Source organism: Stenella coeruleoalba (genome assembly GCF_951394435.1).
Source record: "Stenella coeruleoalba genome assembly, chromosome: 14".
Classification (NCBI taxonomy): domain Eukaryota; kingdom Metazoa; phylum Chordata; class Mammalia; order Artiodactyla; family Delphinidae; genus Stenella; species Stenella coeruleoalba.
This window is the reverse complement of record NC_137160.1, coordinates 74,288,835-74,433,013: the sequence shown is the minus strand read 5'-3', so window position 1 is coordinate 74,433,013 and position 144,179 is coordinate 74,288,835. Positions and strand designations below refer to the sequence as shown.

Here is a 144,179-nt window from a genome sequence, read left to right as displayed (position 1 = left end):
TGAAAAACACAAACACATGGAGGCTAAACAATACGTTACTAAATAACCAAGAGATCACTGAAGAAATCAAAGAAGAAATCAAAACATACCTAGAGACAAAAGACAATGAAAACACGATGATCCAAAACCTATGGGATACAGCAAAAGCAGTTTTAAGAGGGAAGCTTATAGCTATACAAGCCTACCTCAAGAAACAAGAAAAATCTCAAGTAAACAATCTAACATTACACCTAAAGGTATTAGAGAAAGAAGAACAAACAAAACCCAAAGTTAGCAAAAGGAAACAAATCATAAAGACCAGAGCAGAAATAAATGAAATAGAAACAAAGAAAAGAAAAGCAAAGATCACTAAAACTAAAAGCTGGTTCTTTGAGAAGATAAACAAAATTGATAAACCATTAGCCAGACTCATCAAGAAAAAGAGGGAGAGGACTCAAATCAATAAAATTAGAAATGAAAAAGGAGAAGTTACAACAGACACTGCAGAAATAAAAGCATCCTAAGAGACTACTACAAGCAACTTTATGCCAATGAAATGGAAAACCTGGAAGAAATGGACAAATTCTTAGAAAGGTATAACCTTCTAACACTGAACCAGGAAGAAACAGAAAATATGAACATACCATCACAAATAATTAAATTGAAACTGTGATTAAAAATCTTCCAACAAACAAAAGTCCAGGACCAGATGGCTTCACAAGTGAATTCTATCAGACATTTAGAGAAGAGCTAACACCCATCCTTCTCAAGCTCTTCCAAAAATCGTAGGGAAGGAACATTCCCAAACACATTCTATGAGGCCACCATCACGCTGATAACAAAACCAGACAAAGATACTACAAAAAAAGAAAATTACAGACCAATATCACTGATGAATATAGATGCAAAAATCCTCAACAAAATACTAGCAAACAGAATCCAACAACACATTAAAAGGATCATACAGGGCTTCCCTGATGGCGCAGTGATTGAGAGTCTGCCTGCCGATGCAGGGGACACGGGTTCGTGCCCCGGTCCAGGAATATCCCACATGCCGCGGAGCGGATAGGCCTGTGAGCCATGGCCGATGAGCCTGCGTGTCCGGAGCCTGTGCTCCGCAACGGGAGAGGCCACAACAGTGAGAGGCCCACGTACCGCCAAAAAAAAAAAAAAGGATCATACACCATGATCAAGTGGGATTTATCCCAGGGATGCAAGGATTCTTCAATATACACAAATCAATCAATGTGATACACCATATTAACAAATTTAAGAATAAAAACCATATGTTCATCTCAATAGATGCAGAGAAAGCTTCTGACAAAGTTCAAAACCCATTTATGATAAAAAAAAAAAACTCTCCAGAAAGTGGACATAGAGGGAACCTACCTCAACAAAATAAAGGCCATATGTGACAAACCCACAGCAAACATCATTCTCAATGGTGAAAAACTGAAAGCATTTTCTCTAAGATCAGGAACGAGACAAGGATGTCCACTTTCACCACTATCATTCAACATAGTTTTGGAAGTCCTAGCCACAGCAATCAGAGAATAAAAACAAATAAAAGGAATACAATTTGGAAAAGAAGAAGTAAAACTGTCACTGTTTGCAGATGACATGATACTATACATAGAAAATCCTAAAGATGCCACCAGAAAACTACTAGAGCTAATCAATGAATTTGGTAAAGTTGCAGGATACAAAATTAATGCACAGAAATCTCGTGCATTCCTATACACTAATGATGAAAAATCTGAAAGAGAAATTATGGAAACAATCCAATTTACCACTGCAACAAAAAGAATAAAATACCTAGAATAAACCTACCTAGGGAGACAAAAGACCTGCATGCAGAAAACTATAAGACACTGATGAAAGAAATTAAAGATGATACCAACAGATGGAGAGATTTACCATGTTCTTGGATTGGAAGAATCAACATTGTGAAAATGACTATACTATCCAAAGCAATCTACAGATTCAATGCAATCCCTATCAAATTACCAATGGCATTTTTTACAGAACTAGAACAAATCATCTTAAAATATGTATGGAGACACAAAAGACCCCAAATAGCCAAAGCAGTCTTGAGGGAAAAAAACGGAGCTGGAGGAATCAGACTCCCTGACTTCAGACTATACTACAAAGCTACAGTAATCAAGACAATATGGTACTGGCACAAAAGCAGAAACATAGATCAATGGAACAGGATAGAAAGCCCAGAGGTAAACCCATGCACATATGGTCACCTTCCCTTTGATAAAGAAGGCAGGAATATACAATGGAGAAAAGACAGCCTCTTCAATAAGTGGTGCTGGGAAAACTGGACAGCTACATGTAAAAGAATGAAATTAGAACACTCTTTAACACCATACACAAAAATAAACTCAAAATGGATTCGAAACCTAAATGTTAAGAATGGACACTATAAACCTCTTGAGGAAAACATAGGAAGAACACTCTTTGACATAAATCGCAGCAAGGTCTTTTTTGATCCACCTCCTAGAGTAATGGAAATAAAAACGAAAATAAACAAATGAGACCTAATGAAACTTCAAAGCTTTTGCACAGCAAAGGAAACCATAAACAAGACGAAAAGACAACCCTCAGAATGGGAGAAAATACTTGAAAACGAATCACCGGACAAAGAATTAAACTCCAAAATATATAAACAGCTCATGCAGCTCAATATTAAAGAAACAAACAACCCAATCCAAAAATAGGCAGAAGACCTAAATAGACATTTCTCCAAAGAAGACATACAAATGGACAAGAAGCACATGAAAAGCTGCTCAACATCACTAATTATTAGAGAAATGCAAATCAAAACTACAATGAGGTATCACCTCACACCAGTTAGAATGGGCATCATCAGAAAATCTACAAACAACAAATGCTGGAGAGGGTGTGGAGAAAAGGGAACCCTCTTGCACTGTTGGTGGGAATGTAAATTGATACAGCCACTATGGAGAAGAGTATGGAGGTTCCTTAGAAAACTAAAAATAGAATTACCATATGATCCAGCAATCCCACTACTGGGCATATACCCAGAGAAAACCATAATTCAGAAAGACACATGCACCCCAATGTTCACTGCGGCACTATTTACAATAGCCAGGTCGCGGAGGCAACCTAAATGCCCATCGACAGACGAATGGATAAAGAAGTGGTACATATATACAATGGAATATTAGCCATAAAAAGGAATGAAATTGGGTCATATGTAGAGACGTGGATGGATCTAGAGACTGTCATACAGAGTGAAGTAAGTCAGAAGAGAAAAACAAATATCATATATTAACGCATGTATGTGGAACCCAGAAAAATGGTACAGATGAACTGGTTTGCAGGGCACAAATTGAGACACAGATGTAGAAAACAAACGTATGGACACCAAGGGGGGAATACCGCGGTGGGGTGGGGATGGTGGTGTGCTGAATTAGGCAATTGGGATTGACATGTATACACTGATGTGTATAAAATTGATGACTAATAAGAACCTGCAGTATAAAAAAACAAGCAAATGAAAAAACAACTAACACTAAACTTTTTTTGGGTTATTTGTATGGAAATATGTTAATATAAATGTTTCAGACATTACATGAAATTTCTAAAAATCTTATATGTTCTGGTATAATGTTATAAGTCATAATTCTAGTTATTACTTTAAAATGTATATCTCAGGAATAACTAAATTTCCTTGTCAATTGCATTATTATGAACTTTCATCAAATCTTTAACTGTGGTCATTTTTAAGTCTTTTGTCATTTACAGACAGTTCTGGGTGTATTCTGATGCTTCTGCAAAAATGTTCCTATAAAAGGGTTTCATTCTCAAGGAATTCATGGAAAAGACTCTGACAAGTACAGGTTTCTGGTAACTGACTATACTACTGAAGTGAATGAATAAGTATTTTCAGAACTAATGGAAAACTGATGAATTCATAAAAGTGCTAACAAAAGATCAAGATGAAAAAAATTAATTACATGGGACTGAGTGAACTGATGAGGATGATTATAATTTCTGTGAGTTTCTGTTTGAATAAAAAAAAAATCCCACAAGGACTCAGAAGCAAAAAATATACAAATCAATTTTCACTGCAAAGTAAAGGAGCTGTTACAGGGGAGGATTACTGGACTGAATGTCAATATTATGACATAGTATGAGTGTGTTTCGTAATTGCAATCATTGTTGCTTTTGTTGTGGCCATCCATTTACAATGCTTGGTGTCAGTTTATTTATCTCTTGTAAAAATAAAATACAGTGTGTGTTAAAAAAAAAAATCAGAACTCCACATGCAGATCAAGAAACCCTGTCATACACGGCACTTTTTAATCAAAATCTCCAAAAGCAAGGTAAAAAAAAAAAGAAAAAAAAATATTAACATGAATAAAATCTGTTTGTCTTTTCTTCTGTTAATTTGTCTTTTGTGGTTAATTACAGTTCTGCATGACGGAACTTAAGAGGGTAGAAGAAAAGTTTTCTTCCCCTACAATTCCAAGACCACAAGCTCCTATTGCTCTGCCTACTGTAGGACCCAGCAGAAAGAGGAGTGGCCTGTAGGGGAAAAGGATGCAGTGCCAAGCAGGTATCAAGAGAATGAAGATACCTAGATAAGTGGTGGCTCAACACTAAGCTTATCCAGAAGATCATATCACTTGCCCCCATTTTATTAATGGATCTTTTATGACAATCAAGTGATATGCTGCATATAAATGACCTTTGAAAGCTCTGAAGAGTTATACAAAGGATAAATTAAACAGACCCTTATAATTACCATTATTTCATCCAAAAGCTACCCACAACCTCAATGATCTGAGAGATGAAGAATCAGGAATAGAGGAAGAAAGCTCTGAGAACACTCAAAATGTTATAAAAGCCACCTAATAAAGGAGAAACCCCAAATATTCACTCAGAGCCTACAGACTCTTTTTTTTTTTTTTTGCGGTACGCGGGCCTCTCACTGTTGCAGCCTATCCCGCTGCGGAGCACAGGCTCCGGACGCACAGGCTCAGCGGCCATGGCTCACGGGCCCAGCCACTCTGCGGCATGTGGGATCTTCCCGGACCGGGGCACGAACCCATGTCCCCTGCAGCGGCAGGCGGACTCTCAACCACTGCGCCACCAGGGAAGCCCTACAGACTCTTGATTTACACACAATTCACACTAAAAGTTACCAGGTTTCCCATTTTCACAGGAGATTCAAAATTCCAATGTAGAATAAGAAGGATGCTGCTTAGGTGTGACGGACGATAGACAGAGACAGAAAGAGGGGAGCTCTAAAGGCAAATAACAACCCTTACAGTCTGGGGCTAATTACCGTTAAGGGCAAACAGCTCTCCATTCCTCAGTCAGGGAGAAATCACGGAACAGTGAAAAGAAAAGAGTGGGGAACCATCTAGAACTATGGTTGCGTCTAACCTCTACCACTGACAAACTCTATGAACTTTGGCAGGTGATGGCACCTCCCTGAGTGTGGCGGTTTTAAAACATGTCTACAAATTCTTTAATACTTCCCCCTTCAAGAGGTAGAGCCTAATTATTCCCTTCTAACAAATAGAATAAAGCAGAATTGACAGTGTCCAACTACAAAGACTAAGTCAAAAAAGGCATTATGGCTTCCATCTTGGTGTCTGTCTCTCCTGGACCATTCTATGTTGTGAGGTCATTCATACAGGCAGCTCTATGGAAAGATCCATGAGGCTAGGAACTGAGGCCTTCCGCCAACAATCATGTGAATGGAAGTAAATTTTCCAGCATCAGTCAGGCCTCAGATGACTGCAGCCCCTGCCACATTCTGAGTGCACCCTCATGAAATCCTCAGCCAGAACCACCCAGCTAATCTGCTCCTGAAACACTGACCCTCAAACTATGAAAGACCATAAATGTTTGTTGTTTAAAGCTGTTAATTTGATATACAGTGACAGACAATGAATACACTAAGCCACAGTTTCTCCATCTGTAAAATGAGAATAACAGAGAACAGGGAACACAAATAAGTATATGTAAGATGTCTAGCAGATGCTTGGCATGTGGTAGTAGGTGAATATACGTTAGCTTCTTCTCCCATCAGCCCCTCAGCTACACCTGAGAGTATAACTTCAGAAAGAATGGATAACTGAATTTTATAACATGGAGAAAGTTAAATTGTTTCTGTACCCTCTTTTTTATATTTTTGGATTTTATTTTTTTATACAGCAAGTTCTTATTAGTTATCTATTTTATACATATTAGTGTATACATGTCAATCCCAATCTCCCAATGCATCCCACCATCACCACCCCCTGCTGCCCCTTGGACACCCCCTTGGTGTCCATACGTTTGTTCTCTACATCTGTGTCTCTATTTCTGCCCTGCAAACTGGTTCATCTGTACCATTTTTCTAGGTTCCACATACATGCGTTAATATATGATATTTGTTTTTCTCTTTCTGACTTACTTCACTCTGTATGACAGTCTCTAGATCCATCCACGTCTCTACATATGACCCAATTTCGTTCCTTTTTGTGGCTGAATAATATTCCATTGTATATATGTACCACTTCTTTATCCATTCGTCTGTCGATGGGCATTTAGGTTGCTTCCACGACCTGGCTATTGTAAATAGTGCCGCAGTGAACACTGGGGTGCATGTGTCTTTCTGAATTATGGTTTTCTCTGGGTATATGCCCAGTAGTGGGATTGCTGGATCATATGGTAATTCTATTTTTAGTTTTCTAAGGAACCTCCATACTCTTCTCCATAGTGGCTGTATCAATTTACATTCCCACCAACAGTGCAAGAGGGTTCCCTTTTCTCCACACCCTCTCCAGCATTTGTTGTTTGTAGATTTTCTGATGATGCCCATTCTAACTGGTGTGAGGTGATACCTCATTGTAGTTTTGATTTGCATTTCTCTAATAATTAGTGATGTTGAGCAGCTTTTCATGTGCTTCTTGTCCATTTGTATGTCTTCTTTGGAGAAATGTCTATTTAGGTCTTCTGCCCATTTTTGGATTGCGTTGTTTTTTTAATATTGAGCTACATGAGCTGTTTATATATTTTGGAAAGTGATCCTTTGTCCATTGATTCGTTTGCAAATATTTTCTCCCGTTCTAAGGGTTGTCTTTTCGTCTTGTTTGCAGCTTCCTTTGCTTTGCAAAAGCTTTTAGGTTTCATTAGGTCTCATTTGTTTATTTTCGTTTTTATTTCCATTACTCTAGGAGGTGGATCAAAAAAGATCTTCCTGTGATTTATATCATAGAGTGTTCTTCCTATGTTTTCCTCAAGAGGTTTATAGTGTCCAGTCTTAACATTTAGGTTTCGAATCCATTTTGAGTTTATTTTTGTGTATGGTGTTAAAGAGTGTTCTAATTTCATTCTTTTACATGTAGCTGTCCAGTTTTCCCAGCACCACTTATTGAAGAGACTGTCTTTTCTCCATTGTGTATCTTTGCCTCCTTTATCTTAGATTAGTTGACCATAGGTGAGTGGGTTTATCTCTGGGCTTTCTATCTTGTTCCATTAATCTATGTTTCTGCTTTTGTGCCAGTACCATATTGTCTTGATTACTGTAGCTTTGTAGTATAGTCTGAAGTCAGGGAGTCTGATTCCTCCAGCTCCGTTTTTTTCCCTCAAGACTGCTTTGGCTATTTGGGGTCTTTTGTGTCTCCATACATATTTTAAGATGATTTGTTCTAGTTCTGTAAAAAATGCCATTGGTAATTTGATAGGGATTGCATTGAATCTGTAGATTGCTTTGGATAGTATAGTCATTTTCACAATGTTGATTCTTCCAATCCAAGAACATGGTAAATCTCTCCATCTGTTGGTATCATCTTTAATTTCTTTCATCAGTGTCTTATAGTTTTCTGCATACAGATCTTTTGTCTCCCTAGGTAGGTTTATTCCTAGGTATTTTACTCTTTTTGTTGCAAAGGTGAATGGGATTCCTTCCTTAATTCCTCTTTCAGATTTTTCAGTTTTGGTGTATAGGAATACCAAAGATTTCTGTGCATTAATTTTGTATTCTGCAACTTTGCCAAATTCATTGATTAGCTCTAGTAGTTTTCTGGTGGCATCTTTAGGATTCTCTATGTACAGTATCATGTCATCTGCAAACAGTGACAGTTTTACTTCTTCTTTTCCAATTTATATTCGTTTTACTTCTTTTACTTCTCTTATTGCTGTGGCTAGGACTTCCAAAACTATACTGAATAATAGTGGCAAGAGTGGACATCCTTGTCTTGTTCCTGATCTTAGAGGAATGCTTATCAGTTTTTCACCATTGAGAATGATGTTTGCTGTGGGTTTGTCAAATGTGGCCTCTATTATGTTGAGGTAGGTTCCCTCTATGCCCACTTTCTGGAGAGTTTTTATCATAAATGGGTGTTGAACTTTGTCAAAAGACAACCCTTCATTTTTTGTATTATCTTTGTCTGGTTTTGGTATCAGGGTGATGGTGGCCTCATAGAATGAGTTTGGGAGTGTTCCTTCCTCTGCAATTTTTTGGAAGAGTTTGAGAAGGATGGGAGTTATCTCTTCTCTAAATGTTTGATAGAATTCACCTGTGAAGCCGTCTGGTCCTGGACTTCTGTTTGTTGGAAGATTTTTAATCACAGTTTCAATTTCATTACTTGTGATTGGTCTGTTCATATTTTCTATTTTTTCCTGGTTCAGTCTTGGAAGGTTATACCTTTCTAAGAATTTGTCCATGTCTTCCAGGTTGTCCATTTTATTGCCATAGAGTTGCTTGTAGTAGGCTTTGTATTTCTCCGGTGTCTGTTGTAACTTCTCCTTTTTCATTTCTAATTTTATTGATTTCAGTCCTCTCCCTCTTTTTACTTGATGAGTCTGGCTAATGGTTTATCAATTTTGTTTATGTTCTCAAAGAACCAGCTTTTAGTTTTATTGATCTTTGCTATTGTTTTCTTTGTTTCTATTTCATTTATTTCTGCTCTGATCTTTATGATTTCTTTCCTTCTGCTAACTTTGGGTTTTGTTTGTTCTTCTTTCTCTAGTTCCTTTGTAAGGTTAGATTGTTTATTTGAGATTTTTCTTGTTTCCTGAGGTAGGCTTGTATAGCTATAAACTTCCCTCTTAGGGCTGCTTTTGCTGCATCCCATAGGTTTTGGATCGTCATGTTTTCGCTGTAATTTGTCTCTAGGTATTTTTTGATTTCCTCTTTGATTTCTTCAGTGATCTCTTGATTATTTAGTAACGTACTGTTTAGCCTTCATGTGTTTGTCTTTTTTACATTTTTTCCCCTGTAATTCATTTCTAATCTCATAGCGTTGTGGTCAGAAAAGATGCTTGATATAATTCCAATTTTCTTAAATTTACTGAGGCTTGATTTGTGACCCAAGAAGTGATCTATCCTGGAGAATGTTCCGTGTGCACTTGAGAAGAAAGTGTAATCTGCTGTTTTTGGATGGAATGTCCTATAAATATTAAATCTATCTGGCCTATTGTGTCATTTAGAGCTTGTGTTTCCTTATTACTTTTCTGTCTGGATGATCTGTCCACTGGTGTAAGTGAGATGTTAAAGTTCCCCACTATTATTGTGCTACTGTTGATTTCCTCTTTTATAGCTGTTAGCAGTTGCCTTATGTATTGAGGTGCTCCTATGCTGGGTGCATATATATTTATAATTGTTATATCTTCTTCTTGGATTGATCCCTTGATCATTATGTAGTGTCCTTCCTTGTCTCTTGTAACGTTCTTTATTTTAAAGTCTATTTTATCTGATATGAGTATTGCTACTCCAGCTTTCTTTTCATTTCCATTTGCATGGAATATCTTTTTCCATCCCATCACTTTCAGTCTGTATGTGTCCCTAGGTCTGAAGTGGGTCTCTTGCAGACAGCAATATATACGGGTCTTGATTTTGTATCCATTCAACAAGCTTCTGTCTTTTGGTTGGAGCATTTAATCCATTCAAGTTTAAGGTAATTATTGATATGTATGTTCCTATTACCATTTTCTTAATTGTTATGGGTTTCCTTTTGTAGGCCCTTTTCTTCTCTTGTGGGAGTACTTCCGACTTAGAGAAGTTCCTTTCGCATTTGTTTTAGGGCTGGTTTGGTGGTGCTGAATTTTCTTAGCTTCTGCTTGTCTGTAAAGCTTTCGATTTCTCCGTTGAATCCGAATGAGATCCTTGCCAGGTAGCATAATCTTGGTTGTAGGTTCTTCCTTTCATCATTTTAAATATATCGTGCCACTCCCTTCTGGCTTGTAGAGTTTCTGCTGAGAAATCAGCTGTTAACCATACAGGAGTTCCCTTGTATGTTATCTATTGTTTTTCCCTTGTTGCTTTCAATAATTTTTCTTTGTCTTTAATTTTTGTCAATTTGATTACTATGTGTCTCAGCGTGTTTCTCCTTGGGTTTATCCTGCTTGGGACTCTCTGCATTTCCTGGACTTGGGTGGCTATTTCCTTTCCCATGTTAGGGAAGTTTTCGACTATGATCTCTTCAAATATTTTCTCGGGTCCTTTCTCTCTCTCTTCTCCTTCTGGGACCCCTATAATGCGAATGTTGTTGCGTTTAATGTTGTCCCAGAGGTCTCTTAGGCTGTCTTCATTTCTTTTCATTCTTTTTTCTTTAGTCTGTTCCGCAGCAGTGAATTCCACCATTCTGTCTTCCAAGTCACTTATCCGTACTTCTGCCTCAGTTATTCTGCTATTGATTCCTTCTAGTGTAGTTTTCACTTCAGTTACTGCATTGGTCATCTCTGTTTGTTTGTTCTTTAATTCTTCTAGGTCTTTGTTAAATATTTCTTGCATCTTCTCGATCTTTGCCTCCATTCTTTTTCCGAGGTCCTGGATCATCTTCAGTATCATTATTCTGAATTCTTTTTCTGGAAGGTTGCCTATCTCCATTTCATTTAGTTGTTTTTCTAGGGTTTTATCTTGTTCCTTCATGTGGTACAAAGTTCTCTGCCTTTTCATTTTGTCTGTCTTTCTGTGAATGTGGTTTTCTTTCCACAGGCTGCAGAATTGTAGTTCTTCTTGCTTCTGCTGTCTGCCCTCTGGTGGATGAGGCCATCTAAGAGGCTTATGCAAGCTTCCTGACGGGAGGGACTGGTGGTGGGTATAGCTGGGTGTCGCTCTGGTGGGCAGAGCTCAGTAAAACTTTAATCCACTTGTTTGCTCATGGGTGGGCCTAAGTTCCCTCCCTGTTGTTTGTTTGCCCTGAGAGTCCTAGCACTGGAGCCTACCCAGCTCTTTGATGAGGCTAATGGCAGACTCTGGGAGGGCTCACACCAAGGAGTACTTCCCAGGACTTCTGCTTCCAGTGTCCTTGTCCCCACGGTGAGCCACAGCCACCCCCCGCCCCCGCCTCTGCAGGAGACCCTCTAACACTAGCACGTAGGTCTGGTTCAGTCTCTTATGGGGTCACTGCTCCTTCCCCTGTGTCCCGATGCACACACTACTTTGTATGTGCCCTCCAAGAGTGGAGTCTCTGTTTCCACCAGTCCTGTCGAAGTCCTGCAATCAAATCCCGCTAGCCTTCAAAGTCTGATTCTCTAGGAATTCCTCCTCCTGCTGCCGGACTTCCAGGTTGGGAAGCCTGCCATGGGGCTCAGAACCTTCACTCCAGTGGGTGGACTTCTGTGGTATAAGTGTTCTCCAGTTTGTGAGTCATCCACCCAGCAGTTATGGGATTTGATTTTATTGTGATTGCACCCCTCCTACCATCTCATTGAGGCTTCTCCTTTGTCTTTGGATGTGGGGTATCTCTTTTGGTGAGTTCCACTGCCTTCCTGTCGACGATTGTTCAGCAGTTAGTTGTGATTCTAGTGCTCTCGCAAGAGGGAGTGAGCGCACGTCCTTCTACTCCGCCATCTGAACCAATCTCCTGTACCCTCTTTTAGAGAACAAAACAATTTTAAAAGGGGGTGGTGAGTCTTGGAATGACTGCCATTAAAATCATCCTCAGTAAAGTAGAAAAGTTTTAATAACACACTAGCAAACAGAAGCACAGCGCATGACCTCAGACAGATCTAGGTACCAGGTATCAGCTCTGCCACTTTACCAGCTGTGTACCCTTGGGAAAATCACTTAACCTCTCTGAACCTCACGTTCTGCATGTAAATATAGATGACCTCAGAGTGTATGTTTCAGTCACCTGGAAAATGTACTAATTTAGAACTCCTACCTTGGGGTTCCAGATCAAAGGGTCAGTTGTTGCGAAGGCCAGAGCTGATTACCTGGCAAATGTTGTTCCTCCAGTCACCTGCAACCAACACATGCACACACACACACAAACACATGCACATACACACACAACTAGGCAGTATGCTGGAGGGTGAAGACAGATATATTGCATTCTCTTTTCACTTCAAGACTGCTTTTGGTATTCATTTTAATAAAACTTTACTCTTATAAAGATGCTGGGATTGGAGTCGGGGAGCCCCATGTATAACATGACTTGTCTGAGCCCTTCCCCTGTTAAGGTTGGTCCCATTTCTGCAGTAATAAGTACATCTCCTGCCTTCTCTCTCCCACCCCCGAAAAAAGAGCCAATGCGTGTCTGGGAGTGTTTGGAGGTGAGCAGAATGAAGCCAGGGAGGTGAACTGTAATTAAAACACAGGTGGGGAAAGCAAGAAAGAGCTCCTTTAACATTCAAATGGAGAACCTGGCTGCAAGGAACCTATGTTTTGAGCCAGGTGGGCTGGGGGCTTTGTTAGTGAGGCACTGGGAAGCAATGGAGGTGGGTAGAGAGAAGCTTTGGTTTCAGGAAGGTTAAAGAACCTGGTTTGTGGGGTGGGGGGAATCTCAAGAACACAGAGGGACCCCCCAAATTCCTCTCCCCATGTCTGGGGTGAAATTTTTAAAAATTACTGTGGTGCTCCAAGGACAATGGTGCTTCAAGAACAAAGGACGACCCTGCCTGAAAAAGTTTCAGCGTTACACCCCCTACCAGACTCTTAATTGCCCTCCCCACTATGTTACAATGGTTATGAAATTCCTGAGCCCACCTGGGCGACCCCCACCTGAGCGACGGGGACCTGTCCCAAATAAGGAAAGGCATATGCCCTGTCCCACTCCCACACTATAGAAGGAAGGTATATGCGTCTCAACCAATCAGTAAACGAAATTTTCACTTCAGACCATTCCTTTGTTTTCTGGCTATAAAAACTGATCAGTAGCACATGTTTGGGCTCGACTCTCGCAGATTACTAGGAAGTCGGCCTGCTGTTCTGGCAGCGACCCTTCCCTCTAATAAATTCTAGCTTCTTTACATTCTGCCTTGTGTCTGGAAATTTCTTTTCCAACCCGCGTTAGGACCACAACAATTACTATTACCTACTTGAGATGTATGTTCAAGGACACAGAGAATAATAAATGCCCCCAACAGCAGATTAAGAAATAAGCATCCCCAATATATCTGAAGGCTCTTGTATGCCCCTCCTCAACCATACCCCCCATCGACTCCACAGAGGGAACATCTGCTCTGAATTTGGCGTTTTCAGTCTCATGTGTGTCTCTATACTTTTACTACCCATGTATGTAATGTGTATCCCTAACCTTACTCAACTGTTTTGCATAGTTTTAAACTTTATAGCAATAACACTCCATATGCATTTTGGGGCAACTTGTTTTTACTGCTCTCGACATTATGTTTTTTGGAGGATTCACCCATGTTGATTCACAGAGCCTGAGCTCATTCATTTTCAGCAGCATGAGTCTAATGTATATATCCAATTTCCTCTTGATAAGGGGCTAATTTACATCCCCACTCCCAAATACACTGTGAAAAAAGATTATAAAGGGAAATGGAATTAAATATTGAAAGCGCCTGTTTTTCAGAGCGTTGCCATATGAAAAGAGCCAAACGTTTTTCATATCTACCTCAGAGGGTTTCTATAAAGATTAAGGAACATGATGATAATAATAAAAGTGAACATTTATCAAGTGGTTACAGCCTGCCTGGCTGCAGGCTAAAAAGCTTTGCATTAATTGTGCATTTAACCTTTAGCACAACTTTGTTGATGGAGCAGCTCATGTTTTCCCATTTTACAGATGAAGACACTGAGGCTCAGAGAAAGGGGAAGCGACTTACCTGAAGACAAATTGCTCCGAGGAGGCAAGAGTGGCACTTGAACTAAGATTTCTCTGAAATGCTTAACTCTAGACCCCATGCTAGAAATGGGCTCAGGGCAGAGTCTGGCACAGAACAAGCACTTAATCAATGGTAGTTGTTATTATCGGTAATAATGAACCATTTTTGAGCCAGGCAGTATTAGCAGAACTGGCATTAATTATTCAGCTCACCTGGGGAGAGTGACTTGCAGTATAGCCTGTATTTAAATTAAGAGGAGGGAAATAGATGACCTCCTCTTAGGAGGGGGTCAACCTTTCCCATAATCTGATTCTAATTATACCCCCAGGGAGTGCCCTAAATCCATAAACATTGGGAAGCTGCACCACTGTGATTCAAAATCTGTGTTATGCAATCTCTTTTCTCTAGGCTCACAGTTCAGGGTGAAGAAACTGTACACTTATTGCAGGCATGAGGTATAATACTGAATCCTCCACGTGTATTAACTCAGTCAGTCCTCACAGCAACCAAGGACACACCAGAAACTGAGGATCAGGGATATCAAGCCACTTACCTAAAGTCACTGGGATAGTTAGTGGCTCTGGTATAATACAAAATATATACTTGGTCTCTGGCCCTGGTTCCTTACACAGAGCTCCTAAAACTCTTGTAATTTCCTGAGTGATAGGGGTGCTAGAAGCATCTTTTGTGGTAATATTGGGTTGGCCAAAATGTTCATTCGGGTTTTTCCGTAAGGGAAAATGAACATTTTGGCCAACCCAATATTTGGTCTTAGTCCCGTTTCTGACACAGAGCTTCTAAGACCCTTAGGATCTCTGGAGTGTTAAGTGTGTCTTTTTATGCTGATGAGATGACAGCTGGCTGGGAGCCCCTAGAGAGCTTCAGGATGGGCACTGGTCATGGAAAGATCAAGGCATAATTAGAGGGTTGGAACTTTCAGTCCTAAACCTCCTCCCAACCTCCAGGAAGGGGAGAAGGGCTGGAGATATGAGTTAATCATCAAAGGCCAATGATTTAATCCATCATGCCTGTGTGATGGAATCTCCACAAAAACCCCAAACAGCAGGGTTCAGAGAGCTTCCAATCCCTGTGCTGGAAGGGTGGCACACCCCAACTCCACTGGTGCAGAAGCCTCTTCATCTGGCTGTTTCATTGACTAATTGACATATGTTACAATGTGTACAGTGTTTCATGCAATGAAACCTATCAATATCAGTTTATAAAGTAGAACTCACAGAACCAGAGAGAAGGGTGGTTGCCAGGGGCTGGGGGCTGAGGAAAATGAGGAGATATTAGTCAAAGGATATGAAGTTTCAGTTATAAAATGAAAAAGTTCTGGGAATCTAATGTACAGCACTGTGCTTATAATTAATAATACTGTATTGTCTGCTTGAAATTTGCTAAAAGAGTAGATCTTAGGTGTTCTCATCCACAAAAAAAAATAAAAAAAATAACTATATGAGCTTATGGATGTGTTAATTACCTTGACTGCGGTAATCATTTCACAGTGTATACACATATTAAATCATCACATTGTACACCTTAAAGTCACATTGTACAACCTAAGTATATACAATTTTTACTTGTCAGTTATACCTCAGTAAAGTGGGGGAAAAATAAAATTTAATTTTTTTCAATTTTATGGTTTTCATATTTCAGAGGCGGCCACACTTCTTTTTAGGGTGCAAATATTCCCACAGGCCTTTGTAAGGCTCATAAACTCCTAGCACTGACCTCACAGTGCCTGATGGATAAACCAGATCTCATCTCGGCCACATGAATAGAAAGTCAACTCTCTCTGGCTACCCAGATACTATGACTCGCTTTTGTATTCCTCCATGTTGGCGCTTCTCATGTGTCAAAGCCAATGCAGCAGACAACGTGGAAAGACGCTGACGACAGAACGCCAAGAAGACAAATGATTAATGGCTGTCCCACTCCCCAGCCCCCTGGAACAGAGAGGTTAATTACCAGCATCTAAAACATCTGATGGGAAGACGTTACACACCCATATTATCAATTAACCTCACATCTAAGAAATCACCATCACTGCAAATTAATAGAAAATGACTGTCATCCTAATTACAAGGTATATACAAGAGGCCAGGGTTAGGCAAGGAGACTTCTTTCTTAACTTCTTCCTGGTTAGTTTCCTACTCTGTTTGGCATCCTTTCAGTAAGTTACACTTGGGTTCCACTTCCTCCTTAAAGCTGTCCCCAGATACAGTTGCTGCTGCTGTTGTAAATCATTTTTATTGACCACTTACTATATGCCACGTACCACACTAAGTACTTCCTGTGCATTCTCCTCCTCCCACCCACTTCACTTATTCGTGGTTCCTGCCTGGTGCGATTTTTCACTTTTCAGTTTCCAAACTTGATCTAGGTTTCTTTAATCTAAGGAATTCAATTTTGCCATGTACTCCCATAAAGGGGCTGTCACTCTTGACTCACACCAGCCAAACTCACAAAAGAGCAATGCATAAATCAGTGCCAACAGGAATTCCCTGTCGGTCCAGTGGTTAAGACTTGGTGCTTTCACTGCCAGGGCCTGGGTTTGATCCCTGGTCAGGGAAGTAAGATCCCACAAGCTGCACGGTGTGGGGAAAAAAAAAAAAATCAGTGCCAACGTATTGATTGCTGTTGAGAATCAGAAGTGCTTAGGGAAGAAAAGCTCATCTTCTTCACCAAGCACATTTTCTTCCTGTTACAGATCTTTACCAGAAAACATAGCATATACTATTCCTGTCCCTCTCACCATCCCTTGCACACTGATGTGATTACTTCTGTAAATACCTGTGATTCTTTGCCAGGGCTTTCTCTGGCTAAGCCAGAGAAAAGCATGCTAAGCCAATGCATGGAGCAAGTCAGAAGTGTCGATGAGGTAATGCCCCCAGGAGTAGTCCTTCAGTGATGACTGCTGTGAGTGAAGGATACATACTTCCTCATCCACACAACTTTGCACACCACGAGTAACTCTGAAGCATGTGCTACCCAGCCTCCCAGCTGCCCTCAGCAAAATGCTACTGCTTACTACCCTTCTCTGTCAGTTCCCTCCCCTACTAGTGCTTCGTGGAATCACCTGCCAAATAAACTCCTTGCACTGAAAACCCTTGTCTCAGAGTCTGCTTCTGGGGGGACCCAGCTTATGACAAACATTATGAGTGGTCCTGCAACCAAAGAGTCAGATGGGCAATCATAACATTGAGCCCCTGCATTCTAGGGATTTCCCTGATGCACAAGCAGGTTCTCTTGCTTGTACGTCTAAGAACTCTCTTTTCTGGACAATTCTGGACACATACAATGACCAGTCTGGCCTCCTTGGACTCACTTCCACAGATCCTCAGTTAACACAGTTTCTCTTGAGAGGACAACCCAACTGATCAGCTTTTTGTGCTTTTAATTACAATCCCCATCCAGGCACCTTCCTGACATAGGCAGGAGGGGTCCCTAGGCTCTCCCAACTCATCAATCACACACATACTCCCATCCAGGCTTTAGGATGGGTCATTTACTTTTTTCTTGTAATAGATTTTTAAAAACAGTCCCCTTTTGACAGCCCCTTTCTCCTGCTACCAGGGTCCGAGCTCAGCTCTGTGTTTCCTTCACGGTCTGTGATTCCACTGGCCAGGGAGATCTTGGGCTGTGGTTCACCATGCACCCACTATGTTCCTGGTGCACCAGTGGGGCACCTTAAACCATCTGTTCACGGCCAGTGCACGGACTAAGAACCAGAGTCGATAGCTTCTTGCCAGGTTCTCGGACTGCCTGGGGAGGAGTGGCTGTTGAGGGGCGAGAGGTGCTCATTTCAGCTTCATCCAGGTCTCCTTCTTCCTACTCCCTCCCCTCCAACACCACCGCTTTTGGAGAGGTTGGAAGCCAACTCTAAGCCATGTGGCTGACAGGGTCTTGGTGCTCCGGCCTCATGTCAGGCCAGAGCCTCTGAGGTGGGAGAGCCGACTTCAGGACATTGGACCACCAGAGACCTCCTGGTCCCTCATAATATCAATCAGCGAGAGCTCTCCCAGAGATCTCTGTCTCAATGCTAACACCCAGCTCCACTCAACGACCAGCAAGCTCCAGTGCTGGACGCCCCATGCCAAACAACTAGCAAGACAGGAACACAGCCCCACCCATGAGCAGAGAGGCTGCCTAAAATGATACTAAGTTCACAGACACCGCAAAACACACCAGCAGACGCAGCCCTGCCCACCAGAAAGACAAGATCCAGCCCCACCCACCAGAACACAGGCACCAGTCCCCTCCACCAGGAAGCCTACATGAGCCACTGAACCAACCTCACCCACGGGGGGCAGACACCAAAAACAAACGGAACTACGAACTTGCAGCCTGCGAAAAGGAGAACCCCAAACACAGAAAGTTAAACAAAATGAGAAGACAGAGAAATATGCAGCAGATGAAGAAGCAAGGTAAAAACCCACCAGACCAAACAAGTGAAGAGGAAATAGGCAGTCTACCTGAAAAAGGATTCAAGTAATGATAGTAAAGATGATCCAGAATCTTGGAAATAGAATGGAGAAAATACAAGAAATGTTTAACAAGGACCTAGAAGAACTAAAGAGCAAACAAACAATGATGAACAACACAATAAATGAAATTAAAAATTCTCTAAAAGGAATCAATAGCAGAATACCTGAGGCATTAGAACAGATAAGTGACCTGGAAGATAAAACAGTGGAAATAACTACCCAGAGCAGAATAAAGGAAAAAGAATGAAAAGAATTGAGGACAGTCTCAGAGACCTCAGGGACAACATTAAACGAACCAACATTCAAAATATAGGGGTCTCAGTAGAAGAAGAGAAAAAGAAGGGTCTGAGAAAATATTTGAAGAGATTATAGTTGAAAACTTCCCTAACATAGGAAAGGAAATAGTCAATCAAGTCCAAGAAGCATAGAGAGTCCAATACAGGATAAATCCAAGGAGAAACACACCAAGACACATATTAATCAAACTATCAAAAATTAAATACAAAGAAAAAATATTGAAAGTAGCAAGGGAAAAGCAACAAATAACATACAAGGGAATCCCCATAAGAGTTAACAGCTGATCTTTCAGCAGAAACTCTGCAAGCCAGAAGGTAGTGGCAGGATATATTTAGTGATGAAAGGGAAAAACCTACAACCAAGATTACCCTACCTAGCAAGGATCTCAATCAGATTCTATGGAGAAATTAAAACCTTTACAGACAAGCAAAATCTAAGAGAATTCAGCAACACCAAACCAGCTTTATAAAAAATGTTAAAGGAACTTCTCTAGGCAGGAAAAACAAAAGAAGGAAAAGACCTACAATAACAAACCCAAAACAATTAAGAAAATGTTAATAGAAACATGCATATCGATAATTACCTTAAACGTAAATGGATTAAATGCTCCAACCAAAAGACACACGCTGGCTGAATGGATATAAAAACAAGACCCGTATGTATGCTGTCTACAAGAGACCCACTTCAGACCTAGGGACACATACAGACTGAAAGTGACCAGATGGAAAAAGATATTCCATTCAAATGGAAATCAAAAGAAAGCTGGAGTAACAATTCTCATATCAGACAAAACAGACTTTAAAATAAAGACTATTACAAGAGACAAAGAAGGACATTACATAATGATCAAGGGATCAATCCAACAAGAAGATATAAAAGTTGTAAATATTTATGCACCCAACATAGGAGCACCTCCATACATAAGGCAAATGCTAACAGCCATTATAGGGGAAATCAACAGTAACACAGTAATAGTAGGGGACTTTTAACACCCCACTTTCACCAATGGACAGATCATCCAAAATGAAAATAAATAAGGAAACACAAGCTTTAAATGACACATTAAACAGGATGGACTTAATTGATATTTATAGGACATTCCATCCAAAAACAACAGAATACACTTTCTTCCCAAGTGCTCATGGAACATCCTCCAGGATACATCATATCTTGGGTCACAAATCAAGCCTTGGTAAATTTAAGAAAATTGAAATCGTATCAAGTATCTTTTCCAACCACAATGCTATGAGACTAGGTATCAATTGATGGGAAAAAACTGTAAAAATACAAACACATGGAGGCTAAACAATACACTACTAAATAACCAAGAGATCACTGAAGAAAACAAAGAGGAAATCAAAAAATACCTAGAAACAAATGACAATGAAAACACAACAACCCAAAACCTATGGGATGCAGCTAAAGCAGTTCTAAGAGGGAAGTTTACAGCAGTACAATCTTACCTCAAGAACAAGAAAAATCTCAATAATAAATGCTGGAGAGGGTGTGGAGAAAAGGGAACCCTCTTGCACTGTTGGTGGGAATGTAAAATGATACAGCCACTATGGAGAATAATATGGAGGTTCCTTAAAAAACTACAAATAGAACTACCATATGACCCAGCAATCCCACTACTGGGCGTATACCCCGAGAAAACCATAATTAAAAAAGAGTCATGTACCACAATGTTCATTGCAGCTCTATTTACAACAGCCAGGACATGGAAGCAACCTCAGTGTCCATTGACAGATGAATGGATAAAGAAGATGTGGCACATATATACAATGGAATATTACTCAGCCATAAAAAGAAACGAAACTGAGTTATTTGTAGTGAGGTGGTTGGAGTCTAGAGTCTATCATACACTGTGAAGTAAGTCAGAAAGAGAAAAACAAATACCGTATGCTAACACATATATATGGAATCTAAAAAAAAAAAATGGTTCTTAAGAACCTAGGGGCAGCACAGGAATAAAGACGCTGACGTAGAGAATGGACTTGAGGACATGGGGAGGGGGAAGGGTAAGCTGGGACGAAGTGAGAGAGTGGCATGGACATATATACACTACCAAATGTAAAATAGATAGCTAGTGGGAAGCAGCCGCATAGCACAGGGAGATCAGCTCGGTGCTTTGTGACCTCCTAGAAGGGTGGGATAAGGTGGATGGGAGGGAGACACAAGAGGGAGGAGATATGGGGATATATGTATATGTAAAGCTGATTCACTTTGTTGTAAAGCAGAAACTAACACACCATTGTAAAGCAATGATACTCTAATAAAGATGTATAAATAAATAAATAAATGTATGTATGTATGTGTATATATATATATATATATATATGTATGTATGTATGTTCCCCCCAAAGCCGGCATGTAATGCAGTGGATGCAGAATTAAGAAAAGTTAATTGTGAATCTCAGTGTAATTCTTGTGGGAGAACACGCTTCTATAACTTACCTTCCCAATCTAATAGTGCTTTGACGGTTTTAGGAATTTAATATTTTAGTCATACCCCACATCTTGCAAACCAATCTGCACAAATCTGCTAATAAAAAGGGCTATCTTGACTCAACTATATCAAAGCGCAAGCCAGCTAACTCCCCCCCACGCTCATATACGAAATACAAAAATGATGTTAGCTAAGCCCTTGATTAAAAATGGCCTCATCTGGAGGGGACTATTTTCAGAAAGTTATAGCTTGTTAAATAAGGGCTAATTGGAAAGATGAGCTGACAGGGATGAGGGTGGGGAAGCCAGGGGCAATAAAAAGACAGAGAGACACCGTGGCAGCCCAGTGGTTAGGACACGGTGCTTTCACTGTAGGGGTCCTGGGTTCAATCCCTGGTTGGAGAACTAAGATCCTGCAGGCCGTGTGGCACAGCCAAAAAAAAAAAAAGAGAGAGAATTTAGTGTAAAGTCCAGAGAGAAATGGAGAGAAAAGCAGAGAGAGACAGACAAACGAGTGAGACACAGGCAGACAAAGATATATGAAGACAAAGAGAGAAAAATGGAGATTGAGAGGCAGACAGACAGAGGCAGATACAGAAAGACAAAGAAACTGACAGAAATAGAGTAAGAGGAGAAGAGAGAGGTGGGTGCTAGCTTCCCTTCAACTTCAAATCATCATCATCAGAGTAACAAACCATAAACACCCCGTCACCTGGGTACAGGGTGTCCACCAAGGTCAGAAGCAAGGTCAAAATGAAGTGGGTTGTTAGGATCCCAGGCAAGACAGGGAGAGAATGACCAACACAGCTCTCTGGCAGAAGGTTAGACTCCCAGGATTCTGAGCCTTGGAGGTGGAGGCAGAGTCTTCTGGTGCTTTCTAGGCAAGCTGGTCCCCAAAGCATCCATCTTCTGCCTCCTGCCCAGACAGTGCTAACAGGGAATAAGAGTGAAGTTTCACACAGCTCTGAAGCCTTCATTTTATAAGGGCTAATGGCTGCAAACCAGGGAAATGCCAGGCTCAGGGTGACTTTCAAAACCCATGTGTGTTCTCTCTTCAGCGTGATCTGAAGGCATCATATTTGGTCATCAGTGCAAACCAAAGCTTTTTTGTCCCCCAGACTTCATTGGTCTTCAAAACCATGGGATTTGGCCTAAATTTGCTCTATCAGATGATATTTATACAGCAAAGAAAAAAAAAGAAAATGATAATATCAGCAAGCATTTTTTAATATTTATTTATTTATTTTGGCTGCACCAGGTTTTAGTTGCAGCACACGGGATCTTAGTTGCGGCATGCGGGCTTCTTAGTTGCAGCATGCGGGCTTCTTAGTTGCAGCACGCAGACTCAGTTGTGGCATGCACGTGGGATCTAGTTCCCCGACCAGGGATTGAACCCAGGCCCCCTGCATTGGGAGTGCAGAGTTTTACCTACTGGACCACCGGGGAAGTCCCAGCAAGCATTTTTTGACCACTGATTGTGTGGCAGGCCTTGGGCAAAACTTTACAAGAATTATGTCATTTCATGCTCACCACAAAACTCTTTGCATTTTAGTAACAGTATTTTTTAGGTAAGATAATTGTAGCTCAGAGAAGTTGTGTTTTGTCTAAGAGCACACTACTAATGGTTTGGAGAGACAAGATCTGGACCCATTTCCCAGCTCTTCACCACAGTGCCTCTCTTCCAAGTCTCTGCTGTGAAGGTTCATTTAGTTAAAGAATGTAGTTCCAAGTGGCCAAAGAAATGGTTTCTGAAATCCCCCATGCTCCCTTCCTCAGCAGGGCTTTGCATAGGCTGTTCCCTCTACCCAAATGCTTTTCCTTTTCCTCTGTCCCCTCTTCTAAGTCTGCTCACTTTTTAGATATCAGTTCAATTGTCTTTTTTTTCAGGGGAACCTTCTCTCATTTCCTTGACCAGGTCAAATTCCTCTATTATGCTCTCTCGGAGTATGATGTACCCTTCCTGGGTTCACTAACTGCAGTTGCAATTTCACATATTTTTGTGTGATTGTTTGATTAATCACAAAACCTCTGCTAGTGAAAAATTCCATAAAGGAGGGATTGCATCTGTTTTTTGCTCATCCCTCCATCCCCAGCACCCAACAGAGCCCTTGGCCCATAGTAGGTATTCTTTTGTATATATATTTAATTAATAAATTACTAAATTACTGAGTGAGAGAGTGAACGAAATAACTAGAAACATACGTTAAAATCAAGATTAGAGGGTGGGCTTCCCTGATGGCGCAGTGGTTGAGAGTCCGCCTGCCGATGCAAGGGACACGGGTTCGTGCCCTGGTCTGGGAAGATCCCACATGCCGCGGAACGGCTGGGCCCGTGAGCCATGGCTGCTGAGCCTGTGCATCCGGAGCCTGTGCTCCGCAATGGGAGAGGCCACAACAGTGAGAGGCCCGCGTACCGCAAAAAAAAAAAAAAAAAAAAGATAAAGATTAGAGGGTTTTCCTCGTGGTGCAGTGGTTAAGAATCCGCCTGTCAATGCAGGGGACACGGGTTTGAGCCCTGGTCTGGGAAGATCCCACATGCTGCGGAGCAACTAAGCCCATGCTCCACAACTACTGAGCCTACACTCTAGAGCCTGTGAGCCACAACTACTGAGCCCGCGTGCCAGGCTCCGCAACAAGAGAAGCCACAGCAATAAGCCCGCTCACCGCAACTAGAGAAAAGCCCGCATGCAGCAACGAAGACCCAATGCAGCCAAAAATAAATTAAGTATAATTAATTAATTTTTTAAAAAATCAAGATTAGAAATATGAAGATGGGAAAATGCTACAAGAAACGGCTGGGGGTTGGACACCTAGTAGCAAAAGATTATTTTCAATTGTTTACAAAAGGAAAACAAGAACACAAAGTCTTAAAGCAAAACTGAGGAATAAATTGTATTGGTTCCCATTTATGGTGAATTTTTAGTTTTAGCTTTTAAAAAGAAAAATAACATCTTAAAAATATAAAAAAGAAACAGCTAGGGGAGTTGAAAATAGTTGCCTCAAGGGAAAGACTAGGAGAGAAGTAGGAAACTAATATTTTGTTATAAATATGTTATAATCTGACTTTTAAACTATGTGTATGTATTATGTCAATACAATTAAATCATAAAAATTAAAAGTAATGACTTTACTGGAATTTTTTTAAATATAAGAAGAAAGATGAAAGCGAAGGAGAGGAGTTTTTCAAACGGAAAGAGAATGGAGTTGGGAGGGGGAGGGGAGGATGTCAGTGAGGTGGCATCCCAGAGAGCAATCCATGCAGTTCAAAGGATCTGGGTACCCACAATCTAATACTGAGAATTAGGAGTCAGTGCTGACCTTGAACTACACAGTGTAATAGAAAGAGGCCCTCTATGAAATTGTATACAAGATAAAGTATGTGTGAATTTCCCAGGTTCTATGGCTTTGGTCAGATTATCAAAGGAAGCTATGATGAAAGGTTAGGAACTAGTAAATAAACAAGGTAAATATTTTTATATTTTTAAAAATTGAAAGATTTCATGTAAAAATCTAGATTTCCAACTTCTGTCCCCCAAAATACAGTAACACTAACACTGTAATGGCTCGTGGTAATGATTGCCCAGAGCTGAGTTGCAGGTGCTCCCTGTGTAATACGGAAGACCAAATCTGACTCAATACTGGATCTATTTCTTTTACTTTAACCTTTGTATTCTATTGCTTTTGCTACTAATTAAGAATGCTGCCTAGAGCCTGAAATACAGGATAGGCCATTCTCAAGGCTCTGACCTTTAAAGGTATAACAATTTTCCTTCATATGGAGATAAAAAGTTGCAGAACAGAGAATAACATTGGTCTTGTTGGAGGTTTACAGGAATATGGTGACCTGACCTAATGCCATAGCTGCAAGAACAAAGGATTCCCACACCAAGAAGTTTGCAGCAACCAGCCACACCCGCTTTTAGCATAAAAGAAGCCTGAATTCTAACTCAGGAAAGATGGTTTTTGGTTTTTGTTTTTTTCCCTAGGAAGAATTTTATTGTCAAGTAATTCCCTTAGGGAACAAAGTCTTCTGAGAACTCTGAAGCACACTCTCTCCCCCCTTTCCTTCTGTGATTTAAGATGGTTCTTTGGGACGCTAGACCACCATCTTCTCAGTCTGATGGCTTTCCAAGTAAAGTCTCTATTCCTTGCCCCAACAACTCACCTCTCGATTTATTAGTCTATCATGCAGGGAGCAGTATGAGCTTGAACTTGGTAACACCTACAGATGGAGCATATGTTCTCCAACTCACCACATCCTACCACTCTTGTATTTTCCTGGCCCAGCCTGCTTCACTTGTTGACATTTCATGCCTGAACCCTGTAAGCAGTCGAGTGTGCAACTCCTAACTGTCAGAAAGTGGCTAGTTCAGACTAAAATGTGAGTGGCTGATATGTTTGCATGCTTTTGTGTTTTTTTGTTTTTTTTAAATAGGAGATTATTGAGCCCATCAAAATCCCTAATGATGGAATTCACAGGAGACATATTTCTGAGTCCCACTCAGACAATGTTTATACTCCTCACTCTCTCTCCCATTCAGGTTGGACCAAAAGAACAGAAATCCAGTTCCAAGCATTCTCCCTCTAAAAGACTTCTGTAGACCTTCCCAGATTTCTCTGCATTCTATTTTTGTTGTTAATTTAGTTTGCATTGGCTGGTTTTTGTTTGTTTGATTTTGGAGTCTTTTGTTTTATTTTTGGATTGGTGGGTTGTTTTTTGTTTTTTGTGGGGGTTTTTTGGTTTGGTTTTTGCTTTTCTAAGACAAATTGTTAGCTGCTGGCAATCATAATTTTGCCTGTCAAAAGAATCTTGGCCTCCAAGAAAATGGGGAGTCAGTAGTTCCCTTTGATTGACACATACATTTGAAAGCTTTTGTTTTCCTCCCTAGTTCTGAGGTAACAATCACAGACAGCCACTATTGCTGGGTCACGCAGAGATAAACCCTGTTACCTTTCCATAATAAAATGCTGTGCAGTTTGAAATCATCTCATGCTGGGCCCATTTTCCTAACTGCTTGGCACCTGCAAAGGGACAAAATGACTTTGAATTGACGGGTGGCAGTGAGAAAAACAAAGGCAACCAAGCCAGAGTCTGTGATGTTCTTTATACTACAAGCTTGAGAACAGTGACTTCCACTGCAACTGAAAGGGAGCGAGAGATTCCTTGCCTGAGGCTGGTGCCTAAGAGACTGAATCTCTACTTTACTTGAGTCAATTACATTTGATTCAGTACTTTCGGAGCATCATTATGTGAAATGCAGTATGCCTGACTTGTGGGGATGCAAAGATGAGGAAGACACAGCCCCAGTTCTCAAGGAACTTGAAGTCTAGCAGGAAAGATCAGACAAAAACCCAAAGACTGATAACAAATATGGTTTCCAGCTACATAATCTTTCTGATCTTTCCTGACAAATGTTTATTCCCACTTTTTTTGGTAAATACCACTATGTTCCCAATCTCAAGCTATTTGGCCCAGGTTAGACCCTCACCCCCCCCCCACTTCCCTATTGCTTCCTGAGAGAGAGAGATCAAGTTCCAATTACACTGCTTGAGCCCCTAGATCAAGTCATACCTAAAATCTTCCCCCTTAGTCTTTTCTGAGCCTTCAAGCTGTCAAGTCCGTTTGTTTGTTTTGCCTAAGCAGGTTTAAGTTATCTTTTTTAACTGAAAAAGTCCTGACTAATAAAAATATATGCAAATACTCTTACTTATATTACCTCATTTCATCTTCAAAACAATTCTGTAAGATTTACAACAAGGACCCTCAGGGCCCTGAAGAGGGTAAGACCGGTGTGAACACTGCCAGTTCTATTACGTAATGTAACCAAACCTTCCCAAAGAAAATGCTTCCTCCACTGAATTATCTGGGGCCAGACCTGAGCTTTAGGGTATTAAAGGCAAGAAATGCAACTATAACATCAATAGAAGATTGTGAACCTGAAGGCAAGAAGACCTATCAGGAAGGAGGCTAATATAACTTGTCCAGGCAAAAAGGCCTAGACAGAGCAGTGCACTTCTCAAACTTTAATATGTATATGGATCAGCTAGGGATCTCATTAAAATCCAGAGTCTAATTCAGTAAGTCTGGGGTGGGGCCTGGGATTCAGCATTTATAACCAGCTCCCAAGAGATGCTGATGCTAATGCTGCTAGACCAGGACCACACTTTGAATAGACAGGGCTCAAATCAGAGCAGTGAACAGCTGGAAGTGTTTAGGACAGAAGTGGCCATTGAACATGTTTTATTTGGCTCATACAGTATTTTTAAAAATTACAAAATGTTACTATACCAGTTTATTTTTGTGTATGTTTGAAATTTTTCACTATAAAAAGTGTTTTTAAGTTTAAATTAATTGTCAAAATATAAAGGTGATTTTACATAAATGTCCCAAGTTCTAGCTTCTCAAGAAATCAGATGATCTGGCCACTCTGGGCCCATAATCCTGCCTGGCAACGTAAGGCTCTCTGGTGGGGCTCCAGTTGGCCCCACAGTCCATTGGCTTAGCACAGCACAGTGGTTAAGAGCCTGGAATCTGGACCCATCCTGCCCATCTGGTCCTGACTTGGTACTTCCTACCCATGTGATTGTGGTCAAGTGACTTTCATCAGTTTTCCTATCTGTGAAATGGGAGTGACATACAGTGAGAATTAAGTAAATGAATATGTGTAAAGCTCTCCAGACAGTGCCTGGTTCCCAGCTGGGACCAAGTAAGGGTTGGGATCATTATTTACCTCTTGGTCCTTGTATGCACCCAAGTTTGCAATCCCTGGTTTATAAGGTGAAATTAAAAGAACACTTTCAATGGGCAAGGCCAGGAAGACCCCCTCTTACTATGAAAACCACCATCCCTGGGGTAAGAAGTGAAGATGGGGGTAAAAATCTGATACACACGGGCAGATGCTCACTGTCTCTTAAGCGTCCAGATATCAGCACTTTCTGCATCTCCCCTCTACCTATCCCTTAGAAAGACCCTTGACCAAGGCCTAAGGAGGGAGAGGTATCCCAGCTGATGCCAGGCAACCCCTAGGACCGCTGAAGAAGGCTCACATCCAACACGCGTGGCTACCCGGACCAGGTGTTAACCCCCTACCCATCTGGGAATGAGTGACACCGCTGGAGGCACCGCCGCTGCGCCCCAGGCACCACTCGCGCTGGCGACCACCTGTTTTCCGCGCCCGGGCGCTGCCACTAACACACCCTTTCAGGGACCCGCCCCCCCAAATTCCGGTCGGGTCCCGCCAGTGCTGAGCCTTCTCCCCGCCGTCCAATTCCGTCGTCGCCCCAACCCTCAGTTTTAGCGCATCCTCCAGCTACAGCAGCCCCATTCTCCGGGACATCGTCCTGCGTCCCCCCCCACCACCGCTTCCCGCCCCCAGATAACGCCCCCACGACCTCCGACCCAGAGCTGGCTGCAGCTCCGGAAGGCAAGGCCTGCGGCGGCCTGCGGCGGCCCGCCCCCCTTCCCGCAATCCCCGCCCTGCCCACCTTACCCGCCCGCAGCGACCGTGGGCCCGCTGTCCCTCCGCCTCCAGCCTTGTCGCCTCTGCGACCGCCACCACCACCGCGGCAGAGCCACCTGCGCGTGACCCTCGATCACCAACTCCCACCCCCGCGCCCCCCCAACACCTACACACCCGCGTGCGTGCTCTGACCTTAGATGTGGGAGCAGTGGATGAGGGGAAGCTCATAAAGGGGAAGCTCAAAAATCGAGACCACCTCCCTCCCCCTCCACCACCGCCTGTGCAAGAAAAGTTGTCTCTGCAGTTGGGTTTCTCGGCTGGCAGAACCCATTCACCTACTCCTCCCTCTTCCGTTCAGTCATTCACTCATTTTCCTGATCCCCAAATACACAGTGGTCTTCGGCCCCTGGCAGAAGGGGGGGTCGTCACTTGCTGTCCCTCTACTAGGAGCACTTTCCTCCCCTCCTAAGGGTCCTCAAAGGGAAAATCAGGAAAGGTGGGGTTGGACAGAGGTGGCGCGGGGGTCAACTGTCATCTCTAGTCTAAAAAGGAACTGCTGCCTGGAATGAGCAAGATTTTTAATCAGTGACTTATACAGTGCCTGAAGTGGACTTTCAGCCAGTTTATTTAACCCCTTTGACCAAATGAAATAGAGTTAATGTTGGAAGTATTAAATGCATTTACGTAACAGGCTTAAAAAGGTGTCTGGCACACAGCAGGCACTCAATCATGGCAGCTATTATTATTGCCCGCTTGCATTCAGCAAGACACCCATCCCCAAAGGTGGAATGGAAAAGAACATCTTGCCAGTGTGGAAATCATCTCATTCTCTTCCTGTTTAAGGCAAGTGATGTAAACCAAAAGACCGTGGCCAAGGGTGGCCTGCAGAATATGTTCTGTTTGGTTTAGTCAGTGTTTTGTTTAAGTGAATTAATTGCCAACACTTAAAAACTGAGAGAGCACATAAATATGGGGATTTTCAGTACCTCTTTGATAAATAGAAAGTTTAGGTCATACTAAGCCCACTTTCCTGGAGGCAGGAAGCTCAGGAGCAGCGAGTCCTTTAAACAGGTGTTTCTTCTGACTGGTCAGTTTCCACTAGGCCCACTTCGCTCATCTACAAGGTCTTCTTGGAGCCTGTGGACCTTTTGAGTTCGGCCTAAGGTCTAATGCTGAGTTTTCTCCAGTTTCCCCAAGAAGTAATTTTCACTACCCCTGACGATCAGAAAGGTCTAGTGAATCGTCCAAGGTCACACAGCTAATAAACATAAAAACTGAAATTAGAACCCAGTTTTTATATCCCAGATGCCTGAGGGGTAAGGGGAAGCATAAAGGGGAAAAAGTGCTTTACGCCAAACCATCTTTTTGAAAGACGCATTTTTATTAACAGCCTGTTGGAATGCCAATTTTGGGGGATTGTTTAATAAGAATTTAAATTTTTAGCTTCATCTGAATTGGCAGTGCCCTCTCCCACACTCACTCCACCTCCTTTTTCTTTCTCATTTAAGCACTTTGGAAAATTTCTAAAGGTTTAACTAAGAACGAAAATATTTCTTATTTCATCCATCCCTAATTACTGGCATAAGTGTTCTTTCCTTTTTTTTTTTTGTTTCTTTATTTATATTTTACTCTTTGTAGTTTATAAATTTTCAAAATCAAAGTGTCTTTCCTGTTAAATTTTCAATTAGGGTTGTCTGGTCTTTTAGCTCAATAAACACACATACAAGAAAAAATGTGTGCTGTGCACATACCCGCCTATCTATACACACTCCCACTCCTCCTAGCAGGCTCTTGGTGTCTCTCCAGGTATCACTGCCCCCAAATGTATTTATAGATCTTAAAATTAAACACCAAAGTCACTAAGAGTTTTTTTAATAAGCATAATTTTATCTTTCACATGAAAGTTTTAGGGAGTTTGGTTGCAACCACTGGCCCTAAAAAAACGATCCTACATTTATTGTCAATTTGTGCATGCTGATAACTAATTCAGAAGAATCTTAAACACAGTGGAGGCAACCCCCTTCCCCCCAAAAAAGAGACACATATCCAGGCCAGATTCAGCCAGTTTATGCCTTCTGTTCTTGACTTTTAGGGCACTCCTTAAGGTGTGTCTACCCCTATGAGGTCAGTGGGAAAGCTCTTCTCCTTAGGCCTTGGACCACTTTGATCCTCTATAGGTTGACAATGTGGGCTGTCAATCATTCCATTCTGTCCAATTACTCTGCAGTGTGGGATGGGTGGTTGGACAGAGGAGGTGGGAAGGGCTCCAGAGACTACAAATTGGAAACAAGGGAGGAGTAAGAGGTCCTCACTGTGGTCTACCTTCAGCCTCAAGCATCTTTAAGGTAACTGAAAGTGTGATCTCCAGACCAGCAGCATCAGCATCACATGGGAGCTTGTTAGAAATGCAGATTCCTGGGCTCTTCCCTAGAGCTATTGAGTCAAACACTCGGCGTGAGCCTCCCAGAGAATCTATGGTTAACATGCCCTCCAGGTGATTCTCATGAATACTAAAGTTTGAGGTTAACCTCGTCCTGAGTGCTTTATGCTACAGAGATTTATGCTTTTAATCTCTTTCTCCACCTTAAGTTACATTACCAAAGGCTCCCTTCTCAGTTATCCTGGCCAGACTCCAGAGAGAAAGGGAGGCTAGGAACCCCTCCCACCACACTGAGAATCTTGAATAAATTTATCCCTTGCCTTTGGAATATATCACCTTATAATTCAATATTATGCAAATAACCCAATTAAAACGTGAACAAAATATTTGACAGTTCAAAAAAGAAGGTATATAAATGGCCAATAAGTGCATGAAAAGGTGTTCAACAGCATTAATCATTAGGGAAATGCAAATTAAAATCTCAATGAGATAACCATTATACACCTGCCAGATGGGCTAAAACTAATAAGACTGACAATACTAAGTGTTTGTGAGGATATGGAGCAACTGGAACATTCATGAACTGCTGATGGGAATGCAAAATGGTACAATAACTTTGGAAAAGAGTTTGGCAATTTCTTATAAAGCTCAGCATACACTTATCAAACGACCCAGTAGTTCCACTCCTGGGCATTTATCCAAAAGAAATGAAAGCATATGCTTATACAAAGATTTCCACATATCAGTGCAATTCATAGTAGCCCCAAACTAGAAGTGACCCAAATGCCCATTAATATATGCATAGATAAACAAATTCTGGCATTTCCATATAATGGAATACTCTTTAGTGATGAAAAGGGAATGAGCCACTGATATACTCAACAATGTGGATGAATATCAAAAACATCATGCTGAACAAAAGAAGCCAGATAGAAAATGTTACATATTGTATGATTTCATTTATATCAAATTCTAGGGATCTGTCATGACAGATAGCAGATCAGTCAATGGTTGTCAGGGATTGCTGGTGTGGTGATTAAGGGCAAAAGGATATAAGGAAAGTTTCTGGGGTGATGGAAAGGTTCTGTTATCTTTACTGTAGTGGTGGTTATACAGATGTAGATATCTGTCAAAACATATCAAACTGTCCACTTAAAATGGGTGCATTGTTACATGGAAATCACCTCCATAAAGCTGATTCTTTTTAGCATTATTGCACATCAATGACAGTTTGATAAGAGTGATTTTTTTTTTTTTTTTTTTTTTTTTTTGCAGTACATGGGCCCCTCACTGTCGTGGCCTCTACCGCTGCGGAGCACAGGCTCTGGACACGCAGGCTTCACGGCCATGGCTCACAGGCCTAGCCACTCCGTGGCATGTGGGATCTTCCCACACCGGGGCACGAACCCACGTCCCCTGCATCAGCAGGCGGACTCTCAACCACTGTGCCACCAGGGAAGCCCAAGAGTGATTTTTTTAATAAATTTATTTTAGTTATTTATATTTGGCTGCACTGGGTCTCCATTGCTGCACGTGGGCTTTCTCTAGCTGTGGCCAGCAGGGGCTACTCTTTGTTGCGGTGCGTGGGCTTCTCATTGTGGTGGCTTCTCTTGTTGCAGAGCATGGGCTCTAGGTGCGCAGGCTTCAGTAGTTGTGGCACGCGGGCTCGGCAGTTGTGGCTCACGGGCTTCAGAACAGGCTCAGTAGTTGTGACACACAGGCTTCTTCCCGGCCCAGGGCTCGAATCCGTGTCCCCTGCATTGGCAGGAGGATTCTTTACCACTGCACCACCAGTGAAGTCCCAAGGGTGATTAATTTTAAGTGCCCATCTGGCTCAGCTGTGCCCAGGAGGGAATGGCTAACACCAAAAGAAACAGAGAGGTGTCTCTGGTTGGCTTCCAGTCCATCTTAGTGCGGAGCCTGTGCTCTCTCTGTTCCCACTGCAGCTTAGAGGCAGTTCAACAGTGCAGACACTTTTCCCACATCAAATAAATTCAAATGCCCAGTAACTGCAAAGCAAGCTCCCGGCTCAATGCAATTACCAAGCACTCCTCACTCTGCCCTTTGAATCAGCCCGACAACCCTGGGATAGAGATTCTGTAAGGAGCGAAGAAGCCATCCTTCCAGGGTTGCCTGGGGACTCTCACCAGCCACATACAGGCACCTGTGCTCCAGTCTAACGCTGCTTTTCTAATTGGAGACAGGATCATCAGATCTGTGTTCCTGAGCCTTTTGGCGAGAGAAGAAAGCCACAGGCTTGGGGACTCCAGCACATCAGATCCATTTCTGACCACAAAAGCAGAGCTGCCACATCTCACAACTCTAAGGGGTGCCACTCATGTAGAATAAATACCATGTAAATGGCGTCCCTGGAACTGAGCAACATAGCGGCCCCTCATGAGACATGGAACCAGGCACCAGCAGCAAAGGTCTCTGGCATTGGCTGGAATAATCCCCATGAGGGATCATTCTTCTCTTCACAGGCCCTTTTTTTTTTAATAAAATTCATCTAGCATAAAATTAACCATTTTAAAGGATTCAAGTCAATGACGTTCACAATGTTGTGCAACCATCTCCACTATCTAGTTCCAAAACCCTTTCATCACCCCAAAAGGAAACCTCTACCCAGTAAGCAGTCACTCTCCATTCCTTTTTCTCCTCCTAGCCCCTGGCAACCACTCATCTACTTTCTGTCTTGATGGATTTGCCTATCCTGGACATCTCATATAAATGGGATCATATAATATGTGGTCTTTCATGACTGACTTCTTTCACTTAGCATCATGTTTTCAAGATGCATCCATGTTGTAGCACAAATCAATATTTCATTCCTTGTTATGGCTGAATAATATTCCATTGTATGGATAGATAACACTTTCTCTTGATCCAGTCGTAAGTTAGTGAACAACTGGGTGTTTGCAGGTCTTTTTACAGCCCTTATTTTAGTCCTTGGAGGTGAACAGGACTGTGAGTTCCTTGGAGGACAAATCCATGCCTTTTGAATTCCTGCTCTAACAGAATACCATAGACTAGGCTGCTTAAACAACAAACGCTTATTTCTCACAGTGCTGGAGGCTGGAAGTCTGAGTTCAGGGTGCCAGCATGGTGGAGTTTTTGATGAGGACCCTCTCCCTGCTTTTGTCCTCCCGTGGCCTTTCCTGGGTGTGTGCAGAGAGAGAGACCTCTTATCTCTCCCTCTCCTTATAAGGACACTAATCCTGTCACGAGGGCCCCACTAACCTAATCACCTCCCAAAGGCCCCACCTCCAAATACTGTCACATCTTGGATTAGGATTTCAACATACGAATTTTGGGAGGACACAGCATTCAGGCTGGTAGGTGGCAGTTTTGACAAGCAAGGGAACTTACTCCCGAGGCTTGTCTTGGGGGAGATCTCCACACCCGCCTGAAACGTTTATATAGAGGCCACAACTGGGCTCAGTTATATATACTGTCCAGACGGTCTCAACCACACCTACTCTCTCAAGGCTGGGCTGTCCTTGAGAATGGCTCTCACTGCAGGAACAGTGGGCAGAATGTACACTGCAAGGTCGGGGAAGGGGGTGAGGAGCCTGACTGCCTGGGGCCACCAACCAGTGGTCACGTCCTCTCAATGACTTCCTGCAACAGCTGACCCTGACACAAAAATGTGAGTGCAAATACATTATTTGGGGAGGTGGCCTCAGGAAGCACTGGTAGAGGAGAGGGGAAGGCAATGGAAGGAAGCAAATAAAAGTGCATCACTGAGGAGACTGCCATTGGGGCAACAGAGCTCAAATCCCCACTCAATGTATCCTCAACTAAGGAGCAAGGGATCTGGGATCTTATTGTTATCCCCCAGCTATCACCAGTCGTGGGTTGATAACATGCTCCAGGAGAAAGGAGGAGTGCTAACTCCTGGCACTTCTAGCCTGCCCTGTATATAGCCAGATAAAGCCCTCACCTACAAATCTTAGGTGCGGCTGCTGGAAGCTCTCAGGTCTGCATGCCCAAAAATGGAGTGTGCCAAGCAGATATGAGCAGGGCACCCACGACATCTGCTACAGGGACTCACTGAAGGATTTTTTTTTTTTTTTTTTTTTTGCAGTACGCGGGCCTCTCACTGTTGTGGCCTCTCTCGTTGCGGAGCACAGGCTCCGGACGCGCACGCTCAGCAGCCATGGGTCATGGGCCCAGCCGCTCCGCGGCATGTGGGATCTTCCCAGACCAGGGCACGAACCCATGTCCCCTGCATCGGCAGGCGGACTCCCAACCACTGCGCCACCAGGGAAGCCCTACTGAAGGATTTAAGCAGAGTGAGTTTCAAGGCTCACTCTGGTCTTTGGGATGAGAATAGGCTGTAGGCGACAGGAGTGGAAGCACAAGTGCAGCTCGGATCCTGCTGGCAGTGGTTCCAGCAGGAGATGGCCGTAGTTTGGACCAGGATGGTGGCAGTGGGGGTGGAGTGAGTGGGAAGGTTTGAGATATATTCAGAAGTAGGAACTACAGGGTTTGGTGATGGACTGGATATGGGGATGAGAGAGAGAGGGCCATCAAGGATAGCTCCTAAGTTTCTGGCTTTGTCAACTAGGTGAATGAAGATGCTATTCTCTGAGAGGGGACTGGAGAAGAGGATGTTGGTATTATTGTGGAATTGGATTAAATTAAGGAGACTGCACCTAACCTGGGGCCTCTCCTATGCTAGGCACTCGGTATGGTTCTGTGTTTTTCCTCCCACTCCCATGTTCTCTGAAGACAAGATCAAAGCCTGCTGGGGCCCACAATGAGTGAAACATTTAACCTCTGGGAAATAACAGATAATAGAAACAAACCTCACAGCTCACCTTGGCAGGTTACTGGAATTCCATGTGACATCCCAACCCAATTCTGGAAGCAGATTCCAGAAATTACCTTTGGTCCTACTATACCAGGGGCAGATCTTTTTCCTGATTGGCAGCAATTATGGCATAATCTGAGTGTTAGAGCGATGCGGTCATTTTCAGCTGGCAATGTGCTTTTAATTCAGTATTTTCAAATGGCTCAGAGTTTTCTTCTTAACACATGGTCCAAAAATAAACATGGGAGAGCAAACATTTGGGATTTGTTCCAGAAGATTTGAATCAGTCACTCACGTATTCAACAAACATTAGCATCGATTTCAAGGGAACTGGGAGAGAAAGAAGAGCTTTCTCAAGAGCTAAATCATATGGGCGGAGATGAAACTGTTCAAAACAAAGAAAGAAACTGCACTGAGGGGATCAGAAAAAGCGGTGATTATGTCCACAAGCAGCTTTACAGGGAATACAGGGCCATGCAATGATGCAATAGACTTAGAGATGGAGAGACATGCAGAGTTACCTGAACAGGAGTGCAAACTGGTACAACCAGTTTGGAAAACTGTCTGGCAATATCTATTAGGACTAAATGTACATATACACTGTAATCTAGCAATTCCATTTCTAGGCATATTCCAAAGAGAAATGCATTCATTTGTTCACTAAAAGACATGCGCTAGAGTGTTCAAGGTTGTGCTATTCATAATAACAAAAAATCAAAACAAAGAAACTGGAAACAACCCAAATGCCCACCAATAGTAGTATGACTGAACAAACTGTGGTATATTTACACAATGGAATATCGTACACTGTACAGCAATGTAAATGAATAGTTTACAACAACATGCAATAACATGGATGCTTCCCATACAAAGTCATGATTCTAATAATAACACTTTGCATTTGAACAGACTGTTAAATAATTTCAAGAACTACTGAGTAGTATTCCCAGAACAGACACTGTCCTAGGTACTGGAGATACAGACAGTAAACAGGACCTTGAAAAACCCTTGCCTTCATGGATCTTACATTCTAGTGGGGGGACCAGAGAGAAGTAAGTAGTATATCCAAAATCTCCGAACATGTTTTAGTTTGGGTTTTGGCTTTTTAATGGAATTAAATAACTTAATGGCCAGGATTGAACTAAATGAACATGATGCTCTAAACCGGGAGGTGATGGACCTTTGTGGGGCGGGGGGGTGACCCTTGATGGACATCAAGGGACCAACGAGTCTCCTAGAATTATATGTAAAATGTTGTGTGTCTGGGGACTTTTCTGGGGAGATGGCCCAAGGCATACTCAGTTTCTTAAAAAGGTCGCTGACACAAAGGGAGTTCAGAATCTCCAAATTCTCCCCAGTGTTGTTTAGGGAGCATACGAACATTCTCAGAGCACTTGCCTATAATCATGGGATCAACTGTATTTTGCTCCATTTGCTCAACATTACTTCTCTGAACCAGCAAATGTATATACAGCCACAGCCTATGTGTCATTCATAAATGGTACAAAAGATCACGCTGCTTCACACTCTGATTGCTTAGCGGAACCACTCCCCGAACATCAGGCATGGGGTTGTTTCTCCTTTCTTACCATTCCATAAAGGCTGCTGTGAGAGCTTTGGAAAGATTGTTTGCTCCTTCTAAAGGGTTGTCTTGGAGTATTTTTGAAAACTGCAAGAAATGGGTCAAATGGTATCAATGGTTTAATACTCCAGGATGGCTATTGACCACGTTTTCAATATAGCAAGAACAGCTATTAAAAATCACCTACAGGATATGACAAAGGGATCGTTTCAGCTTTAATTCATCACTGATCTTCCTCTCCCCTGCACAACAGTAGTCATTTATCCGTGATGAAACAGAATGAAACATACTTATTACAATAATGGAAAAATACCTACTTTCTGGCAAGATATTTCATGCTTCTATGACCTTGGAAGTGAAGTTCCTCTCAAATTTTTTTCCCATCATTCACCATAACCAATGTGTCAGTTTCAGGGTAAAAAGGCAAGATGGGGGTGAGGTGGGGGGTGGGGTTAAAGGGTGGAATGTTGCCATGGTAACAAAGGATTTCAGTGATGAGTATCCATGGTGATTGTTGCTAAATTCTGGGAGGTTTTAAATGCTTTTTTTAAAATACATAACAACTGTGCAGCTGCTGAGGATGTTATGAGGGGAAGAGAGGAATGGGCTGTTTGTGCATTTATGGATACATGCTTGGTGTGGTTCAGAAGGAAAAAGATAAGGCAGTTCAAGGACAGACATGCTCCCTGTGTGATGCCTTTTAGCAGTTATCAAGGACTGCTATCCCTCTACCACAGAATGCTCTCACACCCCCAGGTCCCAATTTTACCTCAATCGCCTACTCAACAGGGTGACATCTAAGATAGACTCAGGAAGGAACCAGTCTCCACCCTGCTCCTTCCCTGGGTACCCTGCCCACATCACTGCCTCAGAATAGAAATACCCAGCACTTCTGAGCAGAACTGAGAGTTCCCAAGGGGTGAAGCCCATTGGAAGCTTAAAATGAATGCTGAGGATTGTAAAGTAGAGCCTAGTTTTTCACTCCCAAATTTGCATGGAATACGAATTGAAGAAATGGGACTAGAATCCAGGTCGTCTAGTTAGTAATCCAGAGTTCGCTCATTCTCCTTTTGTATTAGAATGAACTTTGACTATGAACAGCAAAGACCCAACATAACAGGAACTTTAACAAGATGGGAGCTCATTTCTCTTTTACAAATCAATCAATTAATCAAGCACTAAATCCAGAGGCTCAAGAGGCCAGGCTCATCTTGTTGCTCCACTAGACTCCACTCTCATGGTCACTTCATTGTCCATTATGGCTGCCTAATTCCAGTGATCACAACCAAATTTCAACCAACGGGAAAAGGAAAAGATGAAGAAATAAAAGCAAAGGGTCCAAATGGTTGTCTTTTTAAGAAGGTTCCTGAAAGCTTCTACCTGACGCTTCCCCTTATACCTCATCTACTGTTACCGAACACAAGTTTGTGTGGCCAACAAACAGTGAGGCCAAACAATACCAAAACGTTGGAGTTTGGAGCAGAGAACGTTTATTTCAGAGCCATGCAAGGAGATGGGTGGCTCATGCCTTAAAAACCCCGAACGCTCTGAAAGCTTTCAGCAAAGCCCTTTTATAGGAAAGGTGAGGGAGGGGCGTGGTTAGTTGTTACAAACTTCTTTTTTTTTTTTTTTAGGTCTTTATTGGAGTATAATTGCTTTACAATGGTGTGTTAGTTTCTGCTTTATAACAAAGTGAATCAGTTATACATATACATATGTTCCCATATCTCTTCCCTCTTGCGTCTCCCTCCCTCCCACCCTCCCTATCCCACCCCTCTAGGTGGTCACAAAGCACCGAGCTGATCTCCCTGTGCCATGCGGCTACTTCCCACTAGCTATCTATTTTACGTTTGGTAGTGTATATATGTCCATGCCACTCTCTCGCTTTGTGGAGGTTCCTTAAAAAACTACAAACAGAACTACCATATGACCCAGCAATCCCACTACTGGGCATATACCCTGAGAAAACCATAATTCAAAAAGAGTCATGTACCAAAATGTTCATTGCAGCTCTATTTACAATAGCCCGGAGATGGAAACAACCTAAGTGTCCATCATCGGATGAATGGATAAAGAAGATGTGGCACGTATATACAATAGAATATTACTCAGCCATAAAAAGAAATGAAATTGAGCTATTTGTAATGAGGTGGATGGACCTAGAGTCTGTCACACAGAGTGAAGTAAGTCAGAAAGAGAAAGACAAATACCATATGCTAACACATATATATGGAATTTAAGGGAAAAAACTGTCATGAAGAACCTAGGGGTAAGACAGGAATAAAGACACAGACCTACTAGAGAATGGACTTGAGGATATGGGGAGGCGGAAGGGTAAGCTGTGACAAAGCGAGAGAGTGGCATGGACATATATACACTACCAAAAATCTAGAAACAATAAACGCTGGAGAGGATGTGGAGAAAAGGGAACACTCTTGCACTGCTGGTGGGAATGTGAATTGTTACCAACTTCTTGGTGTCAAACCCTTTGTTCTTGAGGTCAGGGCACAGTCAGGTCATGAAATTCCTGTAAACCTCCACCAAAACAAAAGTTATTCTCTGTTCTGACTAGAGAAGGCAAGGCCCGAGGCTCAACTTTCGCCCTCTGAGGTCCAGGGCCTGGCTAAGAGGAGGGGGTCCCTGCACCAGCTGGTTACCCTGCCCGGGAGCATTAGTCCAGCACCCAGTCTCAGTCTTCCTGCCAGTGCCCAGGCCCAGCTGAAGAGACAGATCTCAGCGGGTGGCGCCCCCAGGGGCAGGTCCCCAGATCCTGCCCAGCTGTTATCACTGAGGGAGCCAGGCGCCCAGGACCCAGCTGGCCCTCAGGCTTTTCATTTAAACTGAATAGAGTCATTTGTATAGGATCAATATGAATACATGTTGTAGCAAATACCAGCTGGGTTATTTCCCAGCTCACCCCAATTGCCCTTCTCTGAGAACAGCCCCAACTGTTAGAGGAACCACTGACCAAAACTGTCCACCCTGGCCAGGCCTGATAGTAACCACTTGCATAAGTTATCTTACAACAGGAGGTCCCGGTGAGGAACATGGAACCAACAAGCTACCACCAAGTGGAAGAATTCGGGAAAGGTCAAAAGGAGGGAGGAGACGCCAGTCCATATGTCCTACCAACCCCCCAGAATCCTTCTCGCTGGAATCCATCCTGGCTGAGCGATGTGCACACCACCAGGAAGGACCCTGAGTCAGAATGACTGGCCAGAGACGACCCGGAAACTAACCCCATCACCATTAAACCCGAGACTGCAAGCCACGTGGCAGAACAGTTCTCCTGGGTTCCCTCACCCTGCCGCTCTGTGCCTGGGCGCCTCTTCCCAATAAAGTCTCTTGCTTTGTCAGCACACGTGTCTCCTCAGACAATTCATTTCCGAGTGTTAGACAAGAGCCCACTCTCCGGCCCTGCAAGGGGTCCCCCTTCCTGCAACACAACCACAGAGGTGGACCTGAAGTAATGATGTGCAAGTCCTTGCAACTTAACCCTGACCTCTGACCACCTCCTAGGGGTAGACAACTGATCTAAGCTGGACCAGTTTTTGAAATTTGAACAGAAAGACCGAAGTTGGTTGAAGCTGTTACCTTAACGGCAGTGTCCGTATACTCCGGTTCCTGAGGACTCCACAGACTGCACCCCACGGAGACCGCTGCCGCCGCCATTAGGCTGCAGAGGCGGGGATGGGGGAGAGGTCCACTGCTGCCTCAAGGCCTGAGCCCAACCAAAGGGCGGCTGTGGCGAGGGCTCTGGAGCTCTGCTGGACACAGCCCTTAGCCTTTCCCAGGGCCCCCAGCTCACCCGCCAGCCCTGAGGCCGGAGAGCCTGGAGAGCCACGGGGAGGAGGCCGCCATCTACCTCTTACTGCACTCTACCCGCCGCGAGGACCACCACCGGCTAGGCCGACCGTCGGCTGAGGGACACCTCCAACCGCGGCTCTGCAGCTCTCGTGCCAGAGGTCTCGCGGTAATGATCATGGTCTCGCGGTAATGGTCATGGTCTCGCGGTAACCGTGGCAAGCTAACGGCTGAGTGCCCACCCTGTCCCTATCGCAACGTCTGCTACTGGGCCTCATCTCGCTGCAAAGTGGGGAGAGAAAGAAGTGAAGAGAGAGAAGCTCTCACAGCCCACATTTATCTAAAGTGAGAACTGTGGTGGTGCCTGAGATGATTTTACATGGTACATAATCACCTTGGCAGAAATTCATCCCTTTTCCATTCCGTTCCAATCCTGAGCATGACAAGGAGAAAGTCTCGGGTTGGTACCACAGGTTCTGTACGCCACTCTCACACTTGCTATTGCCTCTTTTTAACAAAGAGAGAGTGGGGTCTCAGCCTAGAGTTCTGAGTAGCCCCTAATATCCCTAAATACTAAACCTGATGGGCAGAGTAGATGCTGACTTTTGTTTTACATGAGTTGCTGTCCTATCAATCACAGTTGCCTTACTAGAGCTTTATAACATGATTTTGCTTGTCTTGTTTTAATTGTCATTTATTTTCTATTTTTGGGGGTAATAAGATTTTCCATTTACACTTGTTCAGTGATTTCCTTTTAAATAAACACCTTTACATTTTTAAAAGTGAATTGATTTAAAGGGAAAATCATTAAGTGTAAATAGTACAGAGGGTACATGGGTATGTTAAAAATGTGACTGAAGTGTGGAACACACAATCTTAGTGGAAAATACAACGGCTGAGGCTGGAAGGGGCTTGCATTCTAATCCCATTTCTGCCACTGATTTGCTGTGTGGCCTTTGACAAGTCCCTTAACCTCTCTGAGCCTCCATTTCCTTACATGTAAAATGAGGAAAACTGGACTCAGTTGTTGCTAAGATCCGTGCTCTGCCCCAAAATATAACTTCCGGGGCCCCCAGACATCATTCCTCTAGCGATAGATACCCGCTTTGCCTCGGTGAGCATTTGAGAGTACATAAAGCAGCAAATGCTTAGCTTAGCGCTGGAGATTAAACTATATTCAGAACATTGCAAATAAATAAAGATTTTTAAGCCAGTGGAGAGCCACCTCCCAAACATGCAAAATTAGACTTAATTATTTTTAAAACAATACATCTCTTAATTTGCAAATGAGCAGAACGGCATGCTAAGCAGGGTCTTATTTTGGACGCTAACTACAGTAGCTTTTTCAATTGAAGATTTACATACTCTCTCTTCACACTTCCCCTCAACTGTTATTAATAACTCTGCCTTTTCCTTGGGTTTAAATTATCCCTAAATATTAAAGCCGGTGTGCAGAGCAGATGCTGACTTTTGTTTTACATAAGTCACTTGTCTTTTTATAATCCAAAACAAAGACCCATTTCCCATTTTGTCAAGAAATCCCGGGAACAGTTCTTAGAGCTTTCTGAGATGCTCTTCCCAGGTTATGATCCTCTAATTTGGCTTAAATAAAATTTTCCATTTCTTTCTTAAAAAAAAAAAGAAAGAAATCCTGAGAGATGGTCTACTCTGGAGGTCTGGACTTGACCGAGGTGGGGGACACAGCTCCACTGCTCCTCAGACATGTTGACACCTGAGTTCCCAGGCATATCAAGAAATGCACGGGAAAACCACAGTGAGATACTATTTTATACCCAAGCATTGGAGAAAACTGAAATGTCTGACTATAGCAAGTATTGGAAGGATGTGGAATTCTTACAGACAGGAAGCCAGTCTAGGGAAGCAGTATGTGTGGTGGACAGAATGATAGCTTTGGAGTCGTTCATTCAACAAATATTTATTGAGCACCTACTGTGTGACAGACACTGTTCTTGATGCTGGGGAGGGAGCAGAGAGCATAACAGAAAAAACACCTTGCTTTCATGGAGCTGACGTTTTAGAGGGGAAGGGTGAACAACAGACAAAAATAAATAAGAGATAGAGTGTGTTAGATAATGAGAACTACCAGGAAGAAAAATAAGGAAAGAGGGAGAAATCAGGGGTAGTGGGGAAAAACTTGCAATTTTTAAAAGGGTTGTCAGAAAAAGGTCAGTGAGGTGACTTTTGAGCACAGACTTGAAATAAACCTAGGTGGCTATTTGAGGAAGAGTATTCTAGGCAGAGGGAACAGCCTGTGCAAAGGCCCTGAGGTAGGAGTGTGCCTGGTATAATTAAGGAAGAGCAAGAGGGCCTGTGTGATTGAAATACAATGAACTGGGCTTCCCTGGTTGCACAGTGGTTGAGAATCCGCCTGCCGATGCAGGGGACACGGGTTCATGCCCCGGTCCAGGAAGATCCCACATGCATGGAGCAGCTGGGCCCATGAGCCATGGCCGCTGAGCCTGCGCATCCAGAGCCTGTGCTCCGCAATGGGAGAGGCCACAACAGTGAGAGGCCCGTGTACAGCAAAAAAAAAAAAAAAGAAAGAAATACAGTGAACAAAGGGTTAAAGAGCAGGAGATGAGGACAAAGAAGGAACGTAGGGGGCTTGTCAGCTAGGGTGAGGCTTTGGGCTTTTACTGTGGTAAGATGGGAGCCATAGAAGAGTTTTGAGCAGAAGAGGACTTAGTGTCCCTGGGGCTGCTGGGATGAGAACAGACTGGAGGGTAGAAGGTGGTGGGGAGGACATAATCAGGGAGACCAGGGCAGAGGCTACTGAGATGTGATAGTGGCTGGACCAGGTGATAGCAGTGGGGTTGGGAAAAAGTGGGCAGGTATTTATTTTGCAAGTAGAGCCAACAGATTATGCTGAATCCAGATAGAGCTGAGTTCAAATCCCAGTTCATCCACTCTCTTAGGCATATCACTTATCCTCTCTGAGCCTCAGTTTCCGCATCTGTAAAATGGGGATAATCATTCCCATGGGGGGCTGTGGTGGGAAGTCAGTGAGGGAGATGGTGCACAGTAACTCAAAGCTATTATTATCATCTACTCCAGCCAGTGTCCATCTTATCGTGGCTACACTGACCGCCCCAGAAAGACTTAGAGACCCCTGGGGTCGGGCGGTGGGGTCACAGAGCCATGTTCTGATATGGAAAAGGGAAATGGGTCTGACCAGAATAGACCCTAAGAAGCTGATGTCACTGGCAGCCTAGAAACGTGATGGGTCACAGGCATAGGAGGGAGGGGACTGACCAGCACATGACCCATCCATCCTCAGCGAGAGGCTGGGAAATACTTTTTCTGGGCTCCACCTCTCTCTCTCTGCCTCTGCCAGTCTCCTCTCCTCCCTCCATTAACTGCAGCCTCTTATTCTCGATGGAGAAGTTTCTGGCTGCCTCTGATGGCCTTTCTGCACACTGAAGATGTGGGAAAAACAAAATAATTAAGCCCTGCCTTTCTTGGTATCTTTCAGCTGGGAACCCAAAGTGCTTTTCCAACATTAATGAGACTGTCGAGGCTCCCAGCAGCTGAGCATGGAGGGCAGGTCACAGACAGAGCATGGACCGGGCTGTCAGGGTCTCTCTTTCTGCTGCTTTAAGAACCCTCCAGAAGGAACATGAGCTAATTCAGAGAAATGTCCATGCCATTCTAAGAGGATGGATGAATCTGCCCTTTGGGTCACTTCTTTAAAAAATGGTAAAATTCAGCACAGAAAAAGGAAGCCAGAAAACCTTAAAATGTTTATGGAAGAAATCTATGTAATTCGCACAGATTACCAACAATCAGTTTATCTGGCTTCCCTGGTGGCTCAGTGGTTAAGAATCTGCCTGCCAATGCAGGAGACACGGGTTTGAGCCCTGGTCGGGGAAGATCCCACATGCCGCGGAGCAACTAAGTCCGTGCGCCGCAACTACTGAGCCTGCGCTCTAGAGACCACGAGCCACTACTACTGAAGCCCACGTGCCTAGAGTCCATGCTCTGCAACAAGAGAAGCCACCACAATGAGAAGCCCACACACCGCAACAAAGAGAAGCCCCCGCTCTCCGCAACTAGAGAAAGCCTGCATGCAACAACGAAGACCCAACGCAGCCAAAAATAAATAAATTAATTTAAAAAGAAAAAAAACAGCTTATCCACTTCTGCCATAATCAAGCTGGAAATCAGCATAATGTCATGAAGTCAATCAACAAACATTCTGTCATTTCACATGTCGCTCAGACATGTTATTTTCTGATCTCTGTATTTAAAATAGCATCCCGTGCCTCACTGTCTCCTTTATTCTTTGTTCCTTTATCATATTTTATTTGTCTTCTTTCTCCTATTACTATATGAAATTATGATTATCTATTTCCTTATTTAATATTTTCTCCTCCACCTGCAAATAAACCTCATGTCTGCCTTACTTGTTGCTCTGTCCCAGCACCTATCACAGTGACTGGCACATAGTAGGCCCTCAATAAATACTGAATGAGTGGGTGAATGAATGAATGAGGGAACAACCCTTCGAGGTAGGTGGGACTTGTATATCTTTGCCATTTAACAGATGAAGAAACTGAGGCTTATCCAGATTAAAGCTAATAGCTCAAGAAGGGGAAGGGAAAGGGACCAACATGGGTGCCTACTATCTTCCAAGGAATGAGCTAGGTGTTCTCTCATCTGAACCCTTTCACAACCCATGAAGGAGGCAAAATTATCCCCACTTTACAGATGACCAGCAAAGTGCAGATACCACCTTGTGATATGCAGAAAAATAGACCCCCTAAAATGTCCACATCCTAATCCCTGGAACCTGTGAATGTGTTACTTCACATGACAAAGGAATTAAAGTTACAGATGGAATTAAGTTTGCAAACCAGGTGACCTTAAAATAAAGAGATTCTCCTCGATTATCTGGGGGCACCCAATGTAATCACAAGGGTCCTTTACATGTGGAAGAAGAGGGCAGGAGAGTCAGTGTCAGTGATGTGACATGAGAAAGACTCAACCAGCCACCACTGGCTTTGAAGGCAGAGGAAGGAGCCATGAGCCAGGGAATGCAGCTGTCCTCCAAAAAGCTGGAAAAGGCAAGGAAATGGATTCTCCCCTACAGCTCCAGAAAGGAACACAGCCTTGCTGACACTTCGATTGTAGCCCATTTTGGACTTTTGGCCTCCAGCACTGTGAAATAATAAATCTGTGATTTTTAAGCCACTAAGTTTCTGATCATTTGTTACAGCTACAAAAAGAAACAAATACATACCTCCTGATCATTCAGGAGTAAATCCTTGCAGTAGATCCACAAATCATTACTGCCCTCAAGGGAACTTGCCCAGCTCTCAGACAGACTCTTCTGTCCCTAGCTGAGTGGGCAGTGGGGACATGACCCCTCCCCAGCCGTGGTTGATTGGACCAAGCAAGGGACAACTGAACCAAAATAGGTCAGAGTCTCTCTCTCCTGGGGATTTGGACTGGCGACAAAAGCCTCAAATTAGTTTCTGTTTAGAGCAGCTTCAGGCCAAATCTGGTTTGTGAATGGGATTTATTGGGCCTGCACTGTGCTTTATTTTTTTTAAAAAAAAACATCTTTATTAGAGTATAATTGCTTTACAATGGTGTGTTAGTTTCTGCTTTATAACAAAGTGAATCAGCTATGCATATACATGTATCCCCATATCGCCTGCACTGTGCTTTAAAATCTTTTTTTTAATTAGTCGCCAATGCATTTAAATCTTTAAATGTCATATTTTCAAAATCTGGATTACCTGCTGCTGTCAAAACTCAGAGCACCTGGCAATACCAGCCCACACCCCTGAGGGTGATAACTGGCCAGAGCTGGGTTGCAGCTCCCGTCTTCAAAAGGGGTCTGCACACTCCTCTTTGCCCCACATCCCACCACCCCCCATTGCTTCCCAGCACTAAGAGCAGGAAGCCATCAACATCCACCATCATGCCTAGGTTATTGTTTGTACTCACGTGTGTCACACTCCAGAGGCTGAGCCTGTGGGTGGCACCAATGGGATCCTGTGCCCTCTGGATTTCAGTTGGGTGTGGCCAATGGGAGGTGCCAACAGGAGATCAGAAGGCAGAAAGAACATGTGATTGTATTATTTATTTTACTGGCTTTCTCCCTGTGGGGTCACTAAGACTGACTGTAACCCTCCTCTGAAGGCCACAACTCTTGCTGATGTGGTCCTTTCCATCCCAGATTCCAGAACCACTCCCTCCCCAGTCTTTTGGATGCAGGAGTGGTTACAGCTCTACTATACTAGCCCCGACGTTCTGCGCTATCCATCCTGGCTTCCTACAGCCTGCCCGAACCTTTATAAATAGTCCCTTTATTAAACCCTTATCCTGATGAGGGTCTGCCAGCTGTTTCCTGATGGGACCCTGACTGGTCAAGAGTGAGGACACGAAAGGTGGACCGAGAAGGCCATTGCTTCCACTGACATCACCTGCCTGGGCCAAGGGAAAGCTGTTTGTTGGGGGCAGAAAACAGAGATTGGATGCATGGACTGAGGATCTACCTGAGGCCCCTTGGGGTATGGGGACAGAGCCAAAGTTTAGGAGAGAAGGGAGAGTGGGCCATGAGCTCTTCCTGAGTCATCACATTCGGGCCCATGACTCTCAGGAATCCAAGATTCTAAATTCAAACCCATATTTGTGCCAAGGTATAAAGATAGCTCACATTTTATTTAAGTTTATTTGCCTGATGTATAATTTTCAAATACACAAATAAATGATATATGGGCCTCCCTTTGCACTCTTGCCTTGGGGCCTGCAAATGTTAGGGGCGCCTTCATCACCCCAAGCCAAGAAGTGAGCATGGAACCCATGCTGGGCTGACTGGATGTCCCCTCTCCCCCAGTCTACATCCTGAGCTTTCTGATTAATGCCTTTGACTTAACTGAGCCCAAGTTGGTTTCTGTTGTTTACAACCAAAGAACCTGGACAGATATACACCAGGTATGCCCAACCCCAAATTCATTGTTCCTTCCATTAGAATAGGAGGTAAATACTCACCAGGTCTGCATCCACAGAAGACATAGAAGGTACAGAGAGGAAAGAAGGGGAGGGTAGGAGGGAATCCTTAGGTACATCTCACAAGAGGTATCCAGAGACCGAGATGGATACTCCATCCCCAATTTCCCCGCTCTCCACCAACTGACTCAGGGCAAATAATGTGTTAAGATCCACTGAGTCTCATAAAAAGGTTATGCCTTCAGCTGCAGCCTCCGCCCTCAAATGTATCAAACAAAACAAAGCAAAACCATTTTTTTTTTCATTTTTTGCTAGAAATCATCAAAGCCTCCACACTCGATTCTCTGTCTTTTGTAAATATTTCTATCACATCCCTTAAAAGTGATCTCACTGAATGGATGAATAATAATCTAGACAGAGGACAGGAGGAAATTTACATCATTTAAATGAGAGCCTCTATTATGCAAAATTATTATTCAAATCATGTAAATATCATCCTCTCAACTGGATGAACTTGTTGGGGGGCAGGCGCAGGCCACTCTGTGGAGCAGCAGGAGGGAGGAAGCACGATAATCAGGACCCTAGAAGAGCAGCTAGAGGGAACTAAAGCCTGGAATGGTCCACAGTGGGATGGGTCTTTGTACATTAGGTTTACTTGTGCATTACTCTCTCCTAAAAATATGCAAAAATCTGAGTCATTACCCTGCAAATCACAGGAAATGCACGCCTCAGATGTTGGAATTCCCTCCCAGCAGGGTGTCTTGTAAAAATGAGACAACCTGAAAAAAAGTTAGCTTTCAGGATAAATGGGGAAAGGACAAAATGTTTGATAAAACAGAGACCAAGCTCCATTATTATTACTGTGGATGCCAGTACCCTAAATAAGAACCCCATTCCTTTGCCTGAGAGGCAAAGGGTCTCCTTTTTTTCTTTCTTTCCTCCTTTCTTCCTTCCTTTCTTTCTTTCCTCCTTCCTTTCTTCCTTTCTTTCTTTTCTTTCTTTCTTTCTTTCTTTCTTTCTTTCTTTCTTTCTTTCTTTCTTTCTTTCTTCTTTCTTTCTTTCTTCCTTCCTTCCTTCCTTCCTTCCTTTCTCTCTCTCTCTCTCTTTCTTTCTTTCTCTATTTCTTTCCCTCCCTCCCTCCCTCCCTCTCTTCCTTCCTTCCTTTCTTGGTGATGTTCAGAGTTGGGTCTAGATGGCCAGGCCTTCATACTCCACCTTGATCTGTGGGCTGGTCCGGGAAGGGAAAAGAGCAAGGTGGCTCTGCAGCTGAGGGATCCTTGAAGGGATTAACAGCTGAGGGCCATTGGCTGTCAGCACCCCCCAGCAGTGAGGGCAACAAGCCCTCCATTGAATGGGGATCTGGGTGGCACATGGAACTGAGGCTCGATGAGGTTATGGAACCTGCCCAACGTCTCATAGGTAAAACATAGACAAATAGTAGAGCCAAGATTTGAACCCAGATCTGTCTGATGCCAACATTTCCCCACCGCCATGCACTTTTTTTTTAAACTGCTAGTCTATACTGCTTAGCAAAAAGCAAAGGAGTTCATAATGACTTGGTTAAAGGGAATAAAAGAGAAAAGATTAAAAGACCAGTCTGAGGTTTGACAGCCTGGGAGCCTGAGTATATGATGGCATCCCTCACAAATGGGAAAGTTGGGGTGTGGCACCAAAGGAGGGAGGCGAGGTGACAGGTTCTGATCTGACCAAGCTGCCTGTGGCAGAGGCAGCTAGAATGAAATTTTTCATTCAGGGATAGATGACAAAATCACCATGTTGTGAACTCTCTGAGTTGGCAAAGGGCCAAGAAGAAAACCCAGCATTTGTTTGGAGCGTTGCATCATGGGAAATGCCGTTAACACTTGGAAAAGATGAAATGCAGCTGAGGAGATTAAATAACAACACTGCACTTTCTTCCAGGGACTGTGAGGACTTGGGCTTGTCCCCAGAGAGAGGCAGCAAATGAAGACAGTTTCACAAATGATGACAAAATGGAACAAGCACACCATGAGGAAGCAGGAGACCTGAGGTTCAGCTCCAGAATTGCGTTGACAAACATACTGTGTGTCCTTGAGCAAGCTGCTTGCCCTCTCTGAGCCTCAATGTGAGTTACAGTGAGTACAGTGAGTGAGTTCTGTCTTACAGGCATAATATAGAGCAAAATCAGATAGGTTTGTTTCCTAACAATGTCTTAGATAGTATTCTTTTGTCACAGTCACACATCGTTTGCACATTAAAGCTTTAGGAAGAGCATTATTTCCACAAAGAAAAATGTTCATTCTTCATCTGCTTCTAAGACAAGGACCTCTCGATCTGCCTTTTGTTCTTTCCCTCTCAAAGGGGCATTAGGTAAAAGAAATATTTTAGTTTCCTCTTTACTGTAACAGCATATATGTGCTGATACATGAAAATTTGACACTCCATCTGCAAGTTTGAGAGGCAATAGGAAGTGATCTAGGATGTGCCAGGAAGGCAGGAGGAGGAAGAGATCTGGGTGCTTCCTTCTGGCCCCTCCCTGCTCTGACAACGACCCCTACCTCCTGCTTGTATCAGCGACCCCTCCTCCACAGCGCCACCTGTCGCTGGGTCCTCCCAACTGCACTCCCTCTCTTTGCCCGAGAGGTGGTAACGCTCCTTTCTCTGCTAGCCCTTCAGTGCCTCAATATGCCCTTTAATTCCCTTGACCACACCCACATCATTGTACATAGTCTTTTTTACCAAACTCTGCTCAATTACCCAGTTAAAGTGTGCCTTCTCTTTCCTGCTGAAACCCTAGCTGATATAGTAGGTGCTCAATAAATACAGGAGAAAAAAATAAATGAACGAGTAAGTGAATAAATGAGTGGATGAAAATGGTAACTGTGTGAGGTGACGAATGCATTAATTAACTTGACTTTGGTCATCATTTCATAATGTATATGTATATCAAGTCATCACGGTGTAGACCTTAAATATATGCAATTTCTATTTGTCAATTATACCTGAGTAAATCTGGAAAGGGAATGAGCCGATAAACGAGCAGATACAGGGGAGAAGCGGAGGATTCGGGTTGAGGTTAGTTAGAGTAAGGTCAGTGTTAGGGTTTGTTTGCAAAACAGACGGAGACAGGGGTAAAAATCCACCTGCAAACACAGGGGACACGGGTTCGAGCCCTGGTCCGGGAAGATCTTGCATGCCGCAGAGCAGCTAAGGCTCGGGCACCACAACTACTGAGCCTACATGCTGCAACTACTGAAGTCAGCGCGCCTAGAGGCAGTGCTCCACAATAAGAGAAGCCACCGCAATGAGAAGCCCGCGCACGAAGAGCAGCCCCTGCTCGCTGCAGCTAGAGAAAGCCCGTGCAGCAACGAAAGACCCAATGTAGCCAAATAAATAAATGTCTTTAAAAACAAACAAACAAACAAACAAAACAGAGGAAGATGGGATGACGTAGAAGGTGAGGAGCTCTGCCCACAGCTGTCTCGGGTGCTGTGTGCAGACCCCTCCATCCCATCTCTGCCACCCAAGAGGACGTGAATAATTAAGGCCCATTAATTACTTTTCCGAAGGTCAGCCGGCACACCTCACACTCATTCCACAGACAGTACATTGAACCAGCTGCCACATGAAGGTCCTTCCAGAGGCGGCTGGCACCTCCACGAAAGGACGCTAGACCTCAGCCTTGAGCAAGGTCACATTGAAGGGGTCCGGCATGCCTGACACCCTTAGTGGACACCACCAGGCTCCGTGGCTATGAAAGGAAGACATTTCTCATTTTCTACAAGCAATTTTTGTGAGCTACCTGTGCTGTGGCTTAGAATATACTCAGGAGGCCCCATCTGGCTTACTTCCCTAATGCAGGCATTTTCCTCGTTTACAGAATTCTAGGTTTCTAGAGTGTTCAGTGTTTCAGTTATTCAAAGCCATGGTCACAATTTTACTGTGTCCTTGTCATGCATGCTTTATTATCTATTTTATATAATTGACTCTCACTTCCCCCCCCCTTTATTTTTTTGGTACATACGTTTTAAAAGGAAACATTATGTCATGCATCAGCAAAGTAGAATGGTTAAGGGCACAGGCTCTGGAGGTGGAGTTCCTGGGTTCAAATCCCCTCTCTGATACGTACTAGCTGTGTGACCTTGGGCAAGTGCTTCAACCTCTCTGTGATTTGATTTCCTCTTTTCTAAAGTGGAGAATACTAATAATAACTTATCTCTTAAGAGAACTGAATGAGTTATGCATGTAAAATCTTTAGAAAAGTTCCTGGAATTAGTAAGCACTATGTTAGTGGTGGTGGTTGCTAGTGTTATAAATAAATGGAAAACTAGTTCTCACTGGCTACACAGACAGAGGGAAAGGGAAAACACAAATATTATATATATATATAATATATAATATATTATATATATAATATATTATATGTATATATTCATACAATGGAATACTACTCAGCCATAAAAAAGAATGAAATTTTGCCATTTGCAACAACAGGGATAGACTCGAAGGGTATTGCGCTCAGTAAAATAAGTCAGACAGAAAAAAACAAATATTGTATGATATCACTTATATGTGGAATCTAAAAAGTACAACGAACTAGTGAATATGACAAAAAAGAAACAGACTCAGAGATATAGAGAACAAACTAGTGGTCACCAGTGGGGAGAGGGAAGGGGGGAAGGGCAATATAGGGGTAGGGGATTAAGAGGTACAAACTACTATGTATAAAATATGTATAAAATAAATAAGCTACAGGGGTATGTTATAAAGCACAGGGGAATATAGCCAATGTTTTATAATAACTATAAATGGAGTATAGCCTTTAAAAATTGTGAATCAGGGCTTCCCTGCTGGCACAGTGGTTGAGAGTCCGCCTGCTGAAGCAGCGGACACTGACTGGTTCATGCCCCGGTCCGGGAAGATCCCACATGACGCAGAGCGGCTAGGCCCGTGAGCCATGGCCACTGAGCCTGTGCGTCCGGAGCCTGTGCTCTGCAACGGGAGAGGCCACAACAGTGACAGGCCCGCGTACCGCAAAAAAATAAATTACTTAATTAATTAAAATTGTGAATCACTATTTTTGTTTTATAAATTCATTTAATTTATTTATTTATTTTTGGCTGCATTGCGTCTTCCTTGCTGTACATGGGCTTTCTCTAGTTGTGGCGAGCGGGGGCTACTCTTTGTTGCAGTGCGTGGGCTTCTCATTGAGGTGGCTTCTCTTTGTTGTGGAGCACAGGCTCTAGGCATGCAGGCCTCAGTAGTTGTGGCTCATGGGCTTCAGTAGTTGTAGCACATGGGCTCAGTAGTTGTGGCTCACGGGGTCTAGAGCGCAGGCTTAGTAGTTGTGGCGCACGGGCTTAGTTGCTCCGAGGCATGTGGGATCTTCCCGGACGAGGGATTGAACTTGTGTCTCCCGCATTGGCAGGGGTGTATTTTGTACACCTGAAACTTATATAATATTGTAAATCAACTATACCTCAATTTAAAAAGATAAAATTTTTTAAAAGAAAAAAAAAGCAATGTTATTAAATTTTCTTTGTTAGAAAGAGAGACTAGCCAATGTCTGGCATTAAAACTATATTAGCACCAAGCTGGATGTTTCTTCATGGAAAAGACTGAAATAGAATTGAACAAGGAAGGGAATTCCCTGGCGATCCAGTGGTTAGGACTCCAGCTTCCACTGCAGGGGACACGGGTTCGATCCCTGGTCAGGGAACTAAGATCCTGTAAGCCCTGGGGCACGGCCCAAAAGAAAAAAAAAAAAAATTGAACAAGGTACAACACTTTAACCAGGTGATCCGGTGATATTTAAAGCTCCAAACTTGTATCATCTAAAATTATATTTTGCATCATACCCACTATTCCAATGACAGGGGAGAACAGAGGTCATGAAGATGGCCTGCCCAAGGGCACAGGAAAATTAATACAGATGTCATTCCCAGCCAAGCTGGAGGTTCTTTGGACATAAGGATGCCTGGAATCTCTCCTAGACGTGCACAACCGAGAGCCCCAGTTCAGCTCTGTTAAGTGGGTTCATATCTTCAGGCGCTGGACATGGAAAGCCCTGAAATGTAAAAGAAGGCTTTTATAAAATTTCATAAAAACTTGAGAAGCAGTCAATGGCCGTTACACAAAATGATTTGCAGAAGTTTCAACTATTTTCACCTTCTCCAAACTGCCCCTATGAAAAAGACAGCTATAAACGTGAAGATTTTAGCAACCCTCTTAGGGCTTGTGAACACTGGTAGGTTGCAATCATTGTAGCAGTTAGCCTCAGGAAATGCAATTCTTTTCGCCACTGAAAATGCCTGCGATATTCTCCTTTGGTTTTCAAAATAAATTCAAATGAGCATCCCTCAAGACAAAGGGAAAGTAACAAATAAAATAAAAATAAAAACATCAGGCTTGGGGGAGTGAAACCAGGAGATGGAGTTTGTTGCTGTGGGAGATGAACCAATTATTTTCTGTCTTACAGGGTCTGTGCCCCTCACCTGAAAAAACAGGGAACTGAAACTAATGGTCTCTACGTAGAGAACAGACTTGTGGTTGCCAAGGGCGGGGGGTGGGGCAGAGGGAGAGGGATAGACTGAGAGTTTGGGGTTAATAGATGCAAACTATCACATTTAGAATGGATAAACAGCAAGGGCCTACCGTACACTGCAGGGAACTATATCCAATCTTCTGCGATAAACAGTAATGGAAAATAATTTTTAAAAAGAATGTCTGTATGTATATAACTGAATCACTTTGCTGTCCAGCAGAAATTAGCACAACCTTGTAAATCAACTATACTTCAATTAAAAAAGAAAACTAATGGCCTCTAATGACTGCCACTTACACCTCACACACACACACACGCGCGTGCACACGCACACGCACACATACACACACGGGTGTGCGTGCACGAGCTCTAACAGGGCAAACTAGCTGCTCCTCCCACCCACCCAGCCCTTCCCCACATTGTTCTTAGTTAAAGGTTGTCCAACCTCCCAGGAACCCAGACTCCAGACTTGAGGCCTCCAAGTACCTTATCTCCATCCCACCCATCCACATAGCACACCAAATCTTGCTGACTCTCATTTTGTTATTTCTTTTTGCTTTTATTTATACAATGCTTATTATCTTCCAGAAAAATGGGCTAGGGGTGCTTCAAATATGATCTCTTTAAGTCCTTACAACAGTCAGTAATGAGCACCTTTTATATTGCTGCCCAGCACCCACACCCTTTCTTCTGGTAATGGCACCCCGTTTTCTTTTGAGGATCACCCCCACTCTCAGTCCATGAGGTTTAGGAAAGGCCAATACACACCCCCTTCGAATGACCCAGGTCTGACCAGTGAGTGTGTGTATTCCATCCCCCTGGCCATAAGGATTCACTCAGGAATGGGTATGTGAGCTGTGGTGATCCAATTAAAGCCAACCTCATAATTTTTATAAGAACCATTAGGAAAGAGGTACTCTCTTTTCATAGGATTTGCTGAGGGAGTATGATGTAGGCTTGGAGATATTGGCAGCTATCTTGCCACCATGAGGAAAGAAACAGCCTGAATAGAGCCAACAATGAGTCAACAGATAAATCTCCAGTGACTTTACTAGAGCCTCTGGATCCAGCCATACCAGAAATTAAGCCAGTCTCTAGTGAGCATACAACACAAGTAGTTACCTTAGTGGGAGAATGAAAGCAGAAGATCTCAAGTAGAACAGTGAAGCATATGCAACAGCCCTGAGGCAGAAGCATTTTTGTGAAACAGAAAGAAAACCATTGTGGCTGGGGTGCAGAGACCAGGGACAGGCAAGAGTGGAAGAAAATAAGTTCTGAGAGAAAGGTAAGGACCAGACCATCCAGCGTAGGCCAGAGTAAGTATTTAGATATTTATTCTAAAGACAATAGGCAAAGTTTAAAGGAGAGGGTTAATAATCTGATTTGAATTTTGAGAAGTTCACTGGGGCTGCTTGGAGGAGAATGGACTGGGGTAAGGAAGAGAGCAGGGCAGATATTGGAGGGACCATATGGGGACCACTGTAATCATCAGGGGAGATAAAGGGTGGCCTGGAACACGGTGGCACGTGTCCAAACAGCTGCCCTTGGAAAGGTCATAGAGAGGAAGGGAGGCCGGCCACGTGCTCTATCTCTCTAGTTACATGAAGTGAAAACTAATGCAACGGCCAAGGCAAGATTTGCCGCCCCCAGCAGCCCTCCTGAACCACCGAATCGTGGAAAGCTAACACAATCAATAAATCCACAGCTGCTGGGCGAAGAGTGCTGCTGTGCATACATATAGCCACGAAGCAAGGAGCCGGGAGATGTGCACCAGTTACATTCAGTTACGACTGAGCTTGCAAGAACTTGGAAGTTGGGCAAACTGTCTGCCAGACAGGACCCCTTGTACCTGTTTGTCTTTTCCTGTTTACACTCTTCAGTGGTTTCTTCTACTGAATGATATTTCCCTTGAGTTAAAAAAAATGGCAGATGTTCATTATGAAGGGGAAAGATTCCTTTTCAGGGGAGAAATTAGACAATGTCACCTTGGCCAAGTGATCAAGGTTAACATCATCAATAACAGGACAAATGACACCATTGTGCCTCTTAATGGGACACACCGAGAAGGACACAACGTTGCCCACATTGTTTTTGCCAAAAATGTTTAACCCCAATCTAATCACAAGAAACAATCAAACAAATCCAAATCGACAGACTTAGTACGGACAAATGGCTTGTGCTTTTCAAATACCAATGTTGTGAAAGACAGAAAGAGGGACGGGAACTGTTCTAAATTCCGGGAGACTGAATCAAAAGGACTGCTAAATGTCATGCGTGATCTTTGATTGGATCCTGCTTCCCAGAAAAGCAAGACATTTGGGGGACAACTGGGGAAATTAAAATACTGACTGTATGTTAGACAATGGTGTTGTGTCAATGTTTAACTTCCTGAGGGTGAACACTGTATTGTAATTACGAAGAAAGATGAGGATGCTTTTAGGACTTGGGCACTGCAGCACTGAAGGATGAAGTGTCATGATGTCTGTACCTGATTCTTAGGGAAAATAATGATAGAGACAGATAGGTAGATAGATAGATAGATAAAGATAGGTAGGTAAGTGGGTAGATAGAAAAGATAAGTGGGTAGGTAGATAAGATAGGTAGGTAGGTAGGTAGGTAACAGATAGATAGATGGCATAAATGTGGCACCATGTCAAAAATGGCTCTATCAGGGTGACAATTATGTGAGTGTTCATTGTACTAATCTATTATTCTTGCATTTCTTTTGCACATTGAAATCTTCAAATTAGAAATTGTGGGAAAAATCAGTAACACTCACACATATAGGACATAGCCGGTATCCTGCTGTCACTGTGATAAGTCATCTCCCTGATGGGGAACGCTGGGATCACCATGCACCCTGGTTTGACCAGGACAGACATCATTATTAACAGCACCCCCTGAAAAAATGCTCACCCTAGTTATGTCCAAGATGGTTGCCCAAAGTGGAGAGAAAACATTGCCATCATCTGACTTTTGAGATATCAGCGTGTATCACTCCTTCATCCACCAAATGTGTACTGAGCACTTGATGGTGTGCTGAGTACAATGCTGAATAAGGTCAGGAAGTTTCCTGCCCTCATGAAACTGATGGTCTACAGCCGAGTTTGGCAAATTACAGCCCACGAGCTACATCCAGCCTGCTGCCTGTTTTTTAATAACTCGTGAGTGAAGAAAAATTTTACATTCTAAAATGGTTGGAAAAAATCAAAAGGAAAAGGAAATTTTATGACACATGGAAATTAAATGAAATTCAAACTTCAGTGTCCACCAATAAAATTTTATTGACACATAGCCCCGGTCATTCATTTACACATTATCTCTGGCTGCTGTCGTACGCCAGCTGCAGAGTCGTGACAGTGATGGCATGGCCCACAAAGCATAAAATATTTACTCTCTGGCTCTTTGCAAAAGAAGTTTGCCGACCCCTGGTCAAAGTCGTGTTTTCAGTGGAGTTCCCAGGGTTGCCAAAAGATGAAGTAAGATAACATGCAAGTGTAACAGTACAGGACCTGGCACTTAAGCTCTCAGTCGATGTGTGTTGGCTAACTGCCTCGATTTACTCATCTGTCAAATGAAGATAATAACTGCACCTAAGGGGTGTGGTGGTGTGTGGATGTAGTCAGAGAATGCAGGTCAAGCCGTTGGCACGGTGCCTGCATCTGGCAATCACTCAACGAACAGCAGCTACTGGCTGTTACACACGCTGACTTGAGCAATGCGCTCGCTATTCACAAGGTGCTTGTCACATTTATTAGCATAATCTTTTTAATGCTTCATCCTGAAATATGTCAAATGTTCAAAACAATATATAGGACATATAATATAAACATACTATAAAATGTTCTAAAATCCATTAAAAAATGTGGAACATATAATCTTATAGTGTAAATACATTATAAAATGTCATAAAATCCAGAAGTATATGGAACATATGCTCCTATAATGTAAACAGGTTATATAATAAGACACACAAATTAATAACATGAAAAAACGGCTCAAATAAGCATCTTGGAAGCCATTGGAACCCCACTTGCCCCTCTCTGTTCTCATCCAGCCTCATCCCTTTCCAACGCCAAAGCAACAACTATCCAGAGAGTGGGGGTTATCGTCCCCATATTTTCCTTCAGAGTTTGACTACAAATGATTTTCTTCTCCAAACATTGTATTACTTGTTTTTGCATGTGGCTGCGCACGCAAAATAAAGGATCTCATCCCGTTCATCTTCTCCCACGATTTGCTTGTCCCTTTGTTACGATTCGTCCATGTTGACATGATCCACTCCTTTCCTATTCTTTCCCTACACATCAATCAGTGTATGGAAAACACCACAATTGATCCCATCCATTCTTCTGTAGAGGGGCATTTGAGGGTCTTCCATTGTTTTGCTCCTACAAACAACCGTTCTTTTATGTCTGTTAGCTCATTTTATCTGCACAGGCAGTATATTATGATTGTCACCCCATTCTCAGTGAGGTTCTGAAAGCTTAAGTTACTTGCCAAAGTCACGTGGGCAAAACGCATGACCTGGTCTTTACTGTCAGCCCGTCCCCATTCTCAGCTCTTTCAGATCAACCTCCTTCCCAGATTGAAGCAATTTCCCACTTATTGACTATAATAAAAGTAAAAGGTTTTTGCTCGACCATTACCTCTTGGAAGGGCTGTGTAAACTCTAATGCAACCCATGAATTTCGTTCACATCATCCCTGCTACGTGCCATCAGCTGGTAAATTCATATAACCCAGGAACAGGCTATGTCAAGGGCCTGCAAGACATTCCCAAGCCCTATAGAGAGAACATACATGTTTATTGGTTGAGCATCTACTATGTGCCAGGTCACCCACTGCCATTAAACTTCTCAACAGCCCTTCACAACAAGGTAGATTTCTTAAAGAGGAATCTATGGATCAAAGGCTTGAACTGACTTGTCCTATAGCCAGAAGGTGACAAAACCAGGAAACAAACTCAAGACTGTGGGATTCCAAAGCCCTGATTTTTCCCACTAAATCAACATGCCTAGAACAGAATGTTCCATCTCCTCCTGGAGTCTAAAACTCAAATGTAATTAACACCTTGTATCAAAACATATATTTTAACTTACCCTTAGCAGAAACTTGATGGTTTATTCTTATATCTAAAGAGAGGAATTAGGACTTCCCTGACGGTCCAGTGGTTAAGAATCCGTGCCTCCCACTGCAGAGGGCATGGGTTTGATCCCTGGTAGGGGAACTAAGATCCCACGTGCCATGCAGTGCGGCCAAAAAAATAAATAAATAAAAAATAGAGAGGAATTATGTTGGTTCCAAACAAGGATCTTAGTCCATTTTCAAAAGTGGAAAAGGTATTAAACGCAGTAAATCAATTCACAATAGGCCACTGCTAGAGGCTCATTTGTATGGCCAAAGCTCAGGAGTCTTTTCTGTCCACAACTCAAACCTTTGTTAGATATTTTCTAAAACCTTCATACAAACTAACACTTGAGAGAATCCACCTTTAGAAAGAAGGAAATTGATTTCTGTATGAGGAAAAAAAAAAAAAACAGTAATAGGGGAAGTAACCATCAAACATGTATGAATGAAGATGAAAAAAACTACTTTTTACAAGTCGAGAAATCTATCTGGACCCAGACATCTGTCACCTCCCAAACAGACTTTAATTTTAGAGTTTGCTTCCTTTACATTTTTTTCCCCTTCTCTTCCCATAGTTAGATGGATTTAACATATGCTTGGGATTTCACAGACTCGGTTTTGGTAGGTGCAATGTCTAAGAATATCTGAAGCTGTTTTCAAGACCTTATGGGATGACGTTTGTCTTGTTCTTTGAGAGCCAGTCTTTGGATTTTTCTTACTCTTCATGGCTACTCTTGTGATATCAAGTGATTCCCAAATCTCTGTCTGCAGACGTGAACTGACCCAAGCACGGGTATAATTTCCAACGACCTTTCTCTCCACGTGGAAATCCTCCAGCGCAGCTCACCTCAAACGTGCCCACGCGTCCCCTGCTGGTCTTGTAAAAAAATACAGGTTCTGATTCAGTAGGGCTGAAGGGGAACCTGAGACTCTGCATTTCCAGCAGTTCCAGGAATACTGTTGCCCTGTCTCCTTGACCTTCAGAAACAGCAGTGGCTTGACTAGGATGGCAGTAGTAAATGTAGGGAGATGCAACAGGCCAGGGATAGATATACTTTAGTAGAGTGGCCAGAACTGTCTGCTGGGTTGGACACGCAATGGGGGAGGGGTCAGGGACGATCCCTAGGTTTCTGACCAAAATAACAGGGTGGTGGTCATGCCAGGTCCTGCACCAGTGGAGTAGATGCTGAGACTGCCAGCCCAGATCTTAAAGGGGCAGGTGCAGCCTTCCCCTGGCACTGGGCGTGACTGCTCAGAGCTCACAGCTGCCCCCAGGGAATCAGAGTGAAGCTACCTCCACCTGCGACCAAGTCCTGCTTTCCCCACCCTCCCCTGCCTCCCTCTCTCCCCTTCTCCGGAGGGCGTTTCTTCTGCAAATCACTTGCCCAGGAGTTCCTATCGCAGGCTCCACTTCTCAAGAACCTGACCTAAGGCAGATGGGGAAGGTCTCCCTGAAATCTTATGATTTAACCCAAAATTTTTGATTAAAAAGGCTTTGGGGGGTTTTTGCCTAGGTATAAGAGGGCTGGGGGTGCTGGGGAGTGGCGCCTGAAGGGAACAGCGTTTCTTTTCGGGGTGATGTAAATGTTCTAAAATTGACTGTGGGGCTGGTTGTATACACCTGTGAATATACTAAAAACTGTTGAATGGTACAGTTTACACGGGTGAATTGTATGGAATGTGAATTACATCTCAATTTTTAAAAAGCAGTTTAAAAAAAAATAGTTATCCATCTTCTGCCCAAAACAAAAAACAAAAAAGGTGACCCTTCTTGGTCGAGGCCCCAGGTTGCCTTCCCAACCTTACCTCCCATTCTGGCCTCCAGGTATGGGCTCCAACCAAGTTGAGCCCTCCCCCTCCCCCGCCCCCAACCATGTGCTCTGCTGTTCTGGGGCTTTGCCTGGCCGCCATACCTCCAGGAATGCTCCACTGGGTCCCACCTCCAGCTAAGTGTGAAGCCCCCGGTCTCTCCCGGGATTCCTCAGGGGCCAGTGTGGTGAAAAGGAGGGGGCATGGACTTTGGAGTCAGACCCACCTGGGCTCAACAAATCCTAGCTCCCCACTTACTGCATGGGACCTCAGATAAGTCAGTTCGTGTCCCTGAACCTCAGTTTACTCATCTGTAAAATAGAGATCAGCCATTCATCCTACAAATACTGAGCTACCCAGGCATCATGCTAGGCACTGGGAACATGGCTGTGAGCAAAACAGATGGGGGAGGATACCTGCCTTGCAGGTTTTGAAATCATCTCTGGTAGTGTTTGGCACATTTAACTGTCATTTAGTAAATGAAGGGTATTATCATCATTTCCTTTTACTCTTTTAGTCTTGATCCAGGGCTCATCCATAGCTGTTTTATTTTCCATCTTGTATTCAGCCTGTGTGTGTCTCCTCTCCCTAAATGGGCCATCAAGTTCTTTAAGACAGGGATCAAGACAGATACTTGTTTTGTATTCCTCACAGCACCTAGTCAACGGCTCACTGTACTCATTAAAAAGTGGTTGAGGGGCCTTCCCCGGTGGTGCAGTGGTTAAGAATCCACCTGCCGGGCTTCCCTGGTGGCCCAGTGGTTGAGAGTCCACCTGCTAATGCAGGGGACACGGGTTTGTGCCCCAGTCCGGGAAGATCCCACACACCACGGAGCGGCTGGGCCCGTGAGCCATGGCTGCTGAGCCTGCGCCTCCGGAGCCTGTGCTCTGCAATGGGAGAGGCCACAACAGTGAGAGGCCCGCATATCGCAAAAAAAAAAAAAAAAAAAAAAAAAAAGAATCCGCCTGCCAATGCAGGGGTCACGGGTTCAAGCCCTGGTCCGGGAAGATCTCACATGCCGTGGAGCAACTAAGCCCATGCACCACAACTACTGAGCTCGTGTGCCATGACTACTGAAGCCCGTGCACCTAGAGCCCATGCTCCACAACAAGAGAAGCCACTGCAATGAGACGCCCGCGCACTGCAATGAAGAGTAGCCCCCTCTTGCTGCAACTAGAGAAAGCCCGCGTGAAGCAACAAAGACCAAACGCAGCCAAAAAAAAAAAAAAAAAGTGGTTGAATGGATGCATGCATGCATTATTGTTTGGCACTTTTGAATCTGAAAGAAAATCTGAAGTAATTCTCAACTCACCGGCCCAGATAATTAAGACCAGTCTCACATGGTAGCTGGTATAGAGCTTTAGCATCCTGGTGATGGCAAGAACGCTTTCCCTCATCCCCACTGAGAATGACAATCACAGCAAGGCCCAAACCAAAATGCACAGACAGGTGCATCCCATATGCACCTAAAGGGCGGTTTATAGAAATTGATCCTGGTGACTCAGTAATTTCAGTCGTCAGTCAGTCATAGAGAATTAAGTATCTTTATTCCTAAACTCAAAACAAGACAGACCCAGAACTTGAAAGAAAAAAAAAGGCAAGTGACCTAAAGAGTTCACAGAAAAGCATAAACAAAGCATTTGAAAAGATGCTTGTCCTCCTTCTTAAGAGAGATGCAAATTTAGTTACACTGAACTATCTTTGTTCACCTATCAGACAGATGAGGGCTCAAGTCTGAAAGGTAGTTTGATAAAGGTGTGAGGAAAGAAGCTGGTAGGGCTATAACTAGGGTCAGCCTCACTGGGGCACAATTCAACATTCTACATCCAAGTAACAAATGTAAACCCTGGGAACCAGCACTTATGTTCAAAGTTGCTCTCGGTCCTTGGGGATAATGAGAAAGACTGTTCACGGGAGACAGGTGTGGACGAGATTTCCCACTGTATGCTCTTCTGAACCTTTTACACTTTGTTCTAAGTGAACGTATTATCTACTCAAAAAAAATACACACAATTTTTAAGTTCAGAAGAGCTTTAAGCCTAAGGGGGGGAAATTTTTTTAAGCAGACATATTGGTTAATGGGTACAGAATTTCAGTTGTGATGATGAAAACAATTCTAGCAACGGATCATGGTTTAATGTTGCACAATAATGTGAATTCCCTGCACTGTATACTTAAAAGTGGTTTAAATGGCCAATTTTGTTTTACCCATATTTTACAATTAAAACAATTTTTTAAACAAAGTAAAAGACAAGCACACAAGACCTCATGAATCATGAGGCCACATTCAAATACCATCACCAGGAATTACCTGGCGGTCCAGTGGTTAGGACTTTGTGCTTTCACTGCCGAGTGCCCAGGTTCGATCCCTGGTCCGGGAACTAATATCCCTCAAGCCACGTGGTGTGGCCAAAAAAAAAAAAAAAAAAAAATACCATCACTTGGAAGACCTAGATCACCTGAGTTATCTAGGGTAATCCTGAATGAACAGATGTTATCTTTCTTAATAAAGGATGATTCATTAATTGTAAAACTAAATTACAATGTAACTTTATTGACTTTGTAAATTTATATGAAAATATTTACAATGCAGGAAAAAAAATCCTTTGCCTTATGACATGAACTTGATATTTCCCTTGAAAAATGTTATCTCAATAATGATTACATTCGGAATGAAACAGCTCATTCCAAACCATAATTTATACTCTATACTAGGAAGTCCTAGCAAAACTGGCCTAGATTATCCAACACAGTGAATTTATATTTCATCAAGAACTGAATGGTTAAAAATGCAGTAAGTAGATGCATGGATAGAGAATAAAGACACTCATAAATATGTACTATATTTTGTTGCAAAATGTGTCCAAAAGAGTGCTAGAACTGCCACTGGTATAGATCATGACAGAGAGAGTTATTCTTTGTTCAGAGATGAATGGAGAAGCAAGAGCTGAATAGAGAAATAGCTATTTGCCTTGCATGTTCATTTCTAAAAAGAGATCCAAAGAAACTGGCCTTGACTGAACCCATAAGAAAATGAAAGGACAGTTTCCCTCTTTCTCTATACACACACACACACACACACACACACACACACACAAGGTTCCCCACTGGTCAAGAATAAGCTTAAGTGATCCTCACCATTGAATCCTAACTCCCTGTAATTCATTCCTCTATGTAACCATCAATTTCAGTTAATACCCTTATTGTTTACTCTAATCGAATAACTACCTGTATAACTGTTTTATTCATCCATTTCCCAGTCCCTAGCTTCTAGTGGGGATTTAATCTTTGCTGAATGGAAGAGAATTTGTACCCAAAACGGTCTATGGCCTTACCAGGTAGAGACATGACAACAAGTCTGAGCAACACATGAATTTCTTTGTCCATAAACCACCCACAGATTCTTTTTTAATATATAATATTTATTTATTTATTTATTTAGCTACGGGTCTTGGTTGTGGCACGTGGGATCTTTAGTTGCGGCATGTTGGCTCTTAGTTGTGGCATGCGGGATCTAGTTCCCTGATCAGGGATCTAACGTGGGCGCCCTGCATTGGGAGCGTGGAGTCTTAACCACTGGACCACCAGGGAAGTCTAATCATGTCCTGTATACATTATACAGACATACTTTTTACTCGCTATTTACTCTTCCAAATAAAATTCCCTGTCTCCCAAAGCTACTCATAAAATAGGCACTCAAATGCTTGAGGAACTGATTCATTCATTCTGAATTCCAGGTTCCCTTCTAGATAAGAGCTGCAAAACGTCAGCATTTGGCTAGTATAAGAGGTTAAGGGACCTGTAATCCCAGTTTTTCCTGGACATTTCAGATGAAGTAAATGACAAATACCATAATATACGAAAATGGTTTTATTCCTAATTTTTAGTTCCCATACAGTTTACAAATACACTTTTACTCTGATAATACGGCTTTGCAACTAGCAAAGCAGTTGAACTAACACCCATAAATACAGGTGAGGAGACAATTAACATCCACTAATGTTTCTCTACATAAACTATTCTTTTAATGTCATTTTTTAAAAAACAATTGCAAATAGACTACATAATATACGTGGGCAAAAAGGCAATTAAGTGAATCTCTTGAAACACTAATGTATAATAAACAGTGCATATTATCAACATTTACATGATTCACATCAAAATGATGACATCCTAAAACGTATTCCTTTTAAAGGAGAGATTTATCAATAAAATATTACATATCTTTTAATACTCTGGTACAATACTTCATATACTGCAGGAAAATTAACTGTAGATCTAGTCATCGACTTAATAAAGGATCCTTTTCCATTAGCTTTTATTAATAAAAGAATCACAACTAGGTCATAAATAAACAGGCAAATTATTAATTACATGATTTGAGGTTTAGGATGAAAACTTGTAAAAATTAGTTTGATATACAGCAAAGTTATACAACACACTAAAACCAACTGTTTAATATTTTTGCCTTATGTGAACTGCCCATAGTAAAAAAGGAACAAACTTTTTAAGGATGGAAGGTATAATAAACTATATTTTGGAACTTATTTTTCAAGAGGAAGAGGAAAAAAGATTTTAACGAAATTAAGGGCTAATACAGATCCTAATAAAGGCATATTGAAATCAGGGAGGCCATGTGCTTACGATGTAAAACTTTATTCCGCCAACAACATACAGAAAACAAAAACTGCACTGGGTTTGTACTTACGTCTACAGTCTAAGTTTCCCTTACGGATTAACAAGCTACAACAGAACACTTCACAATTGCATACCTTTTTCCACATTCCTCTGAACTAGAAATAACCCAGGACATTATATTAGTTCTTAAAAACCCTAGTAACCCCTTAATAACCCCTAAAAATAATCTTGATGATTTTCTTGGCTGTTCCAAAGCAACTGGGCTCCGTAAAGAATGCACGAACACCAAGAAAGTAGTACATGTATTTTCTCATCCCCATTTAGCCACATTTGTAAAGTCACCAATTTCAAAGGGCGAGATGACCAGAATTTTCAGGAGGGCCACACACTGGATACAAGGTGTCTTTTTGTTTTGTTTTGTTTTTTAAAAAAAAAAACAGGCTATTAAGACTCTGAAATTTGGCTTTTTTAAAAAACCCCAATACCACATGCCAGATAATTTCTTCACCCCAAATATAAAATCCTATGCTTGTAATTTTAAAATACTTAGCCAGCTATGGGAATATTGTGCAAATTTAATGTCTACCAGCAACGCAGAAGCAGACTACAGACGTGTAGCTATCACACCTATTTTCCAGGTAACCTGATTCAACTATTACTGACTGCTGTGGTCCCAGGCCCTCTGACTTCCTCAGAAACCACCTCTTTGGAACTTCCATTTCCACTGTTTTTTTTACACCCGCACCTCAAGCTCACCTCCCCCTCCCCCATCTTCACAGCCCCTCCACGTGAATCCATCCCATGTAGTCTTACCGGAGAACCTGCAATCACCTTTACCAAACACACGACAAACCTAGGCAACCTAGGGACTATTAATCTTGTCTTGGCATCAGTTTACACCACATAATAGGTGCTGACTTCGTGGAGGGAAATCTAAATGAAATCAATGTCCTATTACAAACGAAGCTGGCCAGGATCAGGTGTTTCCAAGTGCAAAAACAACTGATCTTAAGCTACAGGCAGAGACGTTAATGCAGCAGATATGTTGTACAATCAAATCCTTGTATGCTGGTGAAAGACCTTGCCCCCAAAGTCCAGAGTCAAAACGTTATCGCAAAAACGAGGACCATTCAATGTGACAATGCAATACAAATAACAGGATTCAAGATCCTTGTTGCAAGTACTGAACTGGAATCTCTTTCTTTACAGGCTTGACAAGAAGACAGCAGTCATTTACATTCCTCTTAGAAGGTAATTACCTTCAACAATTCTAAGTTCAATGGATGGGGGGGAGGGGAGGTGGGGGGAGAAGTCAATGTAATTTTGTCTGTGAAAACGGCAGCCAGGCTCTCCCCAAACAACCTCAGGGTTTCAAAGGAGGTAAAGACCTCAGAAAGGAGCTACTAACAGGGTTGGATCTAGTCCTTCCTTTTCTGGAGACAAAGCAAGAAGAATTCGATTAAGGAGATCATGACTTAACGGCAAAGCTGCCGTGGCATTTTATTATCTTTACAAAGTCCATCAAAGATACTTCAATTGAAATACACTCATTGAATGATGATTCAACACACAGGGCAAAGAGGGATGTCTTTGGAGAAGGCACTTCAGGTAGAACATTAGCAAATCCTACTGCTTGGTTAAAACAAAAATGAGCTACTGCTAATTCAATCTGACTAGTGGCCTCACGAGAACTGCCCCTCCGCACTGCAGCCTTGACTGCGTGCATGGGTGTGGGGCCCGACTGAAGCCAGGGGCGTGAAGAAAGCACCCCATTCACCTCCCTCTGCAGTGGCCAGGGCAATGAGGTGGCTCTGCTTTCAAATGCTCTGCCCTCCTGAACACACCCAACCTTAAGAGACCAGTTTCCCAAAGCAATGGTTTAGAACATATGCTAAGAGCCAGCAGAACTGGTTCAGGAAGCTCGCTGAAGGCCCTCTGTTTCTGCCCGACTTCCAGCTTACAGCAGCTATCATAACCAGCTTCAGCTTCCCAAGGTCACTAGCAGCTTCTACTTTTGCTAACCTCTTTTTTTAGCTGTTTTTCCATGGCACTGGTTCTGACGGTCTGTTACACTGGGGGCCTCCAAGGAACCTCACCTCCATTTCATGCCCTCGTGCAGTCTCCTCTTCCCAAATCGGAGCTGGGCCTGGGACTGGTTTTAATCAATAGAAGGCAGTAGAAGTGATGCTGTGACAGTTCTGGGTTTAAGTCTTAAACCTGGCCACTACTGCTTTATACCCTTGGGACCTCTGAGCTGCCATAAATGTGGTCCAGCTACCCTGTGGGCGAGGCCACGTGGAGAAGGTGAGACCTGAGGACCGCATGCAGATGGAGAGGCCCAGCCATCCTGCCAACCACGAGTGACACCAGCAAGACAAGGAGAGGAACCGCTCAGCTGAGCCCAGCCCAGTTTGAAGAGATGGGGAAAAGCCAGTTGTTGTTTTAAGCCACTCAGTTTTAAGGTGGTTTGTCAGCAACAAGTGATAACCCAAAACTGGTTATCCATAGATGCATTTTTTCCTAAATACAATTACTCAAATGAAAAGAAAAGATGACAAACGTTTTCCCACCACGAGTTTCTCAGTCAACAGGCTGAATGGTAATTGGTCAACTGCTAAGAAGAAACCATGCCTTTTATCCTAAGTTCCCATGATTTCCGCCCCCATGATTTTTCAATGGCAATGCAAGGGGAGACAGTCTGGGGCACTGGCTTAATTATTATTTAGCCAAAATAAGAGGCCATCAAAATGCATTATCCACTACTGGATAAGTGATGATAAATGAAATTGTTCTCACTTCTATAGGGTGTTGTTACTTAATTATCCCCAATCATTTCTCCTCTTACAAGTGCCCTATCATTCCCCACAAAGCAGGGGGGAAACTAAGTTTGTTGAGGTTATCAAAAGAAAAAATGCCAATAACTAGAATTTGAATCACCATCATCTGGAAAATATAGAGCACAATTTAACTGCTTCCTCAATTTAAAATAAAATTCCATAAAATATAACACTGTCTACATCATAGAGATGATTTCTTCTTATCTGAGGACATGAGTAATTGGAAATCAGGTATTGTTGAGTTAGAATACAGTGGTCTTTAAATGGTTTCAAATTTTGCTTATCAAAAGGTAGTCAACCACAATGCAAGCCTTCCAAATTCAAATTCATTCTTCATGTAAACTTTCTTGCATCTGTTCTTGATCTTTTCAGGGAGAGGGGGAAAGTCCACATCTGGCAAAGAAATAAGTTAGAATTTTTAAGGAGCATACATCTAAAAGTTTGGCAAGGCAGTAAACCATTTTAAAGTAGATTTAGAGCTTTTAAATATACTATTCATTGAAATGGGAATTTCGACGTGAAATGCTAAAAACTTACCTTTTAAACATACATCACACAATTGGGTCCCTGTCTAAAAAGGTGAATGGAAGGAAGGAGACGTACAAGGGAGACGAATTCCCAGCATCAGAGCTGGAAGGGATGTGGAGTTGAGCCAGTCAGAGGCCCAGGAAGTCCAGTGCCCTGTGTCATACAGCCAGCCAGTCAGAGGCCCACTGGGGTGAAAACTCAGGCATCCTGACTCTGACCATCCAGTGCCATGTCCCCACAGTCCCTAGATCCCTACAGATCATCTCCCAGCACAGCGTGGGTTAACCTACTTTAATAAAAATTGCAGGAATGATGATATCTGCCCTTCATCACCAGTATCAACCATTTTTCTGTAAGTGCTAACCCTGCCCTTCACAGAATTAATTCTGTATTTGATTTCAATATTTAATGAATCCAGCTTGGAGAAAGAAATACAGGCAGAAGAAAAAAGAGGCTGGGTTTTAAAATTCAATTGTGGTTCACTTTGTTAAAACAGTCACAAATTATTTGCCTGCTTCAAAATGCCACAAATGATATAAACAATGAACCAGTAGAGCACTTCTGTTGAAATACCTATTTCTGTGCTTGAAGTCTTGGCGGGTCTTCTCATCTGAAACTTTTCTGCTGCTGCATCAGACCCACATTTTCATAGACTCTAGCATTATCTTCTCTCATTCTGAAAAGAAGAAAAGGAAGACGACACTAATAAAAACGCAGACATACTGTTTAACCTTACTTGATAGTTATAATGCACATACTCTATTCTCTGGGGACCGTATGCGGCGCAGACATAGCTCCTGCCCCCAGGAGCTGACATTATAGGAGAGGATATCGGACAGAAACACACAGCAAAATAATTCTGAAGTAAGAGGCTCGAGTCCCTGTGCTCCCGGGGTTTGGCGGAAGGAGAGTTGTTTTCCAGGAGGGTGGAGGGAGGCAGGCCTGTACGATGAGGCATTGGGTTAGACCTTGAAGGAAGCTGGGACATGTGCATAGAAAAAAGAATGGTGTTCATTGTGGGCAGAAGGATCTGAATGGGCCAGAGCAATGTAAAGGCAAAGTGTAGGAACGGTTAGGCAGGGACTACAGATCCATTCAGCCCCCAATCCGGCGACATGAAGGTGAACATGAAGCTGACCGGCAGTTTAGGGCCCCAGGGTGGAGGGGCAATGCATCAGAGCCCAGACTCTGTTTTTTGGTTTTTTTTTTTGCGGTACGCGGGCTTCTCACTGCTGTGGCCTCTCCCGTTATGGAGCACAGGCTCCGGACGTGCAGGCTCAGCAGCCATGGCTCACGGGCCTAGCCGCTCCGCGGCACGTGGGATCTTCCCGGACCGGGGCATGAACCCGTGTCCCCTGCATCGGCAGGCAGACTCTCAACCACTGCGCCACCAGGGAAGCCCCCAGACTCTGTTTTGCTGAGCAGAGTGGAGACCAGAACAGTCCAGGGGGACGAGGAACCCAGCAGCTCTGGGCTGGTCAGAGAGGAACAAGCTGAAACAAGCAGCAGGGGCCCGGGTCTCCTGGGTCTGCACCCTACAAGGGGGACAACGGGAACGGAGAGGCAGAGAACCTATTAGTCACAGGCAGGCCACTGGTAAAAAGGGAGTCGTCAGAGCTAATTCTGTTGAGCCAACATGTAGGGAAAGCTTTCTGGCAAGGACTCGGAGCCCTGACGTGCTGGTTCCACTGCAAATCACTGCAGATAGCAATTTAAAATCAACTTTCCCCATCAGTCCGCTGGGAAAGAAAAAAGCAGGCAGAAGGAAGAGGCAGCTTGGTGGAGAGCATACTTTTGCTATATAATTTCATTTCAATGTTAAATAGAAAGCAAATGTAAATACGAGCCTTATATATGTTATCAAAAACGTTTATATAGAGTATTAAAGCCAACAGGGGTTTAAAAATCCACATCAGAAGCAAACAGGGATAAGACTCCTAGGGGAAAATAAAAAGTAAATGTTATACCAGAGAGTGACTTTAGGATATACAGAAAAAAAATAACTTACAATTGTTATTCACATAATCGATTTAACGAATATTTTCTTATCACATATTTTAGTTTAAACATGGAGTTGGAGAAGTTTTTCTGTACAGGACCAGACTAAAAATAATGTAGTCTCTGTGGGCCATACACGGTCTCTGTCATGTATTATTCTTTGTGTGTGTGTGTTTTTAATAACCCTTTAAGAACCGTCCATGAGCTGTACAAAAGCAGGCCGTGGCTGGATTTGGCCTGGGGGCTGTAGTTTGCTAACCTGGTTTAAATACCCACAGTAGATTTCTACTGACTGTGGAAAATTAGACCATGATTGTGTTGACACATTGATGGTCAATTTACTTACTTTTACATAGCCAAGAGTCTTGACTCATCAAAAAGGGTGTTACCTACCTCTGCAACAATCCACACCCCATCAAAAGAAAAATTAGATTCTTGGGACTTCCCTGGTGGCGCAGTGGTTAAGACTCCGCGCTCCCAATGCAGGGGTCCCGGGTTCGATCCCTGGTCAGGGAACTAGATCCCACACACCACAACTAAGGTTTGCATGCCACAACCGAGGAGCTGGTGAGCTGCAACTAAGGAGCCTGCCTGCCGCCACTAAGACCCAGCACAACCAAATAAATAAAATACTTTTTAAAAATTAGATTCTCCTTGGAGAACCAGCACTTGATATCTGTACAGTCCCGTAGACTCCTAGCCAGTGTAGCAAGCAGCCTTCAGTTTAGTTCAACTAAAATTTAGTTTAGCTAGCCACTGGCACACTCAAGAACCAGTTAGGCAACAATAATGTGCACCAAGGAAAGGCATGTGCTGCAAAGACGTATCATTTTTTAAAGCTTTTCTATAGGATTATGTTCAGGTAAAAAGATTTTCCTTCATTTCTACTTACTCTGCACAGGACGGCGTTGGGGTACAAGGTGGGAGGGGACTCTGATCTCCAGTTGCCTGGTCCGTCAGGGAATACTTAATATTTGTGTATTCGTGCCCTTTCCTCTTGCTTTTCTGTAAAGTGAAGATTGCATATATGAAGAACTGTGACTTTTTTGAGGGAATGAAGAAGTCAAAAAGGCATTTCATTAAAAAGAAAAAAAGAGAGAGAGAGTTTGACAGACAGACAAGTTGGACCCTGAATACTGGTATGTTGACCAAATGTCAGGGAATTCACCTCCTTCATGTAAATACATCATATGGGTGAAAAGGACCTTTGAACCATACAATTCAAAAGCAGAGAGTCATGCATTAACAACTTACTGTATTAAATGAAATGTACCTGTTTCTGGACTAAGAGAGAATTCACACGTTCTTTGACACATTAGCATCTAATCATTTCATAGTTCACTTGCAACACATTTAATGATTTTCAAGTAAACAGGTGGGAAAAGAGTTTCAGAAATAAACGCACTCCAAGTAAAAACTGCACACAGGTACAAAAGATGGCAGCACTCTTAGCAGAATAATACACTTTATCGTATCGTCCCCACCCCACCCCCACTCCAGAAAAAACTCTAGCACATTTAAAACTTTGCTTTCAGCCCAATGATACTCTGGGGGAAAAAAGGCAGAGAAAACCAGTAAAATGTAATCTCATTTCAGATACAGAATGAACTGCATTAGGTAGGACTCTAGTTAGATGATTTATCATTCTTTCCTCCTAAATTCACCCAGAAACAACGAATTCCGAAAATCTAATCCATCAAGTTATCTTCATTATATAATGCTGCCTTCATTACAGGATTATTCAAGACACAGTAAATGTTAGAAAGAGTATCCGTATCAAATACTGACGTAGAGCAGTGACTCTCATTCACTGTTGTTGAGAGGGTGAACTGGTGCCATCACTCTGGTACCCAACTGATAGTACCAACTAGTTAGTATCCGGTAATGATGAAAAGGCACATATATTTTACAACGTTGAACATTTACTTCTTGAGAAACTCACGCACCCAAGCCTAGAAAGAGCTGACAAGGATGTCCAGTGACGTGCTATTCCTAACAATGTTCACCAAGAGAACACTGAATACCTCACAATGAATACCTCACATTCATATCACGAAATAATATGCAACAGTGAAGAGGAAAAGTGCGTGTGTGTGTGTGTGTGTGTGTGTGTGTGTATCAAAACAGATTACATACACAATGTTAGGTGGAAAAACACAAACTGCAAAACAATGAAACAGTATATCATCTTGCTAAACATTCTAAACATAAAAACAATGTCATATATTGTATACAGATATTTGTATTTAAAAATTTTCAAATACAAAAAGAGACTGCAAGGCTAGTTACTGCCTTGGGGTTCCGAGGGTGAAGATGAGGGGTGGCCCTGGGGGTGGGTGTCAAATGGAATCTCAGCCATATAGTGGTTACACTTGATTTCTTTTAAAAAGAAAAAAGATTTGAAAGAAATGTGACAAAAGGAAATGGTCTATTATGGGTGTGGTACTGAATGTTTTAAATTTTTCAAGATAAAATGTAAAGCATAAAAGAAATTTAAATCCACCAGTGGAATTTTTTTTTCCTCTCCTTTCTCAAAACTCACCAAAAACAGCTAAATAAAAAATGGAAAATCTTACTATACATAAAACAAGGGAATGCTACAACTCCAATCTACAAACTATAAAGTGTCTCTGATATAGTACTGTGAAAACTGGACCAAAATAAGAAGGAAGCTGAGAAGTAACACATACCCCTCAGATGGTAGCAGGAAAAAGAAACCCCTGAATGTCGCTGTCCCAGGAGTGAAAGGCCTGGAGCTGAGCCATGGCAGGCCATAGGAGAAGTGGGGGAAGGCTTGTCAAGAGCCAGTTCAACACAGTAGAAAGGCCCACAGTCTGAAGAGCCTTTTCTGCCGTCCACTGCCACCCTCCCAGCTGAGGTGGCCTAGAGGAGAGGCAGGGTAGGAGGGAGCATTATTAACCCCTCTGACTCTACAGGCATTGCAAAGTGTCAGAATGACCCCCTGAACACCAACACACGGATGTGCTCCCAGGGCGAAGGTAACAGGGCACTGAGACAACAAACCCAAGCAAAGTTGTGGACCTCCTCAGCCACCCTGCCTCCCCTCGCTATGGACTATCCGGTAATAAAGAGGTCAGCACAGAGCCTATATAAAGAAGCGGGGGAAGGTACAAAAAGGAAAAAGGGAGCAAAGAGCAAAAGGCAGATGGAGAAAACACATCAAAAAAGAACCTAAACAAAGAAAGAAGAAAAGATGAACACAAATAGTTCTGCCTTAATATCATAGACTTTACAGACATGCGCTTTCTTAAAAAAGAGCGTAAATAAGAGATTATATGACAACAGAGGAGATGAAAAGCAAGCTGGCGAAGCAACAAAAGGAAATAAAAGAAAGACACAAAGTATAGTAAGTTCAAGTCTAATTAGAGGTAGCAAAAAATTAAATAACTAAGAACATAGAAAGGGACATTGTAAACAGTCTAGAGGAAAACATATTTTTTAAACTATTAATAAAATACATAAAAGTGATGGAGAAAGCTATTAAGAGATTTGATATATATTATGGAATTCCTGAAGATGGGAACAAATAAAACATAAAAAAATATTCTAGGACATAATGCAAGAAAATGTTCCAGAAATCTCAAAGGAAAAAAAAATCTGAACCTGCATTTTATTTTATTTATTTATTTATTTATTTGAATCTGCATTTTAAAAGGAAAAACTTCACAATCAATCTCCCAAACATCAACGATAAAGAATATGCCTGGATTGGATCTCCAGGCAGAAAAAGTCAGTCACATATAAGGGGGGATAATCAAATTGACTTTAGACTCCAACACAGCCACATAATTCCAAAAAATCCTGTGGGGAAAAAAAACCCCAAGAATCTTATACCCTACTAAGTTACCCTTCAGATATAAAACTAATGTTCGGACATTTTTAAGCATGCAAAAACTTAGAATGTAATTATTTAAAAAAAAAAAAACAGCTAGTAATGAAATCTAGCCAACAGAGATAAATCAAAATCAAAACAAAGAATTCAGAGAAACAGATACCGTGATAAAAGGACTAGAGTTTTGATCTAAATACAGCACTAACACTGAACAACTGTCATAATTACAGATATAAATGTCATAAACCATGACAAAAATCAGGAGATAAAAGAAAAATGTGCTAATTCTCTTTCACAGAGTTAAATATCAATTATTATTACAGTAAAAACAGTTAAAATTTTCTAAGCACTGGCTTTGTGTCAGGCACTATTTGAATATATTATCTCATTTTAATCCTCATAACAACCTTTTGAAATAGATACTATTATTAGCCCTATTTATTATGTTATTTATTATTTATTTTGGCCACGCCACACGGCACGGGGGATCTTGGTTCCCCCACCAGGGATCGAACCCGCGATCCCAGCAGTGGAAGCGTGGAGTTTGACCACTGGACCACCAGGGAAGTCCCAGCCATATTTAACAGATGAGGAAGTGGTGTGCAATTTCTAGTCATAACCTTAAAACAGGGGTTGGCAAACTAATGGCCTAGGGACAAATCTAGCCCAGACCTTTTGCAAGGCTTGTAAGAATAGTTACTTCATCACAAGTTTAATAGTTTTTAAAGGGTTGTAAAAAAAGAGAGAGTATGCAACAGAGACCATATGTAACTGGGAATCCTAAGAGACTCACCGTCTGACCCTCGACAGAGAAAGTCTGACTCCTACATTAACAGGCAACTGCTTGCCCTCCACTTCCTCCTACTCTCTGCAACCATGTGAAAAAGGAAACATCCTAAAGGACAGTAGAGGGACAAGACCAAATGTACCTGGGTCCCTGGATGAACCTAGGTCCCCGCCCTATACCCTCTGATCCCCAAATTGCCTGCCAGCTTGGACTTCTCTATAGAGAAATAAGCTTCTATCTTGTTTAAGGCACTATTATTTAGCCTCTGTTAAAGCAGCCAAACCAATTTATTATAAATTGCAGTCATTACAGAACTTATAGTCTAGGGAAGAAGTTGCAAAAAAGAAATCCGAGGAGAAAATGTTTCATTGAGTCTATATAGTATTTGAATTTTTTGAACTGGTTTTAAAAATTTAAAGTCCTGGGCTTCCCTGGTGGTGCAGTGGTTGAGAGTCCGCCTACCGATGCAGGGGACATGGGTTCGTGCCCCGGTCCGGGAAGATCCCACATGCCACAGAGCGGCTGGGCCCGTGAGCCATGGCCGCTTGGGCTATGCATTCGGGAGAGGCCACAGCAGTGAGAGGCCCGTGTACCGCAAAAAAAAAAAAAAAAAAAAAAAAAAAATTAAAGTCCTTGTGAATAATCACCTCTGAACAGCAGCCATACACTTTTTAGCACTGAAATGCTGACTTACATAAGAAGTAATTTTTTTAAAGATACAATATAATTTAAAATTAAATATTAGCTGGAAGAATTGACAGAGAGCATCACTTACTTAAAAGTTTTAAAATCCTAACTCTTTTTTTTTTTTTTGCGGTACGAGGGCCTCCCACCGCTGCGGCCCCTCCCGTCGCGAAGCACAGGCTCCGGACACGCAGGCCCAGCAGCCATGGCTCACGAGCCCAGCCGCTCCGCGGCACGTGGGATCCTCCCAGACCAGGGCACGAACCCGCGTCCCCCTCATCGGCAGGCGGACCCTCAACCACTGCGCCACCAGGGAAGCCCCTAACTCATTTTTTTAAATAAAAAATTTAAATATACAATAAATAAACTGAAGCATAAAGATGCTTTCTACTCAACACTTTTTTAAAAATTGTGGTTTAAAATAAAACACATGAGATATATCCTCTTTACAAAACATTATGTGTACAGTATAATATTGTTAACCACTTGCTATTGGTGTACAGCAGATCTCTAGAACCTCATCATCTTGCATGACTGAAACTCCATCCCCCCATTTCTTTCTCCCTACTACACACTTTCTTGAAAATCAAAATCAATATTTCTACATGAAGTGATGACAAAAGAATTTTCCAATGAGGAATAATTAATGCAAATGGAACAGGAATTATTTTTAAAAATCATAGCAGCTCGAGGAATAACATAAAAATGCTGGAGCTTTTTAGCTTATTTTGGAAAAACAAGAAATAAAACTGATTCACAAGTCAGATGGGTTTGTTTCTCGGAACCATGACAGCCCAGGCTGTCTTATAGATCAAGAAAAATTCTCAGGGGGTAGGGGCTGTTTTGTTCCATTTTGTTTTATTTTGCTTTGAGGAGTGGAGGGAAATTTATTTCAGAGGAGGTCTAAAAAAATGATCTGAAATTTATCTATCCTCCACTGGAATTCAATGACATAGCATGGTTACCAAGTCGCTTGCAATGTTTATAAAAAATCTTACGGTCTTGTCAACTGACACACAGCCAAGGTTGAAAGGAGGAACCAACCATGAGGCTCTAAAATCATCTGGTATTAACTATCTTTCCATGTGAGTAAACCCAGTTACATTCTTAAACCTTAAATTACAAAAAAGCCCAAAAGCCCAGAGCAGGGAGAGAGTAAAATGAAAATGCTCTTGTCTAAGTTACAGAACAACAAGATGATGCATCCAGGGTGCTCTGGGCTCAAATGTCAGGATTACAAACACCCTGACTCCTTCCACATCTAATCACAGAATCTTACTGGTTCTACTCTCCCTGGGCTCACTATCAGCCCCTGCTATCCTGTCCAAACCACCATCAGTTCTCACTGACGCTGGTCCCCCTGCAGCTGCTCAAGCCTCGTGCCCACCCAGCCTTCCCTCTCAAGCCAGGGCCCTCTTTTTAAAATGACAATCTCTTTTTTTTCATAAATTTATTTATTTTTTATTTATTTATCTTTGGCTGCGTTGGGTCTTCGTTGCTGTGCGTGGGCTTTCTCTAGTTGTGGTGAGCGGGGCCTACTCTTCGTTGCACTGCACAGGCTTCTCACTGCGGTGGCTTCTCTTGTTGCGGAGCACGGACTCTAGGCGCGTGGGTTTCAGTAACTGCGGCACGCGGGCTCAGTAGTTGTGGCTCGAGGTCTCTAGAGTGCAGCGTCAGTAGTTGTGGCGCATGGGCTTAGCTGCTCCACGGCATGTGGGGATCTTCCCGGAGCAGGGATCAAACCTATGCCCCCTGCATTGGCAGGGGGATTCTTAACCACTGTGCCACCAGGGAAGACCTGAGGATCTTTTTATGTCATTCCCCTGCTTCAAAATCCTCAGTGATTTCCCATTTTCCTTAGGATAAAGTTTTAAATCGTCAATATGGCCTGCAAGACCCACCCCCTCGAAATCTGGCCTCTGCTGACTTTTCTAATCTCACCCAACACGCCCCATGCTCTCCCTCTAACTCCTTCTGCTCCATCGTACGGATTTATTTCCATTTCAGGAACATAACTACTTATATTTCCAGGATCTGGCACAGTGCCTGGCACATAATACAACTGACTTTAATTAATGCAGGAATGAATAAACAAATGAACAAATGTGAGAACACCTTTTTATTGAACCAAGGAGATTATGGAAGATATGTGAAGAAGCACAAGGCTAGGGAAACAAATAAAACAGGACAAATGGAGGCATGGCCTCATGCATATATGTGTGTGTGTGTGTGTATATACACACACACGTGCGCGTGCGCACGCGCACACACACGCACACACACATATATATATATGAGAGAGAGAGAGAGAGAGAGAGAGGGATTATATAGAGAGAGCTAGACAAGAGGAGTAATTAATTTGCTAATTAGCAATTCAAAGAATATTATACCAGTACAAACTAACATACCCAGTATCCAGATCTTGGCTTTGAAATACCACTCTTCAGTAAGAAGCATCAAGGGCTCCTTAGAAAACTGGCTGGGAAAGTACAAGATGAACCTAGATCATCTTGTGGTGTCAAAAAGGGTAAGGAAGTAATCAAAAATGGGAACATATCAAAAAAACACAGGAACCAACTCGAAAAGGTTCCCACTAGGCAAATTTGGGACAGTTTAAGCAACAGAATAAGTAACAGTAATGGACTATAACCCATTCTGACATAAATAAATGAATGAATAAATAAATAAGGAAGATGGGAAAGCTATTTCTTATAGTAGGCTTCCATCTAATAAATGAAAAGGGAATGGTGAAAAGAGAAAATCACCATTGGGCAAATGTCACAGTGGTAATTTTTCCTGGCAAGAATCGTGAATGAATATAAAACTGGTAGGCAAAAAGTATGATGAAAAATTGTTCATTTATACAGTTTCTTGTATCTACCTACAAGATATTAATTAAAAAGGGAAAGACAGCAACGTAACAGTGGGGAAATCAGACAGACAACACCTTAATCAAGTGATCAAAGTTAACACCGTCAGGAGTGAAACAAACCAAGAGGGAGCTCATGATGTGATGTACCAGGAAGGACACAGCATCACTTCTGCGACCGTCCTGTCAAAAATGCATGACCTGAATCTCATCAAGAGAACACATCATACAAATCCAAACTGAGGAGCATTCTACCAAGCAACTGGTCTGAACTCTTCAAAAATGTCAAGGTCATGAAAGATAAAGATTGAATACTGCTCCAGATTAAAGGAGGCTAAAAATACATGACAGCTAAATGCACCACGTGACCCTGAACCACACGAAGGATATTAGTAGGACAAATTGGCAAAATCTGAACACGGTCTATAGATTCGAAAATAGTTACTGTATCAGTGCTAATTTCCTGATTTTGATAATTTTACTATGGTTATATAAGAGAATGTCCTTATTTCTAGGAAATACACATCAGAGTATTTGGAGGCAAAGGGACATTAATGTTTGCAACCTACAAATATTTCATTTAAAAAATTATATAGGTATATATAAAGCTATTTATATATGTGTGTGTGTGTATATACATATGGAGAGAGAGAGAGAATATGAATCAGTGATAAAGTAAATGTGTTAAAATGTTAACAGTCAGGAAAGGTGGGTGAAGGGAATTCCATTATACTGTTTCTGCAAGTAAAAAAAAAATTGTTTTAATTCTGAAATGGAAGTTAACAAAAGAAATCTACTTCCAAGTAAACAGCAGAGTGTGAGAAGATCCATTTATAAAGAGCTGAGAATTTTCTCAGTCTTGCTCATTTGCATTTCCTCTAGATTCCCACCTGTTTCTGCATTTCCTCCTTCCAATGCTGTCTGTTTCTCTACTGCCTTTTCTTTTTTTCATTTATCCCTCTGTAGCACATTCTTCCACTCCCAAAGGTCCTTAATGCTTCATAATTTTGGAAATGACTGTATTTCAAAATAATTAATTATCCTAAATGAGTTTTGTTCTTTTGCTTAATTTAAAAATCAGGTGGTTTTAATGTTCTTTTTTTTTTTTTGCGGTACACGGGCCTCTCACTGTTGTGGCCTCTCCCGTTGCGGAGCACAGGCTCTGGACGCGCAGGCTCAGCGGCCATGGCTCACGGGCCCAGCCGCTCCGTGCCATGTGGGATCTTCGCGGACCGGGGCACGAACCCGTGTCCCCTGCATCGGCAGGCGGACTCTCAACCACTGTGCCACCAGGGAAGCCCGGTTTTCATGTTCTTAAGTCTGCCACTTAAACCTTCTGCTAAAATAAAGTACTTCTTACTTTACCACTAAATCAAGTAGCAAGTTCCTACACTGAATCAAACACTACAATGCAGAAAACAACATAGTACAGGATCTAATTTTTAAAAATAAATATAATCTAAGCCTACATATATTTAGGCTACATAAATCCAAAGGCTCATGTACCAAATAGTAGTTCATGTGCTGACACATATTGGCACCAAAAAAGTATTGGCTGAGTGGATGAATGCATGCATGCATTCTAGTACTCTTGGGGTGGGATTACCAGGGACATTCAGTTTCTATCGTCTACATTCTGTAGACTACATTCTGTCTACATTCTACCTCTCCTACCCCTCACCTCCAATAAAAGAGCAGCGATAAAGGTGTTTTGTTTTTTTTTTAAGTAGTTCCTAAATCCAAGTTACAACTTCAAATTCAGGGTCAGAGGGACCATATATGGTAATGGGAAGATCTGAAGTGCCAGAAAAGCTGGGAGGGAAAGTCCCTAAATTCTCCAGAACAAGAAGAAAGACCAAAGCTTCTGAGTGAAATAGAGAGCTTTCCCCCCAGCTTTTCTGAACAAGACTACATTATGTTCTTCAAGATATTCCCGAATAACTTCCCATTTGTACCAACTGTACTATCCTCTCTTGTATTTATTAGGAGTCCTTCTCTTTGGGCAGCTTTATGCTTTAAGTATTCCTGGCCCAAATTAATATAACTGGAAGACAAATATAAAATAGCCTACAGTAACCATCTAAACAGCTCATAGCACTTACAATAACACAAAGTCAGACTTAAAGCAGTAAAGTTCAAAACCAGTAGCTTGTTAACTATTTGGCGGTAGCTTTCTATACACACACTGCTTCTGAAGATGTTTTTGTACAAGGAAACAATCTAGTGAGTATTTCTGTGTGGACTGAGAACCTACTAAACTAACTAACTTTGGCTAACCACACTTTGATAACGTGGCTGCTATGCTGCTGGGCTAGAAATCTTTCAATTAGGTGGCAGGTCCTATTTTGAGAAGCTGAGTTTTCTGGAAGGCAATAAACAGGGTAAAGCAGGCAAACCCTGTTGATGTTTAGACACCATCCAGTCTGCAGCACAGCAATGGGGCTGGGGCTGGGGCTGGGGAGGGAGATAAGCCTAAGCTCCGGAAAGAGCAGTCTCCTCAATCCTCTTTAACTCAGCTTTCTGTCTGTTATGAATAGCTTCCAATGGAAAGGCACCAATGCCACATTGTTCTTCATTATGCATGGCTTATTAAAATTGAAATTTTACTGTTTCCAACTCGACCAAATTGGTGGTTCAAACCCCCATGTGCTATTAAGAGTGAGGCGTTCATTTAAGAGATGGAATCAGGATGAATATCGCCTGGACCAAAAGTGGAACAGGCTGGAAACTTTGAGGCTTTGCGTTCTAAGCTTGCCGTGTGAGCCTGGGAAAATCCCAATTTTTCTGTGGCTGTTTCCCCAATCTGTCAGGCCTGGTGCTCCTTCCTGAGCTACTCCATACTGAAAAATCAGAGCTGTGAAGTAGGGAATAATTCGTTTCCAGAGAGGCCCTTCCTGGTTGGGAACTTGTTTCACCTTTTCAAAGAAAGACAGTTATCTATCAGAGCCTGTCCTTTTGCATGGAAGGAGAGCATATCCAAGCTGCCCAGAGAAAACCACTGAAAATCCACACGCCAGCCTTCTAGGCTTGGTACCTGCTCTTCTTCAATCCTGCGCTGTAGTGTTTCAATATAATGCTGGACGGCCATATAGATGAATCGGTACTGTGCTTCTGTCTGGACCATCCCTGACCTCTGAGACCGCACCATCTGAATGGTTTTGGGAACGTCAATGTCACAGTCGACACCTACAAAGCAAGCACCATGGAGTATCAGGATAAACTGCAGAGACAATGTGAAGTGGTTTAATGCACAACTGTTAGCAGACTCAGAGATAAAGCAAACTTAAGTCTTTAATGTTCTAACCGAACATGTTCCAAGGGCTACAGCACTGGCCTTCTGACCAATACCAAGGATCCTAGAAGATTACAGCGTAAAGGGTCAGCAGTGAGGGGTCCCTCACGTTCCAACAGCACCGTCCCATACCATCAGCAAGGCAGTTGCATGTTCAACAAAAGACCAGAGCAGTGGCACCCACAGCTCCTAGGCTTTGTTTTATGCCAAAAGCTCAAACAGCATCACTTCTGTTCTCTGGCAAACATACTGAAAGCTGAAGTCTCCGGCCTAGATTTTTGTGAAAATATTTTAACATTCAATTCTCTTCTACAGGCTACTTTCACTAGCACTTTCCTTCCATAAACTGAAAACAGGAACTGTAGCTTCTTGTCCGCCAGATGACCTACCTTTCTCTCTGATGATGTCAATAAGAATATCAATCACAATGAACGTCCCTGTTCGGCCAATTCCAGCACTGTGGGCAGAAGGATGAAGAGCGAGGACAACGGAGTCATTCATGAGGGTTTTATATGCAAAACCAAGCTATTAATATTAACAGAAACAATGTCTGCTCTTGGGAGTGTTTATTAGATTGTCCATTTATATTTGCAAATATATTAGCAAAGAGCACGGGGCTTTGGACTCAGTCCATCCTACACTTGGAGTCCAGCTTCTCCAGCACAATGTGCCTGAGGCCACTCCCTTAACCTCTCTGACCCTCAGTTTCCTCATCTGTGAAATAGGTTGTTGTGAGGATCAAATATGAGTAACGGATGAAAAAGCACTGAGCTCAGATGCTGGTATAGAGCAAGTGCTCAATAAAAGGGAGCTTTTAAAGAACTGAATAAACAACGTTTCACACACATCTACTTGCATATGAAAGAGATTTAGGAAACCAAACTTTCCCCAGTATAATCATGAAACCTAAGCTTGGGCACCAGCAGCCTGCAAACTCTGGTGCAGAGGCCATGGGCCTGGCTTCTAGAAGCCTGGATGGGGAGCAGTCCAAATCTTCTGAAGCAAACAAGTATATTGTCAGGGGAAAAAACATACCTCATTTCCATGGAAAAAGAGAACAGAAGCACAATCAAAGAGATGAATCCTAAATTATTATATTAACAAAGAAAACCAAGCAAACATTACCAGACTAAGGGCTCCTTGAGAATAAGGACTGTTTACCACCCTGTGCCCCACCACCCCCAGGTACACGGTGGTCCCGTAGGATCTAGAAGAAATGTACTTTGGGTCAAAGTGGTCCCTTAATGCCTCAAACAAAGATTAAATTTTTCCCTCAGTTAAAGAGCTGGGGATGGGCAGGTAAAAACAGGCCCCCTGGGCATCAGGACACGGGACAGGCAGCGCCCTAGAAGTGGGAGGGTTCGTCACCTGCAGTGAACCACCACAGGCCCCGCGTCCGTGATGCTCTCCTGCTTATGGTGGACCTCCTCCAGGAAGTCCAGCACGCCCCCGGGGTCACTGGGCACTCCGTGGTCCGGCCAGGTCCGAAAGTGGTATTGCCAGACCGTTCTCTCCGTATTCCCCTGGAGTAAAGCCAAGAAAAACCAGAAAAGAATTAAATAAATCAAGGGGTTGAGGACTCGTCTTGTCCCCATCTTTCCCAGATCCTACGTGAGCCAGGGGACCAGGCCTGCACAGAGCCTCCTCACACACTGTTTACAGGTCCCCTGCACGAGTTTCCCAGATCTCTCCTCCTTTTGGGTCTGGCTGAGCAATCCTGGAGGCAACCCTTGGCCTCTGCCATAAGAACCAAGATGTCTTGTACGGCTATTTGTTCTTCAGGAAACTACTGCCTGAATCGGTCTCTGAATCCTCAGCCAGGGGCAGATGAGGTCCCTGACCCTCCTCATCCAAGTGCAGCTCTACCTGGGAGGCAACTGAGCCCTCTGGGACTCAGGGCTCTCCTCCCACCAGATGAGAAAACGGGTATTCCCTCAAGCACTTGTTCCTCTTTGTCTTTTTGTACCTGGCCCTCCTCCCCTCCCCCAACACACACTTTTATTATAATATGATATTTAAACCTCTGTTTGCTGCAAAGCAGATAAGAAGACAGGCTTTGCAATCAGATGGGTGGATTTAGGCCCAAACTTCAGGATTCACACTCACTGCGGCCCCTGGACATCTCTAAGCCTCAACTTCTTCATTTGCCGATGGAGATAAGAATCTCTCAGTCACAATACCATTGTGAGGACTAAACAACATCAATTAAACACACAGCCACTGCGCAAGAGACAGTTAAGAGACTCAGCACACTGGTGCTCTTCTGAGGACTGACATTAATAAAGGTCAACAAGGGTACCAAGACCACAAAAAACCAAAAAGCATTGTGTTCTGGGTCTACCCAGATTAGATCACTGTAACGGCACTATTCGTTACTACATCTTCTTCTGACATATCTGGAGACAATCCAAGCTAAGTAACATTTTTAAAGGCGATTTAAAAGAAGAGAGAGAGAGTATAACTAGACCAGTGTCCACCACCAGTAACCTTCAGAACATCCAGGGAATCTGAACCACAATCAAGATCCTTTCTTGAATTATGTGCATTTAATTTGCTGAGCCAGAAAAAGATTTTTCTGGATGTTACCAGTGAGCTAAAGATCAGGGGGCTACCAGGGTCACAGAAAGGACAGGGAACGAGAGAGATCCAGCGCCCGGAGCATCCTTGCTCCTCGTCCTTCGTAAATGGCCACTGAGGTCTCTGCTCCCACCCCTCCTTCCCAAGCAATCAGGAGGCTTAAATGAGATCATGTGATAGCACTTTAGAAAACATGGAATGAGCTCTACAAAACAGCAGATAATCTGTGACCAGCAATTCTGGAGAAATGATTGGTCCCATGTCAGCACCTGCATCCGAGGGTGCAAAACACAAACCCAAACGCCAACATTTCCCGTACCTGCTCCTCCCAAATCTCCGATAACAAGAAGATGGATGGTTTATCACTAAAACTGAAGAAAAATCCACCTGCTACTGAGAAACACCTGATGATGAGAAGATGGGTAGTTTATCACTAAACCTGAAGAAAAATCTATCCGGAATCTTTGTCCGATGTCCTCTAAATCTCTGTCTCATTTCTGCTGGACAACTCCTCTCTCAGTCTCTGCAATTGAACCTCCACCCTCTCCCCACAACTGCACCCCCGCTGACATCAGAAGTTTGACATCCCACCCTGGACCACAACTGCCAAGGCTTCCAGCTCACTTCAGTCCCCCGACCACCTCAGGGAACTCACCAGACCACTGAGCCCCTCCATCCACCCTCTGCCTGCCTCCTCCTGCCCTTGCTGCTGGCTTGCCCAGCTCAGATTCCACACACTCTCCTCACAGCCACTCTCCAACACAGACCTCCACTCCCTCCACCCTCTCTCCATCCACTGCACACACAAACACACACACCCCGCCCCGCCCCAGCAAAGCCCCAAGCCTGGACGAACCTAACCACCCACTTTCTCTGTTTTGTACCCAAGGAACAGAGTGTCCTTGGAGAAAACTCACACCAGGTGACTGGTATCACTGAATGTTCATCTTCACCACCTCAATGGGCACTCAGCACTGCCCAGAAATTTACTGGATTTCTTGCTTTGCTACACAATGACTATTTCATCCTTTCCCTACTTTCCTCAAACATTTCGCCTCTTCTTATTCCCTTTGAATGTCAATGGATGGCCTTGCCTCAGGCCTGATAGAGAATTTAGAGCAAATCCCTGTCAGCTCCCCTCCCTATATCTGTGGCCACCTTCTCCTCTTTCCCTCCTGTGGCCAAGAAGTGCTACCCCCATCGATCAAAACCAACCCATCCACGATGCTCTAGATCCCACGCCCCTCCTCATCCAGCCTCCACCCTTGCCTCCCTGGCATCCTCACCTTGACGTCTCAAAGGCATCTCAAACTTTACGTGTCCAGCAGGTTGCGCTTCATCCTCCCTCCCTCCTCAAATCTGCTGCAGCCCTCGCCCCTCATTCACACCATCATCAAACCCCTTCACATTTACATCCACAATTATCTCCAGTCAGTCCCCTTCTTTCCATTGCCCCTACCATCTTTTACCCAAACGATTCAAGCCCTACCATCCTGTACATCTTCCAGCTTTTCAGACCTCTGCCACAGTGCCACTGTCCACTCAGACTCAAAACCCTACGACGTCTGATTCCGCCTCCTCCTCCAATAGCCAAACTATCCCTACACACCCTACAGACTTCACCCCCCCAAGGGGTCTCTCACATCCCTCGCTTCTCTTCTAGAGTTTATTCTGGCATTTTATATCATATTCATTTCCAAAGGAAGGGAAAAGAAGCAAAACGTGGAGAGAGGCCATCAGACCTAGACCTCTGCGGAGCCCTCCTGGTTACAGGCGTCCTGGCCACTGGAGTCACTCCATCCCACTCTTCCCTCGGGGGGGCTGTAGGACACCTTCCTGGCACCTGTCTCCACATGTGTCCACTTGGCACAAGAACCGTCACGGGTCCAACACCAGCCAATGAATAAAATTTACATTTCTTTTTTTTTTTTTTTTTGGCCATGCCTGCGGCATGTGGGATCTTAGTTCCCCAACCAGGGATCGAACCTGGGCCCTCTACAATGGAAGCACAGAGTCCTAACCCCTGGACCAAAAGGGAAGTCCCTAAAATTTACATTTCTTCAGTGAGAGTTAAGGCTCTTCCCAACTTGGTCCCAACCTCTCTCAACCCGTTTACTCCCTCAATTCCCCACTTGCCTTCATTCCCTGTAAACCCCATTTCCTTGACGCTGGCACTTCAGAACCCTGGCTGACAATGACACGTCATCTGGGAGGCCCTCTCTCCGCCATCTTCTCCCACAGAGACCCCGACCTAAAGGCCCACCCTCTTCTGAGATGGTCTCCCTGATGCCCCGGCTGGAAGCCCAGCCTCGGCAGAACTCCAGCACCTTAGACGGGTGTGACAGCCGGTGCCTGCTCGACAGCACAGGACTTTGCATACGTGGCTTCTCTCGGCTACATGACTGCAATTCCCTGGGGACAAAGGCGATTTCGCTTACCTTTATGTCCCCAAAGGACTTTGAAAAAGTAAGCCCCTCTCACCATGCAATTATAATGAATCCAAATCTTGTTGGATTCAAAGTTAGTCACCCCAGGGACAAACCTGAACTACAAGCAATTAAAAGCTGATGCCATGGAATTTGGTCACTGAACAGGCCTCAGGGCCTTTGCACTCACTGCTCCCTCCGCTTAGAACACTCCTCTCCTGACCCTCTGGATGCTGCTCCACCTTCAGGTCTCAGCTTGCGTGGCACCCCCTCAGAGAAGCCCTCCCTGTTTACTCCATCTCGGGTACCCAGTCACTCTCTAACATACCATCCTGTGGCTTTCACAGCTGGAGCACAATCGGAAAGCTTAGTTGGTTATTTACTCCTTAACCTTCCACCTCCCTAGGCTCTGTGGGGGCAGGGACTGTGCCGGTCTGGTTTGCGATGTATCAGTAGTACCTTGACGGTGCCTGGCACATAGAAGGCTCCTGATAGATGGATGTTACTCAGTGAGTGAACAAATGCCTGAAGGTATGCAGACAGGAGTAACCGCACGACCCTGGATTAGCGCACACCATGCGCAGTTACCAAAGTCTCTAAAGTACGACAATATACTTACTTGTCCAACCTTCGAAAGTTTAAGTTCTCTTAACGTATAGTCATGAGCAGCACTTTCTTTGACGTTCCTAACGCGCATGACCCCGTATTCTTTTAGCGCATACTCATCAGGCCAGTATTTAACACATTTACTCTGGAAGGGATCAGAGAAAAGACAGTTAATCTCTGTGAACTCTGACATGAAAGCCGAAACCAAAAGAAAACCAACGTTCAAGTCTTCCTTGATGACCACTAACATGGAAAACGGCCTGTCTGGTATCTAACTGTTGGGTTTTGAAAGAAGGAAAGAAGAATTCAAAAAGAAAAGCACGTGTGTGGAGAACCAGGGAGAAGTGGGAAGAGAAAGCTGCTGTTGCAAAATTGCCTAATTTAAGCCAGGTCCAAGGAGAGTCAGTGTTTGCTTATTTCTCTCTAAAGAACCAAAGAGGCAGAAAGAAGGGGACTACCCAGTATGAGTGTGCTGCCTAGCATGCACTCAGTTCTGAATTCCAGAGATCTACCAGTCACTATGCAGGGAAGGCAAGCAGGGGCTCTGGAGGTGGATGGGCTGCCCAACAAGCCAGACTGTCTGGTCCATTTCCGTGCCAGTGTAGGAGGTCTCCCCGCCTTATCTAACCCAAGTGTGAATAACTCCAGCACAGAAAGGCAGCTGATGGGGTTTTGAACCAGCTGCTTTTTCTATATCCAGATCCATCTGATACCTGCTACACACGTCACCTTCGCTTAACTGGGTGCCTGGGAACGCCAAGCCTGCAATAGCTGCTGGCTTCAGAGCAGGCAGATTGGAGAATATGGCACCAAGGGAATCATTCTGGCTGCCAAAGAGGAAGATATTTTGCTCAATGAGAGATGAGTCTGCGTATCTTTGGTGATATGTCCTGGGCAGAGAATGCCTTTGCGTCTTGTTTTCTCCTGGGAGCAGTCACCCACACCACTCACTTTCAACAACAACCAAGACACAAATATCAGCAAGAGAAATCTACCTTGTGCATTAGGGAGACAGAGAAATTCACTGTTATAAAACGAGAAATCAGAGAGCAGCTGCAGACATCCCCACAGTCAATGACTGAGGGAAAGAAGAAAAACATGGCAGGAGGAAAGGTCAACAGAAGAATTAATGGACAGCGTTTACTTTCCTGCTTAGCATGGCTTATGTGGTCTTTTATGTATTATTCTGAATTCAGCTTTCCCTCCACGATCCTGTAGATCCAAAAACCTCTTTGACAGATTTGACACAATTTTTATTATCCCCAAATAAACACTTTGACTATTAAATGTATGCAATGCTGCCACTCTCCAAACAATTCTGAGGACTGCTGGCCGCTCAAAAGAAGACAAATTAAATCACAACTCCTAACATTGTAGCTGACTCTGCATGTCTGCAATCTACTGTGCCCTCCTCCCAGTTTCCCAAACTCTGATGTAAACCTTGGCAAACAAATTCTAAAATGTGAGTGCTAATACTTTAGCTTTTAAATTAAAGCCCAGGAATCAAAGGGAATTCAGAGTCTGGTTTTTCTTCTGTGCACTGGAGGGGATAACAGGCGAACAAGTTACCAGAAACGCTCGCGGGGAGACTGAAAGCCCATCATGTCCTCCTCTCCAGCAGCAGAGTACAGAGGGAGAATGAGAAAACAGACAAAGGCCGGGAGAAGGAGGTAAGGAGCTGGGGGCAGAGTGACTTGGCCCAACGTCTGTCTATTCTAGGCGTTTCTGGCAGCTCTTCTGAGAGGGACCAATCCTGATCCCTCTGAAGTGACCTGAGAACTCTCTCTTCACAGCCCTCAAGTCCTCTGAGAACAGGTGGCCTCCTACAACTGCAATCAGGCAACAGGCAGGACGGAGGGCTCAGTTTTCCTTTCCATACTTAGAACAGGTGACACTCACCTGAAGCAAAAACTATGAAGACATTTTAACTTGTCCATTAATTCAAGAACATCTACTGTTACTGCAGGCAGCTGCTAGAGGAAGCCTTTGTTTCACAATGACCAGACCTGGCCTCAAAGGTATTCAAAAGTGTAACAACTAGCAGTACAATAACAAAAATCTTACAAAATCACATTGCCTTTCACAACTGATATGAAAATTACATTAGAAGGGCTAAAATCCAAAATCACCCATCTGTCTTTTTATAGGGTATGACTGCTACGTTCCATGCAACTTTTACATAAACCAGTTAAAGTATATCTAAATAAAAAGAACTTTGACTAGAACATAAACAAAAACAGAGAACTTTTCCATATTAAAAAATCCACAATGGATGGGTTCACTTTGGGATAACACACAGAGCTGTCACTCAGTGGGATTTGTCTGCTTCTCCATAGGTGTGGGATGTTATAATTTTTAAAAACCTGAAGTGTCATGAAGAGTGCAGGGAGATGGGTACTAGGCATATGTTGCTTGGGGGGAGTGTACACTGGGACAACCACTCTAGAGGGTAGTTGGCAGAATTTATTAAAATTTACAACATGCAAAAGCAAAAACAATAAATAAACAAGAAAAAATAAAAAAAATTCAAAAATGGAAAAAAAAACAAGAGAAAAAAAGAAAAATTAAAAAAATTTTTTAAAAATTTACAACATGCACACCCCCTATGACCTAGCAATTCTTCTTGACATCTGACCTAGAAAAACACTTACCACATACAAAAGCAAGAACAAGATTGTTCACTTCAGCACTGTTTATAAGAGAAATAACTGAAACATTTAAATGCCTAATATATGACAGTTAAACAAATGGTAGTACATCCATACCATGGAATACCATGCAATTACTAAAAAGAATGAGATAGGCCAATATGTACTAACAGAAGAAGTTAGAACATATATTAGGTGGGGAGAAAAGAAACCAAGATACACAATAAAGTTACTGTATGACAGCACTTTTTCATACAGTACTTGTCCGAAAATAGCACTATATACTTCTATAGGAGCATGTATGTATGTGAATACATATACATGTGCAAATGTAGGTATATAATGCCTATTATACACATGCATATGCAAATGCCAAGAAGACAGTGTAGAAGAATACGCATCAAACTGATAAGAGGGTTTATGTTGGAGGAGGGAACAATTGGGTGGACAAGGGATGGTGACAAAGGTAATTTTAATTGTAAGGAGTTTGAATGTTTATCTGAATATATTGTCTGGATAGTTCAAATTAATTTTTTAAATGCTTAGAAGTCCTAAGTATAGTTCACATGACAAGTGAAATCAATGTTTACTGATTAGTCCTCTAATCCCCTGAAGGTACCAGACAGGCCTTCTTACACTCCCTTTATGACCTCTGCTTCTGGACACAATGGGGTAACAGAAACTGGATTTACTCTCCTACCTTAAACCACTAAAATGGAAAAATGAAATGATATATATAATAGGATTAGTAACAAGGACATTTAAAAAATTATTATAAATATATTCCATATGTTCAAAAGGTACAGCAAATGATGGACATGTTAAGAAGAGAGACATAGGATATATTAAAAAGACTCAAATAAAACTTAAATGAAAAGGACAATGTCTACTGTGAAAATTACACTGGATAGGATGAACAGCAGACTCTACACTGCAGAAGAAAAGATGAACTGAAACACGTATAGCAAAAGAAACTTATCTAACTTATCCCAAACAGAGGGAAAAAAGTGAACTGAAAATAAATGAAGAAAGTCTCAGTGAGCTATAGGACAACTTCAAACAGCCTAATATATGTGTAATTGGTAACCCAGGACAGGGTGGGTTGGCAGTTCATGTGTGAAGAAATAGTAAACGTTATTCAAATTTGAAGAAAACTATAAACCCACAGACCCAAGAAGCTCCATGAACCCTAAGAAGAAGAAAAAAAGAAAACTACACCAAAGTATGTCATATCAAATTTCTCCTACTCTCTTTTTTCCAGAGGGTCAGAGTAAGCTTACTGTGTTTACTCAGCTTTTTTTTTAAAAATAAATTTATTTATATTTTATTTTTGGTTGTGTCGGGTCTTCGTTGCTACCCACGGGCTTTCTCTAGTTGCGGTGAGCAGGGACTACTCTTCGTTGCGGTGCGCAGGCTTCTCATTGTGATTGCTTCTCTTGTTGTGGAGCACGGGCTCTAGGCGCGCAGGCTTCAGTAGTTGCAGCACATGGGCTCCACAACGCAGGCTCAGTAGTTGTGGCGCACAGGCTTAGCTGCTCTGCGGCACGTGGGATCTTCCTGGATCAGGGCTCGAACCCGTGTCCCCTGCATTGGCAGGCGGATTCTTAACCACTGCGCCACCAGGGAAGTCCCTATTCAGTTCTTAACATGTTCAACCTGACATGTCCAATACTTCAAAAAAGTAGAGTATATAGCATACCTTTCCTCTCTCCACTTCTTTTGTTGTCATGACAATCACTCGGGAGTTCTCTTGAAATACCATCCGCCAAAAGTCATTCACGGTGTTTTGCAGGCAGCCTTGTGTGGCAATGTAACTCTTTTTGGGCTTTGAGTTGTTGCACTTGGTTTCAAATTCAGGCTAGAAATTTAGGAAGAAAATACTTCAAACATTTGAAAACTGCTCTCAGGCCATGAGGAAGGATTTAAAATACAAAAACTGGCTAGCAATATACAGTCAGAAAACACCACGAGAAACAAAGTTTACCATGATAATGTTTGCATTGATGTAATCTGAAACAGGCTCATTGGGATCACCATCGTGTAGGACAACCCTGGTGTGATCAACTGGAAGAAAAAGAGAACATGGTCACAAAGGTACTGAGACCTCTTCAGGACAAATCAGTTCATCCTCAACGAGTCCAAGTTTTGCTCATTTCATGATAAAACAACATTAAAAACTAAATCCTAAACTATAATCTGAATATGATGCCTCATAATGCTTTCTTTAAGAGAATAAAGTAGCAATGTCAATTCCCTGGTTTTGATAATGTACTATGGATATATAGAATATTATCATTGGGAGAAGCTGGATAAAGGGTACATGGGAGCCCTCTATATATTTTTGTAACTTCTTGTGAGTCTAAAATTATTTCAAAACAAAAGTTATTTTTGTTTTGGGGGTTTTTTTTAGAGGAAGAGTAAACTACAGGTAAATGACATGATGTCTGAGATTTGCTTCAAAACAATTCAGGGAGAGAAGAGAAGTGTATCAGAATATAGATGAATCAAGATTGGGCAGGAGTTGACAATTGTTGGAGCTGGGTGATGGGTACGTGTGGGTTCTTTATACTATTCTGTCTACTTTTGAATATATTTTAAACTTTCCATAAGAAAAAGGGTGTTTTTTTTAATGAAGTAGAATTAAATACAGTATCTAGACAACAGGATTCTGATGATAGTATCTACTGACCAAATTTTATACAGAAGTACATTACTGATGTTTAAAAAATCTGAGTGTTCTACCGAAGCAACACATTTTACACTGAGAAATAGTAATAAAGTTGTATGTCTTACTAGAATAATGTTCTTTTGCTTCAGACTCCCCATCTTTAAAGAATATGATGTTAATCAGAAGAAACATCTGATTGGGATCTTTAAGGGAGGAAAGGGCAATAATATTCTATTTATCAATAGATACTGCATACCACTGTTCCCTTCATCTTTTCCTACATCCCCACATCTTACTAATGAGTACCATTTAGACCTCTTGAGCAGAAATGAAAACTTAAGACATAAAGAGGGCAATGCTTCCCCAACGTCATTAGGACCATGCTGTGGCTCAAAATGATTCTCTACAAATTCCTCATTGTCTCTCCTCAGTATTAGAAATGCCTCCACTTTCTCCCATCCTCACCTGCACACATTAAAAATATCTATATGGATGTGATATACATATACACTGTGTGTGCGCACCTATGTATACAGAAAGACTATGACACACACACACACACACACACACACACACACACACACACACACACACACACACACACACACACACACACACCCGGATGGGTTTACAGTATCTGACAAAATAGCTCTGGCCTGAGGAGACATTACAGCAGTGCTCTCCAATCTGATCATGCTGTCAATAAACTTCAATAATAAAGTTTTTGAACACTGAAATATATATACAATTATAGATACACACAAGCCTTTTTTTTTTTTTTTTTTTTTTGCGGTACGCAGGCTTCTCACTGTTGTGGCCTCTCCCGTTGCGGAGCACAGGCTCCGGACGCGCAGGCTCAGCAGCCATGGCTCACGGGCCCAGCCACTCCGCAGCATGTGGGGTCTTCCCGGACCGGGGCACAAACCCGTGTCCCCTGCATCGTCAGGCGGACTCTCAACCACTGCGCCACCAGGGAAGCCCCACACAAGCCTTATTTTTAAATTGGGTAAAAACATTATGCACGCTCTGCCATCAAGCTGCACATCAGATTTAAAATTTACTTTCTTTCTTTTTTTTTTTTTTTTAGATAAAAGATGTAAATCAAGAGACGTTCTAAATGTTCCTTCCCTGTCCCATGGCAGACTGCCTTACCCAGCCCACTCTGGAGACCCTGCATTAGAGCTCAGGGCTAAGAGCAGTGACTTTGGGGGCTCCAGTACCAGTTCTCGCACTCACTCCCACTTGTGACCTTGCTAAAATGGTCCCTAAAATGGGGATAATAAGAACTCCTGCTTTGTGTGCATGGGATACGGATTAAGTGAGATATGGACTCAGAGTCTGGCACAGAGACAGCACTCAGGGGAGGTGAGCTATCACAACTGTGTGGTGCCATTTCTGGGATCCTCACCCAAGGCCTACATCCTTCTGGGCCTCTTTTTCACTACAGTTCAACTCAGGCTCTACCTGGCAGCACCTGGGTGTTAAAGGAGGTACTGCTTTATGAATATCACAAGGTCTGCTTCTGAGCAAAGCATAGGTATGCACCTGAATCTCCAGTAATTCGAGCTCAAGGGATGAGGGATGTCGGAAAAGATGAAGGGAACAGTTGGAAGAACCCCCAGGAGGAGCTCGTCTGTTCCGCAGATGAGGGAACAGAGCCCCAGAAAGGAGGCGTGCTGTCCCCAAGACCCAAGGGCTGGACGCTGCAAAGCAAGGACACAAGCCTGGGACCCTTGAGCCTGATGGTGAGACCCTGGGAGATGGCAAGCCTTGAGATGATCTCTCCTACGCAGACAAAATTAATTAATAGAAGGAAACAACCACACACTAAGCCTCCCAGTGGCAATTTTACTCCGTAATCAACATCACAGGAACTCAGTGAATGAGGTCATCCATCCCCAAAACAGCTGATTATTTTGGAAACTACTTACAATTAAAAGAAGCTAAGGCCTTGGATCTGCTGAGAAAGCACATGGCCCCCAGAAAAGTTACTGAGACACTGGGAATCAAAACCTCCAAGAATGACTATTATGGAGAAATACATTGATACTTACAGGGCAGGATGTTTTTATATCTATTTTTGTTTTTATTCTCTTGCCTCTGACCCTCTTTTCTGCTGTAGAGAAGTTTGCATTCCTGTTGTTGTAGTGTCTAGAGAGAAACAAAAGTAAATATTATTATGCACCAAAAGCTTCAAAAAAAAAAAGCTTGACCCAGCACTTCCACTTTAGGGAATTTTTCCTAGGAAATGTTCCAGAGTCGTGGGCAACAGCTACAAGAAAGCTCACCTTAATGCTATATCAAGAGTGGCAGGAACACTGGAAACAACATAAATGTCCAACCAGAAAGGACTGCCTAAATAAACACTTTCGTTCATTCATACAAAAGATGTTCTACAGATGTTTAAAAGATATCCTAGGAGAATATTTAATGCCTTGGAATGATGATCAGAGTAAGTATTAACTGAAAAGCAGCTCAAACTTCCAAAACAGTGTCTTACATAAGCCCATATGTCTGCATGCACCTGTGTATATAAGAAATGGCAGAAGGATGTACACCAAAAAAGTAACGGGGATTATTTTTTTGAGAGCAGTGGGATTATTCTTTTTCTTTTCTTTCTTTTTCTTTTTTAACTGTTTTTTGCCTAAATTTGCTACAATAAATAAATATTTATAAGAAGAGAAACCTTTTAAAATAACAATTATTAAGAATGAAAGCCAGTGAGCATTGGTAGACAGCATCCAAATAATACATATGATCCATGTTCTTGAGGATTTTATGATCTGCCTTTTACCATTGATTGATTCAGAGCAAGCTGAAAGTCAGTTCTCAAATTTGGATCCTGGGGGACAGTAGAAGTAGTTCTGGTGCCACTAGATCATGGGCATGCAAGCTTTGTTAGCAAGGCTTTGGAGTCCTCCTATGCCTCAAACCCATGTCAGTGCCCTGGGCAGCCAGCCTGCGTCTGCACAGACACCCGCTCTCCTATGCTCTGAGGGGAGGGGGCCCCTATCCTCTACCGCAGCCAGAGACGGAGGAGGAGAACTCTCGGGCACCCAAAGCGAGGGGTCAGGAAGGACACCTCTGCAGGTAAAGGAGGTGGGGAACGCGATCAGGGCAAGAGCCTAAACTAGGCAGCCATCGTGGAGCTGGCCCCAGGGGAAGAGAGGATGTGGGGAAGTGGTGAGAAGCACCAGCTGCAGAAACAGACAGGAAGGTGGACAAGCTAGGCTGAAGTATTTTCAAGGAGTAGGTTTCATTTTCAAAATTACCACAAGTGCCTCTTCAAGGGACCCTTGGTTTCAAACAAGCCTAATTTGAATGGGAAATCACAAATGGGGCAAATCAAGAAAGTGAAAGGAAGACTAAAAAAAGGGGGGGAAAAGTGTGTTATATATATTTTTAATATATTTATATACGCTAAAATGATTTTCCCTTAGAGATTTCTCTACAAGGAGAGGCAGAGTCAGTATTTCGTAACACAGCAGCCCTGTTAGATTTCCATTTCATTTATCTGAATTTCACAGACAGGTACGAAAGTCAGGAGTTTAAATTGCTAGTTTGACTCTCAGTTTCAAAATGCAATATTTGGCCTTGACACTCAGCTCATAACCAAAGTGTTCAGCCAGTGGAAACCTGGACAGAAATAAAATACAATGTATGCAGAACTCTGACAATCAAACGGTCACTCAAAATTCTTAAATGAGGTCACTTTAAGTAATTACAGCCCTTTGCCTTCTTGGAGCTGGCATTTCCTCTCAACTGTGAGCCAGCCTTACCGTGCAATATTGCTGTGTTAGGAAGAAAGTTTGATCTTGATTATTAGACATTAAGGTGAGGTTCAAACACTATGAACTGAATCAATCACTTAAACATCAACCAAGTGAAGAGAAACAACATCAACAAAAGCTACAATGGGGTGGGGGGAGGGCGGGACACATACTAGGAAATAACTAGGTGCTTGATTCAAAACAAACTTGACAGCAAAGCATTCAAGTGTTCACTTATGAAACAAACCTCAAGTGATGCTTCACTTGTGGAGGGCACACTGCCAGAGCAATCTCTAGAAAAGGCAGATTTCACCCAGGCCCGCCCTGTTTAATCACCTTCAGTTCCTCCCTCTGCCTTCAAGATCAAATGCACGCTTTTCAGAACAACTCAGGAAACCTTCTCTGAGCTAATGGAGGCCTGCCTCTAACCTCAGCTGCTGCTTCGCCAAGTTACTATCCTGTCTGTGCCTCAGTGTCCTCAAGTGTAAAGTGGGGCTAATTCTAATTACCTACCCCATAGGGTTGGTGTTAAGAGTTAAGGCGCACTGTCTACACTCTAGCCACACCAAATATACACAAGGGTCTTGAACTCACCATGTTTCTTCAGGCCTTCATGTTTTTATCCATGCCATCCCCTCTGCCTAGAATTCTCTTTCTCTGCCTTGAGTACCTATGAATGGTTACATTTTACTTACTCATTAGGACCCACCCCAAATACCTCCTCCTCTGGGAAGCTCTCCTGACCCACTCAGCACGACCTCCCTGTGGCTCACAATACCAGTTCAAGGGCTGCAGCACCTCCCTCCGTGAGTACGCTCGTCACACTGAATCCCAGCTACGTTTTTGCAATCTTGTCTCTTCTATTAGAGAGCATGGACCACCCTTGTTTGCCTGCAAACAGCACAGCATCCAGCACAAAGTAGGCACTCAAAATGTATCCGCTGAATGAACAAATAAATACAGAAGGGGGTGGAGGGAGACATACAAACCACAGACCATCATGGCGATGGCCTCGGCACTGCAGGGCCCACACTCAGCATCCCATGCTGACACTGCCGGCCTGGCCTTCAACATAAAGAAAAACCACGTAGGCAAAATATTAAAACAGCATTTCCCGATCTTTAGTCATTTGAAAAGCATCTTCAAGATGCTGTGCCATCTCAGCACATCACCTGTTATAGCAATTGTTTTCTTAAATTAACAGCCTCTTTTTTCCCTTCAGAAAATGTATTTCAAAAGGAAACTGCATATTACTAGCACACATGAAAACCAGTATCACTTGCCATATATGGAAGGTAACCAGAAAAAGGAATATAATAAAAACAAAATATTGTCAAATTCTACCTGGATACTGTAGCATGCCTGAGACTCTGTAAAGGAAAAGGGACACTGGCAGGTGTTAGAGGTAGGTGTTAGAGGCATACTAAAACTGTACTCAGACCTTCTCCTAAGCCACGTCAAAAGGAATGGGTATGGGTTAAAAAAGAGAAAAACCTTCCTCATTCGCTAATTTGATCTTACTGTAATGGGGTGCCCCGGAAAATCATCTCACACACTAAGAACACTTTGCTAGAATAATCCAGAGTTCCAGGCCAGGGAAATCCTCACCAATACCCATAGCATGTTGGCTAGACCATCTACTCAGCTCAGCCTCTGGCTTCCCTCATCCTGCATTAAGTTACCAATTGCATCTTCCATGCGGATTTGAGGTTTGAACAGCACACAAGTTGAGACAGTTTGGGCCCTGGAGTGTTCCAGAAAGGACAGGCCCAGAGGCCCTGTGTCCCAGGCGCAGTAGGGTGCTAACCGTCAGCGGCTGGCTGGCAGCTGTCACGGATTAGTAATGACGAACAGTGTGCCTCTCCCCCTCCAGCCCCGCTCCTTCCTCCGTGCCCATTAGCCCATTCTCATCTGCGCCTGGGGCCCAAGTTGCCTGAACACATTTCATTTCCCACAGTGGAAGGCTGCCATCCATCTCGAGTGAGACTGAAAATAAAAAGAACTCAGAAGTTGTCACTTTCCATGTTCTGCCTGCAGAGGCTCCCCGACTGCACCCGAGATAATCAGCTACCGCCTGCTAAGGGGCGCTTCCTCCCCAGCAGCAGCAGGCTGATGGCCGGAAGAGGCAGGAGAATAGCCACCAAGCCCTGCCCCCAGGAGTTTACAATCCCTTCAAGGATGATCTTCCACAACCTCCCTCTCAGCTGCCCCCAGGGCACCAAAAGCTGTGAATGACCTGCGGCTGAATGTCACTGTCTCCATCCCCATTCTCCACTGGGCCTGGCAGGATGCCAGTGATAAGGCGTGGGACAGGCAACGAGAAAGCTGGGGCACAGGCTGCAAGATACCCCATTTTCCCACGTAAAACAACCAAAGGGTTTGCAACCAAGGATGAACCCTCAGAAAGGACCAGAGGCTAGTTACAGTCACCTGATTACATGAATCAACGGTGATCAACAAATGGATTATATCAAACTTTTAAGCGTTTATAAAAGGCATGAAGAGAAAGGCAATCCCCAATCCACATTGTACATTAGGCGTGCCCAGCAGCATGACCGAGTGTGGATGGAACAGGTGTTCACAATGCAGAACGGTCCCTCACAGCTATGGCTGTTGAACATCTGTGCTCCCCACACCTGGACCCCTGCCAGCCTCCAGCCTAAATGCCAGTAGCAGCACCCCCAGTCACCGTGATGACCAAAAGAGACCCTCACAGGCTTCCAAAGTCCTCTGATTAAAGACCACTGGAACCGGCTCTTGACCAGAATGTCACGAATGCAAGTGGAGAAACAGGATCAAAGAAAGACAGACAAACAACAAATGAATGGGCAGAGCCAGGCAGCCCCATGTGCCAGGACAGTGGCCTGAGAACCATTTGCCTGCACTGCTCTGAGCAACAGGGACAAATTGCTAAGGGAAAAAAAAATAACGCCACTAATCATTAAGGCCAGACCAAACTGTACAGTATTTTTACAAACAAAGCTACAGGGACTTCCCTGGCGGTCCAGTGGTTAAGACTCCACGCTTCCACTGCAGGCGGCACTGGTTTGATCCCTGGTCGGGGAGCTAAGATCCCACATGCTGTGCTAGGTGGCCACAAACAACAACAAAACAAAAAAACAAAGCTACAAGGGGAGGAGACAAGATCAACAAAATACTGATAAGTGTTACAGCTGAGTGTTGGGAAAAAGAAGGTCCATCGTCCTGTTTTCTCAACTTTGGCGTGTGTGAAAACTTCAATAATAAAAGAACGTTTTTATAAATTATAAAAAGATAAAAATGTAAAAGCTCCTATTAACTTTCCCCCTACCCCACTCACGGCTGGTCACCTGAAGGAGAGAAAGAGGGCTGAGGACGGCTGTCAGGCAGATGGCCTCTCTGGTGGGGGCCACAAATAATAAGACAGCAGTAACCACGTAGACAGGCGCCAGACTGGGCCTTCTTCCCGGTCTGAATGAACTTCTGTTTCCCTTTGGCATCTGCCCTCCGCACAGAGGAACACTAGAATTCTCACTCCGTCCTCTTTACTGCAAACTCTGTGGTGTTACCAGGCACCATCAGCAGGTGAAAGCCCCCACTTCCAGATGCCATGCTGCACGGCCTGTCACCACTTCCCCACGGTGGAGTTGGGGAGGCTCGTCCCCAATGAGTCTGCGGCATCATCCAGGAGTGAAAGGGCAGCTGGAGATTCTCATCACCAGAGAAGGTCCCAACTGATGGACAAGCACTTACAAAGCACCGTGAGGGACAAAACCAATCCAAGATTTGGTTCCTTTCCAGGTGCTTGTTTGAAGTTAAGTCACCTCCTTCCTCCAACAAGGTGAAGTAGAAAAACAAATCTAGAAGACACGGTCCCCAGAGGAGAAGAGGTTCTGACATAGGAAACAGCAGCAAACAGTACAAGACAAATCTATCATTAATAATCTATGATTAAGTGTGTAATTAATTATGTGGTGTGGAATTTAGGGAGTGAGATCCATGAAAACTAAGTGAAGCAGGTTTCTGGGAGGAGGTGAGGCCTGAGGCAAGTGAGGGGCTAAGATGGGTACAAGGAAGGGAGGAAAACATCCCAGCAAGTTAGGGACATAAGCAAAGGTGGCTAAGAGGCCAGAGTTAGTGGCCTCAGAGTTAGGGTGAAGGAAACTGGTCAAAGGGCCTGGAAGCTGAGTTCTGTCAGTGTGGGAAATGAGGTTAGGTGGGGAGATGGGGGGGCCTTGAGAACTGGGCGGGAGATCTTCAACAGCTGAGAAGCACAGCACGGTAGACTTAGAGTCAGAAGTTCTGGAAGTTCAAACCACAGCCAACTACTTGCTAGCCACATCCTTGGGGACAACTTTCTCCCTTCTTCTGGGCTTCAGTGTCTTCATATTCAAAATGAAAATGCTATGCCTCTGGTGGGAAATCGGGAGCCACTGAAGGTTTTTGAGCAGAAGAGTGACAGGAGAAATGCTGAGAGTAGATTAGCATGAAGGGCGAATGGAAGGGCAGAGGCCGAGAGTAAAAGGGCAGCTGGTGTCTTGTGAGGCGATGAGAGCCTGCACCCCTGGCATCAGGCGAGACTCCTGTCTCTGCTGCTGCCCACCTGGGCAGTCCTGGGCAGGTGCCTTGATCTCTCAGAGCACCCAGGGACACAAGATCTACCTACCGCATAAGATCTGGGGATGCAATGAGATGATTTCCCTAGCCCAAAATGCAGCACCAAGCAGACAATAAATGCTAATTTCTTTCCTTCCTCTAAGACCACAAAGACAACTAGGAAAGAAAAATCAACCAGACCTGGTGAATGGCAAGGTATGGGAGAAAGATGAGTTAAGGGATGCTCTGAGGATTCCAGCCTACAGGGTCAGAGAATACACAGGACAACCACCAGAGATGAGAAGTAAAAGGGTATATTTGGTCTGAAGGGGAAAATAACAAAATAACAGGTCTGGTTGTGAATGCTTGAGTTTGAAGAGCTATTACAGCCAAGAAGAAGTGTGGAAGGCACAATTCAAAAGGTAGAACCAGGGCTTCCCTGGTGGCGCAGTGGTTGAGAGTCCGCCTGCCGATGCAGGGGACATGGGTTCGTGCCCCGGTCTGGGAAGATCCCACATGCCGCAGAGCGGCTGGGCCCGTGAGCCATGGCCGCTGAGCCTGCGCATCCGGAGCCTGTTGCTCCGCAACGGGAGAGGCCACAATAGTGAGAGGCCCGCGTACCACAAAAAAAAAAAAAAAAGGTAGAGCCAGAGCCCGGAAGCAACACAAACTTAGCGGTCATCAGAGGAGGGTGAAAATGGATGTGCTCCTCAGTGAAGAGCAAGTTTAAAGCAAGATAAGCAGAGGGCCCAGACCACGTCTTGGAGGACCACCAGAGTTAACTGGTTGGGAGAAGAAAAAGCAACAAACAGCAAGAAGAGCACAAGGGAGGGGAGGAAGGAATAAACCAGGCACATGCCGCTGCGGATCAGAGAAACAAGAAAATGGTGGGAATGAGGAACTGGACAGCTGTCTCAAGAGCGGCTCACGGAAGAAAGAGGCCAGAGAAAAGACTATTTTTTAATCTTAATAAGAAAGCCACTGGTGTCTTCTCAAAGTGTTACTTCAGCATACTGTGGGCTGTCACATTCCAAGGTTAAAGAAGAAAGGGGCTAAGAAGAAATGGAGGCTGCAGCACAGGCCCACAGTGTGGAAAGCAGCAAGGTTGTTCAAAGGCAAAGGGGAAGGTACAGCAGAGATGTGAAAGCACCTGGAAGCACCTTCGGTTCTTCAGTTCTCTGTAAAGATGTCAAGCATCTCCAGCAAATGAAAACAACTCTAAAGAGAAAAACCTGACACTGGAGGGGCACAGAACAAAAGCAAGGGCGGGCGGGGGGGTGGATGGAGTGGGCTGAAAGAGAAATAGTTCAAAGGAAACAAAGGAATTTCTCCAGAATGGGGCTTGCGGAATAAAACCCTTTAGCCACTGTGATGCTCTGCCCACCAGAAGGGAGCAGCCCTTCTATCAAGCAGCCGGGAGCTCAGGCCTGGATGGAAAAGCCTGGTGACAGTTCAAGGCTGCCCTCCCGGAGCATTTTTAATCATGAGGCTGGAGCCCTGGTTGGGGTAGCTGTTCAATATGGCTTTGCTTAGTCACCAAGCAGAAGATTTCCACTAGAGATCACCAGCAAGAATTATTTTTTGAGACACAGCTTTGGGGTGCAGTTAAAGCCTTGTCTCCATAAAACCTAACTATCTCCAAGTAGAATTTGTGGGTTTGAAGAAAGGCACTAGCTCCTCTGTCGGTTGGCAGAGCTGCTGGTGGAATCCAGGACATCTGTGTGGCTTTCAGAGAAATGCCTGCGATGCCCGTGCAAACGGAGCACAGCTTCAGACCATGACAGGGAAGAGAGGCTTGTATAACAGAAGGAGGCTGGGCTTTAAAAAAAAAATCCAATTACTAAGGAAAATAAGCTTTAAAGAGCTGAGAAAATAGAACCCCAGTTAAAAAGGTGTTGTGGAAGGTTTGTCTGTGTGTACTGTGTTTTTTTTTTTTAATCAGAAACAGAGGGTTCAAAACTAAAATCTGCCTGAAATTCATTACTGCGACCCTGAATGACATCCTTTTAAGCAAGTGTGTAGAGGGGTCTCAGAGACTAAAACGTGCATTCACCAAGCCTCAAACAGGGGCTCCAAATGAAAACTGCATGGGAATAAAGACGAACATCTCAAAGTAAAGCCTAGAACATTCCTCCACACTTTTTAAGCATCAGAAAGCTGTTCCCTATTGAATATAAGCAAAGGGTCTGAAGCCAATACAAGTCTCTCTTGCTATGGAAAACAGCTCAGATTCAACACAACACAAATACTTATTTTGTGCCTCCTGTGTGCCAGGCTCTCTGCTGGATTCTGGGGCTACAGTGAACAAAACAGGACTATCTGTCCTTGTGAGGCCCACAGACTGACCCGGACTATTTTTTTAGATAATATGCACACAGCAGACATAAAACAGCAGGATCAAAGTTTGTCTCTTTATTTTTTCACCAACAGTTTCATTTGAACAAGACCTCTTTTTATTCCAACAGACCTCGTAACGCCATCTGCTTCTGTGGATTCACAGTGACAAGAAACAAACATTAAACCAATAACTACACAAATTATTCACGAATTCCAAGGATGGTAAACTCTACAAAGGAAAGGATCTGCTGCTATGTGCACATATAACAGGAAGAATCAATCCAGGCATAGGGACAGGGATCAAGGAGGTTTCCCTGAGAAAATGACAAATGACCCTGATGCTGGGAACTGAAGAATGAAGAGACGTTAGCAAGGTGACGTGAGGAAGGAAGAACATTCTAGTACAATCCCACCTGTAACACAATTGAATTAGCTGAAGAATCATATTCCCATTAGGTATGTAATAGGCAGTTCAAACTTTAACATGTCTAAAACGTAAGTTGATCACTTGCCCCAAAACCCATCCCTCCCAGTTTCCCCCAAAACTCATCCCTCCGAGTCTCCCCCAAACCCATTCCTTCCATTCTTCCCCCTCTAAGCAAACCGTAACTCCATCCTACTAATTAATCGCTCAAGCCAAAAACTTTCACCTTATCCTGCCTCACCTCTGTCTTAACCATACAATCTGTCAACTCTACCTTCAAATACTGACAATTCTACCTTCAAAAAAGTCTCAAGTTCTCAAGCACCTCCGCTGCTGCTGCCCTGGTCAAAGCCAACATTATTTCTCTGTTCAAATTATTGCAATTTGCCTCCCTGCCCATCTCGCTGCTTCTGTCCTTCCCCTTACAGACTGTCCTCCATGTGGCAACCTGAGTGATCACCTCACTCCTGTGCTCAAAACTCTCCTTAGATTTTCCATCTTACTCCAAGTAAAAGCCAACAGCTTTACCCTGACCACAGTGCCCCATGGGATCTGACCCCTCCGTTATGGCTCCACCTACATTTCCCTCTTGCTCACCCTTCTCTGATAGTACTGGCCTGTCCGCTGATTGTGCACCACGTGCATTAAGCACATTCCCACTTCAGGGCCTTTGCACTTGCTGTTCCCTTTGCCTGGAATGTTCTTCCTGAGGTTATCTGCATGCCTTGCTCCGTTATTTCCATCAGGTCTCCACTCAAATGCCACTCTGTCAGAGAGCTCTATGTAAAATGGTGATGCCCCCATCAGCACACCCTTTTTATCTTCCCCTACTTTCTTTTCTTCACAACACTTATCACCATCTCACATAATGAATACTTACCTGCTTCTTTGTTTACTGTCTGTCTCTCCCAATTGACTCCACAAGGATAAAGACTATGACTTGTTCTCTACTACATCCCCAGAACCTAGAACAGAGACTCCAGCATAGAGTCTGTGCTTAATAAATATTTGTTAAATGAATGAACAAATTAATCACTGCCACCACCAATGGCTACTGTTTGGGGGAGATATTTTGGGGATGTCTGCCCAACTCCCTATAACCTTCATCTGAGAACTATTTTTCCCCAAACACAGTGGTCCATGAAGATGTCTTTGTTCTATGTGATGCTGTCCTTGGACCAGAGATGGATGGCGTCTGAGCCAGTGAAAATCGCTGAGACTTTGATACAATGACTGAAAGTTGCCAGTTTCAATATCTGAAAGGGGTAAGAAGTAAAGTTCGTAAGTCAAGAAGCAAAGAAACCTTCCGCAGGGAAAGAAGAACGAAGCAGGTGTGTGGAGAGCCGAGGTTCTGGATACAGAGGGGGCAGTGAGATGGAAGAGGAGGGTGAAGGCAAAATCTGGCAGCCGAAGGACTATCAACAGCAAGATTTCCATCCTCAGCTTGGGTCCTGCAGTTAGATGACGTCCAGGCTCAGCTCACAGTGCCCCTTGGCAACTCAGGTCTAGAGACTCAAAAGGGAAGAACAGGCACAGAGAGGGCAGATACCCTACAAATGCAGCCATGCGATATGCCTCTCACAGAGACACACAAGGGCTGAATTCAGGTTTCGGGTAACTTGCACAACGAAGGGACAAAATTGCAGGATCAAAACCTGCCTGATCAGTTATTTAGTGTCCATCTCATTTTGACAGAACTTTACTTCATTTCAACAAATCTAGAAATACTTTCCACTTCTTTACAGTCATGGCAGAGATATGCAGGAGACAAAAGATGTTTACAGAAAAGGACAATCTCATTTTACCACAGTAAAAAAAATTGGGGAAAGAAAGGAAAAAAAATGGGGACTCTATAGGAAAAATTAAAAACTTGGGTTTGCAATGTTTTGACCATACCACATATCCTTGAAGAAAACCACCAACCTGAATTTATTTCAGGAGCAAAGGAGAAAAGAACCAAAGAGCTTCACAAGAGACTTCGTATTTTAAGATGCATCAAAATCGGAAGTAATTTGTAAGTGTCTTCTAGGGGAAAATTACCCAAAAGAACACAAAGAGTTTCACAGAAAACGAGAAGCCGGGCATACAGACAAACAAAACATAGCTATCAGAGTTTAATTATCAGTGGCATTGCAATTTAGAGCTTTGGTTCACTTTAAAGACCATCAGAACACACAGTAAGAAGGAACTGATCCCAAATTTATCACCTTCTGGGAAACAACTAAGGTACAATCGCTAAATAATTAATGCCTTGCTGTTGGATCAAACTTCAGCTTCAGAGGATTTAGATTTTAATGAGTCTCTGCTTCCACATACCTAAGTTCTTCTATAATGGTTCATTCTGTTCTCAGCCTTATTCCCCTGGCCACAACCTTAAAGGGCAATTTTTTGAAAACTGACTGGATTTAAGAAGCAGGTACATAAGAGATCTAGAAAGCAGGCCATCAGCTATTTGGATCTAGCTTCAGTTTAAGTGAAACGTTAATGCCCTGATTTAGTGCCTGACAATTTATCACCCCAGCCTGACATCTACAGAGGACTTAGTAGAGTACAGATGTGATCTTGTTTTTTTCCATTTCCCCTGAAAGCCAACTCAGTTTTCCCCCATTTTGTTGTTAATAATGTATAAAAGATGAACTGAATTTCAGATGTCACGGACTGAAACCATCAGGTCAGCGTTTAGAATCAACCTTTTTCCATGGCCAGAAAAGTCAGGCTAGGATTTCCTTCTAAGTTCTATCCTGACCCCGCCAAAGGGATCATAAAAAACTCCCTACTGCCACAAGCTGTAAGAAGGTCTGACTTTGTTTCTCTAAGCATTGCCTAAGTGAACTTAAACAATCCACCACTGCACCAGATACCAAATTTGCTGCTGTAATTTTTTTAAAGTTCATAGTCACTTTATAGGAAAAGTGGTCTGTGCAAATGATGGCCTCAGCTATTATGAAGTGTAACATAAAAATGGGACTAGATTACAAAATAGCTCACTGGGACTTCCCTGGTGGCACAGTGGTTAAGAATCTGCCTGCCACTGCAGGGGACACAGGTTCGAGCCCTGGTCCAGGAAGATGCCACATGCCGCAGAGCAACTAAGCCCGTGCGCCACAACTACTGAGCCTGTGCTCTAGAGCCCGCGAGCCACAACTACTGAAGCCCGCGCACCTAGAGCCTGTGCTCTGCAACAAGATAAGCCACTGCAATGAGAAGCCCGCACACCGCAATGAAGAGTAGCCCCCACTCATCACAACTAGAGAAAGCCTGCGCTCAGCAACAAAGACCCAATGCAGCCAAAAATAAATAAATAAATAATAATTTTTTTAAAATAGCTCACTTTTTTTTTTAATTTAATTAATTTATTTATTTTTGGCTGCTTTGGGTCTTCGTTGCTGCGTCGGGCTTTCTCTAGCTGCAGCAAGCAGGGGCTACTCTTTGTTGCGGTGCGTGAGCTGCTCATGGTGGTGGCTTCTCTTGTTGCGGAGCATGGGCTCTGGGTGCCTGGGCCTCAGTAATTGTGGCACATGGGCCCAGCTACTCCGCGGCATGTGGGATCTTCCCGGACCAGGGCTCGAACCCGTGTCCCCTGCATTGGCAGGCGTATTCTTAACCACTGCACCACCAGGGAAGCCCCTAGCTCACTTCTTATATTTACCAAAAAGGTTTGATATCTTTTAATTTTAATTAAAAATACTTTTCAGACTTTAAATATGCTAACCAAAATCATGTAGGATATATAATAAAAATTAAAGATGAGTAGGGGGTTCCCTGGTGGTATAGTTGGTTAGGTTTGGCACTTTCACTGCTGTGGCCTGGGTTCAATCCCTGATCAGGAACTGAGATCCCGCGAGCCACACGGCCCGGCAAAAAAAAAACAAACAAACAAACAAAAAAAATTAAAGATGAGTAACAATCAGCACTTTTTTTTTAACACAGAATATCAAAAAAATGTTAATATTAACAATAATCAGCAAAAAGAGAAAAATATGCATGCACAAGGCTATGCATTGTATCTTCTTTGTAATATATTTGGAAACTATCCAAATGCTCATCAATAGGTTGAATAAACTATGGTACATCCACACAGTGGAGTACTGTGCAGTAAAAATGAATGAAGACTATCTGTAGATACTACTGTGGAGTGATCTCCAATGTAATAAAAAAAAGAAGTTGGAAAGAAGTATGTAAAATTATGCTACTATTTATCCATGAAAGGATGGGTTATGAAATTACAGATATATATTTGCTTATACTTTTTGAAAGGTAATAATGAACTTCAACTTTTTTTTAAATGGCTATAAATATAAGGAGGAAAAGACAGGGATAGAAGATAAACTTCTTTGAATGTACTTTTTATATTTGACTTTAGAATCAAAGGCAATATTTTATATAATTGTAAATAAAATTTTATAGAAAGAAATTTCTGAAATCCAAACATAAAATGAAACAAATAACCTAGCTGTATATCCAGTTAGTATATAACCACATAGAGAAGAACTATTACAAATGAGTTGAAAGCACAGTAATTTGACTATACATCTCTGAAGGATCTACCCTAAGGATTTAAAAATAAAAGCTGGAAAAAAAATTAAACTGTTGGGCTTCCCTGGTGGCGCAGTGGTTGAGAGTCCACCTGCCGATGCAGGGGACACGGGTTCGTGCCCAGGTCCGGGAAGATCCCACACGCCACGGAGCAGCTGGGCCCATGCGCCATGGCCGCTGAGCCTGCGCGTCCGGAGCCTGTGCTCCGCAACGGGAGAGGCCACAACAGTGAGAGGCCCGCATACCGAAAAAAAAAAAAAAAAAAAAAATTAAACTGTTTTCAGTAATGATATTATTGGGGGTAACGGAAGTCTTACTAGTCTTGAGTCCTAAATTTGAATTGGAAGTATCATTTGGACTCATAATTTATTTCAAGAAAACAATTTTTTCTAGCTCCACCCATTGAGATGGAAATAACCAACCTGACAACAATAAACACTTCTGGCTCCCAGACTGTAGTCTCTAAATACCACTTCCCAGGAAAGGAAGAAAGAGAAGGAAGGAAGAAAGGGAGGAAAATGAGATAAAAGCTAACTCACTCCTTGGAGAAATGACTGATTCCAGTTCTGACATGGGAAATGTATTGCACTGTAACAACTTATTACACCAGAAAGTAAGGAATCTAGCAAAAACTACCAGAGTTGTATAGGAAGGAGTAGAAGCCAGCTTGCAGAAGCTCCCACTGGTCAAAGCTAAAATAATTTGAGCAAAAGAAGTGATAATAAATGCCATAGATAGAAGCACACTAAATATGTTTAAAAAATCCATGAGCACATATTGATAAAAAAAACTTTTTTTGGAGAACGCTATTTTTAAAACTACTTAGTAAACAGGAAAGAATCAAGTGTATATCCTGCCCTGGTGACAAAAAGCTTATCTTTATAGAAATATTCCAGCTATTAATGACGAATGATAAAGTTATTACACACCTTATAAGTGAATGGATCTAGGCAATAATTATCAGTTGCTGCTTAGAAAATAAAGAGACGCAACAGTACATAAGCACCTCCTGACACACCATCTCATATGTAGTCTTGCCAAAGAAAAACCGGATCTAACAAAGTGTCTAGATAGATCAACTTACAAGAAATACAGGGGAGAAAGGTGTTAAAAGCCACCACAGAGACACACTCAGAAAAATCCAGATCGTAAGTAACTCTCTGGAAAGGACCTGCTTTCTCCAATAACAAAAACAGTAACAAAAAGCAGGGTCCTATGGTCTGAATGTTTGTGTCTCCCCAAAATTCCTATGTTGAAATCCTGATGCCCAAGGTGACGGTATTAGAAGGTGAGGCCTTTGGGAAGTGATTAGGTCAGGAGGGTGGAGCCCTCATGAATGGGATTAGTGCCCTCATACACAAGGTCCACAGAGCTCCCTCACCCCTTCTGTCAGGAGGGAATACAATGAGAAGTTGCCAAGCTGGAAGAGGACCCTCACCGGACCATACTGGCACCATGATCTCAGATCCAGCCTCCAGAACTCCAGAATTTGGAGAACTCTGAGAAATATATTTCAGTTGTGTATAGCCACCCAGTCTATGGTATTTTGTTATATCAGCTGAATGGACTAATACAGAGCGAGAAGAAAAGGGAGTGGAAGAGAAAGGAAGGGAGGGGAAAGGATGGAATAGAGAGGCTGAAAGGAGAGTAAGAATATAAAGAGGATTAAGATTTTAAAAACAGTGGGAATTCCCTGGTGGTCTTGTGGTTAGGACTCTGCACTTTCACTGTCAAGGGCCCAGGTTCGATCCCTGATTGGGGAACTAAGATCCCACAAACCTCACGGCAAAACAAAACAAAACAAAACAAGACAAAAAAAACAGAGTTTAAAAAAAGAGATCCACGGGGAACTTATTTGAAAAATGATCCAACAACAAACAAATTAAAAAAAAAAAAAAGATAGCTATCCTAATTGGAACAATGACTAGCTATTTGATGAATTTTTATTATCTTTTTTTAGATGTGGTAGTAGTGTTTTGGTTAATTTTTTAAGAATTCCAGGAATACTGAAATATTTATGATATTTCATGTGATATCAGGGGTAACTGGTGAAACTGGTAATAGTACATGGGGGTTCTTTATACAAATCTATTTTATATTCAAAATTTTTTTCATAATCAAGTGGGGAAAAAACACTTCCCAATTCAAACAATCTGCAAGTGTGTGTGTGTGTGTGTGTGTGTGTGTGTGTGATCAAGAAAATGTGAACAGTGACTGATAATGTGTTAATATTAAGAAATTATTGTTAATAGTTTTAGGAGTGATAATGATATTCTGGTTATAATTTTTTTTAATGAAATAGTTACAGATGAAATAACATCTGGGATTTGCTTCAAGATAAGCCAGGGCTGGGGGAGTTAAGTGGGGTATAGTTTAAAAAGACTGGCCAGGCGCTTCCCTGATGGTGCAGTGGTTAAGAATCTGCCTGCCAATGCAGGGGACACAGGTGCGATTGCTGGTCCAGGAAGATCCCACATGCTACGGAGCAACTAAGCCCATGTACCACAACTTTTGAACCTGTGCTCTAGAGCCCGTGCTCCACAACAAGAGATGCCACCGCAACGAGAAGCCCGCACACCTCAACAAAGAGTAGCCCCTGCTCGCCACAACTAGAGAAAGCCCATGTGCAGCAACGAAGACCCAATGCCGCCAAAAATAAATAAATAAATAAATTTAATTTATAAAAAATAAAAAGACTGGCCAGATATCAACAATTGTTAATGCTGAGTGATAGGTATATATTGCTATAATTATACAATTCACTCTGCTTCTGTATATATTTGAAATTTTGCATAATAAAAAGTTTTTAAAAATAGGCTTTTCATTCAAATTTTGATGTAAGATTTCTAAAATTTCTGTACTTATCCCTCTCTCAACTCAAAGCTCCTTAAAGACGAAACCCTGTCCATCTTGTTCACCATGGTGTCCTTGGTGACTAACCCAATGCTGGAAAAAAGAATAAATGTGAGGTCAAGTCCCTGGTTAGCAATGTTCAGCAATGACCATGACTGTTCTATTCTGTACACATCCTCAGTGCTGCAATTTAATCAATATTCGTGGTACAGAAGTTGGACAATTTACTTAACCTCCCTGAGTCTGAGGCTCCTCATCTGTAAAATGGAAATAATATCTCGCCAAGTTGATCTGACATACTGTGGTTAAAAGGACTTCGTGTGGCCATTCATTTGTTCATTCATTCCACAAATATTTATGAATTCTAAAGTCCTACAAAAAGTATGGAATAATCATTCCCATAAACAGAGTAGTATTAATAAAATAACATAAATATTAGCTAAATGCAAATACTCATTCAACAAACATTTATGGAGTTTCTGCTGTGTACCAGGCACTGTGTGCTACATGCTAAGAATAACTATGAAGGTAAATATGGCACACACACAAAAAAAATTGTTTTTGACGAAGTTTTCTGTCACAGGGATGATAACGGAGAGAATAAGATTACAATGAGTTGGCAGGTGACAAACTTCAGTGCAAGAGGAACACAGCCCACTCCCACTGGGGACATTCTCCTACCCAAGCTGGTTTCAGGAAAGAAATCAGTTCCCTTAACCTCTCAAAGATATAAATTTCAACTCCCAGATTAAAGCCACCACGAGATAACTGTCTTTCACTTATTCCCTGCAGTAAAGCTATAGATTCTTTCTAAAGACCACAGCCAATGCTGGAAATCTTCCAAAGAATTAGATTCTTTTCTTTTTCTGGGGTTTTGCCAGCAGTCCAAACCAAAAGACCCAAATGGAGCTATTGGCTCATCCATGTAATATTAACTGCCAACTCCCTTCTCCCAGAACATAATGCAGCTCTGTTTGAAAAAGCCCCCTCAGCAACTTGTTCCATGTCAATCAATGGCCAAATTAAGAAAAGACGCAGATCTGAGTCTTTCAGATCCAATCCCAAACATAAAACCAACTTCTCTTCCATTAAGAACAGGATTTAATAAATCATGTAAAAAAAATTTTTTTTAAAAACTTACCTCAAATTCTTCCCAAAAGCCTTGTTTGACTTTATCTGTGGTCTCAGCTAATTTGCTTAGTTCTCGAACCCGACTTTCTATTTCAGCAGCATTGATACGAGTTGTGTTGAGGGGCTAATCAAATTCAGCAGTTGGTGTGAAATGAAGAAAGTATTACAGAAAAAAGTGTTAATGCAAAAAAAAAAAAAAGACTTCTATGTTGGTGTTCATAGAGGCAAGGACAGGAAGTTCACAGTAAATGTTTTCAAATAGAGTTTCACTTTCCTTTCTGTTCTTTCAGGAAATATATGTTTCTTCAATCTCCGCACACTTTGCTGATATAAATTCAAACCTATTTTTCTTTATAAATAGACCACAATGTTAGAGATGGTATCATTTGCCACTAAGTAATAAGTGTGAGCTTTGAAACAGCAATAACTCCAAAATGTAAAGGTATGATCACCTAAAGGTAACCAAAGGTGCATCTACAATGAAAATTTGATAAAAACTTTGCTTTAAAAACTCCATAAGGCCTTTTAGAATTACATACGGAGATAATCATGAAAATGATGTACTATCTACAATTTGTTTCCAAATACTACAAGAAGAAGGTAGTGAGTGGAGTAATAAATGAAACAAGATTTGATGAGTTGATCGTAATTGAAGCTGGGTGATGGGTACATGGAGGTTCACGATACTATTCTACTTCTGTCTGTTTGGAATATTCTATGTTCGGACTTCTTAAACTCTATAAGGAGGGGGAGTTTAGCTTTCCAAAATGCTTACCTGCTTGAGTTGTAGTACTGTGCCCAATGTTTCTACCATAGGATTCTTCTTGTAATGCTCCACGAGATCTGTCAAAGAGTCAAACCGTTCTCCTCCACCAACATCATATTTCAGTTCCTTTCAAGACAAAAAAAAAAATTATGTTCATGACCTTTATGTTAAATTACTGTTTTTCCCAACTCAAGTACAGAGACTAACTCTCCCCCAATAATGGAAAGATTGAAGAGCTGTAAGAGCACAAAGAAAGGGAAGCAACAAAGATGATGAAAATGGAGAAGCAGATCCAATGTAAAAGAGTTCATTGTGAGGTGTGAGAAGCTCTAAATAAGTATCCAACATTAACTAGGCCACAAAAAAGTTTCTCCCTCATAGGTTAACTAAATAGTTAGAAAAAAAAAAGAAAAACCATATTTACTATTTGCTTATACTCTAGGCTAAGTGACTACACACAAGGCTGCTGAACAGAAGATAAATAACTACTTCTCTCTGAAACACAACAAGCTCTAAGGCTGGTGAGGCAGCACTGAAGTCCAATATACAAGCCTTTACTTTCATCTTCTAATGAAAAGTTAAAAGGGAAATTATAAACAGAGACCAGGAAATTTTTTCTGACAAGGAGACCAGAATAGGCTGTTTCAGGAAAACAACAGGAAAATGGTTAAACTTAGAAAATACAAAACCCTAGAAATGATACATGAAGATATTTGGGTATGACCTTTTATTTAAAAATAAATCGAGTGAGGGGGGAAGAAGCACTTTCAGAATGACAGAGTAAGGACCTCTGAAACTCTGCTCTTTCACAAAAGTAACAAGAACCCTGGCAAAAATTGTCATCAACTTTTTCAGAACTCTGAAAATTAACCAATAAAGTTCAAGGAGCATTTATTCAAGAAAAAGATTGGACCTTGATGAGAACAACAAATTGTGTGGCCTTTTAACTTGCCCTATTCCCACCTACCTCTCCCCAGCTTCTTGGTAGCCTTGAAAACCAATAGTCTCATAACCACAGTAGCTGTGAAAACAAAGCAGCTTAGCATAACTGGAGTAGACAGATGGATTTGGAGCTCTTTCCAGACCTATCCCTAGACAATTATCACTGTCTGATCTGTTTAGCAGCTCCCTGGGAAAGCCTTATTTTCAGAGCTTGTCTTTATTTGATTGACTTACAGCTTACTCAGCCGGCCTTCAGGGGATCTCCCAAAAACAATCAGCAGCAATTGTTTAATATCACAGTGGCCTAAGGCAGCAATACCAGTCAGGGCAAATAAGAGATTGATCAAAAACTTAAAAGGAAAATCCAGACATTGTCCACACGGGGCTCTGAAAACCTCCAACATATCCTTGAGAATCTAGAAGGACATGTGCATGTGCACGTGCATGGCTGTGTGAAGTTCAGGAAAGATCCAGGAAGGCCCTAATCTTTACGTCTAGCTCATCCTGAGGTTCTGTGCAAGCAGGAAGTGAAGACTAAGGCAGAGTTTTAAGGTGCCAGAGCACTGAAGGCAGTCGTGCCCCAACACACACACACACACACACACACACACACACACACACACACACACACAGAGCCTCCCTGGCAAAGGCTGGGAGATTTAATGTTTCAAGGCATTTAAGGAAATCTCTGTTCAATCATTAACTGATCACTAAGCTACCCAAGCAAAGACTTCAGTGGCCACGCAAGACAAAGACAGGAAAGTCACTGAACACACAAACAGCAACAACAACTACAGGAACAAGAAAAAGTAGCAACAACAAATAATACTGCCTGAGAAAGGAGGGCAAAGGATTTATATTATATTATTTAAAATGCCTAGTTTCCAACAAAAACTTATGAGACATGCAAAGAAACAAGAAAATATGGTCCATACTTGGGGGTGGGGGGGAGGGTGGGAAGCATTCAACAGAAACTGTCCTTGAGAAAGCCCAGACAATGACTTTAAACCAGCTAGTATAAATATATTCAAAGAACTAAAGGAAAGTATAAATTAAAAGAAAATATGAACATGATGGCTCATCAAACAGAGAATACCACAAAATGATAAATACATAAATGTATATAAATATTCATAGCAGCATTATTCATAATAATTAATGGCCCAAAATGCCCATTAATTTTTTAATGGATAAACAAAATGTGGTATATATCCATACAACAAAATGTTTGCCAATAAAGAGTTTACTGACACATGCTATAACATGGATAAACCTTGAAAAACATGCTAAGTAAAAGAAGTCAGTCACAAAAGGCCACATATTACATGATTCCATCTATATAAAATATACAAAATAGGCAAATCCATTGAAACAAAGAGGTTAGCGGTTGCCAAGAGCTGGGGGGAGGGGGAAAAATGGGGAGGGACTGGTAATGAACCCAGGGTTTCTTGTTGGGGTGATGAAAATGTTCTGGAATTAACGTTGTTGGCTGCCTAATTTGTGAATATACTAAAAACCACCAAATTGTCCACTTTAAAAGGGTGAATTGTATGGTGTGTGAATTATATCTCAATAAAGCTGGGTTTTTTTGGTTTTTTTTTTTTAATCTTATTGAAAAACCGAAGCAATAAGTGAATAGACAGTTGCTATTTAGGAAACTATGTCAAAACAAAGTTTGATGTAGTTGACTGAGAACCAACCTCCCTGGTCTAGCCATCACATTAAAAACAAGAAATGGTAAGTTCAGTTCTCCCAGCCTTAACCAGAATTCTATAATATGAAAGTACATGTAGTCACAGGCTAGACTGTGCTGACCCAAGGGAGAAGCTGAGGCCATAGCTTTAGAAATTAAGACAGAGGCAGACTCCAGCTGTAACCAAGCACAGACTGAGATACTGCAGGGCTGGGAATTCCCTGGCAGTCCAGTGGTTAGGACTCGGTGCTTTCACTGCCAAGGGTTCAGGTTCAATCCCTGGTCGGGGAACTAAGATCCTATAAGCTGCGTGATGTAGCCAAAGGAAAAAAAAAAAGATACTGCAGGGCAGAAGGTGACGTACTGAGGCATGACTTAATCTGCCAGAGATAGAGAGGAAATAAGTAATTTAATAAAGTTCGGAAATGATGAAACAGTTATAATTAACAAGGTACTAAAAGTGTAGAAGCCCTTAACTAAATGACTTTGGAAGTAATGGTGTCGGTCTTCTCCCAGCCAAAAAACCACCCAAAGATGACGTTTCACCAGACCCACAGTTCAATCCGGGTTTTACCTGACAGCGGATCATAACATGGGTCACTTTAGACTTGCCGTCATTGCTCTCCCCTTTGTCATCTCCGGTTCGGACAGAGAGAACAAAATCTCCAGGGTGGCTCTGGCTCTCCCGCACAAGAAAGCTACCGTGTTTTCCTTTCTCGGTTAATAATTTCTCTGCTTCTTTCCCAGAGAGATGTCCATGAAACCACCTAAATTTTTTTAAATGAAAAATCAATTGAGTTCTGCCATGCGTTCACAACATTCTTTCACAAAACTACCGTACATAGTCACCTCTACTCAACACAATTAAAAACAGGCACGTTCCTCCAAGAGATTGATCCATTCCACATAAGACAGAATTTGCATCCCAAGCAGGCAGGAAAAATGACAATGGTTAGGATTCCGGGCTTTCACTGGCATGGCCCGGGTTCAGTCCCTGGTCAGGGAACTAAAATCCCACAGATTACGTGGTGCGGCCAAAAAAAAAAAAAAAAAGAATGACCATTAAACTCCTTAAATGAGCCCACAATCATTTGGAGGCAAATATCCTCAATCTTTCCTATTTTCTTTTAAATCCCCCATCTTTTAAAAAGGCAGTTTGTCATTTCTCCACTGCCAAACCCTAAAAGGACCAATTATTTAATTACAGTCATTTAAAGAAGTTATAATAGAGAGTTATGGTAGCGACAGAGAATCATTTGAATGTTTGCCCTTGCTTTGGCATGCAAACACTACATTAAAAAGGATCTTCATTATAAATTAGTTCAGGCATTCCAAGCTTTTCCAGATTTCCAATCTATACTTCAATAGCCTCCAAGTTTGCTGTCAACATCCTTGTACTATCCACTGGGTCATCATTTCAAATTTTAATGCACGTAAGACTTGGAGTAGAGGCAAGGGATTTTGCTAAAAATGTGAATTCCCATGCCTCACAATGAGAGATACCAATACACTAAGTCTGAATGGGGCCCAGCAAGCTGCATTTTTAACCAGCACACCAGAGTCCTAATGTAGGCCATCTGAGGTCAGACTGTGAAACAGTGCTACTCTAAGTTACTACAGAAAACATCTTAACATAGTCATATTAATAATGTGGCTTTTTCCCTCAGGATCTTGGTGAGGAAACAAGCATGATCACAGCACATACTGCTAATGGCTCAACACTAAAGGAATATACTTCGAGGTATTTTTCATCTACCCTCAACTGAACAGAGTAAAATTAAATAAACCGCACAGAATTGGCTGACAGCCTTTTGCTTAATAATTTGGCTGGAAAACAAATTATCAGCATAAAATACCAGTGACACGAAGGTATAAGTAGAAGAAACCTACTTGAAGACAGAAAATATTCAAACCTAATTAAGAGACCCTGATTTGGTACTGAGTCAGAGAGAAGAGACTGGGAATGCAGAAAACCAATAAAATTAATGCAAGTTAAGTCAAGCCCCAGCTTTCATCAGCTTAGTTCCAACACTGGGGAAAGATCTCTGAAATAATACGATTCCCTCTAATTAGGGTCATTCTCACACATTTGTGGATATAACATAAAAGAACTGATGAAAAATCTGACCGAGTCCTCTGCTTTCCCACTTCTGAGCTTAAACTGACATCTGTTGGTGGCATTGCTGAATAGCTGGTCAGAAGCTACTACAGGGAACTGCTATTTTGGTGTTCCCATTATCATTTGTTTTCCTCTCCTAACGCTCAAAGTTCGATAACACTCAAGGTCAATAATCTTAACATTATTGCATGTATCAAGTATATACAGGAATAGTCTGAGACTTCTGTAGAACGAGTGTAAGTAACACTGACTGAAGCTTTTGCTTCAGAAAGGTGGCCTTCAGAAAAGGCCACTCTGAGAATAATCTGATCCTATTACTCTTACTTTAGTAACACTTTTAAGATTACAGTTTGAGAAACAGAAGTCAAACCCCCATAATGCATTCACCTCACACCTATGGCGTGGGAGAGATGCAGACTCTGCAGTTACGAAAATGTAACTGACCTTTCAGAGGTAGGATCTGCACAGTTCAGAGGATATTTGAGCTCAATAACATCTCCATTCTTCTCTTTTAATTGCCCATGATGTTCCATGTAATACTGGACCAATTCAGCCAAAGTGGCAAACTTCTCCCCTCCATACAAGTCATAGTAATCACCAGTGTTCTGAATCTTGATGTGGGTGACAGCTCCATTTCTTCTAAAATAGTCCATTAGAAAAGTGGGGGTAAAAGACAAATAAAGAGCTACTAGTAAAAACGGATCTCATATTCGTTATCAGATTTCACCTAAACATTGAAACAAACCCAAGGAATGTGCAAGTTTACGCTTTTCCTAAACAAATGCAGTGAGTGAAATAACCAGTCAACCATTTCAACACAAAGGGCTCTGCGTATATTAAGTGACAATCATTTTTCTCATCAATTAATCAAGACAAATATCGCTAAAATTAAACGTACATTTACCTTATAATCCAGCAAACATACTCCTAGTATTTTGCCCCAAAGGAATGAAACTGCATGGCTACCAAAAGACTTGTACAAGAATATTCATTGCAGCCTTTTTGTAGTAGAAAAAAATTGAAAGGTCAAATATTTATGGCCAAAATGGATACACAAATACTCATACAATGAAATATCACACAGCAATTTAAATAAGAGAGAGGACCACTGATATATACAATCAACTTAGGTGAATCTCAAAAACATTACGTTAAGAGAAAGAAGCCAGACACAAAAGAATATATACTGTATGACTTCATTTATATGACGTTGTAGAATAAGCTAGTCAATGGGAATAGAAAAGAGAAGAGTGGTTGCCTCTTAGGGGGAGGGAGAATAGAAACCGGCACCAAGAAACTTTCTAGGGTGATAGAAATACTTAAGATTTTGATTGGAGCTCTGGTTGCATTGATAAACACATTTGTCAAAACTCATCTCAATATACACTTAAGATACTATATGTAATTGTATCTTTAAAAATCATTTTAAAGACATATAATTAACAGAGTTTCCCATGTGAGATAGCTAGTATGTCAACCCAATGAATTGACAACACTGACCAAAAGTTTCTAAAACTTGGTATTTTAGTTAGCCTAGGCAGTTTGATGATTTCCATTTGGTTTTCTGTACTATTAAGTACATCTCAAGGACACCCGTAATCATCTTTGTGGACCCAAGGGGTCTGGCAACCCCAAAATGGTAATCACTGACCTTTTTTTATTTTTTAGTCTGACCCTATAGTGTTATTGATGAAGCCTCTGTTAAATATAAACACAATTCTACTAAAGATAAAGGAAAATGGAAACGTAGGAAAGTAAGAAAAATTGTCCTACAATGTTAATAACAATATCTACTTCTAACTTTTGGTTACAATCTTTTCCAGTGGGTAAAAAAAGTACTCTGGGTCTCTCTCCTCCAGCTACACCTGATTCTATTTTAACACCTCAGCTTTCTGTCTCTAACCTTGACTTAACATATCACAAAAACAGATATTTCAGGTATGGACTATAAAGCAACATAGATGGATCTCAAAAACATGATACTGGGAATTCCCTGGCAGTCCAGTGGTTAGGACTCAGCGCTTTCACTGCAGGGGCCCAAGTTCAATCCCTGGTTGAGGAACTAAGATACCCCAAGCCACACAGCGCAGCCAAAAAAAACCATGATATTGCATGAAAGAAGCACAATGCAGAATGATATGCTCAGCATGTACCATTTGTGAAAATTTCAGAATGCACACAAGTAATATTATACATTATTCATGACACAGACCACAGACATACATATATATTATATTTTATTATTATATTACTTTTATGTTATATTACTTATTATATGTACTTTTAAAAAAAATTTATTTATTTTATTTATTTATTTTTGTCTGTGTTGGGTCTTCATTGCTGTGGGCGGGCCCTCTCCAGTTGCGGTGAGTGGGGGCCACTCTTTGCTGCAGTGCACGGGCCCCCCACCGCGGTGGCCTCTCCCGCCGCGGAGCAGGGGCTCCAGGCGTGCAGGCTTCAGCAGTTGCGGCACATGGGTCAGTAGTTGTGGCTCACGGGCCTAGTTGCCCCGCAGCATGCGGGATCCTCCCGGGCGAGGGCTGGAACCCAAGTCCCCTTCATTGGCAGGCGGACTCCCAACCACTGCACCACCAGGGAAGCCCTGTACTTTTTTTTTAATGAACTAGAAAGAAATACACCAAACTCAGAAAGTAGCTGTCTCTGTGGCAAAGAGAAGAACAGCAGGAAGGGTGGTGAAAAAAGGGAAATTTTGCTTTTTTTTTATATTTTATTTTGAAGGAAAAAATGACTGGCAATAAATACAATATGGGTAATTGGACATAATTTTTTGTATTTTTCTGTATTTTTTTTTCCTCAAAATTAAAAAAAGGGGATCTTCCTTGACTAACTAAGGCAACCTAATCATCAAATTTTTAGCATGGGCACATAACAAAAAGATTAGATCACTGTAGAAAACTAGAACAATAAACTTGTCATTTATGCATGCACACACACACACACACATGCATCTCAGTGTCTATAATATACATCATATACATAAGAAAACATATATAAAGTGAAACTTGGCAGTTTAAGAGTTGTTAAAAGCACTGATTCTAAGACAGTTCACCAAAAAGATATACAGATGACCTTTAACCTTATTAAAAGATGTTCAGCTTCAATCATAAGAGAAATTAAAATTCACTGAGATACCATTTCTCACCTATCAGGATGACGAAAGTGAAAAGCTTGACAACACTCAACTGGAAGCTGTGGAAAAACAGGGACCCTCAGACACTGTTGGTGAGAATGCAAAATGGTACAATCACTGTGGAGGGGAATTTGGAAAAACTATACTAATATATATTGACTCTCTGCCCCAGTCATCTCTCTCCCGGGAATTCACCTCTGAAGATACATTTCCAAAAGCACAAAACATATGCAAAATGTTATCATATTAAATGCAGTATTATTTATCATTGTAATATATTGGAAATAACTAAATTCCCATTTTTAGGAAATTGTATAAAGTTATATGCTATGCAGTTAATTTAAAAAATGATAAAGATCACTAAAAGATTTCTGTAAGTGAAAAAAGTAAACTACAAAGACATAGACTTAGTATTCCACTTCATGTGTGAAAAGAAACACAGAAGGATAAACCATAAATTAATAAAACTGGTTACCTACAGGGATGGAAATAAGGTACACAGGGTAGGGATAAGAATAAGGTTTGTCAGAATATACCTTTTTATACAGTTTGACTTTTAAATCTTGTAAATGTTTCACATATTCAAAAAATAAAATCAACAAGGATCAAAAAAATGAGTACAAAACCAAAAAACTGAATACAGAAAGAAAGAAATGACTCCAACTTTGCAGTAAGTTTGTAACTACACAGAAAATTAATTCCCGTAGCTTTTGAACACAGTACAGATTATACACCCTTAGTGGGATACATGCTGTGAACAGAAACACTGCAGAGAAATCATGAACTTTACTTAATGGGTTTGTAATTAGAAATGATAATGGTATAGTAATTCTGAAACTATCTTTGTATTAGAAGATTGGGCAAATGAGGTCATACATTGATGCTGCTGTGAAACACGGTTCTCTCTACAGAAGGGAAACACAAATACGGAATGGGAAAAGGTAAACTGGGCTGAACTAGAGCTATCAGACTCGTCTGATATATATTTATATATTTATTGATACTGATATATTTAAAATTTGGTTTTAAATATATAAGTATTTATTTCCCAGCTCTGTCTACTAAAAGGGCCTAAAAGCAATGACACTCCAGAAGATGGGGCAAACAGATATTTTGTGCTTCCTGATGTGAAATAAAGGGATGACTTCAAAATCCACTATTGAAATGACGAGAGAAATTTGAATATGGACTGTGTGTTAGATAACATTATGGAATCACTTAAAATTTCTTATATATAATCATGATATTGTAGTTATACAGGATGTCCTTGTTCATAGGTCATGCACACTGAAGTACTCAGAGGTAAAAATAAGCATCCTGACATCTGCAACTTATTTTCAAAAGGTTGGGGGAGGGGAGAGTATACACATACACACACACACTCAGAGAAAAAGAGCAAACATGGCAAAATGTTAACAGGTAAAGGGAATGTGGGTATTCACCGTACTCATCTTTTGACTTTCCTATAGGGCTGAAATTTCTCAAGATAAAAAGTTGAGGAAAAAGAAAAAAAAAAAAACCTCACCAGTTCTGTAGTCCCGGCTCTGCCACTTACTAGCTATGAAACCAGCTTTGTAAATTAACCTCTGTGCTTCAGCTTACTCACCCCTAACATGAAGATAATAGTGGCATTTATTCATAGGTTGTTGGAGAGATTAAATAAAATGATATGTGGAGAGTGCTTAGCAAGCTGGCCTGGAATATGTCAAGCCCTCAATAACGTCTGCTATCATCCTCCTCCTCAACATCATTGTTGTTATTATTATATAATCTCCATCCAAGCTCTTACAGGTCAAATGTCACTCAACTGTAGGTTAGAAGTCTGTACTAGGATAAGCCTGGGAAAATTCATGAAGGCTTCTGCCCTCTCCTTGTTGCAAAACGGAAGTAAAAGCCAACAACGTGAGCTCCTTGAGAAACTAATCGATACCAAAAAGGGACTTCCCAAATCCCGAAGGAGTCCTAAATAAATCCTCAGAACATGTTTTCCTTACTTCTTTATTTAAAAATAATAATAATAAAAGAAAATTCATAGAGCAGTTCAGTTCTGGCTCCTGGAATGAGCTAGAGTAAGGAGATTGAGTATATAAGAGAAAGTCAATTTCTAGAAAAACTCTCCCACATGTGTCCAAAGAAACATGTAATAGATGTTGCCAATACTGTTCAAAACAATTTTAAACAAACTAAAAACAACTCAGTGTCCAACAATAGGGGGTGGGATAAACTGTGGTATATGCACACCTTCGAATATTATATAGCCATTAAAGTTACTAATTAGATCTATATGTATCAGCACAGAACTCAAAAAAAATTTAAAGGTAGTCTCAGAATACGTACATTATAAAGCCATGGATATGAATTCTAAAAACACACAAACCAACCTCATATCATTCACACATAGCACAAATGCAGTACAAGTATAAAAACACGTTCAGGAAGGAGATATACCAACCTCTTGATGGTGGTTTCCTCTGAGGAAAGAGGGAGGGGAATGGGACTGGGCAGGGGAACAAACGGGACCACAACTTCCTCAGTGATGTTTTATTTCTTGAAAAAGAAAAGTGATCTGGAGAAACTCTTCTCCTTCTTTCTTTCTTTCTTTTTTCTTTTTAAATTAAAGTATAATTGATTTACAATGTCGTGTTAGTTTCAGGTGTCCAGCAAAGTGATTTAGTTATATACTTTTTCAGATTCTTTTCCCTTACAGGCTATTACAGGATATTGAGTATAGTTCCCTGTGCTATACAGTAGGCCTTTGTTGTTTATCTATTTTATATATAGTAGTGTGTACCTGTTCATCCCAAACTCCTAATTTATTCCCCCACCCCACTTTCCCCTTTGGTAACCATAAGCTTGTTTTCTACGTCTGTGAGGCTGTTTGAAGAAACTCTTAGAGAGTATTTGTCCCATTCTGTAATCAACAGATGGGAAAGGAAAAATGCAGGGAACAAGGATGGAGCCTTGTTTTGGATTGAAGCAGGATCGACCCAGGCTTTAAGAACTTGCTATGCTGTGCTCCAGCTCATCCTCAGTGGCCTCTCAAGGGAGAAAAAGCCCACCTTCAGGCCCCTTCTGCTGACTCCCCGAGCCTCTCACTCTCAGGAGGCCACATCCCGAACCCCACAGCAGGTCTGAATCACACCTGATCTGTGGGCCAGGGCACTGGCAAGGCCTCACCCACGGGGCAGCAGGCAGACCTTCAGGCTCTAAATGAGGGTCACAAGTTGTCCAAGTGTGGTCCTAACATTCCCCCCCTGGAAAACACTCTCAGGATTCTCTCTTTTTCTTGCAACTTACCTAACAGAAAGTGTAAAGTCTCCAGGGTTACTTTTACTGGGCCTTGCCAAAAAACTGCCATCAACTCCTCTTGTCAACAGTAGGTTTTCTGCCTCCACGCCAGTGATATTTGGGTGAAACCATCTTGAGAGAGAGAGAAATAGACCAATGAAAAACAAAGGACTCTGTCGGCACTACTTCCCACACCGTCACAGCTAAAATGCTTATTAGTAGAGTAGCAAATAAAAACACCAACCCAATCCCTTTCCCTTCCTCTCTTTGGTCACCGCCTCCTCCTTGTCTTCCCCGTGGTAGGAGCCTGGGATCCTGCTAGCACAGTAGATGGGGCTGGGGGCATGGTCAGTGGGATTGGGGCTGAGGTGGATGCTATTTATATAGGGTGGTGGGGAGGGCCTTAGCAATAAGGTAACATTTGATCAGACCTGGAAGAAATGAGGCAGCAATATGCAGCCATATAGGAAAGGAACATATCAGGCAGAGGGAGGAACAAGATCAAGGGCACGGGGGCAGACTGTATTTGACATGCTCAAGCACTCAAGAGGCCAGTATGCTTGGAGCAAAACACTTAAGGGACAGAGCAGTAGATGAGGCCAGAGAGGTAATGAAAAGCCTGATGATGCAGGGCCTCGGAGGACACTGTAAAAACTTCAGTTTTTATTTTTTGTGAAATGGGAAAGGACTAGAGGGTTTTAGGCAGAGGAGCAACGTGATCTGACTTATATTTTTAAAACATCTTCAAGCTATCGTGCAAGGGTAGAAGCACATAGATCAGTTAAATAAGCTATTGTGATAATCCAGGCAAGAGATGGTGGTACCAAGGACCAAAGTGGTGGAAGGAGTAGTGATAAACGGTCCAACTGGGAGTATTTTAAGGGTAGCCAACAGGATTTCCTAATCTATTACATATGAGATGGGAAAGAAAGAAAGGAGTAAGAACAACTCCTAGGTATCATGTCAGGGCAAGTGGAAGGTTGGCGGTACCACGTACGAGATGTGGAAAAAGGGTGGGGGGAGGAAAAATCAAGTGTTAGATTTGGTACGTGTTAAATCTTTTTTTTTTTTAATTTTTTATTTATTTTTGGCTGCGTTGGTACGCGCAGGCTTTCTCTAGCTGCGGCGAGTGGGGGCTGCTCTTTGTTGTGGTGCGTGGACTTCTCATTGCAGTGGCTTCTCTTGCTGTGGAGCACGGGCTCTAGGTGTGCAGGCTCAGTAGTTGTGGCGCACGGGGTTAGTAGCTCCGCGGCATGTGGCATCTTCCTGCACCAGGGCTCAAACCCATGTCTCCTGCATTGGCAGGCAGATTCTTAACTACTGCGCCACCAGGGAAGGAAGCCCTGGTACATGTTAAATATGAGATGCTTAATCATCTGAGTGTCTGGTACATATTAAGCACTAATAGTTAGATATTACTGACAATCATGACAATAACTATAAGATTGTTCTGACAAGAAATAATCAGAAAAGGCAAGAATCTAGACATAGTCTATCAACATTCCTGTTGTTTACATTAACTGAAATTTATTTTCTTTTTAATTTTTCCTATAGCAGTTTACTAGCATTTTTGGGGAAATCTAAACATCATTCTGATTATCCTAGAGAAAAATCACAGGGTTCAGATCAAAAGGAAAAAAATATTAGTTTGCTCTTTACTCCCTCTGAGAGCTTATCAGAAGATCGAGGCAGAATTTTACCCAGGGAAAACTCAACCTCAATTTATAAGATACCTATCATTCCAGCATCCAATACTTTTGCATACAGTATGATTACTAAACTATCCTTTTTTTTTTTTTTTAAATCTTGTCCACAGCTTCTTTAATCTATGGTTCCCACCTGAGTCCCCACAGTCCTAGGGAATCAAAAAGCAATAACAGAAGGCTTCCAGTTACTTTTAACTTTTCAAAAAGTATAGTGAAAATCTTATGTTAATCTTCAATTTGTCTACCTGTATAAGCTAGTTAAAATGTCAAATCTCTCTTGCTTTTGGCTATAAAACAATTATGTTACTTGGTGTGGTAGTCTGAAGCTGAGTGGCATATATGTTTTCTTCTACAACAAAAAGGGAAAACTAATTATTATATGATGAATACAGGTTACGAAACAATTCTCTTTAGAATATTGGGTTTATGGTTTAAAAAAAAAAAAAGAGGAGACCCCAGAAGTAAAAAAGCTGAGAATCGTTGGCATGTGGTGGCAAAGTTTTATGGGTAGGAGCACGGACTCTGGAACCAGACTACTTTGGTTCAGATCCCAGCTCTGTGTGATCCCAGGCTACTTATTTAAACTGTTAACTCATCTATAAAATGGGAATAGCAACAGCACTGTGTCACAGGGTGTTGAGAGGATAAAATGAGTTAATATTTATAAAGTGTCTATAACAGTGCCTGGACTTCAGGGTAGCCAAGGACAATGATGACTGCCTAAATTCACATCTTCCCACATATCCTTCAAAAACAATACAGAGGACTTCCCTGGCAGTCCAGTGGTTAAGACTCTACGCTTCCAATGCAGGGGGCGTGGGTTCAATCCCCATGCCACACAGTGTGGCCAGAATAAATAAATAAATAAATAAATAAATAAATAAAAAACTAACGGGAATTTTTTTTAAATATGGAATTTTTAAAAAAGAACAAGTAAAACCACACAATAACCTAACCATGCCCTCAACAAAAGTAGAAGACAGAGAATGCCCAAACTTCCAAATTACCTGTAAGTAAAAAAAGAAGACATACCAAATCTCAGTAGTGATCTCTCATCTTCTTACTGCAACCCTCTGTGCCAAGCCAAGGGCATTCTGAGAAAAACTGCATGTCAGAGAGAACAGGGGAGCTAGTGGCAGGCCTAAAATTGCTGTAAAAACACCTCCAGAAAGAGAAAGTCCACCCTAAGTGTGAAAATATTGAAAAAGTTTTCTTGTAGATCAGAGCCCTATTTATAGGAAAGGGGAATGATTTAAGGTGTAGTGTTAGAAATGCATGGTCTCTGGGGAAGAAAAAGGCAAAAAAGAGACAGGATCCATTTGGCAATTAGGTGACAACAAGGAAAGGAAGTAGAAGGAGGAAATTTATTTACCTGCAAACAAACAAACAAAAAACCCAGAGGACAAATAACCTCTCCCCTACCGCAAACACAAATAGATAAACAAATCCACTAAAAAAAAAAAAAAACCTGGACTTTTCTATACTGACAGAAGAAAATGCCATTGAATTAGGAACCTTCAAAATATTTAAGAGCCACAAAATAAATAGGAAAAAAGTATAAGTCTATATAAAGTTACTATAAAAAAGAAGAGTCACACATCAGTCAGCTTTTGAAAATTACCCCAGACAAACACCCATGATGCAGAAGAAAACTATGAGACAACACTCCAATCTGAATTAAATATACTCAAGACTTGGGGATATGAAAAAACACTCTGAATAAGAAATTTAAAAGTTAAAAACAGAAATGGACAGGGCTTCCCTGGTGGCACAGTGGTTGAGAGTCCGCCTGCCAATGCAGGGGACATGGGTTCGTGCCCTGGTCTGGGAAGATCCCACATGCCGCGGAGCAGCTGGGCCCGTGAGCCATGGCTGCTGGGCCTGCGCATCCGGAGCCTGTGCTCCGCAACGGGAGAAGCCACAACAGTGAGAGGCCCGCGTACCACAAAAAAAAAAAAAAAAAACAGAAGTGGACAAAAAGTAGGAAAAAATGAAGAGGGAGTTGATCAAACTCACAAAGAAAAAGGAAAAGAAAATCATCTCAGAAATGAAAACTAAATTACTAGACGCCCAAAGGAGAATAAGTTCAAATGAAAATCTAATAAGTGGCATTAAAGAAAGGGAGGAAAACAATGAAGAGAATAAAATATGATGAAGAAAGAAATAAAAGAGATCACAAAGAAAATGGTTAATATGGAAGACAAGCAAAGAAGAAACAACATACATATAATTGCGGTAAGGGGAGAGGGGAAACGCAATGGAACAGAACTAATATTTAAACCTAAATTGAGAAAACAAATAAAATAAGATGTGAATCTATACATTGGAAGGGACCACCAGGTACTTGGGAAAATTAGCCCAGAATAATTGCTCTGGCACTTGTTCTAATGAAACTATTACACTTTAAAGACAAATGGAAAAAAAATCTTCAAAGCCTCCACGAAAAACAAATAACTTACTGTAACAAATTAGATTAGCATCTGACTTTTCAAAGCCAACATATAAAGCAAGTTGATAAATGAACAAGCATTTTTTTAAAAACTCAATGAAAGAAAAGGGTAAACTAAGAATTTTATATCCAGCTAAGTTATCCTTCAACTATCAGCGCTACAGACAAAACAAGTTTCAACATACAACAAGTAAGGGAATGCTGTACTTATCAGTCTTTCCTGATGAATCTCCTAGAGGATAAACTTTATCTATCTATCTTGTTGTAACAAGCAACATTGACAAAATAACCAATGGTGAGCATTTAATAATCTATAAATGTCATGTAAGACTAAAACAAAGATGGGAATGAGAGTAGAAAACTAATGTACAACAGTTATATACTGTGACAAAGTAGAACTACTACAACTAGAAAATGGGAAAAGGAAAACAGAAAAAAACTCATTGTTGTATAGGCAATAGGCAATAGATGGGTGTTTAAGGATAATGAAAAAAATCTGATAAGCCTGATAATAAAAGTCAAATAACAAAACAGAGGACTAAGGACATTCAAAAAGGTGTAAGTACTAGATTTAAAAAAATACAAACCTTCCTAAATACCCCCTCAAAAAACGGTTTTAAACAAAAAATTTTTAAATATACATCTTAGAAAAAAATTATATATATATTATATATATATATACACACACACACACACATACATACACACACACATCTTGTGAGAAACAATGCAAGGAAACACTACAGTTGACCCACGAACAACATGGGCTTTAGAGGCACCGATCCTTGCGCAATTGAAAATTCATATATAACTTTATAATCAGCCCTCTATATCCACATTTCTGCTTCCAACTGCATGGTTTCAACCAACGGCAGATTGTATCATACTGTACTACATATTTATTGAAAAAAATCCGTGCATAAGTGGACCCGTGCAGTTCAAACTTGTGTTGTTCAAGGGTCAACTGTAAGTATAAAACATTAAGATAGAAGACTTCCCTGGTGGTGCAGTGGTTAAGAATCCGCCTGCCAACACAAGGGATATGGGTTCAAGCCCTGGTCCGGGAAGATTCCACATGCCGTGGAGCAAGTAAGCCTGCAAGCCACAACTACTGAAGCCCGCGTGCCTAGAGCCCGTGCTCCACGACAAGAGAAGCCACCACAATGAGAAGCCCGCACACCACAACAAAAAATAGCCTCCACTCTCCACAACTAGAGAAAAGCCCATGCACAGCAACAAAGACCCAGCGCAGCCAAAAATAAATAAATAAATAAATTTATTTTAAAAAATGTTATGATAGAGTTGATACCAAACCTATCAGTCATAACAATAAATGTGGATGAGTTTGCTATTAAAAGAAATCAACAAACCTATGAATATTTATGTACCAAACACAGCAATCATCTTTGTGAAGCAAAAACTACAGGAGATGCAAGGAAATGCAGATGGAAACACACCAATAATAGGAGACTTTAATACACCACACTCAATACAAGATAAAATAGACTAAAAAAATAGGTAAAGAGATAGAAAATCTAAATAACATAAACAATAGGGTAGATCTTATGTGCATATATTGTACTCCACACCCTGATAATAATTACACATTTTTCTCAAGCGCCTAGAGCATTTCCATAAAAATTGATCAGATATATACAGTCACAAGGAAAACAGTAACCCCTATAAAGTAGAAGTATTACACAGAACAATATCACAATGCAATAAACCTGAACTTCACTAACAAAAGCAAAAAACAGAAAGGCCCTTCTACCTGGAAATTTTAAAACCTTCCATTAAACAACAATTAGGTAAAAGGGGAAATACAAGCTGAATTACACAATTTGTAAGAAATAATGGCGGGACTTCCCTGGTGGCACAGTGGTTAAGAATCCACCTGCCAATGCAGGGGACAGGGGTTTGATCCCTAGTCCAGGAAGATCCCACATGCCGCAGAGCAACTAAGCCCGTGCACCACAACTAGAGAAAGTCTGCACACAGCAATGAAGACCCAAAGCAGGCATAAATAAATAAATAAATAAATAAAGTTTATCATGGATTCTATTAAAAAAAAGAAATAATGGCCATGAAAACACTACATATCAGCATCTATGGGATACAGCTCATGGAGTTATCAGTGGAAAATTCACTACACAAACAACTAACATTAATAAAAAATATAAGAGAATAAAAATAAAGTCCCAGTTCAAAAAAAAAAAAAAACCCTAGAAAAAGGACAAAGGATAGCACAAGGAAGGAAATCTATTTTATAAAGATAAAAGCAGGGGACTTCCCTGGTGGTGTGGTGGTTAAGAATCTGCCTGCCAATGCGGGGAACATGGGTTCGAGCCCTGGTCCGGGAAGATCCCACATGCCGCGGAGCAACTAAGCCCATGCACCACAACTACTGAGCCTGCACTCCAGAGCCCGCGAGCCACAACTACTGAAGCCTGCACGCCTAGGGCCCGTGCTCCGCAACAAGAGAAGCCAGCCACCACAATGAGAAGCTCGCACACCGCAACGAAGAGCAGCCCCCGCTCGCCAGAACTAGAGAAAGCCCGCACATAGCAACGAAGACCCAATGCAGCTAATAAATAAATAAATAAGCAAAAATCAAAGAAAAAGAAAACAAAAAAGTAGTAGATCTAATTAATAAAAATCCTGCTTTTTAAAATTAACAAAATAGACAAACCACTAGTTAACTTATTCAGGAGTACAAAAAAAAATCACAAATACACAAAACAAGAAATGACAAGGGGGAAATAAGCATTGAAACAGAAGAAAAAAAATTTTTAAAGAAACTATTTTGCAGACTGCTGTGCAAATAAATTATAAAATCTAGATGAAGTGAATAATTATCTAGGGAAATAAAGACTGCCAAAACTGAGTCCATTAGAGAGAAAACTTAGGCAAACCAATTTCTATATAAAAATAGAGAAAGCAATTTTAAAACTACCCCACAGAAAAGCACCAGGCCCAGATGGTTTCAAAATGGAATTCTATCAAACTTTCAAAGACCAGACCATCCCAGTGCTCTATAAATTATTCCAGAGAGTCAAAAGGAAAGGAAAACGTACCACTTCCTTTCATGAAGCAAATATAACACCGATACCTATACCAGATAAAGACAGCTACTTCATTGATACGGAAGGCAGACACCTTGCTCCTAATTTTAATAAGATTCTAATTATTTTAAAATTATAATGATGGTTATACTTCAGTATTTAAAAAAAAAAGTCCTTAAACCTACAATTATCAGGTTAATGAAGTGAACGAAGGAAAAAACCATTCTGTCTCCCCTCTACAGCTCTCTCCCAGCATCTTCCTCCATTATTGGTCTTCATTAAATGAAATACTGCGGGCTCAGAGGTTGCTTCATTTTTAAATACCGGTCATCCAGCCTGGGCCGCCACCACCTATGGGGGATCTGTTCCCTTACTGTCACCACTGTTATCTCCTCTTTCTTTTTTAAAATAGATTCTAGAAGAATGTCTCAGGTTTGTCCTCAACCTCACCACTGGGAGGGCTGCCTCAAGGGCACTCTTTACTGCTTCTAGCAAGATCTTTTTATTTGTTTATCTTCCTGTTTTTCATTCCCATTTCATCTTTCCTTATCTCAGCCAACTACTTCAGGCAGCTCTAATTTTTTATAGACTCAATGTCCTTTAGAATCTTGTTGAGAACACAAACATAAACTTTCTAAAACCTTTTAAAATTCATTTACTAAAACAGCACATATAGGTATGAAATTCCGAGAAAAAGCCCAAGCTTCCCTTGCATCATCAGAAGTCACTAGTTAGCAGTTTCCTAATCTTTGAGAAATGTCTCGTGCATATACATACGTATACTTACCTACGTGTGCATGTGTGCAAACACACTACTCTCTCTATGCCAGCCTGTGTGGAACACACACATACACAAATGCAATCCTGATCTACACCCCAATTTTTTCACTTACTACGACGCAAAGATCTTTCCGTGCAAGCATTGTTTTTTTTTTTTTTTAATTTATTTATTTTTGGCTGCGTTGGGTCTTTGTTGCTGCGCGCGGGTTTTCACTGGTTGCGTCCAGCGGGGGCTACTCTTTGTTGCGGTGCGCGGGCTTCTCATTGTGGTGGCTTCTCTTGTTGCGGAACACGGGCTCCAGGCATGTGGGCTTCAGTAGTTGCAGCACGCGGGCTCAGTAGTTGTGGCTCACAGGCTCTAGAGCGCAGGCTCAGTCGTTGTGGCACACGGGCTTAGTTGTTCCGTGGCACGTGGGATCTTCCCGGACCAGGGCTCGAACCCATGTCCCCTGCATTGGCAGGCGGATTCTTAACCACTTTGCCACCAGGGAAGTCCCCGAGCATTCTTTTTAATGGCTATACACTATTCCATTATAAAAATGTACCGTCTATAATTTAATCCCTATTAGAGGACATTTATATTATTCATAGATTTTTGTCATTACAAATAATGCAGCATATCACACCCTTTATAATCATCTTTATACACTTTTACAAGTAAATAAATATCTGTAAATTAAAATTGTAGAAATAAAACTGCTTTGACAAGAGTTTTTTTTTTTTACTCTGACAAATTTGCCAAACCACACTCAAAAGAAGGTACCAGTTTTGACTCCCATGAATTAAGCATGAAAGCCCGTTTTCTCCCAGTTTTGCCACTACTACGTATATTACCAAACTTTTTTATCCGAGTCATGGAAAATGGTACCATTCTAGTTTGCATTTCTATGTGAGACTAGCACTTTTTCATGTTTTCAGACCACTTTTTTTTTCATTTTCTGTGAGTTGTCAGCTTGTCATTGTTCATTTTCTATTGGATTTTTTTTCTTACTGATTTAAAGGGGCTCTTCTTGATAGAACCAGAAAATGATCCTTTATTATACATGTGACAATATTTGTCTTAGCTTTTTTCCCTTTTTACTTGCTTGTGGTTATTTTTTTTCCCCAAAGAAATTCATCTTGGCATGGTTAAATTTATCAGCTTTTTCCTTTATGGCTTCTGGGTTTCTTGCTATGTTTAGAAAAACTTAACCCACAGCACTGTTGTGAAATGGAAATAAATTAATACACATAAAGTGCTTAGCACAGAAAAAAACTCCAAGGAGTTTCACCTGTGGAACTAGGAATTTAGTTTTATGTCAGAATAAAACACAATAAAGGCACAGATTTTAACAGGACCCTGCAATGGGTACTAAAAAGGGGGGATGACTGGGAGAAGAAAGTAAATAAGACAGAGATGAGAAGTTACATCAAGAAAGAGTATGGAGAAAAAGAGAAGACAGAATTATTATTTACTACTAATAATATTTTATATTTAATAAAACTTTATAAATTATAAAATAGAAAAGACTTCTCCATGCTTATATTATTACATACACTTTTTTTCCCCTCAATTATCAACTAGCTCTGATAGCAAGGGAAAAAATAATTTACTGGCCATTATATATTATGACTGGTTAAAATTGTAGCTACATTTACTGTTTGCCATGTGCCAGCATGCAAAGTAGACTCCAGAAGTCAAACTTTTAACCATTACACTCTGCTATTTATTTCTAAAAATTTCTAAAGCAGAACTCTGACTGTAGATGGTCTTCATTCACAACCATGTGTTCTCACCTTTGTATATTTTACAAAAATAACACTTATGTAGAGTATCCTGCTGATGCTGAGGGACATTATAAAAGTGACTTCCACTGCTGAAGGTGACGCTAGGTAACTACAACCACCACCCATCAGGTAGATTGGCAGAGGAGATAAGGCAGGTGGTCTCTTTAGCCCTTTATTAAATAAACCATTATTATTTCATTTCCAACCAACTTCTAATTATACCTATCATGTTTTTAAGAGTGAACATACAGACACACACACACACAAAAGAGTGAACACAGGAGAGTGATGTTTACAGGGGAAACTTAGTAACCAGCATTTAGCACAAAGGCTAGACAGAGGATGGGCTTAATAAACATGTGTTATCGCTGTTGTTATCATTATTATTATTGGTGGAAGATATGCAGATAGATTCTTCTCTTGCATAATTATGTTAGTTTCACACAGACCATTTTGAGATATGAATCATTTATGTTACACTGCCTTTTCAAAAACTGAACTTCACAGCTCAGGAGCTGTCCCTACATTATCTCAAACAGTATATAATTAGAAATTGAAAGTTCTATTCCATAACCCACCCACTTGAGTTTTGATATACTGTAAACTCTCCTTCCTTGGCTATTTTTTTCAAAAAGCCTTTGTATTTACCAAAAAAGTCTTTCCCAATTACATGTTTAATATTTGTAGTGCAATTACTGGCAGTTTTGTGATTTGCAACATGCTTATCGCTAACACAGAGCAGTTAGAGTTCATTCAACCCCTGAGATCTGAGTGAGAGACGGTAAGGAAGAATAGTGGAGTTAATAGGACTAGTATGATATTATAGAGCTGGTCTCAAGGATTATTACATTGGTAATATTAGGTACTGAGGCTGTACATCTCTAAATCCTGCCTCCATCTCCCACCTAGTGTGAATTCAAATAGCAGAGGTTAGTCTCCCCAAAAGGTAATGTAAATGTATCTGTATTATCTAAAAGGAGGGGAAAAGGGCAAATTAGTATATCTACATTTGGGTCTGTCAACAAGGTGCGTCCATACAGGATGAGAAAAAACAGATAAATTTCCAGTCTTCCTCATTTATACAGTGGGCACTTGGTGAATGACTGCTGCCTGAATTAACTTCGGGGAATGAAGAAAAACCAGGGAGGAGAAAAGAGAGAGGAATGGCATAGCGAAAACGTCACACAGGGAAGCGGGGGAAGAACGTTCTCCTCTTGCACATTCTAACCCCTGCAAACCTGCCAGAGCTTGACAATCCCTTCTAATCGGTCATCCTCTGGCACTGTCTATTATTTATTAAGACTCTCAGGTCATAACATGGTCCAGGTCGGTACCACCCATCTCACAGAAAGAGCTTGAAAACACATACACACACAACACCAACACTCATGAAAAAGAGCCTCAAATCAATGTCTAAAACAAATCAGTCCTGTGCTGAGTGGGCCTGAAGAAAGGAAAGACAGAATCCCTGCCTCCAAGAGAGTTTACAAACCCAAACTATTTGCCCAGAAATCTAAATCCCTCATTAGTGAATACAGATTCTGCAAAGGCTTAGCTCACTGACGCCAGGACCTTATTTATGTCAAGTGAGTTTAAAAAAAAAAAAATGCTGATGAACCAAAAAGAAAATACAATGATGCTGAATATTTTATCTATGTCCCCTTCCCCCAGTGATGTGGGGAAACAGTCAAGCAGGCCAATAATTTCAGGAACTTATTCTCAAGGCTGCTATGCTAAGAAGGGAATTTAAACTAGGGATCTGAAGTCTTATTTCAGTTTCTTGCCTAAATATAAAGTGATACTGGGTATAGCTTTCTTACCCGCTGTTCCAGAAAAATCATTATCTTTGTCCTTGGGGAGAAAGTTTAGAGTTTGGTACTTTCTGCAGATTACAAGAATATTCCTCTTTTCCAATTAAATTTTAATTTTCTATGGGAAAAGGATGAGTCACAAGGGAGGGGCAGTCGATAGGGACAAGCATTCTAGGTAACAGAGGCAAGAAAAAAAGTTAAGGCAGCTAGCTTTCTAATGGTAGTGGATAGCTGCTATGTCTTTATAAATCATTATCTTTTCATAGTTTCACTGGTCAGCATCTCTGCTCTGATGACAAGACAATAAATGGAAACTGCCTCCAAAAGTCTTTCCACAAATGGCTTCTACCCTGTTCAAAGCCTCTCTCTCTCTTGTCTGCTCTCCCTGGGTCCACTCCAGCCTCCTACAATCCTCCCTTCACAGCAGCTAGAGGGATATTTTTAAATAGATCAGCTCACGCCACTCCCCTGATCACATCCTTCTACAGTTTTGCATTGCTCTTAAAATACAACCCAAACTCCTCTCCATGGTCCACGTGACAGTGAGGACCTTAAAAATCCCTGTGTGGTCTAGTCTCCACCTACAGCCCCTATCTCAGCTCCTCCACGTGCTCCCTTCTGTCCTTCAAGCAGTCCAAGAACTCCCTACCTCAGCACTCCCGCACTTGCTGTTTCCTTAAAACCTGGAACACCCAATGCCTAGCACAGTGCCCCCCGCACTTAGTAATCCCACGATAAATAAGTTAAATCCCAAGTTCTTGAATGAATGGGTCAGTGTTTCATTAGAGTGGGTCGATGGAATGACACAGACTTGGATCTATAGCTTACTATTTTTAAAATAAACATATTGCGTGTGTGTATATGTATGTGCGTATAGACAGACATATATACAGTGTGCATGAACGTGTATATCAGTATACAAGTAGGTACGTATTCTAAACAGTATACTCTATACTGACAAATTTCAGTTTCAGTTTGGTACTATGTTCATCAAACTCATTTGATGCTGGCCTACAAGTCTGTCTCCCTCTCTAAATTCAATGCTCCTTGCGAACATGAATCGTATCTTTCATATTTCAGTGCTGCCAAGGACCACAGCATATACAAGCTTGCTAAATGCACACAACCCTCCAAAACTCAGTAATGAACTGGGCTGCATTTTAGGGTGTTTGAATCCATTTCGGGGAGGGTCTCAAACCGTTGGTTGCAGGCTACAATTGCCACAGAACCTGCCAAACATCAGTATTTGCCTTCCCCTTCCTTAAAAAGGTAAGCATTGGAGAGCAAGTGCTGTCTGTGTTTCCCAAAGGGAAAGAGGAATAAGCACAGTATCTTCTATTGTTCCACAGCTGCCTAACAAAGTACACCAAGGCCCGCTAGTAACAATTACAAACAAGGGTTGGCTCTGCTTTTCCAGCTCTTACGTGACTCTCTAACATTCGCCACACTGACACTTTCAAGAAGGGTAAGTGATCTTAGCAGTAGCCCCTGCATTTGAGCAGCTCTGGACAAAAACCCGAGCTTACATCGGGGCAAGACATTAATAAAGACAACCAGTTTCAACTGGAAAGACGTAGAACTGTTATTTTTCAGTAAGGCAAGTTTATTTACTCCTACAGGATAGAAACAAACAGGGCCACTAAGGAGAGCCTGGGACAAATGTACCTGACCTGCATCAGATAAATCAAAAGCCTAGAGTCTGAGAACGAGCTAAATTTCCTGGCCCTCTCAGTTTAAGCCCTCAGACACTACCTTCCAGAGGAACAAAAGCAAATGCAAAAGATGCACCAGATGCTGAAGAATACAGCCAGTTTTGTCAGCTAAACAAGGCAGAGTAGGGCAGCCGAGCAATCTCAAAATCTAAACTCAGCACTAGCATTGCTATATTACCTGGGTAGGAGGGAGAATCATATAATTGCTCATACCTTCCTTTCCTTACCTGTGATGTTGAGATGTATCAGCATACTGAATATATGACATTGTAATTATTAAATGCATACAAACTCTAAACCTTAAACCCATGAAAAAAGAGTTACTTTGATAATTAAACAAAACAAAATTCAGAATATTAGTCATTCAGGAGTCAGCTCATATGATCACCTCCTCAGAGATTTTTCCTAAACCCATTATCAAAACTAACCACATTCTCCACATTTGGTTTATTTTTTTCCCTCCCAGCAGTTATTACTACCTGAAATAGTCTCATTTATTCATGTGTTTGTCCACTTTCTCTTTCAGCCATAAGAACAACAATCTTTGCCTATTCTACTGCTTCATCCTGCCTGGTTCAATAACTACTTGTTGAATGAATTAATTCTGAGGTTAAAAATCATTTGAAAAAGAACACAGTTCGCAGACTAACACTATCTGATTTCAGGACTTGTTATAAAGCTACAAGATCATGTGGTATTGGCATAAGGAAAGTCAAATAGATCAATAGAACAGAAGAGAGTCTAGAAATAGGCCCACATATAAATGGACAACTGATTTTCAACAAAGGTACAAGTTCAATAAAGACGGACAGTCTTTTCAACAAATGGTGCTAGAACAACTGGATACCCATATGCAAAAAAGAGAAGATACAGCCACACCTCATACCACATACAAAAGTTAACTCAAAGTGGATCATAAAGCTAAAACTATAAAACTTGTGGAAAACAAGAGAAAACATTTGAGACATTTTGGGTCAAGCAAAAATTTCTTAGGAATGACACCACAAGCATGATCCTTTTTTTTTTTAATTGATAAAGTGGACTTCAGCAAAATTAAAAACCTCCGTTTAAGACATTTTAAAAAATGAAAAGACAAGCCACAGACTAAAAGAAAATATTTGCAATTCTGATCAAAGACTTGTATCCAGAATAAGAAACTCTCAAATTTCAATAAGAAAACAAACAAGTAAATTTCATTTTTTTTTCACAAGTAAATTTTAAAAGGGAAAATATTTAGGGCTTCCCTGGTGGCACAGTGGTTGAGAGTCCGCCTGCCGATGCAGGGCACATGGGTTCATGCCCCGGTCCAGGAAGATCCCACATGCCGCAGAGCGGCTGGGCCCGTGAGCCACGGCCGCTGGGCCTGCGCGTCTGGAGCCTATGCTCCGCAACGGGAGAGGCCACAACAGTGGGAGGCCCACGTATCACAAAAAAAAAAAAAAAAGGGGGGGGTGGTGGAAATATTTAATCAAATAGACGTGTCACCAAAGAAGATATACAGATGGCAAATAAGCACATGAAAAGATGATCAACATTATTAGTCACCAGGGAAGATACAAATTAAAACTACAATGAATAAATATCAAATCATTATACTGTACACCTGAAACTAATATAATGTTCTATGTCAATTATACCTCCATTAAAATATTAAATAAGTAAAATTAAAATTTAAAAGTGCTGATATGGGGGAAAAAGCTACAATGAGATACAATGACACACCCTTTAGATGGCTAAAATTTAAAAACTGACCATTCCAAGTGTTGACCAGTATGTGGAGGAACCGAACTCTAATACACTGCCAGTGGGAATGTAAATGGTAATGTAAATGGTAACCACTTTGAAAAAGTTTGGCAATTCCTGAAAGAGTTAAATATACATCTGCTATGTGATCCAACCATACCACTGATAGGTATTTACCAAAGAGGAATGAAAGTATACATCCATACAAACACTTGTACATGAACATTCAGAGCAGCTTTATTTGTGAAGCCAAATTCTGAAACAACCCAAACATCCATCAATAGGTGGATAGATAAATAAACGGTGGTACCTCCATAAAATGGAATATTACTAATCAATAAAAAGTAAGGAACTATATGACACACACTACAACATGGATGAATTTCAACATAATTTTGCTGAGCATAAGAAGCCACACATAAAAGTCCATTTACATAAAATTCTAGGAAATGCAAACTAATGTATAGTAACAGAAAGCAGAAGAGTGTTTGCCTGGCAACAAGGAAGGGATTATAAAGGGCACGAGGAGCCATCAAAAGGGGTGATGGATATGTTCATTATCTTGATCGTGGTGATGGTTTCACGAGTGTATACACGTGTCAAAACTTATCAAATTGTACACTTAAATATATGCAATTTGTTGCATGTCATTTATACCTCAATAAAGCTGGGTTAAAATAATAAAATAGACCTACGATCTGAAAAATAATAATAAATAATCCCCAATTATGTGTGTTACATTCATAATCTGCTTTTTAGGTGGCACACGTTTCTTTTCCATAATAGGTAAGGGAGGGCTGGAGGAGAGGAGGAATTACTCCGTTTCAAACTGTCATCTTTACCACTTGCTGCTTTGGCTATACCCACACTTCCTGGCTTCTAAACTAACAAGCTGGACAATGTAGGGTCTATTACTACCCAGCCCCTACCCCACTCCCAGCCCCCAGTCTTTGTCTCCTAAAAGAAGCAGATCCTTACTTGTCTGGAAGAGCAGACACAAGGAACAAAAGGCTCAATGACTATTTGACAGATTAAATAGACAACTGTTTTATTTAAAAGCTCCCTAAGGAATTAAAACATTTGAGGCTATACACTGTTCTGCTGAAATGCAATTATGTATTACCCAGATCTGTAAGCACTTGCCAACAGACCTGTCCAAATCACTCACTTCCCAAGTTTTCAGTTTTCTTCTCTCTCTCTTTTCATTCCATGAATGAATAATGTGCAGGTATTTCTAAGAAGACATTCCTAATATTTTGAAAAGTCTCTCATTCAAATAACTCCAACAGCTTGAAACAGTTTCTCAAATGTCTAAGACGGTGACCATAACAGGACAATGAAGTCTAAACAATGGGTCTTATATATGAATCGTATATAAAGAGTGGAAATACAAAATAGCAGGATCATTATCTGAAAACAGTAGATCACACTACTGTTTAACAACAAAATTAAGGCTTACAAATTATTGGCAATACTTATAAAATAATAGTAACCTGGTAATTAACAAGAGGGTTCTGGCTCCATCATTTATTGATTGAGTGGCCTTAGGCAAGTTGCCTAACTTCTTTTTTTTTAATTTATTTATTTTATTTATTTATTTTTGGCTGCATTGGGTCTTCGTTGCTGCGCATGGTCTTTCTCTAGTTGCGGGGACCGGGGACTACTCTTTGCTGTGGTACGTGGGCTTCTCTTGTTGCAAAGCACGGGCTCTAGGCGTGCGGGCTTCAGTAGTTGTGGCTCATGGGCTCAGTAGTTGTGGCTTGCGGGCTCTAGAGCACAGCGCGGGCTCTAGAGCACAAGCTCAGTAGTTGTGGCGCAAGGGCTTAGTTGCTCCGGGTCATGTGGGATCTTCCCCGACCAGAGGTCGAACCCCGAATCCGTGTCACCTGCATTGGCAGGTGGATTCTTAACCACTATGTCACCAGGGAAGCCCAGGTTGCCTAACTTCTGAAACTCACTTTACTCATCTTTAGAACGGGGATAACAATACCTAACTCATAGAGTTATAGCAAGGATTAAACTTGTTTGGCATACAGTAAGAGCTAAATAAATGTTAGCTATTAGTAGTATGATTACCCTGAGCTTTCAAAGGATCTCATTAATTCACTAACCTTCCTTCTGACTCTTAGGTTCAAATCCTATCATTTACTAGCATGTTTCTTCTGAGCCTCAGTTTCCACATCCGTAAAACGGGGGTAATTAATGTTACCTGACTTTTAAGGTTGTGAAAGATTAAATAACTAGACATACAGCTCCCTTCCCTTCCATCTCCCAAAGCGAAGATCGCAGAGGAAGGAAATACTTCTAATAGCTGCAGATACAGTCAGTTTTTCCATTTCTGGCACGTGAGGGGTGGGGGGGAAAGGAGATGCAAAGAGGCATATAAAGGGGTCAGGGATCCTGAGTAAAGCCCCCAAATGCGCGCAAGAGGCAGAGGGACCCAGAGCGACTCGACCGTCGGGGGCCTGGCCCCGCGCAAATGGCCCCTACTCTCCCCTCCCGCGTCCCAGGCCGAGGAGCCTCCCCAAGTGAGCGGGGTTATTTCGGAATCACCATGAGGCAATTCTCATGAGGCAATGGGTCAGGAATGCGGCGCCGAGCCGGGCCGCTGGCGTCCGCGGTTCCCCGGGCGGTTCTACCTGCCCCGTCCAGACGGGCATCCCCAGGGCTGCGGGAGCCGGAACTCGGGGAGGCAGGAAATGAATGGGGACCCGAGGGGAGGGGGCGCGGTGGGGCCGGACCCCCGGGCCCGGGAGGGCTAGGGGGTTGGGACGGAGCCTGCCTCCGCGACCCCGGGCGGGAGTCCGAAGCCCAGCTGGGCCGCCTCCTCCCGGGCGGGGCTGAACGAAAGCGGCGGGGGCCGGGCCGAGGCCCGCGCCGGGCCCTCGGGGCTCCTCACCTCCGCGATGTCATGTTCCTCCCGCCCTCCGGCTCCGCGACGGACCCGCTCCTAGCTCAGGCTCCGCTGGGCCCGGTCACATCGGGCTGGCCCAAGGGAGGCCCGCTCCGGACCGGACGGGGGGCAGAGCCAGCCGGCCGCGCGCAGACCCCCCTCCAGGCCTGGGGATCCCAGAGACTGTGCAGCCGCCCCCCAAGCCCGGTTCGCTCCTCCTCCTCCCCCGCCCTTCGCTGCCGGCGCCGCTGTGACGTCACCCCACGCGACGCCCGCCGCTACTTCCTGCTTCCATGCCGCCGTGGACTGAGCGGCGGCTGGTGATGGCAGTTCGGTGGCTCACTGGAGCTTTCTCCGCGCTGTTTCCAAAGCACCTTCTCACCCTCTTTTAGATCTTGGCGTCAGGCGGTGCATTGCGCGCTCAAGTTGCACGCACTCGCGTGAATTGATCGCATCCGCTCCCACCGTGTCAATCTCCATCCCTGCGCCAAGTCGAATTTCATTCATTTCATTCCAC

The 144,179-nt window shown here is 42.2% G+C and overlaps 2 protein-coding genes across 3 annotated transcripts in view; both read right to left on the bottom strand.

The window, feature by feature from the left end:
- The window catches only part of RPH3A (rabphilin 3A), a 282,381-nt gene extending 240,988 nt beyond the window's left edge, over nt 1–41,393 (bottom strand). The window contains exon 1 of the mRNA XM_079943019.1: nt 41,095–41,393. The gene's annotated coding sequence lies outside the window, so the exon portion shown is untranslated. The remainder of the gene's footprint in view (nt 1–41,094) is intronic.
- A 24,202-nt stretch (nt 41,394–65,595) lies between these two features.
- PTPN11 (protein tyrosine phosphatase non-receptor type 11) lies at nt 65,596–143,949 on the bottom strand. 2 transcript variants are annotated; one of them, XM_079943500.1, is made up of 16 exons: nt 143,669–143,949; nt 125,749–125,871; nt 119,745–119,939; nt 117,756–117,948; nt 114,556–114,672; nt 113,791–113,904; nt 96,209–96,305; nt 93,471–93,550; nt 93,186–93,344; nt 88,852–88,983; nt 84,598–84,764; nt 83,619–83,686; nt 82,972–83,123; nt 72,637–72,749; nt 70,320–70,422; nt 65,596–69,611 (listed from the first exon to the last, which is right to left on the bottom strand). In XM_079943500.1, exons 1-15 carry the CDS (start codon nt 143,680–143,682, stop codon nt 70,353–70,355), a joined length of 1,794 nt encoding a protein of 597 aa, XP_079799626.1. In that variant the 5' UTR covers nt 143,683–143,949; the 3' UTR covers nt 65,596–69,611; nt 70,320–70,352. The 2 variants fall into 2 exon arrangements, with proteins under 2 accessions (XP_079799626.1, XP_079799627.1); XM_079943501.1 differs by having other exon boundaries at nt 84,598–84,752; nt 143,669–143,893.
- Nucleotides 143,950–144,179: the final 230 nt, after the last annotated feature.

What these genes read in the sequence shown, in the direction of transcription:
- PTPN11 (XM_079943500.1), bottom strand. An exon ending in AAGAAGTGGAGAGAGGAAAG is followed by an intron (nt 88,984 to 93,185) that starts GTATGCTATATA and finishes GATCCCTTCCAG; the next exon opens with AGTAAATGTGTTAAATACTG. An exon ending in CCAACGCCGTCCTGTGCAGA is followed by an intron (nt 70,423 to 72,636) that starts GTAAGTAGAAAT and finishes TCTTCTTTTCAG; the next exon opens with AATGAGAGAAGATAATGCTA.